Source organism: Bacillus rossius, chromosome 16 (genome assembly GCF_032445375.1).
Source record: "Bacillus rossius redtenbacheri isolate Brsri chromosome 16, Brsri_v3, whole genome shotgun sequence".
Lineage (NCBI taxonomy): Eukaryota > Metazoa > Arthropoda > Insecta > Phasmatodea > Bacillidae > Bacillus > Bacillus rossius.
In genome coordinates, this window is record NC_086343.1 from 30,019,079 (window position 1) to 30,163,257 (window position 144,179).

General features: G+C 38.3%; 4 protein-coding genes across 6 annotated transcripts in view; all 4 read right to left on the minus strand.

The window, feature by feature from the left end:
- Positions 1–2,230: 2,230 nt before the first annotated feature.
- On the minus strand, positions 2,231–43,056 carry LOC134540236 (proteoglycan 4-like). Its single transcript, XM_063382851.1, has 4 exons — positions 42,953–43,056; positions 14,967–15,167; positions 5,341–6,638; positions 2,231–3,435 (listed from the first exon to the last, which is right to left on the minus strand). The coding sequence occupies exons 1-4, from the start codon at positions 42,959–42,961 to the stop codon at positions 3,111–3,113; spliced, it is 1,833 nt and encodes a 610-aa protein (XP_063238921.1). The 5' UTR covers positions 42,962–43,056; the 3' UTR covers positions 2,231–3,110.
- Positions 43,057–47,317: 4,261 nt separating this feature from the next.
- Positions 47,318–75,787, minus strand: LOC134540200 (uncharacterized). 2 transcript variants are annotated; one of them, XM_063382776.1, is made up of 4 exons: positions 75,683–75,787; positions 69,064–69,237; positions 61,530–61,722; positions 47,318–47,744 (listed from the first exon to the last, which is right to left on the minus strand). In XM_063382776.1, the coding sequence occupies exon 4, from the start codon at positions 47,714–47,716 to the stop codon at positions 47,456–47,458; it is 261 nt and encodes an 86-aa protein (XP_063238846.1). In that variant the 5' UTR covers positions 47,717–47,744; positions 61,530–61,722; positions 69,064–69,237; positions 75,683–75,787; the 3' UTR covers positions 47,318–47,455. The 2 variants fall into 2 exon arrangements, with proteins under 2 accessions (XP_063238846.1, XP_063238845.1); XM_063382775.1 differs by having other exon boundaries at positions 61,205–61,722.
- Positions 75,788–83,502: 7,715 nt separating this feature from the next.
- Positions 83,503–92,440, minus strand: LOC134540028 (snake venom metalloprotease inhibitor 02A10-like). Its single transcript, XM_063382462.1, has 3 exons — positions 92,316–92,440; positions 89,335–90,486; positions 83,503–86,701 (listed from the first exon to the last, which is right to left on the minus strand). The coding sequence occupies exons 2-3, from the start codon at positions 90,336–90,338 to the stop codon at positions 86,392–86,394; spliced, it is 1,314 nt and encodes a 437-aa protein (XP_063238532.1). The 5' UTR covers positions 90,339–90,486; positions 92,316–92,440; the 3' UTR covers positions 83,503–86,391.
- Positions 92,441–142,838: 50,398 nt separating this feature from the next.
- Positions 142,839–144,179, minus strand: part of LOC134539927 (uncharacterized) — a 16,465-nt gene continuing 15,124 nt past the window's right edge. For both annotated transcript variants that reach the window (XM_063382284.1, XM_063382285.1), the window contains one exon: positions 142,839–143,333. In XM_063382284.1, coding sequence (XP_063238354.1) covers positions 143,048–143,333 — 286 coding nt within the window. In that variant the 3' untranslated portion in view covers positions 142,839–143,047. The remainder of the gene's footprint in view (positions 143,334–144,179) is intronic.

Here is a 144,179-nt window from a genome sequence, read left to right on the forward strand (position 1 = left end):
ATTATATATAACCTTTGACATGGCCATTCCATTGTTTGCTACATGTATCTAGACAAGTTCTGATTCGTTTCCAAGCTCATTTTTAAAGAACTTCTGTCTATTAACATGCTGTATGCTTGTCCTGTCACACCACCAAAATTTATTTTGAAATTAGTTCCAATAAAGTTAATTTGGTCAAATAATGAGATATGGTCAAGATATAACAGGACATGTCACTTGCGTTGGTTGTATCAAGTAGGTTCTATAAAAGTTTTGATATTTGTATATTAACCCTTGTGTATATATATGTATGTATATAACCCCTATATATATATACACAGTGAAATATACTGATAAGTTTCATTGTCATCAGGTGGATTTATCTATCATTGAAACACTTTAAGGCACACAAATGTCCCTAAATCGGGACCTTATCTTGGTTCAGTGTGTACTTTCATAATTTCCCTTCGCATTTGGAACACAACATTTCTCAGGCTCCCAAGTATGCACTTGTTGCTTTCCAACTCCATCTGTGTTCAAAGTAGTTCACACTCGCACTTGCTCTCGTTCTCGTTCTCCCGCACTCCAGGTCATTTGTACTTGTGTATGGCACACTTGTACAGTCGTGCTCTGTGGGTGAACGATACACAAACAACATTTACAGTGGAAACTGGGAAGTGTGCAGTAGCAGAAAAGAGACGTGATTAATGTAAATGTTAATTTTCAAGTAACTTAAGAAATGGAGGGGTTAATTGGTATATGCTAGGTATGATAGTTTTCTATGAGGAAAGAAGATTGCGACCTATTTTTATTCGAAAAACCGCAAAAAATTATTAAAAATGAAAGGGCGGTTAGAAGAATGATTGACTAAGAAAATGTATACAATTTGCAACAGTTATCAAAACATTGTTCCTTAGCCTTTTCAGTTACGTGAAAAGTGAACCAACTGCAAGTGAAGTATTAAAACAAACAAAAGAAAATGGTGAGCATGGAGTATGAATCGTCAAACACTCGCTGTACACACTTGCACACTCGCGCGGGCTGAACATGTGGAGTTGCATCATCGAGTCACTATCGAGTGCACTTTCTGTTATTTGGAAAACGGCCTCCAGCAGGCACGCTGACAGGGCAGGTGGAACTTTACAGGTTATGTTGGTAGTTCCTGCTGGCTAACTCTTGTTGTACGGAACCATTAGCCAACAAGTATGACGTCTCATTTTGGAGCTTTCCCAGTCTGGAGGTCTTCACCTTCCAGGTGGGGTCGTGCGCACGCCCGTCGATTTTACACCCGCATCAGAGAGAGAGAGCCACCGGACTGAGAGACCATGATACCTTCAAACAGCTCTTACGAGGCAACCAAAACTGAACAGGGTTCAGTGAAGGTAGTGTTAAACATGTGTATGATCATGCGTTAAAAAAGCCAGAATTCATTCACCCGATTGTCATCAAATGAGCCCTGAAACGACAGTATCGAAATCTACAGCCGGTGAGCCCGTGAGAACGGTGCGCAAGAAACAACAATGAAGTAATGCCAACACTTAAGCAACTCGCAAGGCTCGAACTAAAGACCTCAGCTTCCTAGGACCCGTTAATAAAAATGCCAATCATTGCTTCCCACAAACGCCAGTGGACTAGAGCGAGATGTTGCCAAGATCGCCTTATGATCTTCGCTTTTGAAGCTGCTAAACAAACTGTATTTAATTTGTCAATTTTTTAACTTGGTCGTGTAGTATATATAACATACGCTATTATGTATTTATTATTCAGCTTAATATGTATATATAATACATGGATGATTTTCAGATTGAAAAAAAAAAACTTGCAGAGCTTTATGACCAGTACTCCTAGCAGAGTGTATAAAAAGGTCAAGCAGGCGGCCAAGGCATGGGTCGATGGCGAGTTCAGGGGTCATCAAGCATCATGCTGAAGCTGCTCGACAAGATGGCTAGAAGAAGCTGGTCGGTGTGACGAAGCACTTGCCGAGACATGTCGGACAAGGGAAAAACGTTATGACGGGTTCAAGTCCTCTGTCGGCGAGTACCAACTCTTTGGGCAATTTGAGGTGTTTAGAGGCGAGTTTCCTCACACCACACAGAGAATATCGTCTTCAGCACCACAATCGAAAAATATTTATTGAATATATTTTTAATCCTGTGTAAAAATACCTTTATCCAAATGTCATACGAATCGGCAATACAGTAATAACGACGGAATGAGGTAACAAACACCACAGCATCCAAATAATTCAACATTTAAATAATAATGTAATTTATATTTTAATTTTTAGATAATTTATACAACGATCCTGGTAGTTAAAAAAAGTTCAAACAAATCTTTTTTTAAAACATTTTTGTCAATTCATCCCAGAACCCTTATTTAAGTTGGAAATTGCTCACATAAACTAGCATGTACTGCCTTAACTCAACTAATTATTTTATATTTTCAGAAAGTGTCTTCATATGCACAGTGAATTTCTGTCAAAAATTTTGCATTTATACAGAAACACAACAAATTGCCATAAAATTCGGTTCATAGCGAACTGCCCAATCCTTGAGATCCATCAAGAGAGCTATCAATCTTTGAATTTTGCTGTCTTTAATACATCCAGCAAAGAATGTAGAAGAATATGGATTTTTACCTTTAAAAATATGCATTTGTTGTTATTCGCCAAATTGTGCAACTCTGCTAGGGATTTAAGTTGATAAATACAAGTCACCACTTTGAAATTCTTGGTCATTATGGCCCGTTCCTGATTCTATAATTTCAGCAAAGGAACACTTACTTGATAATTATAATTGCCGCAGGTTTTGAGGCTGTAGCCGATGATACCATGGTTACTTTGCGTAAGAAATTTTCAGCTTTTATAAGAAAAGATGTCAAGGAATTGGAGGAAGGCGCCAAAGGCAATGTTGGTATGCGAGACCAGGCCGGAGTCATTTCCATCGGGTCACATTTAAATTTAAAAAAAAAAATGTTAATTGACTGCAAGACATCGAAACACTTAATAGTGCGAACAATAGTGGATAATAATGTGTGAGTCAAGTTTGATTATAATTAAAACCAGAATCATATCGTATGTTTGGCCGGATGGTTGAATGCGAACGTGCGAGCGAGACGGCGAGGTTCCCCGCTCAGCAGGCGTCGTCGCCGTCCGACTCGGACGAGCTGCGGTAGCCCTCGATGGGCGACACCTCCAGCACGCTGTCGAAGTGCAGCTCCTCGTCGCCGTCCGGGTCGCGGAAGCCCTGCATGTGCAGCAGCCACGTGCCCGGGTCCGGGCCGGGCCGAGCGCTCTTGATGGTCGCGCTGCCGTAGCCCGCCGCGTGGAACTGGATGTGGAAGCCCCGCACATTGGCCAGCGCCTGCATAGCGGCGAAGCCCGCGGGGAAGCCGTCCCGCTCCTGGTCGTTCAGGTACAGCCTCACCTTGCCGTCGTCCGCCCGCTCGCGCGAGTACCTGCGCAGGTACACCGCCCGTGGTATGTACATGTTCCTCCACAGGAGACGGCTTGCTGTCATGTACTAAGTCTCGTTACAAGAAGCCATTTCGTGACCAGACTTGCGGGGGCAAGCAGACATTCAGCCCCTGGTGACTTCCCCGAAGTCTCGCAATCAGCAAGCTTGGACAACCATCCTGGTCAAATTCTCGGTGCGGCAGACACGTCGCGGCGTTTCGTCGCCTCGGTTCTCACGAACCTTGCAGAATTTCCCCCACACTCGCCAGTCCCCTCGCCCAGAACCCAAGCCGGGTCAGTCACCGGTCATAACCTCCGCCCCTCCTCTTTGGTACATGGAGGTCATAACCCACAGCCGCTCTCACACTCTCGTCCGCACACCCTGCCGGCGACGAGAGGAATTAAGATGCGCAGGATTCCTAAAAGACGTATCCGCTATTCATCTAGCGGAAGCGAGAGACACTAACCCCTTCCTACTTCCTGGCTGTCCACCTGAGGGCAGCACTGACGTGCCCATAAGAACAATGTTCAAGTTGAATCGACCCTCGACCTGACCGCTCGCCGGGCGAGTTGAGTTCCCCACTTCTCTGTCCAGAGCGCGCTGGCCAAGGATGCCAACTTCGAGTGTCTATGGCGACGAGCGCCAATGATTACCGAAGGATCCCCCCACCCTCTTTCAAGGGAGACATGGTCTTTTAATTTAATGCCCCAACCACGCCCCGAGGTCAATTTTCTTTGGGCAGCCAACCGCGATCGTCTCCGGTCAGCGACTCTCCTGACTAATGCGAGAATTAGAAGAGCGCCGATCAATCAATTGGAATGTAGTCTACCACAGTTAAGGCCTCAAATGCCGATTTACTATTTTTAGCTTTTATTATGCCCTAAGTAGTCTCAAGTTAAAATTTATTTTTTTTTCTTCTTCCAACTTTTTTCGTATCCATCATGGTTTCCAAAGCCAACCGTGTGCTACCGCTTCGGTTTACGAGGCGGCAGCCAGGCAGCTGAATTCTCCCCGCAGTGATGAGTTTTTTTAATGTTTTTGCCCCATTTACACCAATCCCGGTGGCAAATTCCGCCACTCTACCTAACGCCTGCATTCGAGGTAATTCGTACCGAATGGCCTTTGTTGTAGTGCGGATTCGAGAACACCCCTGGAACCCAGTTCGTCCTAGAACATCCCACATCAAGATTTTGGCCCAGCAGTTTCACAACACTCGGTGAAACGCCTTCGTCATTTTGCTATCTCTCTCTTCTCGTCGTCTGAGGCTCACTATGCTTGACCGCCAACATAAATATCAAGTCTACCTACCACCCGTGCCAGTTTATAGACATTTTAATTTTTTTTATTTTATTGTTTTATTTCATATTTCAGAACTGTAAATTTATCATTTTAAGTGTTAGCCAATGCAACGAAACAATTTTGTGTAATTATATGTTAACCTTCATATGTAAGTAACCCTGTTGAGGCCCAGGCCGATTGTCAATTGTTTATCACATTTTTTTAATAATGTTGTCTTAAAATTTGTAATATGCAAACCATATAAAAATTATGAAAGCACTGACAAAATAAAACATAAAATCAAGTTTTTTTAATCAGAATAAATCAAATAGCTCGCCAACCAAACCTCGACTTCACATTTATAAGCCTTACGATCTTCTCCGCCATCTGTAAGCCCACAGGGGTGGTAATAAATTCTTGTTCACCCTCCTTAGTGCCCCTCTGAAGTATTATTGACATATCTTTTAATTATAAGTTTATCTTTCCAGTACATTTCCAAATTTTTGTATCTTAGAAGTTTCCCTATGAAATTACTTAATAGTAATTAGCTCATTAAGGAGGGGCGTAACACTTGTCATCTAACCATTATACAATCAAACATTTTTAAGTGAAAGAAGGAATTTCTTACCTTATTTTGTGATTGTCAATGTCTGACAATAGATCTTCCCAGTATTTCCTTCTGAATTTCTTGAGTTCAGAGGAGGCATCAATGCGCATTGTTCTAATGAATTCTTTCATCTTCGGCTGCCCGGGCAGGACTCCGTATATCTGGTGCGCGAGCGCAGCATACAGCGAGTTCCCATCCAGAGGCATGCTGAGTACTTTCAATCGGGAGCCTTTAACGTCAGTTGTGTAAATGCTAGGTCTTGGTTCTTCCGCTTTCTCGTCAGCCTGTACTTCAGGTTTCTTAGGTGTCTGCTTCACAGGCTTATCTGGGACCGGCTTTCCATACTTGTCCTCTCTTGGGATACACGTTTCTTCTTTGCTTTTTGCCGCATACGTCTCCACATCTCTTCCTTGTCCAATCCCCAGCGGCTTCTTATGTGTGTATATTTCAGGCTTCTTGGGTGTCTGCTTATCAAAATTGTCCGGTCTCTTGATATATGTCTCATCTCTGCTACTCACAGCATATTTATCCACATCTCTAACTTCTTCTGTTCGCATCGGCATCTTAAGTGTGTATGTTTCAGGCCTACTGGGCGTCTGCTTATCAAACTTGTCCGGTCTCTTGTATGTCTCTTCTTTGCTTCTTGGCGCATATGTCTCCACAACTTCAGAAACCATCGGCATCTTAAGTGAGTATGTTTCAGGCCTCCTAGGTGTCTGCTTATCAAACTTGTCTGGTCTCTTGATATATGTCTCATCTCTGCTACTCACCGCATATGTATCCACATCTCTAACTTCTTCTGTTCGCATCGGCATCTTAAGTGTGTATGTTTCAGGCCAACTGGTTGTCTGCTTATCAAACTTGTCCGGTCTCTTGTATGGCTCTTCTTTGCTTCTTGGCGCATATGTATCCACAGCTTCAGAAACCATCGGCATCTTAAGTGAGTATGTTTCAGGCCTCCTAGGTGTCTGCTTATCAAACTTGTCCTGTCTCTTGTATGTATCCTCTTTGCTTGTTGCTGCATATGTATCTACAGTTTCAGAAACCATCGGCATCTTAGGTGTGTATATTTCTGGCCTCCTAGGTGTCTGCTTATCAAATTTGTCCTGTTTCTTGATATAAGATTCCTCTCTGCTTTTTGCCGCATATGTCCCCACATCTCTTACTTCTTGGATCCTCATCGGCGACCTTGAGTATTTTTGAACATAAGGGGACTCTCTCAACCTTACATTTTCTTTTGTCCTCGAACCTGGTCGCCTCAACTCCATATTTTCACGTGCGGAATATTGAGCTTGGACCGGTTCACAGATCTCTTCCTCCTAAACAAATCACATCCGCATTGAAAAATTCAAACCCTATGTTTTAAGTTAAAACTACATGTTTAATATAACTCATCCATCATAATGTTTTGATACTTAGGTTTAAACTTTTACAGTACATGTTGACACATTATATAAAACTAATTATCTGTACATTAGTTAATAAAATACATATACTTCATTTTGGCCACTGGACCATAAGCAATAAGTGGATTACGCTATTAATTGTTAGCATAAATTTATACAAATTATAAGAGGCAAATTGTTGGTAACTGCCAACCTCTAATTTTTCTCGCAAAATAGAGAGAAAAATAACATTTTTAAAAGGAATAATGCCTTAGAAGTCTACTATAAAAGCAACATCAACACACTGACAACATTCAAAACTACAACAGAGACATTAAATATGAGTTTAAAAACTCGTTCCAATTGCATACAAACCAAAAACATTATCACGTTGCATGTTCTTAAAATCCTGTCACGTATTTAGTAGGGATGCCATGTGACAACAAAGTAAGTTACATAATGAGGGGAAAAAATCGCACGTAGAAAGTGCCTTAGTCCTTGTTAGATAAAAATAAACTGCCTGGTGCATTATGCAATGATATAAAAATTAATTATGCATAGTTTTTGAAAAGCCATTATTAACACAAGGCTAATTTATATTTACAAAACATATTGGGTATTTGCCTTCGGAAGTGTTTCACACCAAGTTTATTACAAAAATACTTCAAACTTTATATATATAAATGAAAACAACGTAGTGAAACAAAAGTTAGTTCATGCATGTCGAACATTATATATACTATTATTTTTTTAGAGCCAACATGGAAAATATACAACAGAGAAAAAATCTGAAATAATACATGTTTCTCAAGTATAGGCATAAGTACTATATAATAGTAAGTCTGAGGACCAGAAAAAAAGTGAGGTGCCTGGTAACTGACCGCCATCTTGGATTGTGATCTCACGACGGCCTCTTTTGAACTTGACCTTATCTTCAAATTATGCCAAATATGGACAAAAATGACTCAAAATTCCTCAAAATTTGTCCACAATTCACCAAGATCGGCCAAAATTTCTAGGCTTAGGGAAAAAAATCTTGGTGCAGTACAGCGAAGGTAGCACATACAGTTTGATACACGTGCAGTTCCATTTTCGTAATGCTGTCATCAAAAATAAATGGTTCTTCCACGTTGAGAATTTCGTCATCCATATTTATTTGGCATTTGTACTTTACTGAGATAAATCTTTGCGCTGTCAGATGTTAATGGACCGATGTCTGATAGAGAACTGGTCTTTTTCACTCCAATGCGATTTATTTAATAACTGTTCGGTGTCATAAACTTTATGCCCACCGTTTCAAGTTCGGACGTAATGTAATTTCTCCGTCTTGAAAATTTACCAAGCGTCCTCGCTGGTCGGTGATTCTGAGGACGATTTCTTGTGCGCACTTCACGACGACTGGAACGTAAATGATACTTTGCAGTACTTCGACCGGTTTATATCCTGGCATGGCCATTGGCAAAAACTCGTGTAGCATGTTGTTTAGTCTTCTGTTTAGATACTTTCCAGTTGCCAAATTGCAATTTATTCTTGTGACATTAACGGGCAGTATGTTTACTTATTGCGTAGATTCGTACGTTTTTCCTGCGTCGTAAATCTTCGGTTCGCATCCGAGCATCGTGCCTATGGTCCCAGGTTTCGTAAAGTCAACATTTTTACTGCATGTCAGAATTTTCTTTTGGGTGTTTGGATTTTAACGCAGTTGAAAGTCTACATCCTGTGGTGACATTTACTTGATGTAATTTGCAATGTCAGATCCAACAGGTAACTGTATTTCATGAGTAGTGCCATTACTTTTCAGGAAGCAGATCATGAGTTATCTTACTCCTCATTAGGTATGCCATTATACGATTGAAAATCTGTGAGTCCGGTACACCATTCTCCTTCCCACTCCAGAGGTGGGCATTGCACCACCCACAGCACCAAACTATGACCTGTCAACGGAATTGTTATCGAAATGAATGACTTATTTCATTACTGAACAGTTTTTTGTAAGCAAAATAATTATTTATTCAGCGAAGGCACAAGTGTTCGCAATTTTTTTTTGCTAGGCGACTGTTCTGTTTCTTAATTGTAGCACAGCGTTGTTCCATGCAGTTACCATCTACTATGTTCTGGCGGTGGTTTCAAATTAATGAAACTGTTGAAGTACTCGGCCTTTATCCCAGACTTTGCGTATGACCTGTAAACCTGTAAACACATCTAAATTAATAGTGGCACACTCACAAGTCATTGGTTTGCTAGGTTACTTATCTCATATAAACACGCCTTGTACATAGCGTATTTTCAGTTTTCGAGCATTCTTAATTAAATTTATATTAGTAAGCGGACGTTTCGGCAGAGAACTTAGGATTTTTTCACTAGATTCTTTCTCATATCTTGAAATGTTTTGTGCAGTAATGCCAACATGGGAGTTTTATTCCCAAATATAGGGGAGGGGAGAATTTAAAAATGGTACTTTATGGGGGAAATATTTTTATGTATTTTTTTAAGAACCTTGACGATTTTGAGAATATGTAACCTAAAATAAATAAAGTTAAAAAAGGCAGTACCAACTAAAACCAAAATAAGAAAAGAAAAAAGATTTAAAAAAATATCAACTAATATCAATACTAACTAATGTCGGAGTTTTTTCCGTCTAACTCAGTAAAATCGAGACTTCTATGTAGGTCTCTGTTCCCCATGGTCTCGTACTTAATGAGCTAAACAGTAGCGTTACAAGAAAATTAAATATGGCACAAAGTAGCATTTAGCTCTGCATGATTTTATTGCTGAACTTAATAATAAAATTTCAATAATGTCAAAATAAAAGTAAAGAAGGTTTTTTTATTACAAATTTCATGAAACATAAATGCTTCATAATCTTTTTTTAGAATTATTTTTTTTTCTTCATTAATCGATTGGCTCCTAGTCGATTAAAACATAATGACCATTAAAACAAAACAAAAATGATATAAATTTTATCACATTCTAAATTGGTATATATTATTCTGAATTTAGAGGATTTTAATTTATGCTTGTGGGGAAAAGTTTCGGACAGTTTGCATCACTGGTTTCGTGGGGTCCTGCGCCGTTTTTTTTTTCTACCAGAACAATGAATGGCTTACATGCTGGCATTGTGTCCTCGTGCTTCCTCCAGCTGCCTGCGCTCGTTCTTGGAAGTGTTGACTTCCCGCGCTATACCACCAGTAGCAGCGCTGAGGCCACCGAGAGCACCCACTGCAGTTAAAATTAGATGTAGATATCCACCAACAATCTAGTCGAGAGTCTGCCTTTTTTTTTTTTTTTTTTTTTGGCTTTGTGCACGCCTGCACCAGTCTTGCGCTTGGTCTTGCGAGGCCTTACTCGTTGAGCCCCATTCCTAATTTAGTCTTGGCCTGCATGATTTTGGATAATCCCCACGCAGCAATTCTCCCTTCAAGTCCTTTGTCTGGGGATTCACTTATATCTTCGGCTTCCTGTGCCAGTATCTCGTCAGCTAAGTGCCTAGATTACAGATCCTTGCAGAGTGAATAGGCAATACCGTGCAAATTGCACTTATTGGAAAGAGGATTAATTCCCACCTCATCTCAGGCTAGTCGTTTGGCTATAGTTTTGTTCCTGTACCACAGAATCTGTAGCCTTAAATTTGTAGCTCGAAAGGCAGATTATTTATCAACAAGTTTATGAGTTCAGCGCCGATGAGTTTTTCGTTCTTACCTCTTCGAATCATTACCCCAAAACTGAGCATAAAGTATAAATGTGTTTGTTTTTACACAATTTCGCCAGTACAATTGCCATTCGTCCAACAAGAAGTGTGTTTGCCCGTGCACACAGAGTAAGACCGGTGAAGGTAGTGAGCGCAAATCTTGGCACGGATCGTTATTTTCTTCTACTGTACCATGCATTTGGTGTGTCCGTCAATCGTGGCCAAACGTGCGTTCTACTGAATTTGTCGGAGGAACCAAACGGTCTTATGTTCGAAAATGTGTACCTCTATTCCAAGTGCCTGCAACAGCCAAAGTACCAGCGTCTGGCCATGATTCTACGATCGGTGGAAGGCTTGGATTATTATCCGCTTACCGATAATGCAGATGTGCTGTCTCCTAGTTAATCTCTAGCAAATTCTCTAATGTTTTTTTTACGATGTACTGTGCGATAAGCAAGTTATAATTCAAGAGTACTTTTTCATGGGAAGATTCTGCATTTTCCTATGTCATGCGTACAGTTGAATTCCGAAACATTTGCTACGTGACAGTGTGAAAATCATAGTAATTTTCCGCATGGATGAACTTAATTCACGCTACGCGTATGTCGATTACGTAAACCCTGACATGACGTATCAGGAGATTAAAGACATGTGTTCATTGTACTGGAAATCGAGCACGGATTCCTGGACTAGTCCCTATATAAAGGCCGGTACATATCAGTTTTCAATCAGTTTATCGTCATACATGAGTCACAACATTGCGATAATAGGGCGTAGCAGTTTCACTACCTAACTGCATACCGTTCTCGAGTCTCATGTCACCGATATCCTTGAAAGCATTTTTTTACTGGCCCAAAAAGTATAAAGCACGAAAAACGAATTACTGGAGTCCCTGCTAGCAATCGACCAGCGCATGGAGGTCTCGGATTCTCGAATTCACGACATGATCAAAGTATCGAATACGCAAAGAGGGCTTTTCAAAGTAGTCTGAATGCAGCACTATCTCACTTGTCAACGAAAACAAGTCATGCTTACCATAGGGAAAAAGTGTCTGCGGACGAGTAAAAAAATTATAAAAGAAAGTCTTGCAATTTTTTTTAGTCAGTACAATGCCATAATTGGACAGTGGCCTTCATCGTCCTATACAGTCGGTTCAAAAAATATATATACATGCTAGAAGTGAAATGGAAAATGAATATATATTTAAACGTATCACTAGTCGTCTTGATGAACTTAAAAATAAAGAAGATCCAACCATCATTGTTAAGAGAGAAGTTTATGACAAGATACCTACTGCACAGAGGAGGAAATATGAACTGTCTCCAGAAGAAGTGGGCTTTAGAATTACAGAGTTTATCCACAAGAAAAAATTACGTAAACACAGACACCGAGTTAATGCAATGGTCTGGCCATACTTGAGAATTTTCACGAGTCGGAATAATGACACGACCTACGGAGTGTACAGAAAACGTAATTGGTGGATCCTCGGTGCTAAATAAATATACTTTTTACCAGGAAATATCATATGTGTAGAAGAGTACAAACACATGGACTTCAGATCTGTACGAATTGCTTTTTCGCAGGGAATCTAAAGGCTAGTCCCACGAATATTTGCAAGAGTACAAGAAACTTATAGACCTAAATCATGTGCATTTTCGCGATAACGATTCAGAAAGTGGCATATATAAAGAATATCATGAAAATTCTACATTCTCACCAATTTCTTTAGTGAATAGCAGTAAATGGCGAAGGTTTAAAAAAGCTGCTATGTAATCAGAACATTGACTATGTTTATTGGGATGACCCGAACGAATTAATCGATAGGTTAAGACTTTTACTTGCTTCACTTAGTGCAAAAAACTATTCACAAATCGAAGGAATAGTCTCCCAACTCAAAGAACTGAGGGAATCCTGTTACATCCAATGAGTCGAACTGGAATCTCTCGCGAACTTCACGCTTCTGCACAAAGTCGTAGTGCGTGGACTTCATGATTTATTTCAGGTGTACCTTGTTGAGATGATACCATATTCTCAAATGATTAAAGTTTTCAAGTACATGTTGACGACCATCGCTGGTGTCAGGCCTGTGAAATAAAAGACTGCAACTGATGTAGCCAAGACCATGGTCAATATTTTGCGTAATGGTCGTGTACCGTCGCACTTGCAAACGGATCTTGGCAAATAATTCTAAAAAGCGATCTTCAAGGCATAGATGAAAAAAATATTCCATCAAACACAACACTACATTTAGTAATGTTGAAGCCTCTGTTGTCAAAAGGTTTAACAGATCTTTGCGCATCATTATGTGAAGACAGTTCACAGCTAATGGAAATTACAAGGAGCTAGATATTTTTGCCGTAACTAATAAGCTAATACAATTCCACAGTGCAGTCTACCTCGAAAATGAAGCCTAAAGATTTGAAGAATGATAACTTGCTACGAACAGTGATTTCCAACACAAAGAAGAAAGATCCATGTTAGCGTAAAGCTAACGTTGGTCACATTTTGCGGATCTCTAAGCATAAAGACGTTTTCGAGAAAGTTTTCATTGCGAATTGGAGTCCCTAACTTTTCCGTGTGACACATGTTCGCGAATCGGAACCTAGGACATACTACCTCGAATATTTGGATCAGAAGAGGTTCAGCCTACGATGTATCTCGATACATACTTGGTGGAGAAGATTCTCAAACGAAGAAATAATCGATATTATGTCAAGTGGTGGGGCTTCCCACCTCGCTTTAATTCGTGGGTAGAAGATACATATTTCAAAAAATGCTAGTAATTTGCATGTAATTGTTCCTGTAGAAATTATGTAATGTATTTATCATTTGTAAAAATTGTGGTGTTTTTTCTTGAATCTTTAATTTTATAGTATTTTAAATTAAATAATTATATGTTATGTATCAGACAGAGATCGAACCAATCCTGTCTAAATATTCATTATTTAAATAAATGATACTTTTTAATAGTTTTTTTAATTTTTCGCCGTATTTATAACTTATTAAATACAGAATTTCAACGTGATGGCCAAAACGGCCAACAAGATGGTGGGCGTCCTGGCAATAAATGATTCCTGCTCTCTAGTCGGTAAAAATGAAACTAATATGGCGGAAGCGCCCTCTATCAGAAAATAAGAATTTGTCGGATCCAAGATGGCGACCCCCTCAGACGAAAACCAAATGGACGTCATGATGTCATAATGACAAATGTAATATATGCCTTGGCATAACTGGTGGGAGGTCAGTCTGCCAGTGGTTTCTGTGAAGGAAGGATCTGCCGCTATTTTTTATCAAATGACCTCGCCGGGTTCGAACCGTATCCTCCTAAATCCACGAAGTAAGTGCGATTTAAATTAAAACTTTATTAATTTAATTTTTTTATTTTATTCCCGTTAAAAGCGGGTAATAAGTACGGACTTTTAAGATGGCTATCGTTACGAAAATGGCAACGTTCGGTGTGAGAGGTCCATTCCAAGATAGCTGAGGTTCTAGAATTCAAAATGTGGGAATCCAAAATGTTGTAAAAACAAAATGGTAAATCCAAAATGGCCTCCGGTGTCAATTCAAGGTCAAGGTCATGCAATATGGCTGCCGTGACGTCAGGTCGGTCGGTACAGGAAAACGGTTGAGAACCCAAGAAACGGGTCGAAAACATGTATGGTGCAGCCAAAACAGACATAAATAAAAAAATTATACCATTACTCAAAGACAATGGTTATATTCGCTAAACTAATGTAGACAGTGGTTGTTTTTGGTGAATGCACAATATTTCATACACACAATGGTAAATTTTATTTTGCTTTAACAGTTGATTCCATGCATGTCCACTAGGGATCACCACAGGATGGACCAAAAAAACGCAATATTGTATATTTGGGACCATAGTTGTTTATCCAATATCATTACAAGCAAGTTAGTCCTGTAATTGGTAAAATTATAACTGTCTATCGTCTAATAATAGTTACCCGGCATGAGTTTAAATGTTGGAAAAGGAGATGGTTGGCATAAATACCAAATTAAAAAAAATTGGTTGTTTGTAAAGTCGGTTTACGGACGATAGTTTAACGTGACAACGTCATAACAAAACATTGATGAAATGATTGCATACTTTATGAATAAAATTGAATCATTTTTATTTTAATAATAAAAGAATAAATACTTGAATTTATACTAGTAATCAGATTTTTAAAATGCAAGAATAATTAACCTTTATTGCCGAAATTGTTGTTGAAATAAGCAATGTAAACCACATTAACTTTTCACTTAACTTTATAAACAGTCGACGAAACAGTTCACGTGTAGATGACTTGTAATTAATTTTAAAAACTTTCGTTCAGCTATAAAGTTTAAATATAATTATGAACAAGTTTTCATATAAATAAACTGTAATCAAATACCTAACATAACCTATTATTACTGCACTCGCTGACAGATGCTACTTTTTTTAATAATAAAATAATAAATACAGCGCAACGGAACAATGTGCGTAAAAGGACACTTTTTCGTGCGTGCAGCCAGCGTTCATCGATTTATTAGACGTTGCCACGTCAAAAAAAAAAGTTTTAAATTAGTACCTCATCGTCGTCTTCGTCGACGGGGAGTAAGTGAACGCCGGCGCCAGTCCTGAGCGCCCCAAGCCATTGTATCGCCTTGACTACCAGGAAGACCAGGGAGGCGGCACACAGAGTCACCGTGACTGCGGCTAGAAACACTGCGATGTGCCAGTCGACTTGCAGCGGCGACTCCGATGCGCCTCTGCGACTCTTCCGCGCCCCCTGCTTGACAAGAGGGGAAGCTTGTAGGACGTGTCGCCCAGTGGGCGTGATCCTGGCCACGCAGGATAGACGGGAACACGTGCTTTTTTTTTTGCGGCGTATTTCATAATTTTTAACTGCTCTCACGCCTGAGATGTAATATTATAGTTATGATCATTATATTATGCGGTTTTACAAGAGTTATCACTAGAGAAAAAATGGGTTTAGTTGAATTATCTGCTCATTGCATGTAGTTGTACAGACTTGGTTAAGAAAAGACTAATGTTGGATGTAGGTAATGTAATGTTTAGAGACCTGTAAAATTCGCGGATTCATTTTGCGATAGGATAGAGTCCAAAATTTAATATTTTTGACATTATTTTGCTTCAGTGATTGGGCCACAGTTCATCTGAAGGACTCTGGGCCAATGAAAAATCTTTAACAGAAGAATTAGCGAATCGCGATCATTCCAGTCAACAGGTGTCACGAGTCGGTAACCAATCAGCAGATGTAATTTGGCACGAGTGCATAGAGGATCATGGAGTCTATCCTTTAGGGATTTAAAATCGCGAATTTTACAGGCCTCTAGTTATCACAAATCAAAGTTACTTAGTTTCATGTGATTTACATCAATAACACTATGCGGTGACTTTAATGTCACTTTAAAATGTACACTTCTCTTAATGACTTTTTGTGCTTTATATAGAACTTATATTTTAAAAAAATTATCAAATTACTTCAAAATTGATCCCAAATCAAATTATATTACATATTCCATATATTTCGGAACATTAACCAATCAAAATTTGCAAGAAATTAAAACTCATTGCTTTAAAACTGTTCATTAAAGTCACTAGCCAAGCTCCACAATCTGTTTTAACTCCCAAGAAAAGCATATGCTGCCATAATGTGACGATCCTAATTCAATGCATGACAAAAGCTTCATAGGCAATAAAATAAACTTCGTGGCTTGATTGTCAAAGGCACCAACTATGTACCGTAAAATTCTGTGTTCGAATTCCAAGAAAGGCGCTGGATGTGTGTGGCGCTTGTACCTGTACGATAATCTTAACTTAGTTTTATAATTTCACCCTACGACTAGAGTAGATGGAAATAGGGAATACGGGTGAAACGTTTTTCTTAAGGTCCTGTGGCTTGGTGGCTTACTAAGTTGTGGCTTACCAATCGTGAGGATTCGGCCATCTTCGGCCGTGCCCGCCTCCCGTGGTTTATGATTTTAGACATCTTGAATACACAATTTTTTTAAAATCTGTTATTATTAAGTTAGATATCCAGAAAATTTGCAAAAATATTGAAACAATTTCTTATTAAAATAATGATTGATTCGATGAATTCATGTCCATGGTTATATCCTTGATCGGTGCATAATATTTTAATTTAAAGTTAAAAGGTAGTCTATTATTTCATAAAAATTATTAAAAGTCCTGAAAAAGGTATCATCATCTGCCAGCCTCAAAATGATTCGATGAACTCCTGTCTTTGTTTCGATACTTGCTTGATACAAAAATTTATTTTCTGGTAAAAAAAAAAATATTCATTTAATATGGTGAAGAATCGGCTTAAAAGCGGCTTAGATTCTTAGTTGCCAACCTCCAGTAAACTGCCGATGTCATCTCGGCCGCCATCTTGTAAATTCGTAATTATTAACTATAAATTCGGGAAAAATTCAAAAATGAATCCAAAAATCACTTGTTAAAATCATGATTAATTCTAGCTATACCCGTCCTTGGTACAATTTTTAGTTTGATGGAAAAATTTTTAACTAAATTGATCATGAATGACATGTTAGAGAAAAATAAACAACAAAATTATAAATAAAAATATATTATGAGTAGTATGTTTTGGGGGCTCCAGCGCCAGGCATCAGGATGTGGTGCCTGTGGTGCCGACCGCCATCTTAGATTGTGGAGTCACGGTGGTCATCTTGGACTCAAAAATTCCTCAAAATTCCTCAAAAATGACTTAAAATAACTCAATACCCGTTTTGAGGAAACATTTCTCGTTTTCTTCCACAAAAAATAAAAAATTAGGAATTCAAAAAACTTCAAAATACTTTTTAGAAAGAACACGTAATCTTAAAAGCGGCTTAAGAGTCCTAAGAGCTAGCCGCTCTAAGCCGCTGACGTCATCTAGGAGTATGGCGTAACCGTTGCAATTTCCGTTACGGCCGCCATGTTGAAAATCTTTATTATCCGATTTTAGAGAAAAAAATTTAAAATTTATAAAAAAATCCAATTAATAAAATTTAAGAAAATTAAAAAAAAACATATATTTACGACATATAACTCGGAGTCCTCGGTTCGAACCCGACAAAGGCAAAATAAAAATGGCGACCGATCCTTCCCTCATGGTGGCTGCAGGCAGACTGACCCCCACCACTTATGTTAATATATATATAGTTAGCGAGTATGACGTCACGCCCGCCATCTTGAAAATCCGTAATTTTAAAGCTAGAAAATAGGGTAATAATGTAATAATTATAAAATATATTTATTAATCAAATTTTATTAAAAAATCTTTAAAAACACCGTTTCACTGCGTCCTTTTCTATGAATGTGCTTCCTTTTTCGTTGAATGTGCGTCCTATTGTGCTTCAGTTTTGTTGAATGTTTGTAGTAAAATCTATAGTGACTGAATATTTGCTAGTTCAAAACCTCTTAGTGTTGCTAAAATATTTTTCAATGTCTCTTGGTCCTTTAGTATGTATAAAAATTTTTACGATGGTCTAAATGACTGTAATTAGCTTACGACAAAGAAGGTTATGAGGTCCGGAAATGACTAGCCTATACGACTGATATTGTCACGACTCGGCCTCGTTGTCCGGAGACGCTTGACCTGTATGTATGGCTTTGTACATGAACGGTTTAGAGGTAATTCAGATTTTCGAAAAACTAGACTTACATGATAGGTAATGACTTGATGTAAGTTTTTGGACATACGCCATTGCTAAGAACTTTTTCTGTTGAAGAAAAACTAATAAATAAAATAAATAAATAAAAAAAATAAAAATACTCAAAAAAAAAAAAAATACAAAAAACACACAAAATTAAGCAAACAATTGCTGTTGTCAACAAGGATATGAACACCACAAAATATTCCGAAACAGGAATATGGTCATTTATGGTTATTTTTTTTTTATTTATTTATTTTATTTATTAGTTTTTCTTCAACAGAAAAAGTTCTTAGCAATGGCGTATGTCCAAAAACTTACATCAAGTCATGCACTCCCATTGCACAAATCTTTTAAAGATAACATGATAGGTAATGCAACAACGTATTTAATTCGTCAAACAGGTAGATTGTCTTGAGTTTTATTTTTGTAGACTGTATGATTAATAAACTCCGCGAAAGGTAATAGAAAAATGAATCTAAAATTTATTTAATATTTAGTTACACTTGTCTTTGGTCAAGTATCGAACCAAGGACAGGAACTGATCGAATCAAATTGTAAATTGATTGTAATTTTTTTTGGTGAATTTTGGAATTCTTCCCGAATTTCTAGCTAAATAATTACACGACTCCAATATGGCGCCCAAATTAATAGATGGCGGGCACCTCAGTAATAATAAATTATTACTGCACTCTAGCAGGTTAGAATAAAACAAGCATGATGGTAATGCACTCTATAAGACGAGTACACACACAAGATGGTGTCTTCCAGCAGACTAAAACAAGATGGTGGCTATGTCCTCTATCAGGTGGTAGCTAATGGTAGCATGTACTGAACACAAAATGACAGATCCATGATGGTCATCAAGGTTAAAGTCAAATTTCAAGGTCAAGGTCAAATTTCAAGGTCAATGTCAAATTTTATGAACAAAGTTCAAGGTCAAGTACAAAGTTCAAGGTCAAAGTTCAATGTCAACAGTCGAGTATAAAGGTATTGTGAACAGAAAATTATACTATCATAATGATTTTCAAGATGGCACCTTTAACGATAGTTGATACAAGTGGTGAAATAATTCAAAATCTCGGGTGTGTCGTAATACATTTTATTACATTTTATTGAGTTTTTTTTAATATATTAATAAATTACTTTTTTACTGTCGCTGGGAATCGAACCAAGGACCGAAATCGTTTAAATATATAAACATTTGAAGTAGGCAATTGTTAAAATATTTTTTGAATTTTTACTGAATTTCTAGCATTAAAATTGTGTATTTTCAAGATGGCGGTTGTAAAGAAACATGCAACGGTTTTTTGAAGATTTTTATTAAAAATTATTTATTAATTTATTTTATTAATTTTAAAACTTTTTTCATTAAAATTTGATAATAAATAAAGATTTTTAAGATGGCGGACATGACATCATACTCGCTGACGATATATACTTTGACATAAGTGGTGGGAGGTCAGTCTGCCAGCGGCTTCCATGGAGGATGGGTCGGTCGTCGTTTTTTTATTTTTGACCTCACCGGGTTCAAACCGAGGACTCCGAGCTCCATGGCGTAAGTGTAAATTAATTTTTTTAAATAATTGTTTATAAAATATTTATTATTAAATTCGATTATTTAATTTTTTTAAAGATTTTAAAATATTTCCCGATTTTCTAACATAAAAATTACTGATTTTCAAGATGGCGACCGTAACGGAAATTGCAACGGTGACGTCATAATCCAAGATGGCGGTCATGGTATCCTTATTCCTAGAAATGGCTTATCGGAGGCTTTAGACGATGCTTAAGCCGTTTTTTAGGACATTGTGTTCTTTCTAAGGCAAAAAGTATTTAGAGGTTTTTCGAAATCCTAAATTTTAATTGTGGAATTTTTTGAGAATTTTTGGCGGGATTTTTTTCCCAAAAAAAAAAAATGGAATGTCTGGTGATTTTTGACTAATACAGGCAATTATTGGCTAATTTTGGCTAATTTTGAAGGTGAAAGGTCAAGGTCAAGGCTAAAGTTCAAGGTCAAGGATTTCCAAGATGGCCGTCGTGACGTCGAAATCCAAGATGGCGGTTCAGCTCCTGCTCCACGCGCCAGCGCCAGTCCCAGTATGCCCTATGCTATACTACTTTAACTAAACCAAATTTTGAATAAAATTTCTTGTCTAAATACGAAGGAAAAAATCTCTGCATGTAATCAAACATTATTTTAACAAGTGGGTTTTTTTATGATTTTTTTAGAATTTTTCAGAATTTCTAGTTTAACAATTACAGGTTATCTAAAAATTGTGTATTCCAATATGGCAGACTTGGAGTCATCTAAAATGGCCGACGAGGTCCTGATCATAATCTACGAGCGACGGACACGGCCGAACATGGTCGAATTCTAACGATTGGTAAGCCACAACTGAGTAAGCCACCAAGCCACAGGCCAATAAGTATAAGTATCATTGCACCCGTATCCCCTATTTCCATCTACTGACTAGCCCACCGGCTTAAAAGCAGGGCTATCGATGATAATAATATACAAACTTTAAAATATTAATATTCAAACGAAAGCCATCACCTTAAATTGGATCTTGGTTACACCAGTCTATGTAATAAATATTAATGAATAGTTTCTGACATTTCAGTAGTATAGGATAGCCGGTCCGGGGACTGGGTTCTGGGTGTGGTGCCGGTGCCGGTGTCCGCCATATTGGATTGTGACGTCACGGCGGCCATCTTGGATGGTCGTGACCTTGACCTTTGACCTTGACCTTGACCCCGGCGGCCATTTTGGATCCGCCATCTTGGATCCGCCATCTTGGATGCATCGTAACAGGACACTACGTAACGGGACACAACGTAACGGGACACAACGTAACGGGACAAGTAGATCACGGAGGCCATCTTGGATCCGACATATTTAAATCGAGCGCCCCACTCATTATGATGAAATGTTCATCTCTGTCGCCATATTGATTTTTTTATGTTCCACTGGAGGCCGCCATCTTGGATACCGACGACTCTGTTTCAGCTGTTTGTTCCTAGATAGCGCCAGCGTCGCTTTTGATTTTTTTATGTTCCACTGGAGGCCGCCATCTTGGATACCGACGACTCTGTTTCAGCTGTTTGTTCCTAGATAGCGCCAGCGTCGCTCTTGATTTTTTTCTGTTCCACTGGAGGCCGCCATCTTGGATACAGTCGACTTTGTTTCAGTTGTTTGTTCCTAGATAGCACCATCGTCGCTCTTGATTTTTTTTCTGTTCCACTGGAGGTCGCCATCTTGGATACCGACAACTTTGTTTCCGTCGTTTGTTCCTAGAGAGCGACAGCGTCGCTCTGTCTCATCACATAAGGTCGATGTTCCATTACCTACCAGAGCTATTATGATCCTTATCGACATATTAAATTTATTTTTTTATGAAAAATATATTGGAAACGCTGTGATTCGAACCATCACAGCTCTGATCTCTAGGTTGGAAAACATACGCCTTTAACCGCTCGGCTATCGAGACATTTACCAGACTGAAAATTAAATAAGGTATATAAAAAAAATAACATGCATATTTGGACTTGTAATTTTTTTAATTTAAAGTAATAATAGCACCACCTGTTCGAGACAGAACCACCATCTTGTATTAAGACGTAACTGCTGCAATTATCGTTATGGTCGCCATCTTGAAAATCCGTAATTCTTATGTTAGAAAATCGGGAAAAATTTCAAAAATCATTAAAAAAATTAATCAACCTAATTAAATAATAAAAAAATCCTTAAAACCACCGTTGCACTTTTCGTGACGACCGCCATCTTGAAATCACCCGCTGGAGATCATCATCTTGTTTTCGTCCGCTAGAGTGTGCTGATACCATGTTAGTATAAGTATCTAGTCACCACACATTTGTCCTTGACCTTGAACTTTGTCCTTGACCTTGAAATTTGACCTTGACCTTGAAATTTGACTTTGTCCTTTAAATTTGACTTTGTCCTTGTCGTCCATCACGGATCCGTCATTTTATGTTCAGTACATGCTACCAGGAGCTACCACCTGTCGGAGTACACCATCTTGTGTGTGTACTTGTATTATAGAGTACATTTCCATCTGGATGATTTTATTCTAACCCGCAACAGTGCAGTAATCATTTATTACCGAGGTGCCCCCGCCATCTTGAAATTCGGCAGCCATCTTGAAATCATGTAATAATGTAGCTAGAAAAGCGGGAAAAAAGCCAAAATTCATTAATTAAATCACTCATTAACTTACATATTGATTCGATCCGCTCCAGTCCTTGGTTCGATCCCTGAATGATGCAATAATGTTTAATTTTATGAAAAAAAAAATAATAATTTCAATAAACCATGTTCAAAATTCTTAAGAGACTTTAAATCCTCTACTACCATCATCCTATCCGACATCAATACCATCATCTTGGAATTTTCGTAATAATTAAACTAAAAATTCAGGAAAAAGTTAAAAATTTATAAAATAAATTTGCAAACAATATACTGATTAATTAGGTCGTCTAGGGTCCTTGGCACGATTCTGGACGAAGCTAAAATAAATTTAATTTAAATACCAGAAAAGCGTTCGGTTAGAGAAATAAAACACCACAAAGTCTTTTACAAACATAATATTTATTACACAATTTCTATCCTACTACAGAATCACTTGCGAAAGCCAGCAAACTTATAAACATTTAGCTTTGCATAGACGTGCAACGACTACTTCTTAGCTCCAAATGCTCCAGCAGCTTTAAATGCTCCAACAGCCTCCAAATACTCCAACAGCTTCCAAATGGCTCCAACAGCTCCAAATGCTCCAACTACCTTTTCTTTCAACAGCTCCAATGATATTGGGCTACAATGCTACGAGTCTAAGAGACTACGAGGCTACAAGGCTACGAGTCTAAAAGGATCTAGCTGGTTCCGAGTTATACATGGCTAAGAGACTGCATGACTAAAAGACCGCATGACTACGAAACGACATGTCTATGAAGCTACATGGATACAAGTCTACTCGGCTCCAACACGCAATGTACACACAGTACACACAGGAAACTGAACGTACACACAGTACACACAGGAAACGGAACGTACACACAGTACACACAGGAAATCGGAACGTACACACAGGAAACGGAACGTACACACAGTACACACAGGAGACGGAACGTACACACAGGAAACGGAACGTACACACAGTACACACAGGAAACGTAACGTACACACAGGAAAACGAAATGTACACACAGGAAAACGAAATGTACAAACAGGAAAACGAAATGTACAAACAGGAAAACGAAATGTACAAACAGGAAAACGAAATGTACAAACAGGAAAACGAAATGTACAAACAGGAAAACGAAATGTACAAACAGGAAAACGAATTGTACAAACAGGAAAACGAAATGTACACACAGGAAAACGAAATGTACACACAGGAAAACGAAATGTACACACAGGAAAACGAAATGTACAAACAGGAAAACGAAATGTACAAACAGGAAAACGAAATGTACACACAGTAAAACGAAATGTACAAACAGGAAAACGAAATGTACAAACAGGAAAACGAAATGTACAAACAGGAAAACGAAATGTACACACAGGAAAACGGAATGTACACACAGGAAATCGGAACGTACACACAGTACACACAGGAAACGGAATGATCACACATACAGTAGCGGAAACACAGGTTTATTTGGAAATCAGGATACAAGAAATAAATCATACTTTTTTAAAATATAAATAATTCATTTTATTTTTCATTAGTACACACATGACAGTTAATCAAATGATTATTGTATGTAGCCAGCGTTCCGAAGTTCTTTAAGTATGGTCGATACTTCCACGATATGCGAGTAGTTCCCTCTACGAACAGATGCCACCATCACTCTTAGCCGGACAACCAATATTTTTGGATCTTTCCATGATGTGGAATCAATCTCTTCTACCACCATCTTCATTGTATGTTTATTATAAATATTATGATCTCTGGTGTCTTCCGTTTTAACACCATCCTCACGGTTACTTTCATCATCTAGCCAGCGATCATCACAAGCTTGATCAGATTTATTTATTATAACACGACGTTTCCATCGCTTCGGTCTCAGGGCACCACCACATTCTTCGATCTTGTCAGCTTTAGGTTCTGCATCACAGTCTATGCCTTGTAAACAGCCTCAGAGTCACTGTAGCAATCACCGTAGAAGACAACGTCTTCACCCAGATTACTGCAAGAACTCAATATCGTTGATGTCGAAGTGTCTTCATCGTCTGTATGCTTCCTTTTCAGGAGTCCACCATTTATACAAAGTATGGAGGATATGCTAAATATAGGCTTGAATGTATTCTCACTTTTCACAGTGTTGATACCTTCATTAGTTTCAGTCTTCCCGATACCATCAACATCCTTCAATATTTTTTTCTCGTCACGATCGGCGTGCTAAGGCTTCCATCTTTTCTATATTAATAATATTATTTGTCTTAAAATCTCCGCGTCCATGTCACTATCACAGATGTAAATCATCATCATAGCTGTCATCAATATTATCATGAGTTGCATCAATATCACTCATTTTATGATATCGTTTCCACATTTCAGTTGTCAGAGATGTACCACAATCTATGATCTTGTGAGCTCCATTCTCATTTTCTGTAAAAGCCTATCAGTCCAGTTTTATTATTTAATCCTTCAACCCATCATCACAAACTAAATTAAATCATCTTAGTATATAGAAAAAAAATCATCAAAGTTCCTTTCATTTAATCATAGGAACCGCATCATCCTTTCCACCTATAGTTTAGTTTCTTGAGCCCAAGAGTCTTTCATTATATATACCATACAGTGTTCTTCAAGAGATGTGGTATACTACCAGTTCTACATACAAATCCATTCTATCAATGATTTGTTTACACATTAGAAAAACCTTCACATTATTTTTACATGTTTTATTAAATTATCTCTTCGACTAAAATAATTACCACACATAGTAATTTCTACAAAGGACACTTTGTCCAAGACATTTTAACCATCATCTGTCTGAAAACAACCATGTCCCATCTATATCACAAAGTAAACGAGGGTTAGTGGAGATAGGTCAAACAAGTGCTAGTCACTCATAGGGTAAGAACCATGTGTTCGATACCTATCTCAGTCAATGTATCATCTATGTATTTTTCTTACCTCATGTAGAAAAATATGTTCCAATGCATACGAATTTAAACTTATTCACGTGCGACCAGTCAAAAGTACATAAATTCAAACACGTCAATCTTAAAAAAAAAAAAATCTCAAGGATAGAGGCAGAGACTACACGATCGAGACACACATACCATCACCTGCAAATGAACATTGACCCCTCGCGCAGGAGTTGCAAGCTTGCAGAATGCTGCGGCAGTCATATTTTTGCTCGAGTCATACACACTTCACGACGCTAGTCTTTCCACTCATTTCACGTAAAACTCCAGTGAAATCGTAATCCAGCATACGTAAAGTACTTGCTGGAACCACTTCAAAGTATACATCACTGAACCAGAGCAGAAAATCAGCCTACGAATGTATATCTTGCTACCTACAAAAATAAATGTATAGCACATATACGAGAGGAGTCGATTCCTACATACCATACTCAATACTCTGATAATTATAAGCAGCAAAATATTTTAAATCAAGACCTTAGCCAGTATACATTTATTTTTCCCATGTTGTAAAAATTCATGTTAGTAATCAGCAACGAAGGAGTGAGTTACTTGGACGAAGAACAGCTTTCCAAGTATCCAAAATCTTACTGATACAGACCATCCAGTGCACCAGCATACCCCGAAGTGTGGTCAATTGATAAACATTCTTTAATTTTTTAATATCACCTCCGTAGTGTACACCAATATATGACAGGTTACGATTTAAGACCATAAATTTCCCACAAGTCTGTTAGTTTTATTTCGGGGAGTAATAAATTATTTCTCAAACATAATAAATCAAGTTCCTATCAGATTTGCTCTAATGTTACGGCATTACCTGTACCAGCACATTACCAAAACATCTCCCATAAAAATCTTAAGAATGCAGATGACATACACAGTCAAAAATAATTTTAACAAAAAAAAAACAGTCGTCAGCATTATTGATAAAAAAAGAATACACACAAACAAGTCAAAACGGACATTTCAAATCCAACCTAAATTACGTGACACATGTAGTTTATTGAATTAAGATAAACGATGTAGGTTAGGGAAAAATATATAAAAAATTCTTTAATTCTATAATTTATTTAAAATTTTACATTTATACACAAAAAAATCTGACACTGTATATATTTTTTACATTTCTCAGTCCATGCGACATTCAATATTATTAAAATAAATTATTATAGTTCGTATTAAGAGTGAAAAAATACAAATAATTCATACAGATCACGTTACATCAGATCAGGAGTGTAACACCTTAGAGGGCCAGAAATTATGCTAGAAACCCGTCTTTACAAAATTGTTAATGTTTTTTCAAGTAAAATTTTCGTGTAACCTGTACACCGCACTTCTCACACAGAAATTTTACACGGTCAAGATTTCTTCTGCAGCCATGCCTTTCATGGATGCGTGTACTTCGTACTCGTTCAAAACGTTTACCACAGTAGCGGCACTGATAGAGATACTCATCACAATTACCATCGCTTCCCCGATGTACAACTTGCAAATTAACTTTGCTTTTACAATGCCTAATCAAATTACTTTTGTTTGTGAAATGTACACCACATGGCTCACACGGAAATGTCAACGATTAACGTTTCTTCTACAGACATGATTTTCATGTCTTCTTGCATGTTGTCGGTATTTAAAACTTTTGCTACAGTACGTACACAGATGTCTCGTCGTTAGACCGTTAGTCACCGACGGCTCGGAAAGTATATTACTTTCAATGTGCACTGCTGTTGTAGGCGACGAAGTCCCGTATGTTGCATGAGCTGGAGATTTCCCAGTCGACATTAACAGATCATCTGTACTGGATGCCAAAGAATCTGAAGTATACACGACTGATGCAGAAGCTGGGAATTGCTCACAAAATGTTTTATTTACGAAATGCGGTGTATTTGCAGGTATCGGAGTCTCCTCTGCGTTCGATAATGAACACATTGAAGTCTCTTGTAGTGAAGAGACAGTAGATACAGCCATACATCGGGATCTCTGGAGATGGTAGCTTCGTTACTATCGGAATAACTGGAGCTTCCCTCATCGTTGTCATAGGGATCTGCTTCGTCATCATCGCCTCCGTCGTCAGGGACCCCGGTGAAGACGTGAGACCCTCCGTCAAGATCTCTGCAGTCGTTGACCCCGCCACCATTGGGATTTGTACCGATTTCAACGTTGCTACAATTGAGTTCGGATACACATCAATATTCATATACCAGACTTATATGCAGCCAAAGACTCGCTTAAATAACAGTGTCCGCTTGTATAATACACAAGGCAATACATCAACCATTGTTATTTCTTAAAAAAGAATTAGGAATTTCAAGGAATAAGAATTTAAATTATATATTCAATCAACTAATCACACATCATACATACAAGGTTCATTTAGACCTACAAGAGGAGCAAGAGTCTGTAATCAATGGAACTTTCAGAATCCAAACAAAATTTAAACTACTCAAATGTAAATTTTATTATGTACAGCTACACATAACCTCCAACTGACTACAAATTTCTACAACACATGACTAATTTATTTTATCCGATACCAGGCTAGGTCCAAAGTCAATTTTTTTTGTACCTCTCATCTACAGTTCAGGGGAGCTTCAGTGCTGATATAGCTACAGCCAAGACATGCTCAGTACCACACATCTTCAAAATCCTATCCCTTCAAAGTCGATCCTTGTTAAGCCTTACGACAAAAGTCTCCGAAACAAGAGACCTACTCTATAATTTTACTAGACATTTTTAACCTTTCATAGCACACATCGATAAATATCTTCGTAAATAACCCAAAATATTATCAGACCACTAGCATTTGATTTATGCACATACTGTGGGTCACCAGCGTATTCATCAACACATGACCATTCAACATTAAGCTCCCCACTTACTTCCATCAGTCTACTAGGCTCCACGCAGCACACATAAACTAAAAGAAGTCAATTAACAACCTATTATTTATTTACATTCGAATATTTAACAGCATACCGTCGACTAGTAAAATAATCCTGTCAGTGAACATGTCAGCAAAGTCTACATTTATATAGAACCAGGAATCCATTGAACATTCAGAACCTAGCTACACATACACAGTGCTGGATGCAAGTTAATTCTACACTTATTTATCATCACTGACACTCATATTACATCATAGGCACTTGAGTCAACACTCATTTTCCATCATTAACATGCACACAAATGCAAATTAACCACCATCGACACTCAATGCAACCAACCACTTTCCATAATCTAATCTCAATTCGGCACTCATTTTCCAACATCAACACTCAATTCAACACTCACTTTTCATCATCGACACTCAATTCAACACTCACTTTCCATCATCAACACGCATTTTCCATAGTCGACACTCAATTCGACACTCATTTTCCATAATCGACACTCAATTCGACACTCATTTTCCTTAATCGACACTCAATTCATCACTCATTTTCCATAATCGACACTCAATTTCCATCATCGTCACCCAATTCGACACTTATTTTCCATCATCGACACTCAATTCTACACTCATTTTCCAACAACTACACTCAATTCAACACTCATTTTCCATCATAGACACTCAATTCGACACTCAATTTCCATCATCGACACTCAATTTGACACTCAATTTCCATCATCGACACTCAATTCGACACTCATTTTCCATCGATGACACTCAATTCAACACTCATTTTCCGTCATCGATACTTAATTCTACATACTCTTTCCTTCTTCGACACTAATTTTCCATCATCTACATACAGTAAAATGGAAACTTTCCACACACACACACACACAGATACATATATAAATATATTCATACTCAACTCAATTCTTTAAATTAGCATACACATGAACTTTATTAGGACATGAATAACGACACATTTTAATAACAATTTTTAAAATTATATTTATATCAAAAATACAAAAGTATAAAAATCCGTCAGTCAATACACATTACTAACTTATTATATATACCCTGAAATTCTAAGTTCATCAAGAATAGCCCACGTTTCTTTGATAACTGATACAATTTCGTCATCTTGCGAAACAAGTAAAAGTCGCAACCTGTTCGTTAACACGTTCGGGTCTTTCCACGATATATAATCAATTTCACTTGATGACACCATCTTCTTCGAATGTTTGCTGAACATATTCTGAAAATCGTTGTAATAATGATTATGATAATTTGTATCATCATCATCATCGATGCTATCCACATCTTTATCAAACACACTGACATCTTCATCTTGCATATCCCAGTATTTCGAATTTTTTGACATTGGAGCACCATCATTGGCAACAAGCTTACTTGCTAATTTTCCAAAAAAATATTCCAAAGTCCGTAGAAGTCTACTATAGGACGCCTTGACACTTTTTCTGGAGATGTTACTTTCATTATCTTCTACCTTACTTATATCTCCAACACCATTTAAGCTATATACTTTCTCAAGACCTGGAGAGATTTTAAAACAATCACTTTTAATACTAGGTCGATCAATTTCATTGTAAGACATACTGTCCCCGAGCATATCGTCTCCATCTTCGTACTTTATCTCCTGAACGAGCTTGGCTTTACAAGTTTTATAGTGTCTTTTTAAATTCTCTCTTCGTGTCATCCGCCTACCACACTTGTCACAACTTAGTATTTGACGGAATGGACTTTTAAAACAGTCGGTCTTTTCATGTCTACGAGCATTATAGCTTTTATCAAAGTATTTGCTACAGTATGTACAATGTCCTTCAGATCGAGATCGATATTTGAGTATCGTACCTTCACTAGACTGTATGTACTCCATAATGGTTGAATAGCCACTAAAAGTATTATTTAGGTACTTCGTATTTTTATGTATGAACATTCATTAATTATTTACGAAAAAAGATTTTTTTTTTCTCATTTTGACTAAAAAACTCATGTTCCACGTAGTTTGACTACCCACCTTCATATTTCCTCATATATTATGTTGTAAAAGCATCCAAAGTTGGTTGTAGGTTACGGAATGCTCACTCACGATCTCTTGAAAAAGGTGTGCCTCCCTAGATCTCAAGAGGAAGAACATTGACCTTATTTAAAAATTAGTGAATAATATCATGACCTAGCAAGAATCACAAGATAATCTATTCACATATTAGCAACCATCATGTATCAGTTGTCTGTATATGCAGTCTCTGTTGTCTGTATAAGTAGACAATGTTTTGTGTGGGATGCGGGATGCTCCCTAACGATCGCAACAGAAGGAGGACTTCGCTAGAACTCAAGGGGAAGGGAAATCTTCGTGTGTGATAGCTTTTTCCATTTGTTTCAAGGCATAGTAATCGTCTGATTAATGAACTTTGGTTTTTGTGTGATTTCCACCTGTTAAAATTATTTTTTAAGTGTTGATTTGATAATATGACTTCGGAAATTTACACGAAACTCTGAATAAAATTACCTGTCTTAGACACCAAGGACAGTACAGTTTGTCTTTCATGTTAATGCTTCTCAGATGTCTCAAAGCATATTATTTGTCTGAGTAAAGTTATTATTTTTTTTAATCCACCTGATAACAATATTGTAAGTGCTGATTTATTGACAGAATTTCACTGATTAAATTTAACTCTGAATAGAAATAACATGAGTCAGTAAGTAAAAAATTCTTCATGCAGAGATAGATCTCTCGCAAATAATCAGGAGCACTCGGCGAAATCCATCAGATGTCTAGCCAGGAATAATCAGAAACACTTGGAGAAAGCCATCAATATAATATCAAGATTAATCAGACGCACTCGGAGAAATCCATCTGATGTCTTGTTAGGTATAATCAGAAGCACACGGAGAAAACCATCAGGGAGGATGTCGTTTATAAACATCATAAATTACCAATTTTTTTAAAAAGTCCAAATTTAATCCTGCTTAAGCAACATGAGAGTTCTAGCACAAGCCCGCTTGTGAACTCTTTGCTTAAGCAACATGAGAGTTCTAGCACAAGCCAGCTTGTGAACTCTTTGCTTAAGCAACATGAGAGTTCTAGCACAAGCCCGCTTGTGAACTCTTTGCTTAAGCAACATGAGAGTTCTAGCACAAGCCAGCTTGTGAACTCTTTGCTTAAGCAACATGAGAGTTCTAGCACAAGCCCGCTTGTGAACTCTTTGCTTAAGCAACATGAGAGTTCTAGCACAAGCCCGCTTGTGAACTCTTTGCTTAAGCAACATGAGAGTTCTAGCACAAGCCCGCTTGTGCTAGAACTCTCATGTTGCTTAAGCAGGATTAAATTTGGACTTTTTAAAAAAATTGGTAATTTATGATGTTTATAAACGACATCCTCCCTGATGGTTTTCTCCGTGAGCTTCCGATTATTCTTGACAATATTATGGTGGTTTTCTCCGTGTGCTTCTGATTATACCTAACAAGACATCAGATGGATTTCTCCGAGTGCGTCTGATTAATCTTGATATTATATTGATGGCTTTCTCCAAGTGTTTCTGATTATTCCTGGCTAGACATCTGATGGATTTCGCCGAGTGCTCCTGATTATTTGCGAGAGATCTATCTCTGCATGAAGAATTTTTTACTTACTGACTCATGTTATTTCTATTCAGAGTTAAATTTAATCAGTGAAATTCTGTCAATAAATCAGCACTTACAATATTGTTATCAGGTGGATTAAAAAAAATAATAACTTTACTCAGACAAATAATATGCTTTGAGACATCTGAGAAGCATTAACATGAAAGACAAACTGTACTGTCCTTGGTGTCTAAGACAGGTAATTTTATTCAGAGTTTCGTGTAAATTTCCGAAGTCATATTATCAAATCAACACTTAAAAAATAATTTTAACAGGTGGAAATCACACAAAAACCAAAGTTCATTAATCAGACGATTACTATGCCTTGAAACAAATGGAAAAAGCTATCACACACGAAGATTTCCCTTCCCCTTGAGTTCTAGCGAAGTCCTCCTTCTGTTGCGATCGTTAGGGAGCATCCCGCATCCCACACAAAACATTGTCTACTTATACAGACAACAGAGACTGCATATACAGACAACTGATACATGATGGTTGCTAATATGTGAATAGATTATCTTGTGATTCTTGCTAGGTCATGATATTATTCACTAATTTTTAAATAAGGTCAATGTTCTTCCTCTTGAGATCTAGGGAGGCACACCTTTTTCAAGAGATCGTGAGTGAGCATTCCGTAACGTACAACCAACTTTGGATGCTTTTACAACATAATATATGAGGAAATATGAAGGTGGGTAGTAAAACTACGTGGAACATGAGTTTTTTAGTCAAAATGAGAAAAAAAAAATCTTTTTTCGTAAATAATTAATGAATGTTCATACATAAAAATACGAAGTACCTAAATAATACTTTTAGTGGCTATTCAACCATTATGGAGTACATACAGTCTAGTGAAGGTACGATACTCAAATATCGATCTCGATCTGAAGGACATTGTACATACTGTAGCAAATACTTTGATAAAAGCTATAATGCTCGTAGACATGAAAAGACCGATTGTTTTAAAAGTCCATTCCGTCAAATACTAAGTTGTGACAAGTGTGGTAGGCGGATGACACGAAGAGAGAATTTAAAAAGACACTATAAAACTTGTAAAGCCAAGCTCGTTCAGGAGATAAAGTACGAAGATGGAGACGATATGCTCGGGGACAGTATGTCTTACAATGAAATTGATCGACCTAGTATTAAAAGCGATTGTGTTAAAATCTCTCCAGGTCTTGAGAAAGTATATAGCTTAAATGGTGTTGGAGATATAAGTAAGGTAGAAGATAATGAAAGTAACATCTCCAGAAAAAGTGTCAATTCGTCCTATAGTAGACTTCTACGGACTTTGGAATATTTTTTTGGAAAATTAGCAAGTAAGCTTGTTGCCAATGATGGTACTCCAATGTCAAAAAATTCGAAATACTGGGATATGCAAGATGAAGATGTCAGTGTGTTTGATAAAGATGTGGATAGCATCGATGATGATGATGATACAAATTATCATAATCATTATTACAACGATTTTCAGAATATGTTCAGCAAACATTCGAAGAAGATGGTGTCATCAAGTGAAATTGATTATATATCGTGGAAAGACCCGAACGTGTTAACGAACAGGTTGCGACTTTTACTTGTTTCGCAAGATGACGAAATTGTATCAGTTATCAAAGAAACGTGGGCTATTCTTGATGAACTTAGAATTTCAGGGTATATATAATAAGTTAGTAATGTGTATTGACTGACGGATTTTTATACTTTTGTATTTTTGATATAAATATAATTTTAAAAATTGTTATTAAAATGTGTCGTTATTCATGTCCTAATAAAGTTCATGTGTATGCTAATTTAAAGAATTGAGTTGAGTATGAATATATTTATATATGTATCTGTGTGTGTGTGTGTGTGGAAAGTTTCCATTTTACTGTATGTAGATGATGGAAAATTAGTGTCGAAGAAGGAAAGAGTATGTAGAATTAAGTATCGATGACGGAAAATGAGTGTTGAATTGAGTGTCATCGATGGAAAATGAGTGTCGAATTGAGTGTCGATGATGGAAATTGAGTGTCAAATTGAGTGTCGATGATGGAAATTGAGTGTCGAATTGAGTGTCTATGATGGAAAATGAGTGTTGAATTGAGTGTAGTTGTTGGAAAATGAGTGTAGAATTGAGTGTCGATGATGGAAAATAAGTGTCGAATTGGGTGACGATGATGGAAATTGAGTGTCGATTATGGAAAATGAGTGATGAATTGAGTGTCGATTAAGGAAAATGAGTGTCGAATTGAGTGTCGATTATGGAAAATGAGTGTCGAATTGAGTGTCGACTATGGAAAATGCGTGTTGATGATGGAAAGTGAGTGTTGAATTGAGTGTCGATGATGAAAAGTGAGTGTTGAATTGAGTGTTGATGTTGGAAAATGAGTGCCGAATTGAGATTAGATTATGGAAAGTGGTTGGTTGCATTGAGTGTCGATGGTGGTTAATTTGCATTTGTGTGCATGTTAATGATGGAAAATGAGTGTTGACTCAAGTGCCTATGATGTAATATGAGTGTCAGTGATGATAAATAAGTGTAGAATTAACTTGCATCCAGCACTGTGTATGTGTAGCTAGGTTCTGAATGTTCAATGGATTCCTGGTTCTATATAAATGTAGACTTTGCTGACATGTTCACTGACAGGATTATTTTACTAGTCGACGGTATGCTGTTAAATATTCGAATGTAAATAAATAATAGGTTGTTAATTGACTTCTTTTAGTTTATGTGTGCTGCGTGGAGCCTAGTAGACTGATGGAAGTAAGTGGGGAGCTTAATGTTGAATGGTCATGTGTTGATGAATACGCTGGTGACCCACAGTATGTGCATAAATCAAATGCTAGTGGTCTGATAATATTTTGGGTTATTTACGAAGATATTTATCGATGTGTGCTATGAAAGGTTAAAAATGTCTAGTAAAATTATAGAGTAGGTCTCTTGTTTCGGAGACTTTTGTCGTAAGGCTTAACAAGGATCGACTTTGAAGGGATAGGATTTTGAAGATGTGTGGTACTGAGCATGTCTTGGCTGTAGCTATATCAGCACTGAAGCTCCCCTGAACTGTAGATGAGAGGTACAAAAAAAATTGACTTTGGACCTAGCCTGGTATCGGATAAAATAAATTAGTCATGTGTTGTAGAAATTTGTAGTCAGTTGGAGGTTATGTGTAGCTGTACATAATAAAATTTACATTTGAGTAGTTTAAATTTTGTTTGGATTCTGAAAGTTCCATTGATTACAGACTCTTGCTCCTCTTGTAGGTCTAAATGAACCTTGTATGTATGATGTGTGATTAGTTGATTGAATATATAATTTAAATTCTTATTCCTTGAAATTCCTAATTTTTTTTTAAGTAATAACAATGGTTGATGTATTGCCTTGTGTATTATACAAGCGGACACTGTTATTTAAGCGAGTCTTTGGCTGCATATAAGTCTGGTATATGAATATTGATGTGTATCCGAACTCAATTGTAGCAACGTTGAAATCGGTACAAATCCCAATGGTGGCGGGGTCAACGACTGCAGAGATCTTGACGGAGGGTCTCACGTCTTCACCGGGGTCCCTGACGACGGAGGCGATGATGACGAAGCAGATCCCTATGACAACGATGAGGGAAGCTCCAGAGATTCCGATAGTAACGAAGCTACCATCTCCAGAGATCCCGATGTATGGCTGTATCTACTGTCTCTTCACTACAAGAGACTTCAATGTGTTCATTATCGAACGCAGAGGAGACTCCGATACCTGCAAATACACCGCATTTCGTAAATAAAACATTTTGTGAGCAATTCCCAGCTTCTGCATCAGTCGTGTATACTTCAGATTCTTTGGCATCCAGTACAGATGATCTGTTAATGTCGACTGGGAAATCTCCAGCTCATGCAACATACGGGACTTCGTCGCCTACAACAGCAGTGCACATTGAAAGTAATATACTTTCCGAGCCGTCGGTGACTAACGGTCTAACGACGAGACATCTGTGTACGTACTGTAGCAAAAGTTTTAAATACCGACAACATGCAAGAAGACATGAAAATCATGTCTGTAGAAGAAACGTTAATCGTTGACATTTCCGTGTGAGCCATGTGGTGTACATTTCACAAACAAAAGTAATTTGATTAGGCATTGTAAAAGCAAAGTTAATTTGCAAGTTGTACATCGGGGAAGCGATGGTAATTGTGATGAGTATCTCTATCAGTGCCGCTACTGTGGTAAACGTTTTGAACGAGTACGAAGTACACGCATCCATGAAAGGCATGGCTGCAGAAGAAATCTTGACCGTGTAAAATTTCTGTGTGAGAAGTGCGGTGTACAGGTTACACGAAAATTTTACTTGAAAAAACATTAACAATTTTGTAAAGACGGGTTTCTAGCATAATTTCTGGCCCTCTAAGGTGTTACACTCCTGATCTGATGTAACGTGATCTGTATGAATTATTTGTATTTTTTCACTCTTAATACGAACTATAATAATTTATTTTAATAATATTGAATGTCGCATGGACTGAGAAATGTAAAAAATATATACAGTGTCAGATTTTAATGTGTATAAATGTAAAATTTTAAATAAATTATAGAATTAAAGAATTTTTTATATATTTTTCCCTAACCTGCATCGTTTATCTTAATTCAATAAACTACATGTGTCACGTAATTTAGGTTGGATTTGAAATGTCCGTTTTGACTTGTTTGTGTGTATTCTTTTTTTATCAATAATGCTGAAGACTGTATTTTTTTTGTTAAAATTATTTTTGACTGTGTATGTCATCTGCATTCTTAAGATTTTTATGGGAGATGTTTTGGTAATGTGCTGGTACAGGTAATGCCGTAACATTAGAGCAAATCTGATAGGAACTTGATTTATTATGTTTGAGAAATAATTTATTACTCCCCGAAATAAAACTAACAGACTTGTGGGAAATTTATGGTCTTAAATCGTAACCTGTCATATATTGGTGTACACTACGGAGGTGATATTAAAAAATTAAAGAATGTTTATCAATTGACCACACTTCGGGGTATGCTGGTGCACTGGATGGTCTGTATCAGTAAGATTCTGGATACTTGGAAAGCTGTTCTTCGTCCAAGTAATTCACTCCTTCGTTGCTGATTACTAACATGAATTTTTACAACATGGGAAAATGAATGTATACTGGCTAAGGTCTTGATTTAAAATATTTTGCTGCTTATAATTATCAGAGTATTGAGTATGGTATGTAGGAATCGACTCCTCTCGTATATGTGCTATACATTTATTTTTGTAGGTAGCAAGATATACATTCGTAGGCTGATTTTCTGCTCTGGTTCAGTGATGTATACTTTGAAGTGGTTCCAGCAAGTACTTTACGTATGCTGGATTACGATTTCACTGGAGTTTTACGTGAAATGAGTGGAAAGACTAGCGTCGTGAAGTGTGTATGACTCGAGCAAAAATATGACTGCCGCAGCATTCTGCAAGCTTGCAACTCCTGCGCGAGGGGTCAATGTTCATTTGCAGGTAATGGTATGTGTGTCTCGATCGTGTAGTCTCTGCCTCTATCCTTGAGATTTTTTTTTTTTTTAAGATTGACGTGTTTGAATTTATGTACTTTTGACTGGTCGCACGTGAATAAGTTTAAATTCGTATGCATTGGAACATATTTTTCTACATGAGGTAAGAAAAATACATAGATGATACATTGACTGAGATAGGTATCGAACACATGGTTCTTACCCTATGAGTGACTAGCACTTGTTTGACCTATCTCCACTAACCCTCGTTTACTTTGTGATATAGATGGGACATGGTTGTTTTCAGACAGATGATGGTTAAAATGTCTTGGACAAAGTGTCCTTTGTAGAAATTACTATGTGTGGTTATTATTTTAGTCGAAGAGATAATTTAATAAAACATGTAAAAATAATGTGAAGGTTTTTCTAATGTGTAAACAAATCATTGATAGAATGGATTTGTATGTAGAACTGGTAGTATACCACATCTCTTGAAGAACACTGTATGGTATATATAATGAAAGACTCTTGGGCTCAAGAAACTAAACTATAGGTGGAAAGGATGATGCGGTTCCTATGATTAAATGAAAGGAACTTTGATGATTTTTTTTCTATATGCTAAGATGATTTAATTGAGTTTGTGATGATGGGTTGAAGGATTAAATAATAAAACTGGACTGATAGGCTTTTACAGAAAATGAGAATGGAGCTCACAAGATCATAGATTGTGGTACATCTCTGACAACTGAAATGTGGAAACGATATCATAAAATGAGTGATATTGATGCAACTCATGATAATATTGATGACAGCTATGATGATGATTTACATCTGTGATAGTGACATGGACGCGGAGATTTTAAGACAAATAATATTATTAATATAGAAAAGATGGAAGCCTTAGCACGCCGATCGTGACGAGAAAAAAATATTGAAGGATGTTGATGGTATCGGGAAGACTGAAACTAATGAAGGTATCAACACTGTGAAAAGTGAGAATACATTCAAGCCTATATTTAGCATATCCTCCATACTTTGTATAAATGGTGGACTCCTGAAAAGGAAGCATACAGACGATGAAGACACTTCGACATCAACGATATTGAGTTCTTGCAGTAATCTGAGTGAAGACGTTGTCTTCTACGGTGATTGCTACAGTGACTCTGAGGCTGTTTACAAGGCATAGACTGTGATGCAGAACCTAAAGCTGACAAGATCGAAGAATGTGGTGGTGCCCTGAGACCGAAGCGATGGAAACGTCGTGTTATAATAAATAAATCTGATCAAGCTTGTGATGATCGCTGGCTAGATGATGAAAGTAACCGTGAGGATGGTGTTAAAACGGAAGACACCAGAGATCATAATATTTATAATAAACATACAATGAAGATGGTGGTAGAAGAGATTGATTCCACATCATGAAAAGATCCAAAAATATTGGTTGTCCGGCTAAGAGTGATGGTGGCATCTGTTCGTAGAGGGAACTACTCGCATATCGTGGAAGTATCGACCATACTTAAAGAACTTCGGAACGCTGGCTACATACAATAATCATTTGATTAACTGTCATGTGTGTACTAATGAAAAATAAAATGAATTATTTATATTTTAAAAAAGTATGATTTATTTCTTGTATCCTGATTTCCAAATAAACCTGTGTTTCCGCTACTGTATGTGTGATCATTCCGTTTCCTGTGTGTACTGTGTGTACGTTCCGATTTCCTGTGTGTACATTCCGTTTTCCTGTGTGTACATTTCGTTTTCCTGTTTGTACATTTCGTTTTCCTGTTTGTACATTTCGTTTTCCTGTTTGTACATTTCGTTTTCCTGTTTGTACATTTCGTTTTACTGTGTGTACATTTCGTTTTCCTGTTTGTACATTTCGTTTTCCTGTTTGTACATTTCGTTTTCCTGTGTGTACATTTCGTTTTCCTGTGTGTACATTTCGTTTTCCTGTTTGTACATTTCGTTTTCCTGTTTGTACATTTCGTTTTTCTGTTTGTACATTTCGTTTTCCTGTTTGTACATTTCGTTTTCCTGTTTGTACATTTCGTTTTCCTGTTTGTACATTTCGTTTTCCTGTTTGTACATTTCGTTTTCCTGTGTGTACATTTCGTTTTCCTGTGTGTACGTTACGTTTCCTGTGTGTACTGTGTGTACGTTCCGTTTCCTGTGTGTACGTTCCGTCTCCTGTGTGTACTGTGTGTACGTTCCGTTTCCTGTGGGTACGTTCCGATTTCCTGTGTGTACTGTGTGTACGTTCCGTTTCCTGTGTGTACTGTGTGTACGTTCAGTTTCCTGTGTGTACTGTGTGTACATTGCGTGTTGGAGCCGAGTAGACTTGTATCCATGTAGCTTCATATACATGTAGTTTCGTAGTCATGCGGTCTTTTAGTCATGCAGTCTCTCAGCCATGTATAACTCGGAACCAGCTAGATCCTTTTAGACTCGTAGCCTTGTAGCCTCGTAGTCTCTTAGACTCGTAGCATTGTAGCCCAATATCATTGGAGCTGTTGAAAGAAAAGGTAGTTGGAGCATTTGGAGCTGTTGGAGCCATTTGGAGGCTGTTGGTGCATTTGGAGGCTGTTGGAGCATTTAAAGCTGCTGGAGCATTTGGAGCTAAGAAGTAGTCGTTGCACGTCTATGCAAAGCTAAATGTTTATAAGTTTGCTGGCTTTCGCAAGTGATTCTGTAGTAGGATAGAAATTGTGTAATAAATATTATGTTTGTAAAAGACTTTGTGGTGTTTTATTTCTCTAACCGAACGCTTTTCTGGTATTTAAATTAAATTTATTTTAGCTTCGTCCAGAATCGTGCCAAGGACCCTAGACGACCTAATTAATCAGTATATTGTTTGCAAATTTATTTTATAAATTTTTAACTTTTTCCTGAATTTTTAGTTTAATTATTACGAAAATTCCAAGATGATGGTATTGATGTCGGATAGGATGATGGTAGTAGAGGATTTAAAGTCTCTTAAGAATTTTGAACATGGTTTATTGAAATTATTATTTTTTTTTTCATAAAATTAAACATTATTGCATCATTCAGGGATCGAACCAAGGACTGGAGCGGATCGAATCAATATGTAAGTTAATGAGTGATTTAATTAATGAATTTTGGATTTTTTCCCGCTTTTCTAGCTACATTATTACATGATTTCAAGATGGCTGCCGAATTTCAAGATGGCGGGGGCACCTCGGTAATAAATGATTACTGCACTGTTGCGGGTTAGAATAAAATCATCCAGATGGAAATGTACTCTATAATACAAGTACACACACAAGATGGTGTACTCCGACAGGTGGTAGCTCCTGGTAGCATGTACTGAACATAAAATGACGGATCCGTGATGGACGACAAGGACAAAGTCAAATTTAAAGGACAAAGTCAAATTTCAAGGTCAAGGTCAAATTTAAAGGTCAAGGGCATATTTCAAGGTCAAGGTCAAGGTCAAAGTTCAAGGTCAAGGACAAATGTGTGGTGACTAGATACTTATACTAACATGGTATCAGCACACTCTAGCGGACGAAAACAAGATGATGATCTCCAGCGGGTGATTTCAAGATGGCGGTCGTCACGAAAAGTGCAACGGTGGTTTTAAGGATTTTTTTATTATTTAATTAGGTTGATTAATTTTTTTTATGATTTTTGAAATTTTTCCCGATTTTCTAACATAAGAATTACGGATTTTCAAGATGGCGACCATAACGATAATTGCAACAGTTACGTCTTAATACAAGATGGTGGTTCTGTCTCGAACAGGTGGTGCTATTATTACTTTAAATTAAAAAAATTACAAGTCCAAATATGCATGTTATTTTTTTTATATACCTTATTTAATTTTCAGTCTGGTAAATGTCTCGATAGCCGAGCGGTTAAAGGCGTATGTTTTCCAACCTAGAGATCAGAGCTGTGATGGTTCGAATCACAGCGTTTCCAATATATTTTTCATAAAAAAATAAATTTAATATGTCGATAAGGATCATAATAGCTCTGGTAGGTAATGGAACATCGACCTTATGTGATGAGACAGAGCGACGCTGTCGCTCTCTAGGAACAAACGACGGAAACAAAGTTGTCGGTATCCAAGATGGCGACCTCCAGTGGAACAGAAAAGAAATCAAGAGCGACGATGGTGCTATCTAGGAACAAACAACTGAAACAAAGTCGACTGTATCCAAGATGGCGGCCTCCAGTGGAACAGAAAAAAATCAAGAGCGACGCTGGCGCTATCTAGGAACAAACAGCTGAAACAGAGTCGTCGGTATCCAAGATGGCGGCCTCCAGTGGAACATAAAAAAATCAAAAGCGACGCTGGCGCTATCTAGGAACAAACAGCTGAAACAGAGTCGTCGGTATCCAAGATGGCGGCCTCCAGTGGAACATAAAAAAATCAATATGGCGACAGAGATGAAAATTTCATCATAATGAGTGGGGCGCTCGATTTAAATATGTCGGATCCAAGATGGCCTCCGTGATCTACTTGTCCCGTTACGTTGTGTCCCGTAACGTTGTGTCCCGTTACGTAGTGTCCTGTTATGATGCATCCAAGATGGCGGATCCAAGATGGCGGATCCAAAATGGCCGCCGGGGTCAAGGTCAAGGTCAAAGGTCAAGGTCACGACCATCCAAGATGGCCGCCGTGACGTCACAATCCAAGATGGCGGACACCGGCACCGGCACCACACCCAGAACCCAGTCCCCGGACCGGCTATCCTATACTACTCATTTCAATGTACCATTTGATTATTTAAACTACGTCAAAGAAATATTTATAAAGCTACTTTATGACCAATTTTTAATAAGGTGAAAAATTCTATTCTAATCATTAAAGTAAAAATACAATCAAAATGGGTCTTAAACTTAACTTTTATGAACAAGTTGTGTACGTGTGACCGAATTAAAATAACGGAAAATACTACGTTACTCTCAAAGAAATAAACACGGTCGTCAAGATAGTATAAACACATAAGTAAAAGTTACTACGTAATATTTTTAAGAAATGGAGAAATAATTCATAGTGTTTTAAAACGATGTCCTTACAATAATATATCAAGGTAGCTTACACAGTGTACAGACAAACATAAAATGCACAACAATAACCAATGAAAATCAATTTTGATGATTAATTATTACTTATTCACAGAAAATATTATTAACTTAAAAAATCTCAAATTATTCAGATGAAGCAAAAAATAACAAAGTCTACAAAATAGTTCATTGATCAGAATTAAGTTTTCTCTACATTACGAAAGGGTAACCTTTAATTTTAAAACTAAATTATAATTTTATAATTTGTTTATAGTAATAAATAGGCCTATATTAATTGTCTGCGCAAAAAATATAAATGTGCAAAAAAAATCTTCCCTTGATGATGAAAAGTAGTACCAAAACAATGGAACCATTTAACAAGAAACACAAATAATATTATATATGTTGATGCCCTAAAAATATGTGTGGCTCTATTGATCAACGCCCAAAGATTAAGAGTACTCAGAGAGATGACGTTTGTTCATATTCATCGTACTTTATAGAGTTTAATTTAATTATAATAATACCACTATTGTATGATATAAAATGTATTTTTAACCTAAAGTGCGTCTGGATGTATCCACTTTCAAAATAAAAATTTAAAAAATAAACTCTTTCTTGTGTAATTTTTAAAATATCCTAACACATTATTAATGGTTATAAATACCTGCCTCATTCTCTGGTCTTGGTAACTCCAAACCAGAAATAACCTTCAAATTTACATGTTAATATCAAATCGTTCAAAACATATACATTAAGTATGTTTACAGCAAAGAGTATATATAATGAAAAGAGAAGAGCAAATTTTTATAGTAGCCAGTAAAAACCCTCTTTTGTAAACAACACCCACTCGAGAAAACCCTTGTCAGGCAAACTAAACGATACTTGAAAGATAAAGTAGTTTAAATTAATATTATGGTTTGGACTGGCATAAACGTTAAAGCTTTAAATTATATGTGACTTTCAATTATTTTCAAATGTAGTGCAGTAGTGTTTCTATATGACATTCAGTTTGAAAAGTAGAGTTAAGTTTTATTTAGTAAGTACGAGATATACATTTTTGGTTTAATTGTATAAATGTAGAGTCAAATTGGTTTTAATTTATGATGGCTTGTAGTATAGACGTAGAAGATAAGTATTTTTAGTTAGGCATTGAGGGGGAGGGATTACATTTGAATATCAGCTTAGTTTTTATAATGTGAGGTTATGTTGGATTCAATATTGTTAAAAAAGGAAGTATAATGTAAGATAATGGTATATAAGATGTTAATGTGCTACTTTAGTTTACGTTAGACTGGCTTTGGTAAGGTCATGTAATAACTTGATGAGTTAAGTAAGTTATTTTTCATTAAAGTATTTATATCCACCTAGTAAATAGTCATGTGTGTGATATGTGTGAGTTTCTATGTGTTTTTGCATCAATTTCAAGTACATAAGATGGAGGAGAAAGGTAGATAAATTCTTTAGGCATAGCATTGATTCACAGTTTAAGCTGTGTCTAAAGCTATTGAATATCGTAATCCTACCTACTAAAAATGTTAGTATTTTCTCTTATAAGTATAAAACTAAACTTGACTTAGGAGGATTATGTTTAGCGTATCTGGCCAGTTTACGAATATGTGATGAAAAATTATGTTATGTGTAGTTTAATTTCAAAATTAAAAACCAATTATTTAGTCCTTAACATTGGCAAATAGTTAAGAAGTGGGTTACTTTATTTGTAATACATATGTTGATATATTACAGAATATAGTAATTTTTAAAAATTCCTTCATCTGAGGATAAATATTTACTCATTAGGCGAATATGTTATAATATTGTTACGCACGTGAGCAGGGCCGCGGCGCGCGCAGGTTCGGAGCTGGCTGGTGGCCTCGCACAGCTACTGACGTCACGTTGCCGCCGCAACGTGAGACATGGCGCGCGCGCCTGGCGGATTACAAGGGTCGCCGCTTCCCCTCCCTCCTCTCCACCACTCCCCTCGCGGCGCTCTGTCTCGGCGCCGTTATCTGACACCTGGCAGCTGGGGAGTTCCACGAGTCACCACGCGAGCCGCTGACGCGCGTCTAGAGCTTTCTGGTGTCGGGTCGGCGCGGAATGACGCGACTGGCCCCAGCCGCGATCGCGACTTCTAGAAGTGGCGCCTGGGCCTATATAAACCCAGGACGCCGGCCTTCAAGTCCAGTTGGGAGTGCAGTTCCGGTTCGATAGTCCGGGCGATAGTGCCGCGGATGCGGTTGAGTTCTGCTGCGAGGAGTTCCTCGGCGAGCGAGTTTATCGGTGATAGTTGGGTGGCGATAATGCCACGGGTGCGGCGAGAGTCCCGAGCGAAGTTCCGAGCGAAGCGTCGAGCGGAACCTCGGCGAAGGGAAGTGCGACGGCGGCGGCGGAGTACCGCGGCGGAGATCCACGAGGGGTGCTGTGACAAGAGTTGCGCCAGAGGTGCGGCCCAGAGAGGTGTGCGGGGTGTAGAAACCGAGTGACTGGGGCATTAACATTTTAAAGTGTAATTGATTACTAGGCATTTTTATAATATTATTGGTTAGTGCTGTAAATATTGGCAATCAATAAAAGTGTGTAAGTAGTAAAATCTTTAATTGGGCTATACATTTACGAACCCAATAGGTTTCCCACTACGATTATTGTTTTAGTAATCCATAACAATATATTTAGTGGTAAATAATATGTCAAAATGTATTATATTAGGTCTAGTGGCATTATATTTGCAATAAATTGTGTCTTTAAGAATTTTATGGGTTAATTTGATTAAGTTATAAGAAAATTTGATGGGTTTCAACCCGTATGGATATGGTTTTTTTTAAATAAGTACAAACGTTAATTATAAATACGTATATGTATCAATGAAAGCCAAGACTGTTGCTCCGTGTGCTTGTGAATTAGTTTGGTAACGCATTCAGTGAGTTTGTATCCTTTTGTATTCTTCCCTCTTTGATATCGTGGATATTGTTCTAATAAAAGCAGCCAATATTAAAGTAATTATAAATAAGATTCATTGCAAAAAAAATATTAATACTACCTTCGGCTAATGTAAAGCAGAAATATACAACTTTGTAAGAGTACATTTTATTTTAAATATTCGCAAAAAACTTGGTGTAAAAATAAACTAAATCAGAGTTACTTTTGTTATGGAGGAAGGAACCAAGTCAATGACTTAGTTCCTTTCTCTAAAGACCGATCCAAATATTCTCAGGCGTAATTCATAGGATATATATATTTGAATTTAATAAAAAAAAAACTTATAAGATTGACTTACTGTCCTGTATACCAATTTTTTTTAGGTTATCATCTCATTGACACTGTGTTAATACAGGTAGTATCATACAACCAAAAAAAAAATTTAACTATATAAATTAAAAATTTAAATGTCTTATTACTGTTACAGCCAATATATTCTTCTCTGCATTTAAGTTCTGCTAAAAGCTTCAAAACATTCTTACATTTAGGTCACGAAGACAATGCCAATTTCGTCCTCTGTAGCGGTTTGAACTGCACGCGCCGCATCGGCCTCCGGCACTCCGCTCCCCTCCTCTTTCTCCCTTCTTTTCCCCCCTCCTAGTGGTTGTTCTATGTCTACTCGTTCACCCCCCCCTTCCAAGATGTGAGCATGCGCGCGCTGCGGCGCGATCTAATAAATTGAGCTGCAACCATGTCAGGAGCCTCTTTCTTTCTTGCTTCTGGTTTTAGTCAGGCTCGGTTGTCAGCAGTAGCTGATCTGTTGTAATCTACTAGCATGTAGTCCGTTAGGTTCAGTTTGAACTACGTGGGTGTGCGACCTCAGGGGAAAATGTAAGTTGGTTTGAGTTGTGTGTGAGGCGGTGGCCCTTACCTTAATGTAGAGTCATTTATTCTTGAATTGGTATGTCAAAATTCCTTTTCGGCCGCCACCTTGAAAATTGTTTAGTTTGGATTAATGCATTAACGTAACTTCACTGTCAACTTCATTTTTAATGGTAACTGTCTCCCCTTGAGACGTCGTCGCACGTATTTGATTATTTCTTAATAATGTAACGTCTTTCTTTAATTGTAACTGCACTTCGCAGTAGTTTTGTAAAATGTAAATAATATAACTTCTTTCTTTAATTGTTTAATTGTAACTGCACTTCGCAGTAGTTTTGTAAAACGTAAATAATGTAACTTCGTTCTTTAATTGTTTAATTGTAACTGCACCTTGCAGTAGTTTGGAAAATGTAAAATGTCTGAATTTAACTGCATACTTGGCACTGCTTTTGCTTCGCGTCAACTGCGCGTTGTATGATGGGATCGCTTACGGTGTAGCCGGCTTACCTTCGTAGCTTGTTGTAAACAAGCCCGTTTTGTCTCAAATCTTTGTTTTTTTGATTTTTGTGTTTAGCCTTGCCTAAATTGTATTCACTTAACCTCATCAGTAACCTAATGTTATGATTTGATGTTTGAATAAAATGTCTGTGTACCTGATACCATTTACCTTTCATACCTAATCTGCTCCATTCACGTAAACCCCAGTCCATGCCAGGTTCTGGCCTCCCATCCCAATGCTCATTAGCTAGATAGGCTTTACACCCCAAATAATTTTCATCCCATCTTATATCAAGGACACCTAAATTTTAAAACGTAACGATAATTTTCATGCAAATAAGACAGTTTCATTTTCTAAGCAATATGTACATATAATATAAATCCAGCGTCCTGATGTTTGTTTCCAGTGAACTCTTCACCAAGTGAACCGATTTCGATGAAAATTTGCATTTATGTGTAATTTTTTCCAACTTGAGAGATAGGATAGTTTTTATTTCGATAATGGTCTTAATAATTTATAATTAATAATAAATAATAAATAACCGATCGCCATGGGTAAAAATAAAATAAGTCATAAACATACAAACAGTAATTTTGTGACATTTCACTATGTCCAACACACTCTCATATAGCGCTATCCAGTTTGTTTTAACTCGCAGACAATAAAGCTCAAATGTGTTTAGACCGGGCAACGCCGGGTATTGCAGCTAGTGTACATATATAAAAAAGTTCTAAGTCACCTTGATTAATTAATTTTTATTCGAATGTTTACAGTTGCTCTTCATCCATTGGTTTTTCTCCTTTGTGAGTTAAAATAGTTTCTTTTTTGGCTGTACAAAGGAAGTTTCGTTATAGGTTTCTTGCCACTGGTTCTTCAGTGGTCGTCCAGGGGCGCGATGTCGACGACGCTGTCGAAGTGGTATTCCTCGTCGCCGTCCGGGTTCACGAACTTCTGCAAGAGCACGGTTCTGGTGGGGGAGTTTCCGTGCGGCCGCTCGCTGAGGATGCACCCCTCGCCGGCGTCCGCCGCGTAGAGGCGGATGTGGAAGCTCCTGAAGTCTGCCAGGGCCTGCATGGCGGCGACCCCGGCGGGGAAGCCGTCCTGCTCCAGGTCGCACAGGTAGTCTCCCACCATGGCCTCGTCCACCGGCTCGTCGCCGTACCTGCGAGCACAACCATGCTAGCGTTGTGCGAGCTGAATTGTTGCCCCTTGGAAGGGCAGCCTTTCAGGAGTTTTCTGGCAGTGGTTAGGTCAGGTTAGGTCAGGTCAAGTCAGGTCAGGTTAGGTCAGGTCAGCTCAGGTTAGGTCAGGTCAGGTCAGGTCAGGTCAGGTTAGGTTAGGTCACTTTACAAACTAACCACTGTCAGAAAAATCCTGAAGGGCTGCCCATCCAAGGGGCAACAATTCAGAAAACCTTTCAAAAACACCACTGTCACAAAAATCCTGAAGGGCTGCCCTTCCAAGGGGCATCAATTCAGACAACCTTTCAAAAACACCACTGTCATAAAAATCCTGATGGGCTGCCCTTCCAAGGGCAGGGGCGGATCTAGATTTTTGTTTTGGGGGTGTTACCACCGTATAATTTATCACCAAACCCCAAAACTGAAGCGCGCGTCCGGGGGTCCTTCCCGGAAAAATGTGGATTTGAAGAAGCAAAATGGTGCAATTTAAGAAGCTTTCGTATCTTAACATTGAATAAACTGCTGGCAGAAATATTAACATTCTTTAAGTTGATATTCACTACCAATGATATCTATCAAGGTTTCTTATGTCCAAAGAACGAATTGTCCAGCATGAATAATGCAACCAACTACACAGGACACAGCACACTGCACTACAATTGTGTTGTGATGTCAATATGAATTAGTTTCGAACATTTGGTTGTAAATAAATAATTATGCCATGTTGGATTGGTATGCATATATTTACAGGATAATCTCAAGATGCCTTTTGCTGGTCTTTGCAAATTTTGTAATTATTGCTTCAATGTCCAGCTGAATGTCTTTGTGGATGTGCAGCAATGCGAGACCAGTTATTCTTTCTTCCTTCATTGTTGATCTGAGCCATGTTTTGAGGCGGCGAAGGGTTGAGAATGAATGCTTTGCTGTTGCTACAGAAACAGGTAGCGTAGCTAGGATTTTAAGAAGTTTGTTAATAGAAGGGTACATTACTGTCTCGCACAAATCAATGATATGAGGCAGAGCTCTTGGAATTTCAATAACACCCCCAGATTCGCGCTTCCATTTGGCGACCCAAAGTTTGAACTCCTCCAGGACTGTGGAGACCGGCACATTTAGGAGCTGCTTATACATCTCTGCTACTTTCTGCACAACTTCCAGATCTTCCTCAGTGTAGGTTGTGCGAGGCAAGAGTATTCCCAGACTGAAGATATCAATGACATCAGGACTGAGCCTCTTCTTCAAATCACTTATGATATTGTCCAACAAGGGAATATAAACTACTCTTCGATAGTATTCCTAAGGGGATTGAGCTACTTTTGGTTGAGAAAAATAATTCTCACAGTATATCTGCCGTGAAACAATATGTGGTGTTTTCAGTTCCACATCCAACTCTCGTGCAAGATCTTTCTGCTTTAGCAAATAGTTGCCGAAAAACTAAATCGGCTTCCTGTCTTTTCTTCTCCAGGACACTAATGGTGTCTATAACAGCATCCATAGCCGTCTTCAAATCTAAGGTGTGTGTTTGAAGTAAACGGCTTAGTGACACAGTTGTTCCTGTACAAAGCCAAAAAGAAAAAAACTTGCAAAATTGAAATCACACCCGAATAAAATATGGCACCAGAAAGAGGGGAATGAAGTGTTTATAAACTTACCTAAAACATCACTCAGGCATATGGAAGAAACAATGAACTATTGACTGATTAGAGCATGTCGAAGGCACTGGGCATCAGATGCAGTTTTGCTGTCCTTCCACTGTGAAATCTCGTGCAGAGCATCACAAATTTTTACCAATGTGTCACCCTGGAACTGCATGTGGCCATTGTGCCTCTCCACCCAACGTGTCTCGCAAATACCCTGCAGTGCTATAACTTTCTTAAAGAGTTCATATCTCTTTGCTGAGGCATTAGCAAATAACACAATTTTCTTCGTTGTCGCTGATGTGTTGCTGCAAGGTACGACATTAGACGATCGTGCAAGTGAATTGTTCAACAAATGGTTATTACAAGGACAATGTTTGGCATGAATGGCTGTCTTGGCAAGTTCATAAACTGCACCCTTCATTCAAGAAACCATAACTGAGCAACTATCGGTGCATATTCCAACACAGTTTGTCATATCTACATTAAACTTTTTGCAGAGATCAAGAACTATGTGTGCTAGGGCGATGCCAGTTAGACGAGTCTCCCCATCAACATCTTCGGAGCGAATCATATCATATGCATTACAGAATGTGATGAAGTCCTCTCTAACCGATCCTTTGTGAAGGTAACGAAAGGAGATACTTAGCTGTTCAATGTGTGACTCATCAGTTGTTTCGTCAAATAAAACAGAAAAGAATATTGCTTCTTTCACTCTGGCCAAAATCGACTCTTGTATTTCTTCTTTGCATATATCAATAAGTTGATTCTGTGTCGTTTTGCTTATGTATGTGGCATTAGCTGAAGGAGTTTCCAAGTGGCGGCGTAGGTTTGAGTCACCAGAGTCAACTCTGAAGCGCAAGAGAGCTCTAAAGTTCCCATCATCTTCACCACAGAACTGGCCTCTTCATTATTCGCATTTAGCTTTACATTAGTACTGGGACCATCACCGTATTCATGTAAGACTCCATCGTCCCTGTGGCCACGCAAGGAAATATTTTGACGACCACAAAAGATGATGGTGCTGACAATTGGTCGTAAACGTTCTCGATTTTCTTTTACTTGTGCTTCTCTTTGTGAGCAAACCTGATTTGCAACATCGAGTGATGGTTGGTTCCGCTGGTGCGTCATAAGAGATCCTTTTCCTCCAAGCAGATCATCGAAGGACTTCAGAGGTTCCTTGACCATCCTTCTAAGAGGGGGGTTGGTTTGAAGGCCACCCCCTGAGCCTGATCTTTGTGCGAAAGCACGAGTCAGTGAAATTTTACCAAATGCGATCTCTGAGCATACTTCATTGTCTCTTTCCCCTTCTTGGTAACAATACAGTGAGAGAAAACATAATCTGATGGTGGTTTCCAGTGTCGCTCTAATAGCATAGCCTTGGTGAAATTATTTAAATAGGTCTGGCCTGTATAGTATCCAATATCAGACGAAAACTGAGGTTGTGCCTGTGGCTTGTTTCTATCTGGCAATATGTGCTCATTAACAACTAAGGCAACAGGTTCAGGAGCTGGAACAATATGGCAAATTTGATCCACAGATGTAGATGGTAGTAATGACGACGATGCACCTCTTGTCTCAGTCTCAGATTTTGACTTCTTACTGAAAAACTTGTCAATAGTTCTACCAGATGCACGACGTTTTGCTCCAGTCACATTCTTCAAGGAATCACCCTAAAATAAACCAAGGAGAGATAGAGTATTAATTGAAATTATTATGGCTGTATGAATTTTTTTTAAACAATAGTTGTATCTTGTATGGTTGGCAATAATATATAAGAATAATAATAGCAATAAATCATTAACTTATTTATTTGGTTGCTAAAATTAAGTACATATTTTAAAATGCTTGCAAGCATTCACAATGTCGCGTAGCTTGAGTACGTACATAACAGAGTTGTTCAACTCAACTTTCTACTTCGTATGTACGAGCGCTAAGTGGTGGTTGTGAATACAGCAAGTACAAATGTAAGACTTAACACTTAAGATAAAATTAATTATTTTTGAAAAATATTTTCGCTCTATGTTGTAATCTTTTTTATCACTTCTACTAAAAAGAGTAATGTAAAATTATGTATTGCCGACATCTTGTAAAGGCAAAAGGTGGCGAATTCAATCTCAAAAACTTAACATACGTGCGTGTGTTCATATGTACGTTAAATGTGGTTGTGAATCCGCCTTTCTCTTACTTTTACTGGCTTAAGGAATAAATGTAGCACTAAAAAAAATGTTGATTGTCATAACAAAACATTTTTGAGCAGTCAGTATTCTATTTCTATAATTGGTACTAATTGGGCTAGCTACACAATTAAAGTCTAACTAACTTACCATTATATGTTTTACACTTGTTTACTTGTAAAACACTTCACACTTCACACTGCAATGTTGAATGTTGTAATATTGACTGGATTGACGTACACAAAACAAAGAATTTATCATAATGTTTCATGTGTGAGCCTGCACAATGCTTCTTGATTTTTCCTTGCTATAGAGATGTGCGCACTATCTAGCGGCATTGGAGTGAAACATTTCTCATTTCTTGCAAAGTAGAGTGAAAGAATTTTTTAAAATACGCGAACAACAAGGGAAAAAAAAAACTAGCGAAAAGCAATTTTGAACATGTTTGAATGTATGTTGTATTAAATGATTGTAAGAATAATATATATTGAAATGACTTTCTGAAAATAACGAGAAAGGAAACAAGAGAATGTCAACGCTAGTCGCCAGCATGTATCAAACAGAAAGTAGCCTTCATACATCTTGATAATCAGTGATCATTGAATCGGCGATAGTTCTTGGTCTTAAGTATTTAATTCAATTTTCAGTTCACTGCCTCGGGGGGTCATGACCCCTGTGACCCCCCCCCCCCCAACCCCCCCCCTGAATCCGCCCCTGTCCAAGGGGAAACAATTCAGACAACCTTTCAAAAACACTACTGTCAGAAAAATCCTGATGGGCTGCCCTTCCAAGGGGCAGCATTTCAGTCGCCCCGTGCGGCGCAGAGAGCAGCCGGAAACTGCATGTTCATCAGGAGGGTCTGTGACCATTACGATTAACCACGGGATCATTATAGCCAGTGATCATTACAGCAACCGTCCCGGAGTAACGGCATGCAAGAGATCCCACAAGGAATGACCGTAGTGTTTTTAACACCAGCCGTCGTGTATTTTATGCATGGATGCAAAATTGGACGAGGGAATCTTATAATCTGACAAAGCTATATTCTGGCTGCAGGCACGGCGGCTTAAACAGAATGGATAAGTTGTTTCTGATTGAGGCGAAAGAATGGTACATGCCATTCTAACATTGGCACGTGGTGCAACTGAGGCCAATCGTCCAGATGCCAGCAAACCACCGGTTGACATCTGGACGTACAGACAAAGTAGTGCTCCTGGTATACCCTAACGGGTTCAGTCCCAAGAGGAGGTGGTAGTGAGGCTCAGCCGGGCTTCGGCCCGAAACAACTTACAGCCAGTGCCATTTTAGCGAAACCTGATCCTTTTGGCCAAAAACAAAATTAAGAAATTAAAAAAATAATGTATCAAGTTATTTTATATTTAAATTATAGTAATTATATTTCATTGGGAAAAAAATACAGATCTATTGTTTTTGTACTTATACAAAAAAATTATTTTGGTACACCAGTTGCCAAGAAATAATTATTAATACTACAAGAAGACCACTACAATACATTGCGATGGTTATTTTTATACGTATGAATTACTTATATATTTTTTAGAAACAATACTGAATATATGTATTCGCGGTTACGAAATTTTTTCAATGTTTATGTTTTATAATTACACAATTATTTCTTATTATTCATACTAATGTGTGCGTTCATTACGGGAAATCTATTCAGGGAACAGTTTACAAATAAATTTAACTAACGAAGGATTTGGAGCATCACAAAGCATAAATTCCCGTGGTTAGTCGGAATCTAGTAGCAATGGGAACAATTGTCGTAGCGTTGCAGTTAATATCATGTAAATATTAATTTGCAAATATCTGTACTCTGTTAAAATTTTTCACCCTCATCTTACGAAAGAAACGCTGATTGCAAATTATCCAGGGATCTGCTTTCTTCGTAATTTTGCGGGCAATGAGTTCGCTTACCGTGAAGATGATTTCAAAATATTATTTTTAGTATATTAAAAGTCTGCAGTAAAACACCCTTATTTCTCCAGGTGTGTGCTTACATTTTTTTAGAACGAAACAAACAACACGGAAGTCGAAATAAGTTGTAGATTCTAAGAATATTGAAATATTTGAAATATTTGAAATTACGAAGAAATTTTTGACGTGACAACGTCTAATAAATCGACGAACGCCAACTCCACGCATGAAATAGTGTTCCGTTACGTATATTGTCCCGTTACGCTGTGTACCGTTACGCTCATTGTACGCTTCCGCCGCATCTATCTCTCTTCCACTCGATTGGAACAACCATCAATTTGACTTTTTTGAGGCACATTAAACTTGAGACACTCCCATTCGTTTCCTACTTTTCATATCATCGTCATATCCTTAACAGAATAACACAGATTGGAAGAAGTTAAATAGTAAACATGTATAATAGTTATAGTTAAAATAATCTCTTCGTTAAAGTAATAAACATATTTGAATTAATGAGTGGAAATAAAAAAAATTATCAATTAAGTTGTAGATTTCATTTCACTCCTTTTTTGTATCCATACAAAATAGTGATAATTCAATAAAAATGATTCAATTTTGTTCATAAAAGTATGCAATCATTTCATCAATGTTTTGTTATGACGTTGTCACGTTAAACTATCGTCCGTAAACCGACTTTACAGACAACCATTTTTTTTATTTGAGTTAATTTCCGTAATAATAGGTACTGTAATTTCTAACAGTGTAATGTCACATGATAGTTTCAGTTCTATTAATAAATAAAATTACAGTGTAACATTGTTTGCTTAAATCCTGCCAATCAGATGTTTTGAATCAAGCCCCAGAACAAAATCTAATCATCTAAGAGCACTAGGTAGAACACCTACGAGGGCAGGAATATCGTTAGTAATAGTGACAACATGCTTGCATGATGGGGTGACTTACTGTGACGTCAGTCGGGGGTACTTTTTTCATATCCATAACTGGATCACAATGACTTCGTGCCACTTCCCGTAGGGATAATGACCACCTCTTGAGAGGAAAGTCAAAAATGGAATAGTTTGCACACGAGAAATGAAAAAAAAAATTGTTTAATAAAATCGGTGTCTTATGCTATAAAAGATACATACCTCTCCAAATATTTGCAAAGAATCTTCCTCTGCCTATTACTGTTAAATAAACTAGAAAAAAAGTTTGTAATGAAAATTTCAAAAGCCTAGCGTGTTCTCAGTTACAGTATTGAAATGTTTTTTTTTATGATTATTCATTAGCATAGCATCCTAGTAATTGGTTCAACAGTCATGGAATGATGAGATATAGCATCTTTTTGCATGCGAGCAAACTCTTATGGCTGTGTATTACAACCCAGTGTGGTCATAATTGAACATTGACGGTGTGTTGTGATGGCACTCACAAGCATCAAGTATGTTTAGTAAGACTTTATCTCACACGGTTAAGCACATGTAATAGACACAGAACCTCTAAGTTTACTACCCCGTGCTAAAAATTTAAGTCACGTGATGGTTATACAATATTTTTGACATGACACAGGAAAATTGATCTAATTGCAGAGTAATCTATTGATTTTGTGATTAGGTGTTCTGTGTAGTCTGTAGCATTGTTCTATTTTACATGCTTTATATTAGCTTCACCTGTATGTTTGTCTGTCCGTCTGTAACTCTGTCTGTCCGTCTGTAACTCTTTCGACTAAGAGTGAGTGACTCATCACTGTAAAATGTCCCACCCATTTCATTACGTTCGTTAGCCGAGCGGTCTAAGGCGCGCGACTTCTATGACGTCAGCGATCGTGGGTTCTACTCCCGGCCACGCCGAAAAAAATTTTTTTTTTTTTTTTTTTTTTTTTTTTTCCCGGTAAATTCTAATATTATATCCATACATCTAACTGCAAATGATTCGTAGAGACTTTACCATTTCTTTGTGACGTTGCAACTCCAAATAGTTATCTCAGATGGTAATAGGTAGTGTCGGTAACTCATTTCCCTATGATAATTATACATAAATATAGTTTAAAAAACTAAAAAAACATGCTTTTAAAGAATATCAAACTAAAAAGTTAAAAATAAATATAGTTTAAAAAACTAAAAAACATGCTTTTAAAGAATATCAAACTAAAAAGTTAAAAATAAATATAGTTTAAAAAACTAAAGAAACATGCTTTTAAAGATTATCAAACTAAAAAGTAAAAAATAATTTTAAAATTAAATTTATGACAATAGTATATAAGCAATACTAGTATAAATGAGAAAAAAGCATGGGGCGCTTAATATTCAAAAAATATGGCACAAAGCGCCTCAAGCTTTTTTCTCATTTATACTAGTATTGCTTATATACCTACTATTGTCATAAATTTAATTTTAAAATTATTTTTTACTTTTTAGTTTGATAATCTTTAAAAGCATGTTTCTTTAGTTTTTTAAATTATATTTTTTTTTAACTTTTTAGTTTGATATTCTTTAAAAGCATGTTTTTTAGTTTTTTAAACTATATTTATTATATTCCCACCTATGGGTACTGAGTTGTTACTATAAAAGTGGCTATTTCATTTCTCTTGTTAACTAGAGTTGTATGTAATATGCACACAATCAACTATGATTTTTGAGGTAACTTACTTTACTGAGCACAGCTAAGAGTTGAATATTGGTTTGATGATTGGGTGACAGTGTAGCTGATAGCAGTGTACTTCTTGGAATGGCTAGAAGTATCACACCTAGATACAGAGTAGATACTTGTTTCCACTCTTAACCATCTCCGGTGGAAGCAGAACAGTACCTATTAAAACTCCACCTCTTATCACACAGATATTTTAATTGATTATTCTTAATTAACATTAACACATGATATGGTAGAAAGTATTTGTAAATTTCTGATAAAACATACAGTGATACTTCTATTATGATCATTTCACAAAATTAAAAGATATCTGGAATTTATATCTGAAAACTATAAAGAAATGTAATCACTTAATCTGTTAATTCGTATCTTGATAATCAATCGTTTATTTTGTTTTAATTGAGACATTACCAATAGACACTCAGATGACATTTGTGCCTATTACTAAATGTATTTTCTACCCACTTAAGTGACTAACACTGTTTGTTTTATCCCTTTAGGTGAGTGAAATCACTTGAGCCCAGCAATTTTTTTTTAATAATTGACATTATTCGTTGGCTGGGTAATACTCTGTAAAATTAATGAATAAGTGCAGAGCTACAGCGAGTGGCAATTAAGAAATCTCCACTTGCTAAAACTGTGTGTGTACAATCAAACGGCTCTCAGCATTTATTATGAGCCAGCTTGACAGGTAGGTATTAAAGACCCTTATTTCTGTATTTGGTTTTAAGGAATTTTAGGTGGATTCTTAGGTTTCGGAAGAACTTCAGGTGACTTAGTAGGCTTTACTGGTGGTTTCTTAAGATTTTCCATTTGAATTTGCCTGTTCGATTTAGTTTTTCAAAGCGTCACACCAAGCTCAATTCCTTTGACTCGGTACTATCTAGTGAATTAACGAAAGTGGTCCAAACCGTTAACTAGGATATTTTGTACTTGAAGTAGATCCTAAAGCTGTCAACAATTTATAACATGGTATTCGCAGACACCAAGGAAAATATACTGTGTTAAAAAAAGTAATACTCTTTAAAACTTATGTACCAAAGACATATAGACAAGCTCTGAAATTATTCTAAAAGTTTTTAAACCAAGCTAAGAGTTATGTAAATTTATCTGAATGGATTTTGTCACGCAAAATAAAGAACTGACGGATGGAAAATTCTGTGTTATTTCTTGATCTCTCCATCAGTGGCACCATAGACAGAAGGTCGTAATAGATATATTTTATCTACACATTTACACGAACGCTTCAGAAGTGATAATGACAAAAAAAAATTGGTTGTCTGTAAAGTCGGTTTACGGACGATAGTTTTACGTGACAACGTCATAAGAAAATATTGATGAAATGATTGCATACTTTTATAAATAAAATTGAATCATATTTATTGAATTATCACTATTTTGTATGTATACAAAGAAGGAGTGAAATGAAATCTACAATTTAATTAATTATTTTACTTTTATTTGCACTCATTAATTCAAATACTTATGTCTATTACTTTAACGGATTGTTTTAACTATAACTTTTATACATGTTTGCTATTTAACTTATTCCAATCTATTTTATTCTGTTAAGGATAGGACGATGATAGTAAAAGTACGTAGGAAACGAATGAGAGTGTTTCATGTTTAATGTGCCTCGAAAAAGTCAAATCGAAGGTTGTTCCAATCGAGTGGAGGAGAGATAGATGCGGCGCAAGCGTACAATGAGCGTAACGGTACACATCGTAACGGGACAATTTAGCGTTACGGGACACTTTTTCGTGAGTGCAGCCGGCGTTCATCGATTTATTAGACGTTGTCACGTCAAAAAATGATTACCTAAAAAAGCAAATAAGAGTGGACACCTGGACTCCGTCCTCCTTGTACCACACAGAGCGCGCAGATCAGCCCAGTGTTCGAAAACAGGATAGAGGGATGCTTACCATGTAGGCACAGGCGAACAATCCATTTACCTTCGCCACTGAACACTTGGCATGTTCAATCTTTAAGCTTCAGTAAATGCAACATCTAAACTTAGAGCTATCCGAGTTACTAGGTGCTGATTCAGCATGTATACTTATGAGACATGCGGAAAAAAAATGTATTAACTGCTCAGATACACGTGTTCATTTCATAAACATTTTTCTCGTTGCAGCTTTTGAGTCACGTGTACCTGGAGGACTATGGACCAATGAGAATTCCTCACCCACGCGAGACATCTCATGAAATAGCAAAAATAAAATAACTGCTAATGTTTGCTTAGGCATTCAAAGTACCGTTTATTTATTTATTTATGTGTAAACATCTTAGCCCCCGGAATACGGCATTTGGTAGAGGTAATATCGTGAACAGTACGGAAATCATATGGAACGGGAATGGTAACCACGTTGATGCTAGCTGTGACAGATTCCGAGAGCTTAAGTTCATAGAGACAATGGGAAACGTTGTAGAATTAACTGTCGATCTAATTAAACAAGATGGGCAGTATTTTAATAAAATTCCTTGTCGAAAATCAGGTCCGAAGCAGATTTTTTTTCCTAAATAAATTTTGGTTTTTGTCGGAGCAGTTTCATTACGTTGTTTAACCTTACGCTGTGCGAATCGAATGATTCGAAAGTTAACGTAGCTGCTCCGGCAGCGAACTCTAGCGGCGGAGTGCGTAACTACGTGTGTTTCGCGTCGAGAAATGCAGTTGAAACCACAATTTTCATATATGTATTACGCTCGGCATAATTTTAAAGAACTCTATTTTAAAATACTGTGTCCGAGTTTCGTATCATACGTTTATTTGCAACATTCGGACACATTTGTGCTCGTTACCGAGGCTAGATGTTACACATCTCTGGCGAGTAGTGAAAGGCACGCTAATTTTTTTTTTCCAGTTTCAACCAATAAACAACTGAACACACTAAGTACAGGCGTGTCGTGAAAATTCTATTTATGAGTAGGACTTAAGGAATGTAAATGTTTGGACTTACATTTGTATATGCTATACGAGCAAAGATATTTTTTTGTTCTGCAACCTGAAATATCCACGCTGGTGTTCTGACGCAACAAAAATCGCACATTCACGTCATATGCTAAAAACTATTACCGTGAAATTGTTGTTTAGCCATAGTTTTAAGTAACTGTTAATGGTTACAATGAGAAAAAAATTATTATCTTACTACTTAACGTCTTATGATTACCTAAAGCTGGAAACCCTTGTTTTTGCCTTTTGCTCTAATAGTTGGTGTTATATATATAATTTATTTAGAAAAGCTTTAATCACTTATTTAAGGACGAACAATAACATAAAACTTATGCTTCATAATTAAAATTTGTTGGATATTATAGCGTTTAATCTGTTTTTCCACAATTCTTTCATATTTTTCACCTTTTGTTCAGATTTTGCCCATTATGAATTGTCCAAGATTACCTATCTTTTTATTTTATGTACCTATCGTTGTGAGCATAACATGTGAAAAATCACGGCTGTTATCATATATTTTTTATATTATATATATCTCATATGTACATACAATTTAAATGTAACTTTTGTTTTCACGGAAGTAAGAAACATAAACCTAAGTACCTAACATTCCTCCAGATTTCCCACCATGATTTTCGCTATAGATACTCATTTTTTATAAATTCACTTAAAAGTTTTTTTCTATAATAATGTTTGTGGCGTTTCAACACTCACGTATTCCTCTTTCCCCACAGCTAGATACGTAACTACGGAGTCCTATGCCGGATTTGCAATACGCCTGCTCACACAGGATGATGCTATAGCTAGTGCAGCCTGCTGGCAAGCATTTGGTACTTTCAACGGGAATGGTATGGTGAGACCTGTTCTCTCATTGCGGTTAACCAAGCCATAAGTAGGGACCGGAAAAATTCTCTACAGGATGGACTCCAAGATCCTCTATGCACTCGGGACAAATTACATCTGCTCATTGGCTACTGACTCGTGACAACTATCAACTATAATGCTTTTGATTCGATACTTCTTTCGTTGAGGGTTATTCATTGGCACAGAGCCCTTCAGATAACTTGTGGTCCAATCACTGAAGCAGCAAAAGGTTAAACACATTTGGATTCTAGCCTATCGCGAAATGAAACCGCGAATTTTTTCGGTCTGTAGCCATAAGGGCTGAAGTGCTGACGGCCTCCGTGAACATCACATACTACTGGAGTCGATACTTACTTTAAATCAGCAGTCTGAAAACTATTTACCATTGCAAACCAGTTGCTCACAAATTCTTAAAGAGCCTTGATGCAGTGGTAGGTTCAACTTATTGATGCGATTGAAGGTACCCGGGATATAAATGACCGCCTCGTGGCTTATGAAAGTTTTAACAACTTAGTCCCTGTTTTGAAAAAAGATTATGTTTAGTTTGCTATACGTTTCTTCCAATATAAAATGTTTTAATCATTTGTTATTTTTATGCTTCTTACAATAAGTAGGCCTACAATGAACGCTTAGCTATGGTAGTCACAATGAAAAGAAAAATTAAACTTGATTAAATAAACTGTAAATTTTATGAATTTTAAGAAGGACTATGACACACAATTGATCTATATTTTTCATTAACTAATGTCAACTGGTTACTGTCCAGAAATAAGTACACTTGTTAAGACCGGGTGTCTAGGGTAGTTGATAGAGGTGCACGAATTTATATCGCTAGAAGTAGCCCACATCTTTCTTCTTTTTACACCAGACCTAGTTGCTTGTACAGTACGAGTAGTTATTTAATTTCACTTATCTTATTACCAGTGTTTAATTGTAAGGTAAAGCCCTTAACACTATTTAAGCTTCTCCCATAATGGTAAACTATTTAATTGAATTTCTTATTAATATAAATTTGAGAAGTGGCATAACATTTTTGTACCTGGTATCTGAAATAGCTAAATTTCACTAACTTTAATAGTAACATAAGTTTAATTGTATGACTATCAAGAAATAAAATCTTTGTCAGATAATCCAATTTATAATTCATGAATCAAAACGATAGCTATATTTTGTTGTAAATTGAAATCTAAACAACATTTACGTGAAGAAAAAAGAGCACTTCCTACCTATTCTGGAGACCGTCAAGGTCTGACGATATCTCATTCCAGTACTTATGCTTATTTTTCCTGAGTTGACTGACGGCGTCTGAGCGTAGTGTTTTAACAATCCTCGCCATCTTTGGCTGTCCGGGTTTAACTTGGTAAATCTGATGAGCGAGTGCAGAAAACAGCGAGTTACCATCGAAGGGCATGCTAAGCACCGTCAGTCGATATCCGCTCACTTCAGCTGTGTACACGAAACTGACGGATCCTCTTTTTCCGTCACTGGCTTGAGCTTCAGGCTCCTCGGGTGTCTGATTGACCAACTTGTCTTGTTTATTACTATCTCTACCTTCTCCGGTTATCGCTGCACTCGTCTCCGCAACCGCACTTCCTTCGGTACTTTTCTGAGCATTCTCATGCGGCTGAACACGGGAGTACCCTTTCGAATACACGCTTCCGTTTGTCCTAGAGTCTGGTCCCCTCAACTCTCCACAATTAGCTGCAGCATCGCGCGCTTGGAATTCTTGGAGAGGTTGTTGAACCTAAACAAAGCAAGACAAGATTTAATTATTCCAACAAAACGTTTTTTTATGTAAAAACTGACAATCGGTCAGAACTAATCCATCAACATTTTACAGCAGAGGTTTGCATAAAATTATCCATTTTGCTAGACACGAAGCAGAAGATTCATCTATATTTGCTGTATTACTAGCAGGAAGGGGGATTATACATTAATTTTAAAGTGAACACTATTCTTGTAAAAATTAAAAAGAGGTGCGTGTTTAGTGACAGTCTGAATTCTTATTTTTGTCAAAAAAATAGTGAATGAAAAAATAATTCCACAGAAAAGGCGTTCTTAAATATTACTGAAAAAACCAACCAATGAAAATAAACAGTTTAACATCTAAACTACAAACGAGAATAAATACGGGCTAACAAACATAGGTACTTCCTACATGCAACTACAACAAGTGTGACATTAATCATGTTTCCTAAATTTAAAAATTTTACAGCGCTAATGGCATGACAGGGATAAAAAAAATTACGTTGAGACTGTTGTAGACTGGAAGAAACCGCTTTGAGCATTATGAAATAGCATTATCAAATAAAATAAAAAAAGTAATAGACTGCTCTTAACAAGATGCTTGTAACATTAAAAATGCAATTTTAAATTTTTATTTGTCTTCATACGAACTACAAAAAAATTTAAGGCTATCCTAGAGACGTTTACAGATAATCAGGAGAAAACAAGGAAGTGCAGCCAATGAATGTATACGCGCTCTAATGCTCTTCACAGCCTACAAGGAAAATACAGTAAGCTTAAGCAAGAAACATTCAATTTGAGTTTATGAAACTCTAGAACAGGTAACTGGCTTTGCATGGGTGGATGAAGTATTAGTTAGATATTATCATAAGGTACTTTTGATCGGTTATAAAACACAGTTACTTAGGGAGTATACATTTAATTGTATTTATAAATATAACTCATGGAAACACAAGGACCACAGTGCGATAGTAATTGGGTGTAGCCAATTTCCTGTGATTAAAATTTCAATAAACATTCCATAAACATTATTCTATATTAAAATTTCATAATCACGTTCGTTATATATGAAACGTTTAACTCTGCTTAGTCTTGAAGAAATCGTCAATGAAATAAGTTTTATCTGTGTTGTTGCAAATACCTTATGCATTTTTTTAAAATATTCAAAACATAACCTTCGTCCATCTGGAATATTATAGCTAAATAAAAATTTAAAAAAATTGGAATATTTCTAGTAGTGTTCGAGTTTACTTATTATAAAAAAAATATAATCTATGTATTTTGTATAATTAAATAAGTACGATAATATTATGTATGGTAAAAGTAACGAAAGTGAATTTAATACGGAATAATATACATCTGAACATGAATATTTCTTTGGTGTAACTTTATTCCATAATAATATAATTATATTTAAGTAATAATTATAGAAATCACCGATCCATTAGAATAATATTCGGCAGTTTATAATGCTAGTTGGGCTGCCCGTCACGAGATGGCATTGCAATCGCCTTGTCAAGCTGGCGGCGCTCTTGTGCGGGGAGCAGGGAAAGTAATAACCCATTCTAAATCCAAATCCGTCTTTTCTTTTTGTCTAGGAAATAACTTTTGCTGGTTTCATTAACTGACCTGGAGAAAACAGGCAAAGTAACACACAGCCAGCTTTATAATTGGTTGGTATACCTGAGAACGTGTTAACTGGTTTGTGTTTTGATGCTTTCCATTTTGCTATTTATTTTATACTTACAAAGGAAACACATCAAATACCAATGCTATTTGTGTCTTGGTATTTTGGCTGTGCTGCTTTTGTAATCCAACATTGATTTAACACTACTAAACTATAAGCTGGGCAATGAAAAATTTGATGGTTGATGAATTTTACTATTTTCATCATAAAGTAAAACCAAAACTTTATACATATAATTACAACAAAATATTTAATTAAAATTTGTATTACATTAAGTTATGCTTTCAGTGAAAATTCTTTCAATTCAACCGATAATGGCTTAAGTTTAATATCTACATATTTTGTGCCTTAATATCTCGTAGCCCCTTACCACGGACCTCAGTCCCACAAACGATGTCACGCATTAACGTCTCAACTGCGCATTCCTTACCACTAACCTCAGTCAAACACACACTGCCTCGCACTGAACCATATACTGTTCGTTCTTTACCACGGACATAAGTCCCGAACACATACACTGCCTCGCACCACTCAATCTATTGCTCGCCCCTTACCACAGATCCCATTCCCAACTTACTGCCTCGCAACTACTCACTATAATGTTAGTTCCTTACCACAGATCTCAGTCCTAACTTACTGCCTCGCAACTAGTCTCTCTACTGCTCCTTCCTTACTAAGGAATTCAGTCCCACATAAAAGGCTCCCACTACTCAAACTACGAGTAATTATTTACCACAGACCTCTGTCGCACACACGCCCCCTCTCACTGGTAAATTTACTGCTCAACCATTACCACTGCCCTAAGACCCACACACGCTGACTCAACTATGTACTCCCTCTACTGCTCGTCCTTTATCACAGACCTCAGTCCCAAACACTACCTCACACTACTTATTCTACTGCTCGTTCTTTACCACAGACCTCAGTCCATAAACAATACCTCAGTTACTCAATTTACTGTTTGTCCCTTTACACGGACCTCAATCCTACATACAATGCCTTGCTTTACTTTCTATATTGCTCTTCCCTAACCACAGACCTCATTCCCACATACAGAGACCGTACTACTCACTCTAATGCTCGTCCCTTTACATGGAACACAGTCCCACATACACTGCCACGCACTACTCACTCTACTACATGTCTCTTACCAGGGAACTCAGTCCCATACATACTGACTGGCACTACTCACTCTACTGTTCGTTCATTTACATGAAACTCATTCCCACATTCACTGCTTCGCACCACTCACTCTAATCTCGTCCCTTACCTCAGTCCCAAACACACTGCTTCGCACTACTCACTTTAATCTCGTCCCTTACCTCAGTCCCAAACACACTGCATCGCACTACTCACTTAAATCTCATCCCTTCCCTCAGTCCCAAACACACTGCTTCGCACCACTCACTTTAATCTCGTCCCTTACCTCAGTCCCAAACACACTGCTTCGCACTACTCACTTAAATCTCATCCCTTACCTCAGTCCCAAACACACTGCTTCGCAATACTCACTTTAATCTCGTCCCTTACCTCAGTCCCAAACACACTGCTTCGCACTACTCACTTTAATCTAGTCCCTTACCTCAGTCCCAAACACACTACTTCGCACCACTCACTTTAATCTCGTCCCTTACCTCAGTCCCAAACACACTGCTTCGCACTACTCACTTTAATCTCGCCCCTTACCTCAGTCCCAAACACACTTCTTCGCACTACTCACTTAAATCTCATCCTTTACCTCAGTCCCAAACACACTGATTCACACTACTCACTTTAATCTCGTCCCTTACCTCAGTCTCAAACACACTGTTTCGCACTACTCACTTTAATCTCGTCCCTTACCTCAGTCCCAAACACACTGCTTCGCACCACTCACTTTAATCTCGTCCCTTACCTCAGTCCCAAACACACTGCTTCGCACTACTCACTTTAATCTCGTCCCTTACCTCAGTCCCAAACACACTGCTTCGCACTACTCACTTTAATCTCGTCCCTTACCTCAGTCCCAAACACACTGCTTCGCACTACTCACTTAAATCTCATCCCTTACCTCAGTCCCAAACACACTGCTTCGCACTACTCACTTTAATCTCGTCCCTTACCTCAGTCCCAAACACACTGCTTCGCACTACTCACTTAAATCTCATCCCGTACCTAAGTCCCAAACACACTGCTTCGCACTACTCACTTTAATCTCGTCCCTTACCTCAGTCCCAAACACACTGCTTCGCACTACTCACTTTAATCTCGTCCCTTACCTCAGTCCCACACACACTGCTTCGCACCACTCACTTTAATCTCGTCCCTTACCTCAGTCCCAAACACACTGCTTCGCACCACTCACTTTAATCTCGTCCCTTACCTCAGTCCCAAACACACTGCTTCGCACCACTCACTTTAATCTCGTCCCTTACCTCAGTCCCAAACACACTGCTTCGCACTACTCACTTTAATCTCGTCCCTTACCTCAGTCCCAAACACACTGCTTCGCACTACTCACTTTAATCTCGTCCCTTACCTCAGTCCCAAACACACTGCTTCGCACTACTCACTAAAATCTCATCCCTTACCTCTGTCCCAAACACACTGCTTCGCACTACTCACTTTAATCTCGTCCCTTACCTCAGTCCCAAACACACTGCTTCGCACTACTCACTAAATCTCATCCCTTACCTCAGTCCCAAACACACTGCTTCGCACCACTCACTTTAATCTCGTCCCTTACCTCAGTCCCAAACACACTGCTTCGCACTACTCACTTAAATCTCATCCCTTACCTCAGTCCCAAACACACTGCATCGCACCACTCACTTTAATCTCGCCCCTTACCTCAGTCCCAAACACACTTCTTCGCACTACTCACTTAAATCTCATCCTTTACCTCAGTCCCAAACACACTGATTCACACTACTCACTTTAATCTCGTCCCTTACCTCAGTCTCAAACACACTGTTTCTTACTACTCACTTTAATCTCGTCCCTTACCTCAGTCCCAAACACACTGCTTCGCACCACTCACTTTAATCTCGTCCCTTACCTCAGTCCCAAACACACTGCTTCGCACTACTCACTTTAATCTCGTCCCTTACCTCAGTCCCAAACACACTGCTTCGCACTACTCACTTAAATCTCAACCCGTACCTCAGTCCCAAACACACTGCTTCGCACTACTCACTTTAATCTCGTCCCTTACCTCAGTCCCAAACACACTGCTTCGCACTACTCACTTTAATCTCGTCCCTTACCTCAGTCCCAAACACACTGATTCGCACTACTCACTTTAATCTCGTCCCTTACCTCAGTCTCAAACACACTGTTTCGCACTACTCACTTTAATCTCGTCCCTTACCTCAGTCCCAAACACACTGCTTCGCACCACTCACTTTAATCTCGTCCCTTACCTCAGTCCCAAACACACTGCTTCGCACTACTCACTTTAATCTCGTCCCTTACCTCAGTCCCAAACACACTGCTTCGCACTACTCACTTAAATCTCATCCCGTACCTCAGTCCCAAACACACTGCTTCGCACTACTCACTTTAATCTCGTCCCTTACCTCAGTCCCAAACACACTGCTTCGCACTACTCACTTTAATCTCGTCCCTTACCTCAGTCCCAAACACACTGCTTCGCACCACTCACTTTAATCTCGTCCCTTACCTCAGTCCCAAACACACTGCTTCGCACCACTCACTTAAATCTCATCCCATACCTCAGTCCCAAACACACTGCTTCGCACCACTCACTTTAATCTCGCCCCTTACCTCAGTCCCAAACACACTGCTTCGCACTACTCACTTTAATCTCGTCCCTAACCTCAGTCCTAAACACACTGCTTCGCACTACTCACTTTAATCTCGTCCCTTACCTCAGTCCCAAACACACTGCTTCGCACTACTCACTTAAATCTCATCCCTTACCTCAGTCCCAAACACACTGCTTCGCACCACTCACTTTAATCTCGTCCCTTACCTCAGTCCCAAACACACTGCTTCGCACTACTCACTTTAATCTCGTCCCTTACCTCAGTCCCAAACACACTGCTTCGCACTACTCACTTTAATCTCGTCCCTTACCTCAGTCCCAAACACACTGCTTCGCACTACTCACTTTAATCTCGTCCCTTACCTCAGTCCCAAACACACTGCTTCGCACTACTCACTTAAATCTCATCCCGTACCTCAGTCCCAAACACACTGCTTCGCACTACTCACTTTAATCTCGTCCCTTACCTCAGTCCCAAACACACTGCTTCGCACTACTCACTTAATCTCATCCCTTACCTCAGTCCCAAACACACTGCTTCGCACTACTCACTTAAATCTCATCCCTTACCTCAGTCCCAAACACACTGCTTCGCACCACTCACTTTAATCTCGTCCCTTACCTCAGTCCCAAACACACTGCTTCGCACTACTCACTTTAATCTCGTCCCTTACCTCAGTCCCAAACACACTGCTTCGCACCACTCACTTTAATCTCGTCCCTTACCTCAGTCCCAAACACACTGCTTCGCACTACTCACTTTAATCTCGTCCCTTACCTCAGTCCCAAACACACTGCTTCGCACTACTCACTTAAATCTCATCCCTTACCTCAGTCCCAAACACACTGCTTCGCACTACTCACTTTAATCTCGTCCCTTACCTCAGTCACAAACACACTGCTTCGCACTACTCACTTAAATCTCATCCCTTACCTCAGTCCCAAACACACTGCTTCGCACCACTCACTTTAATCTCGTCCCTTACCTCAGTCCCAAACACACTGCTTCGCACTACTCACTTTAATCTCGTCCCTTACCTCAGTCCCAAACACACTGCTTCGCACTACTCACTTAAATCTCATCCCTTACCTCAGTCCCAAACACACTGCTTCGCACCACTCACTTTAATCTCGTCCCTTACCTCAGTCCCAAACACACTGCTTCGCACTACTCACTTTAATCTCGTCTCTTACCACTGACCTCAGTCATAAAACTCTGCCTCACACTACTCACTCTACTGCTCTCCCCTTTCCACTTTCTAAACTTAGACGTCAATTCTCCATTTTTCGTTGATTTCGACAATTACACAGTGTACTTACACTGGAAAAGGCCCCTGTGTGTGTTTAGGGTGATCATACCCTTTCTTAATGGAATATTTCATAGTTTGCGTTCAAAAAATTATTATTTTTTAATTATTTTGGCAATAATTATCTTGTAACAATCCTACTAACATTTTTTTAAGTAATCTACACACATTTTCGTCACCATTATGCCAATAGTAGCTAATATCTCAAGGAATAACTAACTTCAGTCAATATTCACCATTACCAGTAAGAATGTTAGACGGTTATTCAATACACTATGAAGATTTCAAACCTTTCCCAATAACACTCATTTCAAATCCAGGGATAATTCCTTATAATTAGCCATTAATATTTTTTTTTCTTTGTCTTAAATGCTTGTTGCAGTGTATCCGCGTCCAGTGACCTAACTTTTGATGACACAGATCTAAAATTAAAATTATTATATCAGATACATTTGAATTGTTTTATTTTTTGTCATGTAAACATTATTTTGTAGCGGTGTAATTTAATTTCTTCTTTTAAAATATATCAATTTATTGTTTCCAATTTTAAGCTTGTACTTGCGGGTTTCGAAATAGTACCTCGTCCTCAAGGGGTAAATTTTCACTTCGGCCGGATCTTCGGGCGTTCCACCATTGCACTGCCTTCACCGCCACGAAGACCAGGAAGATTACAGCAAGTATTAGTCTGACTGCGGCGAAAAGCATAATACTCGGCCAGGCCTCGGCTACAGCAAGATTTCACGTCCCAGTCACCTGCAAGACAATCGAAATGATTTCGGAACATACCGTCTACCACATTCTTCCTTGTCGTGACTAGGAATCTGACAAAACCAGGGCGTGGCAACGTCTGCATCTTCTTGCTATGACTGTTAACTGCAAAGTTTCATTTGGTACACAAATACGTTTGTTATGTCTCATAATGTTCACGGAAGTGATTATATACTGGTTTTGTGTTACCGCATGTGTGTGCGTCAGCTCACGGAAATAGCAGAAAAATAGAACATGTTATAGCACAGTTTTGGCTAAGACTAATTGATGAAAATCTCTATACCCAGTGCCAGACCCCTTGTAAGGGTGCTGAAAAGTTACCTAAATGAGACAAAGCGCGCTAACAGAAAAAAAAAATTGGTTGTCTGTAAAGTCGGTTTACGGACGATAGTTTAACGTGACAACGTCATAACAAAACATTGATAAAATTATTGCATACTTTTATGGATAAAATTGAATCATTTTATTTGAATTATCACTATTTTGTATGGATACAAAGAAGGAGTGAAATGAAATCTACAATTTAATTGATAAATTTACTTTTATTTGCACTCATTAATTCAAATATGTTTATTAATTTAACTTAGAGATTATTTTAACTGTAACTTTTATACATGTTTGCTATTTAACTTCTTCCAATCTGTGGTATTCTGTTAAGGAAAGGAAGATGATAGGAAAAATAGGAAACGAATGGGAGTGTTTCCAGTTTAATGTGCCTCGAAAAAGTCGTCAAATCGATGGTTGTTCCAGTCGAGTGGAAGAGAGATAGATGCGGCGCAAGCGTACAATGAGCGTAACGGGACCCCGTGTAACGGGACAATTTGTGTAACGGGACACTTTTTCGTGCGTGCAGCATGCGTTCATCGATTTATTAGACGTCGCGTCAAAAATAGGCATTAAAACTTCCAAGGAAATGAGTATCGTGTAGGATTGCGTTTAAATGATAATACAAGTAAGCAGGCCACACTTTTTTTTGCAAAGGATTTCATAACTTTTAAATGACTTTTTGTGTGAATTTAGATGTCTGAATAATAATCTTATGAATTCGTGAATGATGGAGTGTTACAGAAATCTTCATTTCTATAAAAAATAGTTTCAGCTTTAGGGCTTAGCCTTAAGGCTTTGTAATAAACAACCTTAAAATCTCTATCCAAAACATAGACGAAAAATACTTTCATGTTAATTTAATATTTTAAAACTTTTAAATATTTTTACTAGCATAAAACAAAAAAAAATCATTCCAAGGAAAGTGAAACTGTGGCAACTTTCTGATGATCCTACTTCTATGTACTACAAAACTTCGTAAGCAAGTGAATAGACTTTATTCTTGGTTACATGGCTAGAAAACCACATTCAACATGTAGGATTCTGGGTTCTAATTCCGCGTACATTGCTGTTACCTATAAAATAACTTTTGTAAGCCACTTCTCAACTAGCCCTCCAGAATATAATTGGCGGCGTTAGTAATTATAATAATATTAAGAAACACATTGAAATAAAAACCACTAACATTTAAAAAAAAATCCTTTTCTACTCAGCCTTTAAGCACAAATTTTAAAGTTTATGTTTTTGTACATTCTGCAAAACGTCTGAAATATTGTAGAATCGTATAGATCATTTAGTAATCCTTATTTACTAAGCATTTCAAATATTTCATGTAACCCACAAGGATCGACAAAATATTTTTGTCATTTTCCTTGCCGATGAAATTTAAAGTACTTTTGTTTCCTTTTAAATTCATCCAGCATTTTCAACAACATTCTCGGTAAGATGTTACAGTCATGAGCTTAACGCTGGCCTGGAACTGATAAATAGGTTATGTGCTGTGCAAAATTAATTTTGCTATGTGTTTTTGAATAGGCAACGTTCTTTAATTCGAATACTGGTATTGGCGTTATTGTAATTAGTTGGCAAGGGTGGGGGACAGGTGTGTGTGTTAACATAGGTAATAATGATCGCAGGCTTTCACGGCCATTGTCTGAAGTAGCTTGGCTTCTGGGTTGTAGCCGTGTCCTTGGCGAATAATTCACCGACGTTTCGGTCGACATTGCAGTCGCCATCACCAGGGAGCAGTTACCTGATGATGGTGTCTCTGAGGGCCGAATTCAGAGAGCTCTTTCGACGGTTATCCACACACCGAAAGGCTTTTCCATTGAAGCTGCTCGGCAGAGACGTTTTTCAGTGGTTGGTTGACTGCTGGATAAGGAGAGCCAACCACTTGAAAGTGAATGTGGTCTGAAGCTCATTCGAATGCCTGTTCAGTTTAAAATCGGCGGAGCAGTTGATGGTTTTAATATATAATTCCCACATAAAAATGTGTTCATGTATGTTTGTAATTGTTTAAAACATTTTTGTTATATGGCAGATATGTAAAATATGGTTTGGAATTAAATATGCGTTTTTAAAGAAATCGTTTCGCCCGCAAAGTGTGCATCAGACACGTGTTTTGTAGCGATGGCAGAAGATTTGGATGAATTTCCAAATCACATTGACGAGGTTTTTGATTTTTTGATGATCTTAAAAATGAAAATCCAGTTCCGCGAAGGTATATAAGAAATTTAGCAGGCCCGTTTTATTTTTGTCGGGATCAAGATTTCGAAACACAATTTTTTTTCTCTGTAAGAAACTGCATACTTTTTTTTTGTTTTGTTTTCGATTACGGTTTTGTGCTTTCTCACGAGATCAAAAATAATCGCTTTTTCATCTGGAGAAAACACTATAATTTTAGGCAACGTATCCATCTTAAGAACATTTCTCAACCTCGTGTAGGGTTACCAGACGTCCGGCAAAAGGAGGACATGTCCTCCTTTTTATGTATTTTTTTGCGTCCGGCCGGATTTTCCTTAATGCTCCAAAATTCCGGCTTTTTTATAAAGTGAGATAATTCCTGCAGTTACACTATGGGCAAAGAGCGCGCTGTCCGCAGAGTCATCCCACTAGTAAGTAGTACTATGACAGCTTGACAGGTAGCAGCACATGCAGAAGCACGTGTTTTTAATATGCTGTATATGCGTAGTTTGTTTGATTCTTTATACTGAAACAGTATTAAATGCCAAAACATTGTAAAATATCGTACTCCATTGTAATTAATTCATGGCTTTTTTAAAAAAATATATATTGTCCTCCTTTTTAGTGAAATGTCCTCCTTTTGCGAGATGAATGTCGTCCTTTTTTATTATCAGTGTCTGGTAACCCTAACCTCGTGTCCAATCCAAACAAAATATTATTTTCAGCGGGAGAGCAAACAAAAGACAATCGAAATTAAATAGGGCGCTTTTCCACACACACTCCAAGTACTTGATCTAAGAAAATTTTTGTGCCATGTTGCCAGATCTTCACTGAAAGTGAATGGGAACAAGCTTTCAGCTGGCAGTCATTCGAAAGGCGTTTTTGAAGTATGAGAGGTGGAGAGTCTGCCAGATGAATGAGAGTTGGATGCGCTTTCGAAGGTCAACTCTGAATTCGGGCCTGATTATGGCGACTGCAACGTCGATCGAAACTTCGGTGAATTATTCGCCAAGGATACGGCTACAACCCAGAAGCCAAGCTATACTTCGTGTGTTAACATAGTCCACAGAAGTAGGGGGTCGCTGACCTAGGTCAACAGGTTGTCAACAAACAAGTTCATGTGTAGGCCTATATTAAAACATGTCGTGGAGTTGATGACGATGAGGGAGTGTGTTCTGCTGGTGGCGGCCATCTTGGTTATGAAGCTTGAAGGCAGGTGGTGCCAGTAGTGTTAACTTGTACTTGTTCTTGAAGTGGGTTGGGGTCGACGCGAGATTTGTAAGCATGTGCAGGCTAGATGGTGGGGCCTCAGTCCCTGGGTAAATAACAAGTAGGCCCTACAGAAAGATTATATGCTTTTCAAGTATATCTTTAAGGCTATAGAAGTAGCGATATTTGATAACTTCAAACTGATTCGACACAATTCCTACTGGGGAAGATTAAAAAATTTTTGTTCTAAAACAGCTTTTCTTTTACCCCTTGTTTGATTGTTTTAAAAACTGGTTTAGACCCAATTTTTCGCATTATGTTTATACAGTTTAAAAGTAACTTCAAATGGATTGATACTGCAATCTCTAAGGGATTTATTGTCTTCCTTCGTATTTTAACACATAGTTTCTTTTCACTATTTGAACTAATCAAAAGTATTTTAAGCGAAAGTTATATTGTACCAATTCAATGCAGTTTCATAACTTCAAACGGATGCATTTAGTTTCATATAAAGGGAGTTGTAAAGGTATGAACTTTTTTATTTAAATCTTCTTATCAAATTTATCCCTTTTTGGTCATATTTTGTCACTTAACTACTATATGTAATGTATGAATATGCAATTAAATGGTGTAAACTTATGACAGGAAACGTTCGAATAAAATGTGGTATGTAATATTATAAAGAAACCTTTAAATTAACGAGAGTTTTGATGTCCAGGGACCATGACACGAAAACCTCGATAGATTTGTTTCGTATGGCACAATTTGGTAAACAATGCAATAGGTAGACTTAATGAGGATATGAAATTTGAACTACAGTTTTTTTATGTGGTTCACGATAATCTTAATGAAATAACTAATTTTAAATGGCTTTCGGAAAGTCCATTTACAATTACCTAAAATGTATCAACAATTTTTATAAAGAAATTATGTACTTTTTTAATTACTTACTTTTATAAGTAATTAAATACTTTTATAAAAGTAATAATTGCGCGCTAAAAATACCATTGACTAGTACAGTTTATGTAAAGCTTACAAATTGAAATTAAATATAAAGTTAATATCCCCCACGTCCTTGTCTAAAACATCACCTTTTTCAAGAAATAATTTATATTAAAATACTCACACAAAAAATGAGACTTCATCATCGCATATGTAATCTCACAGAAAATGTAATTACCAAGTTATATTAACAGCTGGAGCCACAATGTCACGATGGACACGACACGACAAATCTGATTAGTAGAGACCTATAAAATTCGCGATTTCAAATCCCTAAATGATAAACTCCATGATCCTCTATGCACTCGTGCAAATTACATCTGTTGATTGGTTACCGACTCGTAACACCTGTTGACTGGAATGATCGTGATTGGCTAATTCTTTTGTTAAAGATTTTTCATTGGCCCAGAGTCCTTCAGATAAACTGTGGCCCAATCACTAAAGAAAAATAATGTCAAAAGTATTTGGACTCTATCCTATCGCGAAATGAATCCGCGAATTTTACAGGTCTCTACTTATTAGGCGTCGAAAAGCGTTTCAGCATGACAGTTAACAGCGTAGGGACACAAAACCACGACAACATTAGCACGAACCAACTCTAATTGTGGCTATCGGCAGATCTTCCCAGGCCAAATGTGTCCATAAAATGCTGAACGCCAAATAGTGTAGGCCGTTTTTATTTCCAGTTGACAGTGCATAGCAATATAACACTTAGTGTTGTCTACTGCACAAAGTGAGATTAATTTTAGTTTAGATGCAAAGGAGATATAGCTATGTTTGTAAGGGACAGAAAATAATTCCGCTGTTACCTGTGATAAAAACAGCTGAAGGCACACTACAATTTGTAATAGTTTACCTAAAATTAAAAAGTAAATTTTATTTTCCAGAATAAATATGTGTACCAAGTAGGTAAACATTTTTGAAGTTTAGTTCTGTGGTTTCTGTTTTGCTTCTGTCGGGCGTCATGACACGACAATATTAGAAACAGAATCTACTTCTTGCGGGCCGTCGCGTGCGTATTTTATTGTGTTGACGTCACGATGATCTGGTATTTCATTGGCTACTGAGTGAATCGGGCCTGTCGTGTCTTGTCTGTCGTGGCATTTTGACTCCAGCTTAAAAGAAAGCAAGAACTAATTAACTAAACTTGGAAATTGAAACGACATATTTATAATTCTTACTGGGTAAATATTATTTATCTTGAAATTATTTGACTTTTTCAGATTAAAGATATTGTTAAAAATATACAAAATAATAAGTATTTTGAATGGTTCTATGAACTTAGTAACGGGAATAAGTGTAAAAATTATTATAAATTATTATAAAAAAATTAATATTTTTATGACATGCATGTGCAGGAAAATCACTATAAATTACACATAAGATCCATATAATTTATATTGTTTTCTCTTTCCCTACACTTGTTTCATGTAACAATAAAATTTATGACTTTGCAGTACATAAGACCATAAAATATTAAATGGTGCTCGGAAACACGAAAAGCATTCATTATTTTATAGATGCATGGTTCTTAAAGTGATGTTGCTGGGGTATCATCCTTCCTACTGCATGGACTGTTATTGAAATAACATCAATATTATGTAATATAAACAATCTTTCAATTATCAATTCCCTATTGAAGCAAACATTAGAAACAATATCGTATACTTTGTTTTTTATTTACATTCGCATTATAAATTGTTATAAATACCTGCCACATTCTCTGGTGTCTGCGACACTCAAATCCAGAAATAACCTAAAATTTCGATTTCAATTTCATATCACTCAAAAGCCTCATAGAATAATGTAATGTGTTAATGTTTACAGCATAGAGTATATAAGTAGCGCGAGACACAACTTCCATAGTAGCAAGTGAAAACTTCATATTTGTTAGGTAATGATCCCGACTTGAGGAAAAGCATTTCAGGAAACCTTAGCAACACTTACAATAAGTAAAATGTACAGTTAAACTTAAAATAGTTGAAAAAGTTAAAATTCTTAATATTTATTGCGCAGTATAAACGTTCTAACCACGTTTAAATGTTAGCTTTCAATTAAAATAAACTTTTAACTTATATTATTTTATTTATATATTTTTAACTATAAATATTTAAATAATATATTTCTCATAACATTTGTAACATAAATTTCAATTAACCTTTTAATTGTAAGTAAACAAGGGTATTTTTAGCATATTATAATATAATATTGATTTTTTAATTTATATGTAACTTATCAATACCACACTAAATATTACATTTTGGCTCTTTGGCAGAATTTTAACTTTGCTGTCTACCTTAGAACCAAACTGCATGCTGAAATTGCAACGTTAGGTGCTAGTATAATTTGATACCTTTATCAGCTTGCTGGAATTTAAACACTTCAAATTTTACATTACCTGTTTAACTTTTCTTTTACATATATTCCCAATATGAACTCTTTTGTATAGCTTATAATTCCATGGGGTCCTACGATAAACATTTTATTAAATAATGTTTATACATAAGTATATTCTCGTATGGATTTAAAGCTTTACATATTTTTATGTGTTCTAACCGATGAAAGAAAATACCGGAAAGTTCTTTCAAAAATTATATAAAATTTTAAGGAAGTAACTGTGTATAATAAATTGTAATTTCAATAATGTTACAAATAGAGCAAAGGATACCAAATATTAGTACTTTTAATGGTATAAGAAATCGTACAAGATAAAAAAGCATACTATTAACATAACTTCAAAGAGTACACGGTGTTTTAAAAAATTAATTAATTTCACAATGCTATGATATTTATGTTAAAAAAAGATAGAGTCACTGGGTGAATATGATTATGAAAAAAAATTGTTTGTAAAGTCGGTTTACGGACGATAGTTTAACGTGACAACGTCATAACAAAACATTGATGAAATGATTGTATACTTTAATGAATAAAATTGAATCATTTTTATTGAATTATCACTATTTTGTATGGATACAAAGAAGGAGTGAAATGAAATCTACAATTTAATTGATAAACTTACTTTTATTAGCACTCATTAATTAAAATATGTTTATTACTTTAACGAAGAGAATATTTTAACTATAACTTTTATACATGTTTGCTATTTAACTTCTTCCAATCTGTGCTATTCTGTTAAGGATAGGACGATGATAGGAAAAGTAGGAAACGAATGGGAGTGTTTCAAGTTTAATGAGCCTCGAAAAAGTCAAATCGATGGTTGTTCCAATAGAGTGGAAGAGAGATAGATGCAGCGCAAGCCCACAGTTAGCGCAAGGGGAGACAGCGTAACGGGACAATGTGCGTAACAGGACACTTTTTCGTGCGTGCAGCCGGCGTTCATCGATTTATTGGACGTTATCACGTCAAAAAAAAAAGATACGATAATGATACTCATTGAACAAATATATAACATTAATTTTGTATGACAAATATTATTGTTAGTTTTTTTTATTGTTTTAATTAGTCAAAAAATTTAAATATATCATATAAGATGGAACATCCAGCAAAAAGAGTGGAGACATTATTAATAATTAACGAATCAACAATACAGTGCTCGTTATGTCGAAAACAATTTTCATGTAAAGGGTCGAATACTACAGGCCTTGAACAGGCACCTTCAAAGAGTTCAAAAAATTTTTGTAAATCAGTCGAAAGAATCAAAATCGGATATACAGCCTTGGACATCCTGCGAACCGGAATCGAACAAAAAAAATGAAAAACAGTCTGAAATAACAGAATATGTTGCAAGAAAGTCTTTGTTTGAAATAATTTCCCGCTCGGCGGTAGAGCATGGACTTACAATAAGGGCACTCACAAGGAGTACATTCATTCGTGAGAGTATTATCCAGCAAGGTTATAAAATGCCCAAGAACGAAACTGATGTTATGAAAATTATATTGAATTTTTGACGTGACAACGCCTAACAAATCGATGAACGCCAGCTGCACGCACGAAAAGTGTCCCGTTACGCACATTTTCCCGTTACGCTGTGTCCCGTTACGCTCATTGTACGCTTGCGCCGCATCTATCTCTCTTCCACTCGATTGGAACAACCATCGATTTGACTTTTTCGAGGCACATTAAACTTGAAACACTCCCATTCGTTTCCTACTTTTCCTATCATCGTCCTATCCTTAACATAATAACACAGATTGGAAGAAGTTAAATAGCAAACTTTTATAAAAGTTAAAATAATCTGTTCGTTAAAGTAATAAACATATTTGAATAAATGAGTGCAAATAAAAGTAAATTTATCAATTAAATTGTATATTTCATTTCACTCCTTCTTTGTATCCATACAAAATAGTGATAGTTCAATAAAAATGATTCAATTTTATTCATAAAAGTATGCAATCATTTCATCAACGTTTTGTTATGACGTTGTAACGTTAAACTATCGTCCGTAAACCGACTTTACATACAACCAATTGTTTTAATGAGAAAAAAGAAGAAATAATTCAGACTTTTAAAGATTTTGTCACTTCTGTAACACGTTTCAGTCTTTCAATTGACGAATGGACCAGTGTCCGAAACCGAAGGTACTTTAATTCAGTCTGCTTGGTTTGACCGGAGAAATTTTTAATTTGGGATTAGTGTATATACGAGGTTGATGCGGTGCCGAAGAGACCAGACAAATATTCGAAGAAACGTTGAAAAGATTTCAATTGGATTTTGTAAAACATAATTGTGACCATCACCAGCGATGGTCCAAACGCAACAGTAGTATATATTGGCCGGTCCGGGGACTGGGTCCTGGGTGTGGATTGAAGATTGTTTACATTCTGACGTCACGGCGGCCATCTTGGATGAGCGTGACCTTGACCTTTGACCTTGACCTTGACACTTTACCTTCAAAATGTGCCAAAATTGGCTAAAATTGGGCAAAAATTGCCCAAAATTCCTCAAAATTCGCCAAAATTTCCATTTCTGTAGAAAAAAATTCCACCAAAAAATCTCAAAAAATTCCACAATTCAAAAATTAGGATTTCGAAAATCCTCAAAAGTCGTTTTGCCCTAGAAAGAACCCAAATTCCTAAAAACGGCTTAAGCATCCATGTCTAAAGCCTCCGGTAAGCCATTTCTAGGAATAAGGATACCATGACCGCCATCTTGGATTATGTCGTCACCGTTGCAGTTTCCGTTACGACCGCCATCTTTAAAATCTTTATTTATTATCCGATTTTAATGAAATTTTTTTAAATGTATAAAAAAATTCACTTAATAATTTTTAATAATTTTTTTATAAAAAATTGTACTTAAACGACACGGAGTTCGGAGTCCTCAGTTCGAACCCGACGAGTGCAAAAAAAATAAAAATGGCGACCGATCCTTCCCCCGTGGTGGGTGCAGGCAGACTGGCCCCCACCACTTTGTTAATAGCATATATATCGTCAGGTAACATGACGTCATGTCCGCCATCTTGTCTTCGTTGCTGAAAGCCATCATCATTGTATTGTCGGCTAGAGTGCGCTGATGCCACGATAGTTTAATTCTTACCTGCTAGAGTGCAGTAATAATTTATTATAACTGTGACATCCGCTTCTTGTCATTTGGCCACCATCTTGGAATCGTGTAATTATTTAGCTAGAAATTAGGGAAAAATTCCATAATTCATTAAATAAATCACTCATTAATTTACATATTGATCCAATCGACTAAGGTCCTTGGTTCGATACCCGATCGATGCAATAATATTTAATTTTAAGTAAAAATACCTAAAAAATGACAGGTTCGAAAATAAAACACAAGTTCTTTTACAAAATAAATGTTATTACTTAATTTCTATTTTACTACAGGATCACCTGCGAAGGTTAGCAATCTTACAAAAATTTAGGTCCGCATAGGCGTGAAATGACTAATTCTTAGCTCCAATCGGTTTATACTAGACAGAGTCCAACCAGAACGTTTACATACATAGTCCTCCTCTTCTTGACAGAGTTTATGGATACCGTTTTTAACAGTTTGCTTCACATCGCTAGAACTGTAAATTACTGCAGCCGATGTCTTGGATGTACACTTCTTCACTTTATCATCGAACGGATACGGCTTTCCATATATACAGTCCAACCACAAGTTATATTTCAAAGGTCCGTTTGTTGCTACGGCATCAGTAAGCTGATTGATTATGTCCTGTCTGATATCATCAAGAAAATAACATTTGTCCTTCGACTCGCTTAACGTACTTGGATAATAGTAGTCTTTCAACGTTCCACGAAATGCAGAATGTGCCAAGTAGAAGCCATTATCGTTTACTTGTAATGCACCGAACACAGTCTCAGGTTTATTTTCATGTTCAGACGTCATAGCAATCGGTTTCTGCAAATCCATTTTTTTGCTTGTACGCTCACGAGTCACCAATCTAAACCGAGGAGTCGAACTTTCTACAGGTAGTTCAGCAGTAGGTGCACAGACTTCACCTTTACATTTTTTCGCATGATGTCGCAAACTTTCAATTCTAGTAAACCATTTAAGGCACTCATCACAGCGAAACTTCAAGCGAGAAGGATTCTTTTTGCATTTACTCCTCTCATGTCTTCGTGCATCATGGGAAAATGCGAACGACGTATCACAGTAGCTGCAAGGATACCGTGGTGATGAAGTCGAGCCTTTCAGACGTGATCCAGATACTGGCGTTGCAACAGTAGTACCATTTCCAGGCATACTCTTATGAACTTCAATACATCGTTGTTGTATAGAAAACTTTACTTTCTGCCGCACAGCAGCGCCTTTACATGTCTTAAAGTGCGTTTTCATATCTTTTTAAGCTGTCAATTCGTGTTAACAACTTGCTACAACGATTACAGCTTAACATGTTGCGTAGTGGGTTTCTAGCACAATCATTCTTATCATGACGTCTAGCATTCCTTCTCATGACAAAATCCTTGCCACAGTATCTACAGCGGCTTCCTTCCGATTCAGCTGCAGATAACAAACCATGATCCATGGTAGCTTCTGTGACTAATGTTAGATACAAACTGTCAGTTTTCTCCAATTGGAACCATTTCTTAAATAGAATTTTTTAAATATTTCATCAGCTAGAATTAAGTTATCTATTGCAAAGCAAATTGATGCAAGTAGTTCTGGCTGTCATCAACAGATGTCGCCACGTGTTGCTTGCAGGTAAATAATATCTATTTCATTAATGTGGGATGCGGAATGCTCACTATCGATCGCAAAGGAAGGTTGGCTTCGCTAGACTCCAAGGAGAAGGAAGTTCGTCCTTCCTGTTAGTGCTTCTTAAATTTCTCAGAGATTATCATTATTCGACTGAGTAATGATTATTTTTTTTAAATTTCCACCTGATAAAAATATTACAAGTGATGATTAAGTAGCAGAAGTTCACTAATTAAATGCAACCTTGAACAAAAATGACATGCCTCATTAAGTAAAAAAATCCTTCATGCAGAGATCAATTTTTCATCAGTAACCAGAAGCACTCTGAGAAAACCATCAGATGTCTAGTCAGGAATAATTAGAAGCACCCAGAGAAAACCATCAAAATATTGTCAAGAATAATCAGGAGCACACGGAGAAAACCATCATAATATTGTCAAGAATAATTGGAAGTACACGGAGAAAACCATCAAAATATTGACAATAATAATTAGGAGCACGCGAAGAAAACCACCATAATATTGACAAGAATGATCAGGAGCACCCGGAGAAAACTACCATAATATTGACAAGAATAATCAGGAGCACACAGAGAAATCCACCATAATATTGACAAGAATAATCGGAAGCACACGGAGAAAACCACCACAATTTTTCTTTGATATAAAATTACCAAAAAAAATTAATAAAAAATAAAAAATAAAAACGAAAAAAATTCAAAAACTGATTCTGGCTTGTACTATAACTCTAACTTTGCACATCAAAGAGAAGTTCACAAGCTAGCAGAATGTTTTAGGGTTATGCGAATGAAATTTCGGAATTGATTTTAAAAACATTAATGATGTCATTACAGAGACATGCGATAAATTTCCGATTTATTTCAGTTTTTTTTCTTCTGGTTATATCTGAAATAGAAAAAAATTGTCATATCTACTTACGAATAATTAATCAAACTATATGAATATTATTTTATAAATAAAATAACGGAACATGCAAAAATAATGTTTTATAAAACTTTTATTCAAATATTAAAAACAATCAATTTCGAATCCGTTTGTCAAAATTTTAAATATGTGACTCTATTCATGATGCTTGATGTCTTAATTGTCGTATACGTCCCATTTTCTTCATTGCATTTTCATTGCATGGCGTGGCGTCTTGCCTGTGAGTTTCGAGCAATCGAGCTTCAATATTCTCAATCCATCTAATGATCTGACACGGCTTAAGGCGACATATGCCTGTCCTTTAGGAAATAGTGCAGGTTCGAGGTATACAATAGCATGGTCCACTGTACATCCTTACATTTTATGAACTGTGCATATTTGTAACTTTTTCTAAATTATCCTGGGAAAAAAAAGAGAACAAAACACCAGAAATTAAAAAAAAATTAAGAAGAAGAATTAGGTTCACTATACGATTTAAATTTTTACCCGATACAACAATGACTAACTGGTAATTGATATTTAACAATAAATAATAACTTTATTTTTTTTGTTTTTGTCTTTTACGTTTTCTTCATCTTTATCTCCTCCTTTTAGTTTTTCTTCTTTTTTCACATTTTCATGCAATGCTATCCACTTCTGAGCTATGGTCCAAATTTCAAGTCACTAGCTCATCGGGAAGTTAGTTTAAAATCAATCACAAAATTCTACCCGTACAGACATACAAGAAAGCGAGTTAATAAAAACATTGTAAAAAAAAAGGAGTTGCAGTTGTTTGAAACCACCGGAAAACGTACTGAAAGTTAGAAACTTTTATAAACAGATTTAAACCCAATATAACAAACATCTGTTAAAAATAGTGTGTGTTCTGGTTGTCCGGTGGCGTTATTACAATAATTAGAAACAGGTTGACGGACAAAGCTGTGTCGCTCTGATCATTTTTAAAGCCTATTTTATTAAATCAGCAAAAAGGTCTAATAGCTAGTTCATTATATTGTTACGAATGCAGAAGGGACCGCTACACGCGCCAGATTTGGAGCTAGCTGGCGGCCCACTGATGTAAGGCATGCCACGCGTGCCTGGCAGGATTACAAGGGTCGCAGTTAACCCCTACCCCTTCCGCTCCCCGCGCATCGTCTTCCCTCGGCGCCGTTATCTATCGCTGAGCGGCCTTGGGAATTCCGTGGGCCACCGCGCGGAGTGGCGAGAATGGACGCCGCCCTTCTGGACCGTTCAGGCGTCGGGTCGGCCCAATATGAAGCAACTCGTCACAGCTGCTCTCGTTGGTTAGAGAAGGGCGCCACAGACTCCTTAAGTAGTGACCGCCGGCCTCTGCGGGAGCTTTTGGCGACAAAGTTCCGCGGGGTGTGCCACATGAGTTCCGCGGTGAGTTCCACGAAGGGGCCTATGGTAAACAACTATTAAGAAGCATAAATCATTCAAACGAATGGGTTTAAAATGAAATAAAAACACATCAATAACTATACCATTTTATTAAAATAATTAATTATATCAAGACATGTAGATCTCAATACACACAAAGACCCCTACAAGATACAGTAACAATGGAGTTTAGTTATCATGTGACACTCCTTTAGAGTGCCACATTTGTTGGTGTATCGGTTTTCTCCGTCCGCACGCGGATAAGTGAACCTGCACGCATTCTGGCGGTGCAATGATGTACTTGCCGCGTGACTTGGTTCCTAGTGTCCCTGTGGGAGGTCTCTGCCAGGTTGGCACTCGCAGCGTGCCTATTCTAACTTTGAGTGTGGAGTAGGGACTTTCGTTTTCCGAGTCTGGTATTATCGAGAAATTTTTTGTCAGGTTTGCACCCGACGCGGTATTCTTTTGTCATGTCGAACGAGAGACATGACTAAGAGACGAAGGAACGAGATTGTTGTGAACTATAGCATTTTCCTGAGTTCATCCGCAATTATGCTGAGCGATGTGCATCGCTGAACAGGCTGATGAAGAAAGAGGTGGAATTCGAATGGGGAAGTGTACAAAAAAAAACTCATTCGAAGACCTCAAGTATGCTATCTCAACCCTCCTGTGCATTGTTTGCCTGATTTGGAGAAGATCTTCACGCTGCAAGATGATGCCACTAGTGTGGCTTTAGGAGCGGTGCTTCTGCAGGGAGAGGAAGGTAACATGAAGCCGATAGCCCATGCTAGTTGAACCCTTACCCACTGCGAACAAACATATAACACTTATGAGAAGGAGGCATTAGCCTAAATTTTTGGGATGGAGTATTTTGCTAATTACCTGGAACATGCAGAGTTCAATCTGCTCACGGATAATTATGCCTGTACCTGGCTGTTCTCTCACCCGAAACAGCTAGGGAAGGTTGGTCGGTGGATCATGCGTCTTTCCTGGTTTAGATTAAACGTCTCGCATGTCAAGGGAAGTGACAATGGGGTGTCCGATGCCCTCTCGAGGATGTATGGAACATGGAGAGTTCGAAGTAGAGAGGGTAGAGTAAGCAAGTCCAGGAGAAGTGTGCATGGCAATACACACTATCTCGGAATCCTTCATCGTCATCGAGAGGTGGCAACAAGAAGACGACTAGGGCCAGGTTCTTAGGAACAAAATTCTTTCAGGAGGTTGCCAAGTCTTTGAGCTTTATAAGGGGATTATCCATAAGGTAAATCAAAGAGGCAAGAAGAGTGTCTGGGTGCCGAAGGCTGTGAGGGAAGTGTTAGCTTCGTTACTATTACGACTCCACTGTAGGTGCGCACAAGGGGATAGCCAAGACTGAGAGTAAAATCAGACAGAAGTTCTTCTGGGAAAATATGCAGGTAGATGTGAAAGAGTATATTCGTAAGTTTAATGAGTGCCAGGTATCCAAACAGCCAAGGAAAACCAAAGTGGGTATATATTCCGTGCAAACACCCCAAATTATTTGGGAGAGGATATTTATTGACATCTTAGAGCCGTTGCCTCGTTCCAGTCGGGGGCAGAATTGCATCTTGTTTTGAGTTGATGCTTTCTCTCGCTATGTGATTTTACTGCCACTAAGAGACATGAAGGCAACCTCTGTTAGTTCAAAACTAGAGAACGATATTTGGAAAATCTTCGGTAGCCCCGAATAATTGATTACAGATAATGCCACCTATTTCATTTCCACAACGATGAAGAATATGTTCTTCCAATGGGGCATCAAACAGGTGCACACCTGCCCATACTACCCCTTTACAAACTTGATAGAGCGTGTTAACAAGTCAGTGAAGGTGGCCTTGACTATATTTCACAAGAACAACCAAAGGGAATGGGATACTGAGCTTCCTTAGCTTTATGTGGCACTAAACTCTGTAGCTCATGGGGTGACTGGTAAGCGTGGCCATGTTTGGACGAGAATTGCCTCATCCCTTGCTAAGTGTGTGGAGGATCCCGCCGGATTGTTTCGAGAGTGCCGGTTAATAGTTGAAAGAGGTATGGAACGAGACTGAGTTAGCTTTGGAGAAAGAGCATACGTTGATGGCCAAAAGATACAATAAGGACAGGATAGAATCAGACATCAAAAAGGATGATCTAGTGGTGTGCCATAAAGTTACTCTAAGTAGGACGGTAGATTTCGTCTTCAGCAAGTTACGTCCAACGTTTGAAGGCCCATTTCGTGTCTTATCCTTTTTGACCCCTGTCACCATTAATCTTGAAAATCCTGAGAATGGAATTTCTAGGAATTTTGAGAAATTTTTAGTCATTTTTGAAGAAATTTGAGAAAATTTGACACCGAAATGCCGGCCGTGCTGTCAGGGCAGTCAGCTCCACACACTACAGTCTGTAACCTGTGTCCGGAAATACATTCATATGCTACTTAACCTCCCCCCCTCTTAAGAAAGCATTCAGTTGCTGCTGCATACCCCATATCATCTCACCTCACGCATTCTATAGGCTGTTCGGAGCAGCAGGTCTGTCCCTCAGTTCGGGCAGCCGGCTATGAGTGTGTGCCCCATTCCATCCATGTACACCCTTCTTCAGACGGTTGATATGTTGATTTTCATCATCATGCATCAATAGTTTTACGTAAACATTACACATAATATTGTATATAGCATCGAATATTTTATATGCATGATATTATATGCCTGTTTAAAAAGTTACAATTCACGATGGCCGTTTCATTAGAAGTCTTAAACTTTAATAAAAAGTCATGATAATTGTTGGGTTCGTTCTTTCTCGCTATACAGGATGTATATCCCAGGCACAACGAGACAAGCTAGGAAGCACCAATGTAGTTTTCCACCGCCGGTCTGCAGCGCTAGGAAGCACCAAAGTAGTTTTCCGCCGCCGGTCTGCAGCGCTAGGAAGAACCAAAGTAGTTTTCCACCACCTGTCTGCAGCGCTAGGAAGCACCAAAGTAGTTTTACGCCACCGGTGTGCAGCGGGAGTCCAAGGGCGTGACCTCGAGCACGCTGTCGAATTGGAACTCCTCGTCGCCGTCCTGGTCCTGGTCCCAGAGCTTGTGCACGTACAGCACCTTGGTCCGGGAGTTCTCGTGCGGGCACTCGCTGAAGATGTACCCCTCGCCGGCGTCCGCCGCGTAGAAGCGGATGTGGAAGCTTCTGAAGTCTGCCAGCGCCTGCATGGCGGCGACCCCGGCGGGGAAGCCGTCCTGCTCCAGGTCGCAGAGGTAGTCTCCCATCATGGCCTCGTCCACCGGCTCGTCGCCGTACCTGCGAGGATTTGGGACTTGGAACTTCAGAGGTTCAGCGACCGTTACAGTTAACTACACCTACAGACTGGAAAAATTTGAGGGATCAATGACTCCAGGGTAGACACCACAGTCCTTTGAATATTCTGGCAAATGTCATACATTCATTGGCTGCTAACTTGTAGGACATCTCAACTGGGTTGTCCGTAATTCGGAATTATTTTATTTGGTTTTTTTTTTAATTTGCTCTCGGTTCTCTGGACAAATTGTGGTACAAAGGTATAACATGTATGGACTATTTTGCAAAAAGTTTTTTGTTCACTCATTAGAATCCAATAAGGCATGTCCGCGGTAACGATTATTCCCTTTTAATTGACGGCCGTATGTAAGAGAAGCCATTTCCCTATTTGGCAGGGTAGTAGTATAGGAAAGTATTTTCTGGGACTGGAGTTGGAGTGAGGATTATGGTAGGGTCATTGAACGACCGACCTCTAACGTCATGTTGAACATCTTTGACCTTTACTTTTGACCTTGTCCTTCAAATGTCAAATAATTTGCCAAAAATAACTCAACATTTGCCAACACTTGACAAACATTCGCCTAAATATCACGTTTAAATTCCTCAAAAGTTCAAAAATTTGGAATTTGAAATGCCTCAAAAAACCTTTTTGCCTTTGAAAGAACGAAAATTCCTAAAAAGAGGCTGAACTCCAAAAAGCAAGCAATACTTTGATAGTAAAATAGCAATTCTTTAATTTTTGACCCAAAAGTTTCAAAATAATTGTTTACTTCAAATGTTGCACTTTCTGTTACATCTAGAACATTACACTTTTCGGCAAGTCTGCCATCTTGAATTCTAGAAAGTTAAATTTTTCGTTATGCCCGCAATCTTGTATTCTAGAATCCTGAACTTTTCTTTACACGTGCCAACTTGTATGTGTATTATGTCATCGTTGCATTTTTCATTATGGCCATCATCTTGGATTCTATAACATAGTCATTTTAGTTAGGGCCACCATTATGAAAATATGTAATTAATCAGATTTTAACAGCAAAAATTAAAAAAATGGAAAAATTCATTTTATTATCTAATGTGTTTACTCTCAAGAAAATGGAACAACCTATAATGTTTTGTTTCCTCAGTAATGGTGGAATATTCTTGAGCAATGAAATAATGGAAAATATTAAATACAAATTCCATAAAAGAAAAAAATTACAAGACTGTCGTTGTATTGTGTTATATAACATTGAAATACCAAAATGATAACGAACTTCTATCAGAATAAGAATGAACCAGTATACTTACTGCAATTATGTACAAGCAATCGAACCAAAGATGAAAAGATCTTTTTTTTTTCATATATTTAAGTTTAGTAAAAAATATATCTTTAGAGCGCTTATTCATAATGGCTTACAAACTTATTAATTCAAAAACCTTTTGGTAACTTAAGCGCATTACCCAAAATATATCATTGAGGAGTGCTGCCCATTAGGACAGAAGCAGCAATAGTGATAGTCACTCTCTAGATAACATGTATGCATAATGAAGTGCCTTATTTGTGACTTCGGTGGGGCGGCATGTAAATCCATACCTCGAACCAAATGGTTTCATGCCACTCCTTGTAGGGATGATCCAGTGAGTGGTAACAAAAAATTTAAATATTTCATTTCACTTCTAATAAGTGTTCGATGGAATTATTATGGCCTTACTCCTATTAAATATCTTCATATCAACTAAGGGGATTTTCATGAGTTTGTTTAGGCCTGTATCACACGATGTATGTTTTAATATGGGCTGCGATAAATAAGTTTACGAAACCTTCGACGTGGCCTTGCAGGCAGGCTGCGGTAGACGTTTCTGTGGAAGAATATGTCACACTTAGAATGTGAATAGTGTAGGACTATCTAATATGTGCGAGGCAAGTCTGTAAAAAAATGCTATAATATGTATTCTAATCGAAGGAAATAATTTTTAAGTGTGGCAGCAATAATGATTGCAGTCGAAGAAGTAAAACTGCAGGAAGAATGGCTTCAAATTTGGATTAACCTCTAAAATCATGGTTTCCGGATGAAATTCCTGCAAATATTTTGCTTTATCATTCAAAGAACTCTTTCCGTTAATTTTACTGCAGTAGTTAGCAGATTTTGTGTTAAATATATACGGATACTCCCCATATTTGTCGCATATCATCGTTACAGCTTCAAGTTTTCATATATTTTCAGTTTTAATTAAACAATTATTATAAAATGTAACTATCTCTTTACATCACCAGGAACATCTTACTGCTACCACCTGATTAGGTACAACACCAAAACTTCCACATAAATTGCACAGGACCATTTTACCAAACCTTCCTTCAAATATGTCAGTGATCTGCTAAAACTTGTACGCATGCTTTTACCGCAGTCCAAATAAATCCTTTCACCGAAACTCCCATGGAATATTCCATCGTGTGATAGGGCGTTAAAAAATGTATAGTACATTATATGGCATGACTATTGTTATTAGATTTCTGACCATATATCCAGAACCAAGTTCTACTGTGTTTCTTACATTTTATTAAATAGTATCTGGAATTGATATAGTAAGACTTCCGAATAAACATGTACATATTATCTGAACACTATGTCATGATAATAAACCACGCTTCCTACCTGGTCAGGTGATTGTCGAGGTCTTTCGATATATCATCCCAGTATTTCCTCTTATATTTCTTGAGCTGATGGACCGCGTCTGAGCGCAAAGTTCTAGCAGCCATTTTCATTTTTCGCTGCCCTGGTAAGGCTCCATAAAACTGATGAGCGAGTGCAGTGAACAGCGAGTTACCATCGTGGGGCATGCCGAGCACTTTCAACTGGCATCCACTTACTTCTACTGTGAACGTGCAACTCTCCGGTTCTTGGACTTCATCTCGAACCTGCCTGACAGGCTCCGGACGCACTTCATGCCGCTTCTGAGGTTCCAGAGGCACTTCAGGCCATATCTTAGGCTTCAGTGGCACTTGAGGCCATATCTTAGGCTCCGGTGACACTTGAGGCCGTATCTTAGGCTCTGGTTGCACTTCCGGCCATATCATAGGCTCCGGAATCACTTCATGCCGCTTCTGAGTTTTCGGTGGCACTTGAGGCCGTATCTTAGGCTTCGTTGGCACTTCAGACCATATCTGAGGCTCCGGTGGCAATTCAGGCCATATCTTAGGCTCCGGAGTCACTTCATGCCGCTTCTGATGTTTCGGTGGCACTTGAGGCCGTATCTTAGGCTTCGTTGGCACTTCAGACCATATCTGAGGCTCCGGTGGCAATTCAGGCCATATCTTAGGCTCCGGAGTCACTTCATGCCGCTTCTGAGGTTTCGGTGGCACTTGAGGCCGTATCTTAAGCTTCGGTGGCACTTCAGGCCATATCTTGGGCTCCGGTGGCACTTGAGACCATATCTGAGGCTCCGGTGGCACTTCATGCCGCTTCTGAGGTTTCGGTGGCACTTCAGGCCGTATCTTAGGCTTCGGTGGCACTTCAGGCCATATCTTAAGCTCCGGTGGCACTGCACACCGCTTCTGAGGTTTCGGTGGCACTTCAGGCCGTATCTTTGGCTTCGGTGGCACTTCAGGCCGCTTCTTAGGCTTCGGTGGCACTTGAGGCCGTATCTTAGGTGTGAACATGTTTTCCTTGTCCTTTCAACTGGTTTACCACATAGCACCATGCCACGCTCCAGTTATTTATCTCGGTGATACCTAACCCATGTTTTAATGTATCTGAATCTTCAATTGGGGCATCCTGCACTTGAAGGAGATACCATAACTGTTGACCCTAAACAAATTCAGAATGTATTATTCTGACAAAACGTTTGAGTAAAATCTTTTTATTTATAAAAAAAATCATTTAACATCAGTATCTTGCAAAATAAAGTAGTTAATTATTAGCATAGTATTATTATATTTTTGTTTGTAAAATTTTGCTAGACACCAATGAGCAAATTACAGCTACTTAAATAGTGACTGCGCCATTATCAAGGGTTAGATTAGACTGTGATCAGAAAGCAACAAGTAACCCTAAATAACTGTATTAAAGTGGTGCATTAATAACTAAATGTATCAGTACCCAAGTGGTATTGAATCCTGGTCAGGCCATCATTAGTTAATTGTCCCCTGGTAAGCCAAACTCAGTTTGCCATTTAGACTTTAACGGTTTCACTACAGATCTACCTTGTCTGGGACATTACAATTAAATAAAAAAATTATGAACGTATTTTTTGAATAATAATAATGGAGCTATAAATAAATCAATTATGTTGAAAAAAATGTGAACATTTTAGAACACATTCATTCAACAATTTTTCAGTATTAATACAATGTGATAATGTCACGAAAAATCGCATATTTAAGGGTCAAAAGGATTTATGTATGGTTTTATAGAATAAAAAAAAAACATTTATCTACGAAGCTATTCAAACGTAATTTCATTTACTAGTTATAAACAATGAACATACAAAACTTCCCAACACTTTCCTACAATTTTTCGAAATTTATTCATAACCTACTCGAAAGAAAAACCGGGTAATGATTTACTGACATAAAAATTTCATCTACTGTACTTTTACCGTTTTAAGTGCCAGTGAGGTCAAACGCATTATGTTTTATTTTATTAAATATAAATTATTTACATCCGAATTTGTTTGATAATAAAATAATATAACAACACCATGGAACTATATATAAAATAAATAATATATTATTATAAGTAATTGTTCAAAATTTTGCGCCTGATGTAGTAAAAAATAGGGTTGTGTTTTGTTTTATTATGGCTATGCATCTCATAGGACCAATTTAAATAGGATGTACGAAATTTCACATGTATATTTTAAATTATAAATATAGATTATTTCTTTTTCATCCCATATCTGGGTAAGGAGAGAGGGGGTAAATTTGGTAAATTTGGTTTTATTAGGACTAAGTATGTCTCCGTACTAATATACTTAAAAAGAAGATATAATCATTGTTTGAAACTGCATTTAAAAATCTTAGAGAATCTTTCAATTATATTTTTTGCGATTTTATTCCTAAAAATTGTGAAAAAATTGAGTTTATTTAAGCTATACAGATAGTTAATTACAACTGTTCGAATACCTAATGTAATAATTGTAAATATGCACATTAAAAAAGGGGGATGTGTGTCTTAAACAATTTTTAAACCATTATCTAGTTGAGTGAAAAAGAGATATGTTTGCTTACATGAAAGTTAAATATTTCTCCAAATACACGTGAACGTGAGATGAATTATATTTAATTGATTCTAAAGATTAATAATCTTATTTATTACCAATATCCACGTTCCTATTATAAATTGAAATATATGAACTAAATTTCTATATTTATGAATTCAACGGTTTGGTTTTCTTGCAATTTTACAATACTAGCTTTATTATGAAGTTTGCGCGAAAGAATTCGAGGGTGGTAAGCTAGTCAGCAACAATACAGTATAACATGAACTGTTTTAGCAAACTTTAAATACTTTTTGCTGTTAGTATAATTTACGAAAAAAAAATCTAGAACTAAAGTTAAATTTTCAAAATCAAATTCATCTCTTCTAAAAATTTCTATAATGTTATAGGCTTATTTATAATGGTAACAAATACTTGCCTCAGTATTTGGTCATGTCTTCACTAAAATCCATAAATATACAGAAATTTATTAAGAATCATACAAATCTAACTTATAACCTATATTTTATCGTTAAGGAAAATAAATGAAAATAAATAAACATCAGTATAAGAAAAACTTAGATAAACCATTAAACAAGAGTCCGCCCAACGATTCTAACGCTCCCGTTGCCCTGGTGTGCCGGCAAACTCCTGGATAATATTATAATGTAACAGATAAAAAAAATTGGAATAAACTAAGTTTCATTTCATATTTTTCCAGTGAATAAAATAGCAGTGCAAATTAATAATTTATTTCCTTAAATATTCCATTAAATGGAATTTTATGACACCACGAAATATAAAATCAAATTTGTTAATAGTTTAAGTTTTAAAATTAACAAAATTATTACTAATATAAATTGAACGAATGATAGCAGTTGAATGCATCTGTATTAAAAAATGTTTTACTGAAAGTTTACAAAATTAATAAAAAAATTAAAAAGTTTTGATTTTGCTTATAATTTAACTTTGACGTACAATTTGCAAAAAATACACAAGAACTTAATAATCCGCATTTGTCAAACTGTTACGGCAAACAGTATGAGCTTTAGTATTGCTTGTTGCACCACATGTTTTAGGAATCACCGATGTTTTGTCTTATCTTTCACCGAACTGTGAAATATTTTTTATGTTTACATAAACATGTTTGTTTTATGTTGGTGTTAGGGAAATATAAACAAAAGTGAGCAACAACATTCCGCTATGTTTATGAACACAGAATATATAAAATTTGGTATTTTAGTATATCTAATATTGCAAAACTCTTTAATAAATTAGTTGTTGAAATTTAAATAATAATATACCCTATTAAGCATAAAGAATCTAAACATAAGGCGATCAATATAACTAAGTCATGACAAACACCTTCAAACATGCCTACACGTAATACGCAATAAACAGCGTGAGCATGACGCAATTCTACGAAAACTGTATCTTGCTCAGAGCAGAGATTTCCCTCCCGCAGCAAGGTATCGAAAAGGATCTCTCTTCAGGGTTCCGATTCTTGATGCTGTAGGAATAATGACTCTAGAAGAATGACTTCAGTCCGACAGGGAACTGCTACACCCTATTCTTGAACCCTCGATAGGAAAATTGGGTATCGAAATGACGTCAAAAACTGTCAGCATTTTGTTCTGCACCTTCCTTTGCTAGCGGAATCTCGAATTATCTAGAGTTGGGATCTTATTGTACCTCGGAACTACAGTTAAAAATTTTTGCTACATTTCAGTTCCGAAACAGTTTAAATTCTTGTGAACGGTAGGTTGGTTCGGTTAGCTTTATTACAATAATTAAAACCATGTGAACGGTTGGTTATGTTTGGTTGGCTACATTTAAAAACTGTAAAATGGTGGGCTAGCCAGCGACATTAAATGCCATTTTGCGTGACAATTAAAGAATATCAGTGTAAAAATACCATTTTTAAAGTACCTATTATTCGTTTGAAGTATCAGTCCCTCTTCTTTCATATTTTATGCCACAGATAAGCTGCACATTTATTCTCTACTAAATTTTAAGTCCAAATTTACCCCGGCACAAAAATAATGTTTCCATAAATGTCAAAATAATTTCCCATTTATCGGGCGTGAATTTACAACTCATTATTTAATCTTAATTTTACAATTCGTTACACACATAACTTACACCACTACCAACAAGAGAATAAAGATGAAGAGAAATGAAAAAATTAACATGCTTCTGTGAAAATGATCCTTTCCTCATTGCAACTGGCCTTCTCGAGCAACCACTAAAAGTAACGATGCCTCATTTCCAAAGTCACAGTTGATTTTGATACCCACTAAAGCAGTCTAAAGAATAAGCATGAGAACAGTACGACACTATTTAGTGGAAAAAATCTATCGGATCATTCCTCTAGAGGAATTATTTTGACAGCGTCAAGAATCGGGCCCCAGTTCCGATTGTTTTGTAGTTGCTGTCTTGTCGGATATGTTCGCGTCGACCGCTGTTGAGTTTTCATAGGCTATTGTTTATGTTATCAGTTCATCATAGCTTACTTTAAGTAGCATAAAGTGATTAGCGAAAGTGTCTTAAATTATCTTAAACTGTGCAATAATGACTGTATTAACTCCAAAATATGGTATGAACGCTTGTCTCCCCAAAGCAATCGGGGTTCGATACACAGATAGGTAAAACCAGAATTTTTCACACGTTAGAAATGTAGTGATGTGTCATTTTTCGGCAGGTATTTTTTAGTATCTCCAGTAACAACCACCCCCACCCCCACCACCAAATGATTCCGTCATACATCTATTTCATCTTTCTTTTCCTACTGTATAAGACTGAAATGACTGGACTGCGTCCTGGCCACAATGTCACTGAGATCTTCAGTCGATGCAAGTGGGCTGGAATCACTTGGAGTAAAGGTACAGTGGAGCCTGCTACTTAGACATGGAAGAAGTGACGTGTGGTCAGACCCTCTATACTTGTACTACTCTGTAATAGTACATCTGCAGGGATTACGGGAATGTTTTCCAAGCCTGCTGTGTTTTAGAACTTGTCACAGTTGTCCTAGCGCGAAGAATGGCTTCTGCAAGTCAACTCTCGATTCTACCTTCAGGGGTGCAAGTAAGGGAGAGATGATGGTGGTGGGCTAGCTGGACAAAAGTGTTGGAAAATATGTAATGACTAAAGACCGGAAAAATTCATGAATTATTTTCGTATTTCATTAGGCTAAAATTCCACTACAAAAGACTCTGCTATTGGCTGAAAACTCATTTGGAGGTCTTTAGAACTATGAGAAAAACTCAACAAAATCTGCATCGAATCACAGCACATAAAACATCACCCAATGAGTGACATCTGCCCAAGTAAAATTAGAACTTTTATAGTCCATCCTGCAGATCATTAAAACTGCGAATTTTTCTGGTCCCTAGTAATGACTAGAGACCGGAAAAATTCGCGATTGTATTTCACGGTAGTCTCAAATCCATTAAAGTATACCTTTGTAAAACTTCTATGATTGGCCTACATAACCGCTACCCTAAACCCTAAACCGAGAAATTGCTTAATTACAAACCACCCAGTTGACTTGTCCCACAAGTCAGTAGCCAATAAACAGGTGACATTTACTCGAGTAGGAAAAAGACTATGGAGTCTATCCTAGAGGTCAATGAACCAGCGATTTTTTCCGGTCCCTAGGACACATAATTCCTGGAAAAGCGTATTTTGACCATTGAAAGTTGGGATAACCACCGGCTGATCTGTTAAGATGCTGGTATATCTGCCAAGGCTTTTTAATATGCCTTAGATCGGAATAGTGGACTGATTTGTGGTTGGTAGCAGTGACCCCGCATGCTGGGGGAGACTCTGTGGGATGGTTTCCTCCCCAGAAGGAACCATTGTTGGGGCTGGATGATGCCCTCCGATAGCACTATCGATAAAGAGCAAGGAGTGGTGCTAGCGCTCCGGTGTGTCCAGGCACTGTCTGAAGCCAGTATGGTTGCAGGGCACAACAGCGTGACTGGCAGGGCCTCGGTACAGTCCAAGTGTGCTGTTTGCTGCATTTCAGATGGTTGGGTAACCCATAGCTGTCCCCATGCCTCGTGGGGTTTCACGCCCGGTAAACTAGAGGTGGGTCGAAAAGTATCAACCTGATACTTTGGCACTGATACGCGCCTGTATCAGGAACGGCAAACGAGTACACTTGAAAAGTATCAAGTACTTTAGTATCAGTTCAGAATTCGCCTGGAACAACACCACGGCCAATGTGCGCAGAACCCGATCGCAGATGACGGTCACTTGGGCGGAGCTTGTGAAAGGGGAGGGAGCAGGAACGTCGAATAAGGGATAAAGAAGGGAAATAATGTAGGGGAGGAAGCGCAGGGGAAGGCGTTGAAGGAGAGGCGCAAAGCGAAATTGTTACGAGTCGTTTGGTTATCGTCCCACATCAAAGTACGCTCAGTGCACAGTGCGTGCACAGTCTCGTTCAATAATAAAACTAATGAAATTTTTATATTAAAAAGTACATTAATACAAGATATAATATTTATATTTGTCCACCTAACAGCTATGAAAATGCAAATAAATTCTCAGTTGACACTAATAACAGATGTAATCAACATTAGGACTTTTTTTTCCGAAAACAATTAGTAACTAATGTTTTCATACATTAAAAGATTACGATTTTATCAAAAATTAAAAAAAAACAGATACGTGTATTAGTGAGCATACTATATTAATGTTTACGTTTCAAATGTTTCTTCAGATTAGTCGATGATGATTTATAACTCAGTTTTTGTTTACACAAATTACAATTAGCAAATTCATTATTTTCCGTAAAAAAATTCCACACAAATGAAGTCTTTTTCCTGCACTTATCCATTCCTTATTTCACTATAAAGATACTAAAAACAAAGCATGACAGCCCGCAACAATGTACATGGTGGTAATTAATACACGGCCAGACGAACTGCAGTGAATGTTGAACTGATTGATACTGGCTGTATCAGGCGGGCATGAGAGTAACAGAGGTAGAGAATTACCGGGCGTGATAAATAATGTATCAGAGACACCGATACCTTTTTACGCTGGTGATGACGGCACGGAGGATGTGTAACCTGTAACGAGAATGCTGATACCTTGTCGCTTCCTGGGACCGCTACTGCTCTGATACAAAAGTATCAGATACTTGTAACTAAGTACATTACTGTATCAGTATCAGGTTAGAACAGATACCGAAAATTGCTGTAACAACCCACCTCTACGGTAAACTCTTACCGGGTACGAGGTATAGGCGTGTAACAAGAGTGCAGCGGCATTGTTGCTGATCATTTGTAAGGACATCGATGTCATTCACTTATACATTTGCAAAAAACACACTGCAGTAAGTTTTTTCAATGTGCTGGCACTCGGTTCAAGGTAATGCTGTGTGTGCTGTGCTCTACTGACAAATCACCCTCGTTAAAAGACTCGCAAACCGAGTTATTTTCTCTTAAGATGAACTCACTTAAACATGTATAACTTAATTTCAAACTATTGTGGGATAAAACAAAGTCAACAAAATAGCCCACAATTTTAAAAATATCAAGAAATATAAAGAATAAGATATTAACTTTCCCTTCTTATCTGTGTTATGCAACAAATGGAGATTCCCAGATGTAGACGATTTAATGCAAATTTATTGAAAACCAACATAATTGTGAAAGATAATTTCTCAAACTCTCTTGGATGATACTTTTAAGAACTATGTAGTAATTTTTTTTATACTTTTTAAAAATTATGATTTTGACTTGAGAATATATAAACTCTTTTGGCTTTAATGTTTAATTTGGAAGATACCTGCGGCAAAGCAGAGCCAAACGTTGGAACCATCTACCAATTCAAGGAGTCTCAAACTTGGAAGTAGTGCATTAGTAAATTGGCTACAGACCTCTATCTTGATCGTAACGATTCTCAAACTATAATGTCCACACAATTCATGTTCAAGTGGCTAAAGTTTGTTTTCATTGTGTGTTGTCGACATTGAGAACATTAGAAACGGGCATATTATATTAATAAGAACGCGAGTTCGACCCCAAGCATCATACATCTCTCCGTGCTGGCACGTAACAAATGCACTGTTTTATGTTCTTTGCAAATTGATGATTTCAGAATAGGAAATTAAGTTCCATTATTGTATAAGAGTATAGAAGCTCTAGTGTTGATATCTGCAAAATAAGGAAGACGCTATTTTCGTGCTTGTATCTCGTTTTATTTTAAACAACACTCAACCAAACTTACACTTTGAGCACATTAAGACACATGAGTAGTATGTAAATGACGGTCCGAGATCAGGCGCCAGGCGGTGGATTGAGATTGTCGGTCCGCCATCTTGGATTGTGACGTCACGGCGGCCATCTTGGATGGTTGTGACCTTGACCTTTGACCTTGACCTTGAATTTGATCCTCAAAAATCGCCAAAATCCGCCAAAATTGGGCAAAATTTGCCCAAAATTCCTCAAAAATCGCCAAAATTTCCATTTCTGTGGAAAAAAGTTCCACCAAAAAATCTCAAAAAATTCCACAAATTAAAAATTTCTCATTTCGAGGGAAAAATTTCCCGTTTCGAGGGAAAAATTCCCGTTTTTAGTCCTTAAAAATCCCAGCGGCTGAAAATTCCTAAAACTGGCTTAAGCATCCTTAACTCAAGCCTCAGTTAAGCCATTTCTAGGAATAAGGATACCATGGCCGCCATTTTGAATTATGACGTCATCGTTGCAATTTCCGTTACGGCCGCCATCTTTAAATTTATTATCCGATTTTAATGAAAAAAAAATTAAAATTCATAAAACAAATTAAATAATAAAATTTTTAATAAAATATTTAAAAAACAAACATTTACGACACGGAGCTCGGAGTCCTCGGTTCGAACCCGACGAGTGCAAAAAAAATAAAAATGGCGACCGATCCTTCCCCCGAGGTGGCTGCAGGCATACTGACTCCCACCACTTTTTATCATCATCTAGTATGACGTCATGGCCGCCATCTTGTCTTCGATGCTGGAAGCCATCATCATTGTATCGTCGGCTAGAGTGCGCCGATGACATGTTAGTTTAATTCGTATCCGCAAGAGTGCAGTAATCATTTATTACTGTGACATCCGCCATCTTGTCATTTGGCCGCCATCTTGAAAATCCGTAATTATTTAGCTAGAAATTCGGGAAAAGTTCCAAAATTCATTAAATAAATCACTCATTAATTTACATATTGATTCGATCGATTCCCGTCCTCGGTTCGATACCCGATCGTTGCAATAATGTTTAATCTTATGTAAAAAAAATAATTTAAATAAACCATGTTCAACATTCTTAAAGAGACTTTAAATCCTCTACTACCACCATCCTATCAGACATCAAGACCACCATATTGGAAATGTGTAATTTTAATGCTAGAGATCCGGGAAAAAGTTCAGAAATCATTAAATAAATTTCCGATCAATATACTGATTAATTAGATCGACTAAGATCCTTGGTACGATCTAGGATGATGCAAAAAAAATTAAATATATCATCAATTTAACATAATAGTAACAGGTTCGAGGAATTAAACACCGCAAGTTCTTTTACAAACATAATATTTATTACATAATTTCTATTCTACTACAGGATCACTTACGAAAGCCAACAATCTTATAATCATTTAGTTCTGCAGCGGTGTGAAATGACTAATTCTTAGCTCCAATCGGTTTATACTAGACAGAGTCCAGCCAGAACCTTTACAGACATAGTCCACCTCTTCTTGACAGAGTTTCTGAATACAGTTTTTAACAGTTTGCTTCACATCGTTAGAACTGTAAATTACTGCAGCAGATGTCTTGAATGCACACTTCTTCACTTCGTCATCGAACGGATATGGCTTTCCATATATACAGTCCAACCACAAGTTATATTTCAAAGGTCCGTTTGTTGCTACATCATCAGTAAGCTGATTGATTATCTTCTGTCTGATATCGTCAAGAAAATTACAAATGTCCTTCGACTCACCGAACGTATTTAGATAATAGTAGTCTTTCAACGTTCCACGAAATGCAGACTGCGCCAAGTAGAAGCCATTATCGTTCACTTGTAATGCTACGAACACAGTCTTAGGTTTAGTTCCATGTTCAGACGTCATAACAATCGGTTGCTGGGCATCTGTTTTTTTGGTTGTACGCTTTCGTGTCTCCAATCTAAAGCGAGGAGTCGAAATGTCGGCAGGTAGTTCAGCAGTAGGAGCACAGACTCCACCTTTACATTTTTTCGCATGATGTCGCAAACTGTCAATTCGAGTAAACCATTTAAGGCACTCATCACATCAAAACTTCATGCGAGAAGGATTCTTCGCGCATTTGCTCCGCTCATGTCTTCGTGCATCATGGTAAAATGCGAACGACGTATCACAGTAGCTGCAAGGATACCGTGGTGATGAAGACGATCCTTTCAGACCCGATCCAGATACAGGCGTTGCAACAGTAGTACCATTTCCAGGCATTCTCTTATGCACATCGATGCATCGTTGTTACGCCGAAACCTTTACTTTCTGCCGCACAGCAGGACCTTTGCATGTCTTCATGTGCGTTTTCATATTATCTTTTCTGGCAAACTGCTTATGACATTTCTCACAAACAAACATTTTACGATATAGGTTCTTGGCACATTCGCTCCTCTCGTGTCGCCGAGCATTGCTGTTGTTTGAGAAAATCTTGTCACAGTAACAGCACCGATGTTCGCTAGTTGTCAAATCAGCATCCATTGAAGTCTCCATCGAGGTCGTATCGTCGATCGTCGTGGTTTCCTGCACATCCAGCTCAGTAGTCATTAAGCTATCTTCTGCTGGTGGTATCACATCTGTTGAAATCTCCTCCAATGTTGACATCGTCGTCGTTGCCAACGGGATCTGCTCCACCATTGTCGTCGCTGTCGTCAAGGTTCCCGTAGACGATGATACAACGTCCATCGAGTTCGGCGTTAAAGTAGGTAAATATGCCATCGAGTTCTCAAGAACAGGTAATTACGCGACTTATTCACCAGATGAAATAATCTAGGTGATCCTTACACCGTCGACGACAGTAACAAACTGAGCGACCTGCTGTCTAGGACTCGCTTATATACATGCACCGGATGGAATAATACGCAAGTCAAATCAAGAACCACTTACTATAATACCAGAGTCAAAACAACATTAAAAATAGAAGGACCATCAACGAAAAGGCAGCACATTTGGAAGCACCGACAACGAAAAGGCAGCACCGACAACGAAAAGGCAGCACATTTGGAAGCACCGACAACGAAAAGGCAGCACCGACAACGAAAAGGCAGCACCGACAACAAAAAGGCAGCACATTTGGAAGCACCAACAACGAAAAGACAGCACCACCAACGAAAAGGCAGCACATTTGGAAGCACCGACTACGAAAAGGCAGCACATTTGGAAGCACCGACAACGAAAAGGCAGCACCGACAAACATCAATTTTTGTGCTTAATTTGTGTTTTTGTCTTTTGGGTATTTTTTAGTTTTCTTCTACAGAAAAAGTGCTTAGCAATGGCGTATGTCCAAAAGCTTACATCAAGTTATTCACTGTAAATTTCATTTTGTAAATGGAACAAAAATATTCGTGTAAAATTACAGATATTTGTACATTTACATGAAAACTGTAGGCTAATACTGTAGTTCGGATTCTTACCACGGCGGTTTATGCTTTGTGTTGTCCTAGTATATCCAATAGATTTAAGTTATTTGTAAACCGTTCCCTGAATAGCTTTCTGGTATTAACTTTGCACATTAAAAAGCGTATTAAAACAAAATAAAATCCAATTATAGAATATTCGATTATATTTTGCAAGGTTTTAAAAGTATTTTGTACTTATACATCAATAAATATAAAATGTTATGCACCAATTTTCATATTATCTCGAAAACACTATTTCATCAGTGCAAAAATAACCACAGCCGTGTGTTTTACAAAGTTACAATATATTTCTTGTAGTATCACAAACTATTTCTTGGCAACTGGATTCCAAGATAATTTTTTTTTGTAAAAGTAAAGCTATAATTTTTTCTATGTTCTTTTCTAAATTGTCATCTACTCTTTTACCCATCTGGCGTTCACCAATTCTTGCACTTCAGTGCTTCGACCTTTCATCGGTGTTTTGTATGTTCAGTGCTTTGCTTTTTTTGTTACGTATTGACGTAAAAATTATTGTACTCCCGAGTTCAGCGATCCTGATTTTGTTTTTCCGTGGCTGCCCTTAAAGGCACCGCCTTCGCGGTGCGCAGAGTTTCAGGAAAAACAATGCGATTTGAAAACTTCTCGAGATATCCGAGTGGAGTCTGCTTACGAGAAGCACTTAAGAGTTCGCTGAGGGCCGATAAAAGGTTTGGTTTCCGGATTAAGTTTTTAAAATGTATTTTTAGAACCGTTAATAATGCTTTAAAAAAAGAAGAAAAAAAGGCGTGTTTTCAGATTAATTTTTAGGCATAAAACAACCGATACAGATTCATAGGAGCATTATTTAAGGGAATCGCATTACACCTTTATCTTCATTTCTCCGTCATATTACGTTACGGTCACGGCTCGAGTCTCACAGTTGTCCTGTGCACTGGGAGAAGACTGCGCGTCAGTCCAGAGGAGGCACCGCGCTAGAAGCACCAGCGAGCGTCGCACTCATCATCCCGCTTCATTGTACAACTTGTACCCACGACGTGTGTTTCTCACACTGTTGCACAATTCTTTGATACACTCTAAATTCAAATTAGTTGAGAATTCTCGAACTAACTGAAAAACTATTGAAACTACTCCACTTGAATCAAAAGATTTCCTTACCGCTTGTCTCTGTAAATTAATGTCACAATTTTATCCCTGAATGTTACTAATTCTCAGTAGGTCCATCACTTTAATCTCATTATCATTGTGAAGTCCGCTGATTTATCAGCCTGTACCACCTGTTTTCAGGTGTTTTCAGTTACTAACATCTCACTGAGTATTGTATTGAAGCCAGCCACAAGTTCACATCGTGGTTATCATGTGTTTGGAAGCTCGCGAGAGATGTCTGTGTTTGACGTCAGCTTGCAGAGGGTCGGCTAGGCCCCTTCATCAAGCAGAACACCTGCAGGTTGATTAAAAAAAAAACCTGAGTTGCCATATCGCCTCACAGTCTCGTAAACATGAAGATTCGTAGTCACGTAATCTCGTAACCTCATGGCTCGAAGTCGCGTAGTCATGAAGTCTTAGGACCTCGTAGAATTGAAGCTACGTATCCAAGTATCCTCGTAGACTTGAAGCTACATAAGCAAGCGGCCTTGTAATCTTATAACATAATGCTGGTGGTACAGTTGGAGCAAAAGAGAAAATTCTGACGAAAACAGATGCTGTAATTGTAGCCTTGTAGACGAGTAGCTTCGTAGTCAAGTACTCATGCAGACTGGTAGTCCTGTATCCTCACAGTCACGTAAACCTGTGTACTAGAGGCTTCGTAGCTCTGTAGCCTCGCAGTCTCGTAAACTTGAAGATTCGTAGTCACGTAGTCTCGTAACCTCATGGCTCGTAGTCGCGTAGCCAGGATGTCTTGGGACCTCGTAGAATTGTAGCCTCGCAGTCTCGTAACCATGCGTTCTGGAAGCTTCGTAGTCCTATAGCCTCGCGATCACGTAACCTAGAAGACTCGCAATCGCATAGACTCGTAACCTCATGGCTCGTAGTCTCGTAGTCATGATGCATTGGAGGCTCGTAGACTTGAAGCTACGTAAGCAAGAGGCCTTGTAATCTTATAACATAATGCTGATGGAGCAGTTGGAGCAAAAGAGAAAATTCTGTCGAAGACAGATGCGGTAACTGGAGTCATGTAGACGAGTACCTTCGTAGTCAAGTACTCTTGCAGACTTGTAGTCCTGTATCCTCGCAGTCATGTAAACCTGTGTACTAGAAACTTCGTAGCTCTGTAGCCTTGCAAGCCATGTATAACTCGTAACCAGCTAGATCATTTTAGACTCGTAGCCATGTGGTCTCATAGTCTCTTAGACTCGAAGAATTCTAGCCTAATATATTTGGGGCCAAAAGACTTTTGGAACCAAAAGACTGTAGGTGTCAATGACTGATGGAGCCAATGAATATTGGAGTCAATGAATATTAGAGCCATTGAATATTGGAGCCAATGAATATTGGAGCCAATGAATATTGGAACCAATGAATATTGCAGTCAATGACAAATTAATGTGCTTCCTTTTCGTCGATGGTGCTGCCTTTTCGTTGAGGTGCTTCCAAATGTGCTTCCTTTTCGTTGGCGGTGCTGCCTTTTCTTTATCGGTGCTTCCAAATGTGCTTCCTTTTCGTGGGCGGTGCTGCCTTTTCTTTGCCGGTGCTTCCAAATGTGCTTCCTTTTCGTTGGCGGTGCGGCCTTTTCGTTGATGGTGCTGCCTTTTCTTTGTCGGTGCTTCCAAATGTGCTGCCTTTTCGTTGTCGGTGCTGCCTTTTCGTTGTCGGTGCTTCCAAATGTGCTGCCTTTTCGTTGTCGGTGCTGCCTTTTCGTTGTCGGTGCTTCCAAATGTGCTGCCTTTTTTAGTTGTCGCTGCTGCCTTTTCGTTGTCGGTGCTTCCAAATGTGCTGCCTTTTCGTTGTCGGTGCTGCCTTTTCGTTGTCGGTGCTTCCAAATGTGCTGCCTTTTCGTTGTCGGTGCTGCCTTTTCGTTGTCGGTGCTGCCTTTTCGTTGTCGGTGCTTCCAAATGTGCTGCCTTTTCGTTGTCGGTGCTTCCAAATGTGCTGCCTTTTCGTAGTCGGTGCTTCCAAATGTGCTGCCTTTTCGTTGGTGGTGCTGTCTTTTCGTTGTTGGTGCTTCCAAATGTGCTGCCTTTTCGTTGTCGGTGCTGCCTTTTCGTTGTCGGTGCTGCCTTTTCGTTGTCGGTGCTTCCAAATGTGCTGCCTTTTCGTTGATGGTCCTTCTATTTTTAATGTTGTTTTGACTCTGGTATTATAGTAAGTGGTTCTTGATTTGACTTGCGTATTATTCCATCCGGTGCATGTATATAAGCGAGTCCTAGACAGCAGGTCGCTCAGTTTGTTACTGTCGTCGACGGTGTAAGGATCACCTAGATTATTTCATCTGGTGAATAAGTCGCGTAATTACCTGTTCTTGAGAACTCGATGGCATATTTACCTACTTTAACGCCGAACTCGATGGACGTTGTATCATCGTCTACGGGAACCTTGACGACAGCGACGACAATGGTGGAGCAGATCCCGTTGGCAACGACGACGATGTCAACATTGGAGGAGATTTCAACAGATGTGATACCACCAGCAGAAGATAGCTTAATGACTACTGAGCTGGATGTGCAGGAAACCACGACGATCGACGATACGACCTCGATGGAGACTTCAATGGATGCTGATTTGACAACTAGCGAACATCGGTGCTGTTACTGTGACAAGATTTTCTCAAACAACAGCAATGCTCGGCGACACGAGAGGAGCGAATGTGCCAAGAACCTATATCGTAAAATGTTTGTTTGTGAGAAATGTCATAAGCAGTTTGCCAGAAAAGATAATATGAAAACGCACATGAAGGCATGCAAAGGTCCTGCTGTGCGGCAGAAAGTAAAGGTTTCGGCGTAACAACGATGCATCGATGTGCATAAGAGAATGCCTGGAAATGGTACTACTGTTGCAACGCCTGTATCTGGATCGGGTCTGAAAGGATCGTCTTCATCACCACGGTATCCTTGCAGCTACTTTGATACGTCGTTCGCATTTTACCATGATGCACGAAGACATGAGCGGAGCAAATGCGCGAAGAATCCTTCTCGCATGAAGTTTTGATGTGATGAGTGCCTTAAATGGTTTACTCGAATTGACAGTTTGCGACATCATGCGAAAAAATGTAAAGGTGGAGTCTGTGCTCCTACTGCTGAACTACCTGCCGACATTTCGACTCCTCGCTTTAGATTGGAGACACGAAAGCGTACAACCAAAAAAACAGATGCCCAGCAACCGATTGTTATGACGTCTGAACATGGAACTAAACCTAAGACTGTGTTCGTAGCATTACAAGTGAACGATAATGGCTTCTACTTGGCGCAGTCTGCATTTCGTGGAACGTTGAAAGACTACTATTATCTAAATACGTTCGGTGAGTCGAAGGACATTTGTAATTTTCTTGACGATATCAGACAGAAGATAATCAATCAGCTTACTGATGATGTAGCAACAAACGGACCTTTGAAATATAACTTGTGGTTGGACTGTATATATGGAAAGCCATATCCGTTCGATGACGAAGTGAAGAAGTGTGCATTCAAGACATCTGCTGCAGTAATTTACAGTTCTAACGATGTGAAGCAAACTGTTAAAAACGGTATTCAGAAACTCTGTCAAGAAGAGGTGGACTATGTCTGTAAAGGTTCTGGCTGGACTCTGTCTAGTATAAACCGATTGGAGCTAAGAATTAGTCATTTCACACCGCTGCAGAACTAAATGATTATAAGATTGTTGGCTTTCGTAAGTGATCCTGTAGTAGAATAGAAATTATGTAATAAATATTATGTTTGTAAAAGAACTTGCGGTGTTTAATTCCTCGAACCTGTTACTATTATGTTAAATTGATGATATATTTAATTTTTTTTGCATCATCCTAGATCGTACCAAGGATCTTAGTCGATCTAATTAATCAGTATATTGATCGGAAATTTATTTAATGATTTCTGAACTTTTTCCCGGATCTCTAGCATTAAAATTACACATTTCCAATATGGTGGTCTTGATGTCTGATAGGATGGTGGTAGTAGAGGATTTAAAGTCTCTTTAAGAATGTTGAACATGGTTTATTTAAATTATTTTTTTTACATAAGATTAAACATTATTGCAACGATCGGGTATCGAACCGAGGACGGGAATCGATCGAATCAATATGTAAATTAATGAGTGATTTATTTAATGAATTTTGGAACTTTTCCCGAATTTCTAGCTAAATAATTACGGATTTTCAAGATGGCGGCCAAATGACAATATGGCGGATGTCACAGTAATAAATGATTACTGCACTCTTGCGGATACGAATTAAACTAACATGTCATCGGCGCACTCTAGCCGACGATACAATGATGATGGCTTCCAGCATCGAAGACAAGATGGCGGCCATGACGTCATACTAGATGATGATAAAAAGTGGTGGGAGTCAGTATGCCTGCAGCCACCTCGGGGGAAGGATCGGTCGCCATTTTTATTTTTTTTGCACTCGTCGGGTTCGAACCGAGGACTCCGAGCTCCGTGTCGTAAATGTTTGTTTTTTAAATATTTTATTAAAAATTTTATTATTTAATTTGTTTTATGAATTTTAAATTTTTTTTCATTAAAATCGGATAATAAATTTAAAGATGGCGGCCGTAACGGAAATTGCAACGATGACGTCATAATTCAAAATGGCGGCCATGGTATCCTTATTCCTAGAAATGGCTTAACTGAGGCTTGAGTTAAGGATGCTTAAGCCAGTTTTAGGAATTTTCAGCCGCTGGGATTTTTAAGGACTAAAAACGGGAATTTTTCCCTCGAAACGGGAAATTTTTCCCTCGAAATGAGAAATTTTTAATTTGTGGAATTTTTTGAGATTTTTTGGTGGAACTTTTTTCCACAGAAATGGAAATTTTGGCGATTTTTGAGGAATTTTGGGCAAATTTTGCCCAATTTTGGCGGATTTTGGCGATTTTTGAGGATCAAATTCAAGGTCAAGGTCAAAACCATCCAAGATGGCCGCCGTGACGTCACAATCCAAGATGGCGGACCGACAATCTCAATCCACCGCCTGGCGCCTGATCTCGGACCGTCGTTTACATACTACTCACATGAAATAAAATAATACATCCCAAGCAGCAGAAACATATTTTAAAAATATTTTTGTAATATTTCTTCATTGCACTGGCAATATTTGTAAAATAAAACATTTTTATAATATATATCAAATGTTTCCTGAAAAACATTAATGAAGAAACATTTTAAATATGTTGTTTGTATAACATTACTTATAAGGTCTTTTTAAAACCTTTGTTTAATATTGCACGAAAAATATTTCATTAAACATGTTATCAAAACATTTTTAATAAAACCTTTAAAACCATTGATTTTGAAAATTTCTCTTAATCGTTAAGAAATTGGAAATAATTTTTTTTATTTAATGACACTGGATGGAGCTACTGCAGCGATGCTTATTGAAACCACAGCCATGATCGAGACCGAAATAAAACTGAACCATAGATGCAGAATTCTATTCAACCGTAAAATTGTGTTTTGCAGAAAGTTTTAAAAGCAAAGCTGCTTTCATTTCAGCAGTATCTGTTTCTGATTTCCGATTGGTAGAACCAGCAATGATTTTTTTTTGTGCTTGTACACAGAAACGAAAATGGTGGCTACGATGTGTTTGTTTTTGTTACGTGTTGCATTGAATTATTCTCAAGGAAGTGTTCCCGCAGATACCAATTACTTTTTCTGTGGTGTAGGGCTAGGTAGATAGTGTTAAGCTTTTGCTAATCTCTGGACAAGACCTCTCGGTACTTAAAGAATGTGGACGCTGGACGATGAGAGAGAAAAAAGCTCAGTGTAGGCCTATATGTGGTGAAAGTGAAAGGTGTTATTTGGGCTATTTGTTTGTGCGTTGGTAATAAATAATCGTGAAATGTGGACGTACACATTGCAGGTAAATTATAGTTTTCTGTTTACTAGTTCAGGAATAACTTGTTTAATTTTTCATAACAAAGTGATTTTGTTAACCTAGAAGTAATAACATCTTGAGTAGGTACAGGCAAATAGTATTTACTTTTTTTTTAGGGGGTAAATCTGAATGCATTGTAGTAGAAACCCTTCCTTTATCATATAAGCACATCTACGACACAATTTAAATACGATAAATATTTACATGGCTATCCACAGTTGCGTAAAAGTGTCAAGGTCTTGATTGAACATTTGGAATAAACATATTCGGTAATTATCATGACTAGTCCGTCTTCCTTAAAAAAAAATTTAAAAATTAGCAATACTTTCATTTTGTGCTAAAAAAATTACTCTTTTTAACACAACTTGCGGAAAAGTGACAAGGGCTAATTAATCTGCTCTGTTGGTATTGTTTGGCTCAACGGGGCGGTCCCATAAAATTATTGTTTTGGCGTTTTTAGCAAGTAGGTATACCTTCCAGACTCTGGCGTTAAGAAAGGAGGGTTAAAAAAAATTGTTTAGAAGTAAAACTAAGTGTAATTTAGTAAATTTTTCTATAATGGGATGGTTTTTGAATTGGTGTATATTTTATATAGTTTTGGGGTAAGGAACCCAATATATGGTAAATATGTAGTTGAGCGGTATTTGCGAAAAGAAATGTTAAAAATCCGAAAATACCTTTATTAGACGCTTTTCAACTTCCTCTTTTCATTAAAAGCGGCGGGGGTAAGAAATTCCAAATACTTTAGGAGATATCGAATTTTTAAATTTCATCATATGTAGTTGAGCGGTATTTGCGAAAAAAAATGTTAAAAGTCCGAAAATACCTTTATTAGATGATCTTCAACTTCCTCTTTTCATTAACAGCGGCGGAGATAAGAAATTCCAAATTTGAGGGGGGGAAAAGGCATGCAGTAGGACAGTGCCGGTCCTATCAAAATTTTTAGGTGGTGCGAGATCTAAAAATGGCACCCCTCTAAATAAAAAAAAATGTTAAACTGGTTGCTTAATTTTCCACCAAAAAAAGCAGCGGCCTCAGATTACTAAGCCGAATTACTGCTGTCTAAAATGTCAAATCTTAGAAATGTTCGTTTGACCAGTTTGTGCGATTACCTATATGTGATAGATGTAGTGGACAAATGACAAATAATAATAATAAATATAATGATTGTCAACTTTAATTTATTCTATGTTCCATGCAAACATTAATCAAAAAGTATGTAGACGTGTAGTAAAAATATTAAAAAAAATATCTAGATAATCACTTTTCTAGCTTTAGCACTTGCAAATTTTTTTATCAAGTCAGAATAATTCAACTTTTGGGCAATAGCATTTTCTGTAGACAAAATTCCATGATCGGACAGTCTTTCCTGACACATAGTAGACCGTAGGTAGGTTTTTATAAGTTTTAATTTACTGAAACTTCGTTCTCCTTTGGCAACAGTTATAGGCACAGTTAGCAAGATACGAAGCACTGTCCATACATTCGGGAAAATATCTTGCCAATCATTTTTTTTTATAAGTCGAAGTACTTTTATTGGCTCTCCTGACTGAAGATATCTTAGTAATGGGTTCAGGCTCACAAGTTCTTTAACCAATTCATGACCAGATATGTCGCATTTTTCTCCATCGGTTAAAGTGATTTGCACTTCAGCACAGGCTTTTTCCAACATGGATTTTTCTGGAATTATTTTAATGTCGTATAAAAATGACCATGTATCATTGAATTTTGACAGTTGTTGAAAACGTGTAACCAATGTATTCTCAATTGTGTCTATCATCGGGTAAAAATCGTTCATTTTATATAATTCCTCCGGATCAGTTGGTGTTTCATCTAAGGCTTCGTATTCAAATAACAGTTTTTTCTTCGCGATCGGACTGCCTTAAAAACTTGGTTTATTTCAGCTAGAGACGCTATTTCTTTAGCTGTAATTAGAGTTGAGGAAAAGCTACGGTACTCTTTCACGAATTCCGAACAGTTTTTCAGTAATTGCGATGCATTTAATAAGTCCATAGTTTCAGACTGCATAGCTTTACTTACAATGTTTACTTGAAACAATATATCATACCAAGCCACCATTGTAATTATGAAATCAAATTCCTCCATATTCTGAATAAGCGACAATGCCTCTGATGCTGCAACTGAGTCATTAGTTTCTTCATGAAGATTTTGAAGGGCTTCACGAACTGAAGTGACGTTAAAGCGAACAGCAGCAAGACTAGAAACTCTACTCTCCCAGCGAGTTTCGCAAACTTTTTTTAATGATAATCCGTCTATGTGCTTGGATATCACTTCCCATCATTTGGTTGATCCAGAGAATAAAACAAATAGTCTTTGGAGAAATCCAAATAAAGAAACAGATTTAACGGAACTTTTGGCTGCATCTGCTATCACCAAATTCAAGCTGTGGCAGCCACATGGATTAAAAAATGCTCGAGGATACAGGTTTAAAATTCTGGTTTGTACACCTTTGTTCACTCCTATCATATTCGCTCCATTATCGTAGCCTTGACCTCTACAATCGTTCATGTCTAAATCAAATTCTTGTACAATCGAATCAAGAAAGAGGCCAGTGAGTCCTGCTCCCGAATAGTCACTAACTGGCTTGTAAGCAACAAAACACTCTCGCACTTCCACTTCTTCTTCATTAACGTCAACGAACCGGAATGTTAGTGACATTTGTTCAATGTGGCTTACATCAGGAGTGCAGTCCATAATGATGGAGAAGTATTTAGCTGACCTTACCATATTCACTATATTATTTCGAACTTCACTTCCAAGTAAGCCAATTAATTCGTTTTGAATGCGTTTGCTGAAATAGTGGACATTAGTCTCTTTATTTACAACACGGCGGAGGTGCTCCATCATCACATTGTCAAATTTTCCTAATAATTGCACCAAACCCAAGAAGTTGCCATTATTAGGGGTGTATAATGTTTCAGAGCTTCCTCTAAACGCCAAATTATTGCCTGCCAAGAAGAACACTATCGACATCATTCTTTCGAGGTTAGCAACCCATCTCGATTTCTCATCTTCAATCTGTTTTTGTAATTGTTTGTCTATCCCGCTACAGTTCTTCTACCTAATCGATGCTTGTATCCAACTGTTCAAAGCACGTCGGTGATCTGAGGATGTTTCGTGTGTTTTGAGACGCGTTGATAAGTGCCGCCAGTCGTCAAATCCTTCTTTTCCCAAATTAGAGTTGGGGTTTGTGTTGAGTAAACGACAGCAAAACAATATACTTTATCTGCAGTTTTAGAGTACACGAGCCATCTTCTTTTAAAAATCTCCCCATTTGGCATTCCTTTTTTTTAAAATGCGAATTAAAAAAATTACGGCCGTCACAATTCTTTGGGTAATTTACGTTGTTCATTTCATTACAAACAGGGCCTCGAAGAAGGATTTTATCTTTTGTTGCAGAGTCAATAATAAGCGGCCATTTTGAAATATCTTCTAGTTTTCTCTCTTTAAAAGATCATGATAACGATTCATCTGTTACAACTTCTTCTGTAATATTTTGAGATGCAGATGAGGTTCCAGGAACAGCTAAATCTTCTTGAAAATGGTGCTGTGTATCTTCATGATCAGAACTTTTTTCAAGCGGGTCTTCTTCTATTGCTTGTTGATATTGAAGTTCTGGTGATGAAGGGTCAGATAACTTTTCGACTCTCAAAAACTTCGATAGCAAATTTGCAGATTTTTCAGTTTCGGCTTGCTTTATCCGTTTCATTTTTAAGTTTTGTGCACCAGACAATTTTTTTGAAGACTGTGACATGTTTTTTAATCTGTAAAAGACAAATTTAACCATCACTCGTTACATACATAATATCAGGAAATCAGTGACATAAAATAGGACATACTTGAGTTAAAGATTTAAATTCTGATGTGCGATAATCTATTCCCACGGACCCACGCGATCGAAATCGCCGGCAGTAGCCAGTTATAAATTAATTAAATTAAGTTTTTTTCCTTTATTTAAGTTCAGGGACTATTTAAAAACCCGTTTTTTGCACTTTTAATGAATTACGGACCTGTTTTTAACCACCTTTATTTAACTGGCAGTTAGTATAAGTGATTTATTTTTCATTTATTTTCCATTCAAAATACGTAAAAACTCAGTTACGCTAATTGTCACTTAAATAAAGGCAGTAAAACAGGCCCTTAGACAAAACGTTTTTTAACAGTTATTGGAAAAAAAAATAACTTTAACAAGAGTGATATATAATATATAGTAGGCCTATACAAATTTGTTAAAACAAACTTGTACCTACACCTTTACCACCTTATATATAAAACGCAGTATAGGCAAAGATTAAATAATAGTTATTATGTAACAGGTACATCACTTCCATACAAAAGCTACCATACATACACTATAATAAATACACTACAAAAGCGCAGTACATCGGGCTGCAAGGAGAAACGTACTTGACAAACGCGCGTAATCATTAAATGCCTAAGACACCGTGTTTAATCTCGCCGTGCGGTTTCGTTCGTTGATAAGTGGATATGTCTTATCGCAGTACCACAGAATACACTAGAAAGTAGTGGTGCACTGATATGACTTTACCGATTACCGATTCTTGAAACGTCCGCTTTATATGGTAATAAATTATTACGCTATTCATGTTTGGCCTTTGTGTATAATAATATGTTAACATTTAAATAAGTTAAGATTCTTATCGGACAATAACTGTACTAAAATAACGGAGATAATTTCAGAACGATTGTGAACGTTTAGATCAAGTAAACGTTAGTAACATTTCAATGCAATGTATATGTATGGAAATTAAGTGTCGCCAACGTCTTGTCGCAATATGTATTTCTTATTCGTTAAAACAAACATCGCCGAACATGCACGAAGACGCCATATTTACAAAACTTTGGATACGTTGCTCTTAATATGCGATTAATCGGTATCCGCATCTGAGCTCCACTACTAGAAAGGAACTTATATAAACAATACTTACCTACTTCTGTTTTCGATTAAGAATTCTTCTGTAATAATCTAACGACACACACACTGTACAACACAGATATACACTCGCGCATGTTTGAACGACTTGGCAATTCAATAGACAATGCTTGCCTAGCGAAACAAGTGACGGACGAAATTTAACCCCGCGCCCCACTTGCCCCTAATGAACGACTGTAAATTGGAAGACTCAGGCGCCAAGCAGTTCAAGTAACGGCCGGATGAAGCGCCACTGTAAACTGTGGGACACAGGATGTAAATAAACAATTGCTAGTAATGTAATACGAATGAGCCACGTTAAAAGAGCTGTCGTACACATAATCATTATTAATTTGTATTCATTCAATTTGGAGATCTGACACCGTGACTTCGGAGGGCGGGTACCTCAATTCGTCCATTTTCCCGGGAGACCGATCGTCACCGTCGTTCGTCTCATGTGTCGGTTGATTTCGTCGCCCCCTCCCTTGATGGCCCCTGGTGCGGTCGCACCGCTCGCACCGCCCTAGGACCGGCCCTGCAGTAGGAATAAAAATGTAAATTTTCTCGTTTGTGATGACCTGACAGATTTTGAAACACCTCCTTCAACAACTAAGTTAAACAACCCTGTTATTGCACATGTACAGGGCCTCATGGTAGTTTGAGAAAAAATAAATAAAATAAATATTTTTGGTATATGGCAATTGTTTGCATACAGCAGAAATACACTACGGAATCTCCGCTGTCATAATCGATAGGGCACAAATTTGTTTGATATGAATGGGTGTTCGCTAGATAGCCTAAAAACATGTTGCTTAACTATTTGAATACAAGTTTTGCATGAAAATATTATTGTTTGTGGGTTTTATAACAAGTTGCACACACCTAGAACAGACCATAGTGTGTGCCTCACACACTTTGCAAAATAAAATATTGTTTTTTAAGAGAAACTTATTAATTTTTAACTTCAAAATCTTACTAAATTGAGAACTAACATAGGGGATATTTTGTTAAAAATTGGATTTGACATTTTCTCAACTGTGTGTTCTTTGTTGGATGCTACATTTGCGACTTAGGCTGTCATTACAGCATTTAGACAAAGAAAGAGTGGTGTGCAGATGTCACTTTAAAAACGTATCAGGTAAAAAATGATGGGAGATATTTTGTTTAGAATTATATTTCCAACATTTTCTGTAAGAGTGTATTTTTTCTGCTAGATATAAAGAATATTTGTTAATGGGGGTTTTTACTGTTAAATAAATATATGTAGTTATTAATTTTTTTATCCCCTCCCCAAAGAAATATACTATTATCCAAAAATTTCTACTATTCAAAATAGCACAAGACCAGACAGTTTCAGATATAGAGGCTACACTACTAGATTTGAACCTAGAGTGAACACTGTATGAAGCTGGTGCTTACAAAGAAGATAAATTAATCATTTATGTGTTGCAGGAGTGCTTCGGCTCAGAATAAGGGAGATCAACACGAGTTCCTAAACTGAGGGTGGACAGTTTGCTGATTGTGCTATGTTAAATAAAAATTGAGTGTGTACTCCAGAAGTTCTGGCAGAGGATTTTGGTTGCGAGAGGAAGTACTAATAAATCGACTAGTGACCGACGAGAGTGTCAAGCCAGGGGGTTAATGGAGTAACCAGTGGTGCCACCTAGCGGCCTGAGACATAAGGAGGGGAGAGAGGTTGTCGTTACCTCCGCGTGAGCGCGGTAGTGTCGGCGCTGCCGACGCCTCACAAGTGGCATTAGTTACCACAGCCGTCGCTAGGTGTCGTTAAGGTGCAGAATCGTAACTGCGGCTGTCAAGCCTGAGATGGCCTTGACTTCGGTTAACGCACCCGAGCGGTCGTCGCTCCTAGCCACTTCTGAGAAGAGAGGGTGGGTGAGCAGGCGGGGGGTGGCTTCAAAAAACGCATGGTCTGTGGGACACAAGGCCCACGGGATCCTCCTGTCGTGTCTTGCTGCTAGTGAACCTTATACCGATTCGTGACAGAGTTAGCAGGGCTCAGCACTGCTTCACAAGCTGCTCTTAGCAAAAGGTAGTCACGCGAAGAAATAAAGTTACCGGCCCCGACGTGCCTGGAGGCGGGAGAAATATTAGCCAGAATGCTAGCCTAGCATGAGGCTGGGAAAGAAAATCAGCTCGCCTCTGAGAACAGAGGCTGAGGGCCTGGCCGTAAGGAAAAAAAGATGAGAGAAAAAAATAATAATATTTCCAAAATATTTAAGATTACAAAATTTTTTAAATAAAACGTGCCTAAATACTTAATACACGGCACATACTCCCCCGCGTTAAAGCGGAGCTTAGGGGAAAGCAAAACCAAGAAACCAAAAACTTCAGTAGGATGAGTTATCAGGTTCGCCTGTATCCTACTACTTACATGCTAAAACACAAAAAAAATATTAAACACTCTTATGAACTAATGTGCACATTCTTAATGACTAACATGATTAAATTCATTATCTTAAATAAAATTATTAACTTAAGTGGCCACTTAAACTAACACCTTATATTAAGGTTTCTTACAAACTAGTACCATGGATTTTTATTGTTACTTAATGTTACTACCTAGGTTTTGTATTCTTCAGTTAAACTCCTTATTGAGTCTTAAGTATATATATTTATATCTGGCATGCCAAGGCTTAGAGAAAGTAATCGCTCCTATTTTAAATTCGGATGCGCTTTCTTAAGGTGGGAGATGTGCGCTCGTGTCACATACTCTCCGGAACTGGGGTCGGCTAGACTCACAGTCACTGGGGTGAGAAACCGTTGGATCTGTAATGGTCCAGTCCAGCGATACGATAACTTGGCCGATCGCTTATCGATGGCCTTACTCTGCGGGTGTGCTTTGCACATTACCGTGTCACCTACCCTGTAGGGGTTAGGGGAGCGGTACTTATTGTACCTTCTCTGACTTGTTTGGTGAGCCAAATTTAAATTCCTACGCGCCTTTCTCCAAATCTCCGTGATGTCCTTGGGATCATCCGGCAGTAGGTCTTCGAGAGACCAAAGATTGGAAAGGGGTGTGTTGGGCTTATAAGTAAACATAATCTCAAATGGGGTGGATTTGTGTCCTTCATGTCGGGCATAATTAAATGCCATCTGTAACCACACCAAATTACTGTCCCATTTTTCCTGCGCACTCGCGTGGAACGCTATGAGCGCCGAACGAAGATTTCTATTAAATCTCTCCGCGTGCGAGGGTTTAGGGTAGTATGGCGATGTTGTCACATGCTGTATACCATGCGAGAAACACATGTTCTTGAAAGTTCTGGATGTAAACTGTGTTCCGTTGTCGGATACAATTATGTTCGGTAATCCTGAAGTTTTAAAAATATGATTTTGTAATGCACGCACAGTGATGTCAGCTGTAGCCTTACGGAGTGGAATAAGCCAAACGAACTTAGAAAAAGCATCTATGCCCACAAGAAGCATAGAGTGTCCGGATTTGGATCGAGGAAATGGCCCTACAAAATCAATAAAAAGTTTTTGCATAGGTCTTTCGGCTACTTCTGAGGCAAGAAAACCGTACTGTGTATTTTGTGCAGGTTTACTTAGTGCACATAGCTTACATAACTTAACTCGCTGTGTAATGTCCCGGTGCATTCCTTCCCAAATAAAATGGCGTCGGATACCTTGAATGGTTTTATAAATACCTAAATGGGCACCGAGAGGTGAACTATGGTAATATGTGAAAATCATATCACGCAGATTTTGTGGAAGAACAATTTTAAAGTGCCTTGACTGTTGTGTACGTTTTTGTAGGAGACCTTTAGCTAACTTATAAAATTTCGGAGCTGTACCCGCTTTAACTTGTTCAATTATTTTTGCCAAATATGGGTCGGCTTGTTGATGTGTTTGTATGTCCTGAAAAGCTAAGGGGAAATCGGTTAGGAGTGCCTGACACGAAATCTGAGGTTCCTCCTGAGATATTGTTTCGGAGGGGTTCTCGAACATTCGAGAAAGTGTGTCAGCCACAATGTTTTGAGTACCGCGAATATGTTGAATATTAAATTTGAGAGAAGAAATTTTGGTGATCCACCTTCCAAGTTTTCCTAATTGTTTAGGGTGAGCTAACAGCCAAGCGAGCGCCTGATTATCAGTTTCCAATAGAAATTCCCTATGTTCCTGAAACTGTCGGAATTTATCAATACCAAAAACTACTGCTAAACATTCCAATTCATACACTGAAGATGCTTTCCTTTCCTGAAAAGTTAATGTACGTGAGGCGAAGGCAATGGGTTGCCTGGCACCATCTATTTCCTGAGACAATACCGCCCCTATAGCAACACTTGAGGCGTCTGTTTGTAAAATAAAGGGTTTACTAAAATCTGCCATGCGCAGAACAGGTGGATTCGCTATAGCTTCTTTCAAGAAATTAAATGCCTTGTCTTGTTCAGGACCCCAAATATATTGTGTATTTTTCTTACGTAATGCATTCAAAGGTGCCGCATGCTCGGCGAAATTTGGTATGTATTTGGCATAAAAATTAGCCATGCCAATAAAACGAGCTATGCCCTTTGTGTCTTTAGGTGGTTTGAATTCCCTGATCGCCTGTGTTCGTTCTGGATCAATTGTAACACCTTTGTGTGATACCAAATGTCCAAGAAAAGATATTTCGGAAGCAGCAAATTTTACCTTTTTTGTATTTACAGTGAGGCCTGCCTTGCGCAGTCTTTCAAGGACAAGAGTCAGATGCTGGATGTGTTCCTCAAAACTTTCTGAATAAATTACAAGATCATCTAAATAATTGTAAACAAATTTAAATTTAAAATCTCCTACTACTTGTTCAAGAAGTCGTGTGAGTACTTGAGCACCTGTGGCCAAGCCAAAAGGTACCACATTATACTGGTAAAGATTCCAAGGTACGCAAAATGCGGTAATAGGTTTTGAGTCTTGCGTGAGTGGGATCTGATGGTACGCCGAATTGAGATCGAACACACTGAAATACCTGGCCTTACTAAACCAATGAAAGGCTGAGTTCAAATCTGGGAGGGGTGTTTGCGGTATTTTAATCTGTTTGTTCAATTTTCGATAATCAGTGACGAAACGTTGTTCCGTGCCCTTGGGTACTAGAAATGCAGGTGAACTGAAAGGAGAATTAGAAGGTTCTATTACCTTATTATCTAACATTTTCTGTACGTGTTTTCTCATAATTTCCATTTTGGGACCTAAAAGTTGATAAGGGTGACTTTTGACTGGCGTGGTATCAGTCAATTCAATTTGATATTCAATTAGAATAGTTCGACCTAATTTCTTAGTTAGCACATCTGAAAATTCATTACACAAATCTCGAATAGCAACTTGTTTACTGGGCTCGAGATGATCCAGGGACAAAGAATTTCTCTCGTCAGTGTTGGTAGAAACATTAGTAACTTGTCCTGACCTTTTATTTTCAGGTTCCACGAATGATATGACAAGATTTTTATTAAATTTAAATACAAAACTTCCTGCTTGTAGATCAATCAAAATACCTGTTTTTGCGATGAAGTCGGAGCCTAGAATAAGCTGCGTGGCTAAGTTTTCTGCCACAAGAAAAGGGAAATTCCAAGTGAATAATTCTATCCTGATTTTCACTATAGCCACTTTGGATATACTAATTGGTTCGTCCGCTGCAGTAAAACAGCGCACATCCGTGACTTCTGTTTTCAGAACCTGCTTGTTCTTCTGTAATTCCCTAAACAAATCGCCTGAAATAAAACTAAGAGTAGCTCCTGTATCTATCAGACCAATAATTTCATTTTTGCCAAACATTGCTTTAGTGTATGGTAATACAGTTCGGACGTGACCGAAAATGTTGTGACACTTACGTTTTCCTTGGTTAGTCAGGCTAACACATGTTTTGCAAATTCTTGTGAATTTCTCAGAATTTTCTTTATGATTAATTTGCTGTGTTATAATCTTCTGTTTGTGTTTTCTGTCTTTTTCTGTGTATTTCTTTCGTTTATTTTTCTTGTGTTTTTGTTTTCCTGCGTTATGCCTTTGTTGATTTTTGTTTTGTTGTTGTGATTCGTTAGTATGCCCATTATGCACTGAAAAATTCCTCTCGGATGAAGTTTTAGGTGGACCAGGTAGAAATTTGCCTGGCCACCGCCTTACGCGTTTTTTGCCTTGTTGAAATTTGGTTTGAAATTTTTGTGGTTACATTGCTCAATGTAATGTCCTGTTTGCTTGCAATAATTACAGAAAGGTGTTTGTTGTTGTATGTTCTTGTTTGAACCATACTTATTATTTCTGTAGTAGTTTGTTTTCTGTTGTGGGTGGCTATTTTGTTGTTTCGTGTATGGAAAACTATTTGCAGTTTCTGCCTGAGAATCATGCTTATCCACGGACTTCGCTGACCTGTTTCTCTGAGTGTCTGAATATTCGTAACTCATGGCCTGTATACAGAGTTGATCTAGTTCTACAAAACTCCGTGGCCTAGCCTGGAAAACAGCGCGTGAGCGCTCTGCCTGATTTAGTCCGTCTACTATGCAACTAACTATTTCGCTCTCTGATACGCCCAATCTGAGAACCGCCGCGGCTTCTCTGATTGATGCTACATAGTGCGGCAATGCTTCATTACTTCGCTGTAGCCTGTTGTACCATTCCAAACGGTAATTTGTCAAAAGTCTGCCAGGTATAAAAAAATTCAAAATTTCTTCGTGGTATTTGTCAAAAGAGTAACTATTTTCTATAGCTTGTTTCGTTCTTTCACTCAGTGGTGGTTGGGTGTAGGGAAAAACTATCTCCAACAACTGTTTGTCAGGAATGCCCCCTTTCTGTCTGATTTTAAGTAAGTGCCTTATGAATTCGATTAATTTATCTGGGTCAAGACCACTTGTTTCTGGAAAACCAACAAGTAATCTCTCGACTGGATGGGCAATTTTCCCATAACAGCTATACTCAGCCGCCCTTGGCGTAACTGGTAATGTTGTTTCTGGTTGATTCTGCGTTGATGGCGGAGGTGGGGGTGAAGAATGTGCAATTTGCGCGGTGGGGATGGTAGGGATTGGAGTTCCTTGCCCGGATGTCAATAAAGAATGAAACTGGGAATATGGATTAAAATATGGCTGGTTTGTGGCGAATGGGAAAAACAAATTTTGTTGTGTTAAAGGATGTGGATTTGCAGGCAAGTTACCGGAAAATGTGACACTGGTGATGGGAGCTGTAGAAACATGCACGCCTGAGGGAATTTGCGTGGTGGCTGCTGGGATGGGAGGGGTTGAAACTGTGAAGAATGATTGAGATGTTGATGAAATGGGCGGAACCTGCCTTGTTTGGCACAATGATACTTGTGTGTCGGGTTGCCTTATTTCCTGGGGAAATTCCGGATTTTCACTCTCTACATTTCCTAGTGTTTCCATTCCTAGGTTTTCTGCCTGGGCAATGTTGGCCCGGAGGTCCTGTCGAGTTTCTAATTGGGCTGCCCTAGCTTTCAATTTAATTTGGAAGGCATTTGTCTGTTGCAGACAACGATTTAGCTCTGTTCGATAAACACCATTGAGCACATCTGCGGAAAGTACCACAAGATTTTCCAGTCGTCTGGTGACATGCTCTAATCGCATAATGTGTCGCTTTACATTGGGCAAATTCTCTTCCACATCTGAATAACTTACGAAAGCAGCTATGTCGTAAAATTTGGAGCAAGCTATGTTGAATTCCTCGAGTATTTCTAAATTAAGATTATGTACTGAGGTAGGTAACTTATCACGTACTGCGGCTCGAAGCCTCTTTCGCAGCTCTTGCGCATTTCCATAAGTTGGTAAATTACGCAACTGCAACTCGTAACTTAATTCATCTACTAGTAATAGCTCCGGAGTAATCATCCTGTCCGGATTCATAGTATTACACAAAACAAAACACTACCCTCTTAAAATTATCTCTTAAACTTTAAACTTAGGTATATACTTAAATCTAGCTTATGATTAAAACAATTGCTTTATTGCGTGGGAAGTATGTGCCTTCATAATTTATTATTATTATTACTACGCGCGTCGGGAAATAAACAGTGTACTCGGGTGTAACAAGCTGTAAGGTTAGCTTGCACAACAGGGTACCTACAAGGAACGTCACGTCAGTCGGCAGGACTGACCTTGGCGCGAAGCGCCTTTAACTAGGGGTGTGGGGGGGAGGGAGTATCTTGTCCAGCGGACACGTCTCTGTTGATAAGCCACGCGCGCGGCCCGAGTTGCGTGGGCGGGCAGCCAGCCAGCTGCTCACAGTGCGCGCTCAAATGTAAACACACAAAACTTATGATAATTTTAAAATTCAAGGGTCAATTTAGCTACTACGTGTATCAGCGGACAGTTCACAAATTACTTACTACAAAAAGATTCTAAGTGACAAAAAAATACAAAAAAAAAATTTTTATTCAATTTTTTTTTTTAAATTTTAATTTTAGGTATGACCTTTCTACTTAGGTATGCCTATAGACGTAACCATGCTCTGCTACCATTTTGTACTCCAGAGGTTCTGGCAGAGGATTTTGGTTGCGAGAGGAAGTACTAATAAATCGACTAGTGACCGACGAGAGTGTCAAGCTAGGGGGTTAATGGAGTAACCAGTGGTGCCACCTAGCGGCCTGAGACATAAGGAGGGGAGAGAGGTTGTCGTTACCTCCGCGCGAGCGCAGTAGTGTCGGCGCTGCCGACGCCTCACAAGTGGCATTAGTTACCACAGCCGTCGCTAGGTGTCGTTAAGGTGCAGAATCGTAACTGCGGCTGTCAAGCCTGAGATGGCCTTGACTTCGGTTAACGCACCCGAGCGGTCGTCGCTCCTAGCCACTTCTGAGAAGAGAGGGTGGGTGAGCAGGCGGGGGGTGGCTTCAAAAAACGCATGGTCTGTGGGACACAAGGCCCACGGGATCCTCCTGTCGTATCTTGCTGCTAGTGAACCTTATACCGATTCGTGACAGAGTTAGCAGGGCTCAGCACTGCTTCACAAGCTGCTCTTAGCAAAAGGTAGTCACGCGAAGAAATAAAGTTACCGGCCCCGACGTGCCTGGAGGCGGGAGAAATATTAGCCAGAATGCTAGCCTAGCATGAGGCTGGGAAAGAAAATCAGCTCGCCTCTGAGAACAGAGGCTGAGGGCCTGGCCGTAAGGAAAATAAGATGAGAGAAAAAAATAATAATATTTCCAAAATATTTAAGATTACAAAATTTTTTAAATAAAACGTGCCTAAATACTTAATACACGGCACAAGTGCTTACGTTGTTAAACCATGCATATTTTTTCTTCAACATTTTCCTCCCCCTTTTTCCCCTCTTTTGGCATGAAAGAAGAAATTTGTATAGTAAATATTAGTGTAGAGTGTGTTCAGTCACATATGTAATTGTATTGACAGAGAGATTGCCTAAGCATATCTCATGTAGATTTTTTTAATTCTGGTACTTCGCCGATTACTTATTTTGAGTTTCATATCAGCAGAATACAATGAAAGTCCATGTACAGTGGTGGTTGATGTGCTCTACCAACATTTAAAAAATATTATAAATATGTACCTTTTGCAATAGGGTTGTAATATTTTAGCTTTTTTATTTTGTTAATATTTCATAAAAATTTTGCAAAATTTGTTTTGCAAGTTAAAAATTTTTTGCATAAATGTTAAATTTGCAACAGGTGTGTTCAAAATATCGCAGCAACCAATTATTCATATTTATTCTATATACTTTAAATATTGCAGCAATGTTTCATTTGCAACAGGCTTGCTCAAAATCTTGCAGCATTCATTTCTTAATATTTATTTCATGTACATATGTAATTGCAGAAATGTTTCATTTGCAACAGTAGTGTTCAAAATCTTGCACCAATATTGCTGGAACCTTTTATTAATATTTATTTAATGTTTTTAAAATATTTTGTTTTGCTATCGTAATCATTTTTTGTACATTTTATATATGTTTTTACATTATATTTTTAAAATGTTTTGAAATGTTGCAACAATGTTTAATTTGCAATGGGTTTGTGCTACTCATAACATTGCTGCAATGTTTCTGCAAAGTTTAATACATATTTTAAATACATTTTAAAATCATTTTTGTAATATTTAAAAAAATATTTTTTAAATATATCCTTGCTGGTTGGGATATAGATATCCATTAGACGACATCGCACTCCTTGTATAATTCCTAATCTTTAAAAGACGTTCAACTTTAAAAAATCTTAGCTTTCGGTATATGACATTTGGTTGGAGTAATTTCGTGAATGGAACGGAAGTCACGTGGAACGGAAAAGAGTAACCACGGTGCTGCCATCTGTGATGGATGGCGTGAACCTAATGATCACAAAGACAAAGGGAAACTTTAGATTATTAAATGTTTAATGAATTTTAACAAGAAGGGCAGTATTTAAATAAGTTTCATGGGATTTACCATTTTTTTAAATTTTTTCGCTTTTATCGGAACCGTTTTATCACTTATTTTAAAATTTCGCTCTAAAAAGCGAGTGATTCAATAGTGGATGTAGGTGCTCCGGCAACGAATTCTAGCGGTGAGTGTGGAAACTACATGTGGTTCGCATCAAGAAATGTAGTTGAAAAAACTATTTGCCTAGTACACAATCACGCTCGGCATAGTTTTTTTTTTTAAGAATCCTGCGTTAAATTTTGTGTCCTAGTTTCTTATTATAAGTTTGTTTGCAACACGAGAGTACATAAGTTTGATCGTTACCGATTTTAGATTTTACAAATACCTATCTGGCGGGTACTGAAAGTCTCGCTCACATATTTTTATTTTTTTTAAGACACTCCATTTCTGGTTATATTTTATGCCACAGAGGCATCTTAATATCGAACAGGAAAACAATTAAAAATAAGCCGATGTCTAATTTTACATACGTAGACCGCACAGAGAATTCCGTGGAAGGGATTAGTCGTTTGAAGACTAATTCCTGTGCGGTAAAGGTAGAGGTGGGTTCCAGAGTATCAATCTGCTACTTTGTAACTGATACACACCTGAATAAAGTACTGCAAATTGGTACACTATTCATGTATCAAGTACTTTAGTAACAGTTAAGAATTCACCTGGAACAACACCACGGCCAATGTGCGCAGAACCCGATCGCAGATGACGGTCACTTGGGCGGAGCTTGTGAAAGGGGAGGGAGCAGGAACTACGAATAAGGGATAAAGAAGGGAAAGAATGTAAGGGAGGGGGAAGCCTAAGATGTACATAAAGTTCTGTCCCTGCCCGAACACGCCCGAATATTCACCTTCGGACAACCCCGGGTTTATTTATATCTTTATATATATATTTCTTGTGTGCGTGTGTATGTCACTGAACTCCTCCTAGACGGCTGAACCGATTTTGATGAAATTTTTTGTGTGAGTTCACGGGGATTCGAGGATGGTTTAGATTCACAATTTGGTCCACTGAAAAATGTTTACTTAATTAATTTTTTATTTATAAATTGTTGTTGATCTTTGAATGGTTTAGGTTTACAGTATATATGTGTGTGTTGTGTATTTATTTATGTGTTGTTGTTCATCTTTGGATGGATTTTATGAATTGTTGTAATTACATTAAAATTAAAATGGAATTGGTTATTGAGATTATTATATTATTATTTATTGAAATAACATTTTAAAGTGTAATTAAAAATATAGGTGCAAATTTGTGAGGTGCAGTATTGAAGTAAGTATTTTACATGATTTTTCGTGATTTTAATTATGTATACACGTGAATTCAATACCAATAAACTTAACCTCCAAATTTAAATTTTCAGTTCTCATTTTATTCTACATATTAAAATGTAATAAAAAATATACATTGTGCAAAATATGTAAGGTGCAGTATCAAAGTGAGTATTTAACACGATTTTTCATTACTTTTAATTATGTTTAGACGTGCATTCAATAACAAACAACTTAACCTACAATTTTAAATTGTTAGTTCTCATTTTATTCTATGCAACTTATGACGTGTTGATGTCTCTTTGAAAATAAAAATATAAGTTTGAAAAATAAATTATAACATTATAACATTTATAGTATCTTATAGTAATTACAGTAATTTCAGTTCGACCCGGCAGATGACGCTGCGATTAGATTCAGGGAAATTTCCTGTAAATTTTCGAATTTAAAACGTTTGAACAGAACAACGTCGGTTGGGTCCGCTATATATGTAGAAAGATATAAATAGAAAGATAGAGAGAGTTATAGAGATATACATAGAGAGATAGAGAATTAGAGAGATAAATAGAGATGCTTAGTATACGTTTAAAAAATTACATTATTAATAAATTAAAAAATTGATTGAGGCATTGCAACGCATGCTGGGCATTATCTAGTATATTTATATTTCTCTGTTTATTTTAATGTAGCTATACTAACCTAACTAACCGTCCATAGTGTTTTAAAGTGTTTTAATGTAGCTAACCTAACCGACCAATTTTAATATTTGAATTCATTTTTCCTGTGCAAAAATAAAAAACAAATCCCGAGGTTGGCCGAAGGTGAATATTCTGGAGTGTTCAGGCAGTGGCGTAGCGTGGGTGGGGCGGAGGGGGCGGCCCGCCCCGGGCGGCAGCCCGGGGGGGCGGGTCGCCGGTGAAGCGGGTTGAGATCTGATCTATGATTCATTCATTACATGTGTGAGACACTCAATAATGTTCCATTTTTATCTAAAATTTTGGGCACCAACTATTTTTTAATATTTATTTAAAAGAAAAACTGCGAAATCACTGACAGAGCTCTTTATAACGTTTGTTTGTTTACATACGAACGGCAACATCGCATCACGCCGTGCCGCCCGGCGCGCGCGAGCCGAGTTGAGCGGCACTCCTTATTATGTTAATTACTCATACAAAATATTTTGTTTCACGCGTCGGCCCGTGTCGATGCCTCTCTTTCGCACTCATTGAATTCAGTACTACGCATTGTACTGTAAAGTTTGACCTTAACCCAGGGCAAACCAAACAACTTCCGCAAACCGGGACACAGTAAAACTCCTATATTGCCCCGTACCGCGAGCGCAGGTAAACCCAAAAAAATATTAAAACCCAAACTAATAGCAGTCTTAAAAAATACTAATAAGGTTGCGAACAGTGAGAGGAGGCAGCAAGTTAAAAATACGCAAAATTTATATGACAACATTTAATAAATATATATATATCATAAAATCGTTTCATCACAAATCGGCGCATCCATCATAAAATAAATACCCTATTACTACTTATAAGAAAATAGCTATATAATAATACTAAAAAAATACTTTAACAATTCCCCCAAAAATTATAATTTGATCATATACTTCGGAGCTCCGAAAATTAAATATAATTACCAAAAAGGCATTAAAAATATGTAAGAACATATTAATACAAATACAAATATAGATACGCACCGGGCGTATCACCGCTGTAAATACCAATTAACATAGGCGAAATCTAGCAAAAAATTGACACACGTTAACATACAAATAAATATACCAAACATTTAGCAAATTACAAATTATGGGTTTACAAGCCCTTCTCAGTTAAGTCATTTTCTAACGGTCGACGCCTTTTTTCTTCTAGGTCTGGCAGGGATTGGGTGAAACACGCTGAACGTAAAATCCCAGTTTCAGTTTTATTAATCCGTTAATTTAAATCCCAAAAGTCCACAAATTATAGTTTCGCACCAGGGGTCAAAGGGGTCAACGGGGCAGTGGCACGGCTGGCACTTACTTGCTTTTTGACGTCTTGATGTCCGATCACCAAATACACTCGTTTGCTCACGAGTGTTTTTAATGGCAAACCCTTGCCATTATACGTTACCGTAGCTGCAGGTAATTTTACGGATATGACGAATCCTTCGCCATACCGTCTTGGAGTTTATTTCGGCGCACATAATTCATCCTTGGAAAATCCTCGCGATATTCACACACGCCTCACCAACCACTCGCGTTCATCGTACCAAAGCGTTCTAAATTATATAATGAACCCCGTTCATATTCAAAAAGGAACACTCGTATACAGTTACTTCGATGTGGAACCATCACCATGGCCAACCCTCGTTTTACTTCACGTGCGCGCCCGCCTGGGCCTACCAGGCGACTCCGCTCGCCCGTCTCACCTGACGTCACACAATCAGCTGTTCTGCTCGCGCGCCGTCTAGCGCAGCGATTACCAACATATTCGGTAGTGTCCTCGAACTTTCCAGACCAATTTAATAACTTAAAATCTTAAACTTAAAAATAATAAGACTAAACAAGAATTACAAATTTCTTTTCTAAAACAACATATAACAAACTTAAATCCAAAATAACTCGTATTACCAGGGAATCCGAAAGATTAATAAAATACGTTAACCATTTCTGCCAACATAAACATTATCAAAGGTAGCAGCTGTAGCACACATGCTACAGTACTGATCTTTGTTTGTTTTAGTGCATCGTGAAGTACCGTTACGCAATCACGCTTTACTCGTATGTTTGTTTCGCGAGAGTTTAGGATACGGAACGAAAGTCATTTTGATTGTGTTTCGATCTTTTAAATACTGTTGAATCTTCTAAAACTAAACATTTAGAACTTTACCCAATCTTTGAACTAGTTTTTTAAAATGAAAAGAGTCAAAGAAAGCGGTGCGGAATTCCGCAAAAAAAAAAAAAAAGCTAAGAAAGAAGCAGATGCGAAGAAGTCTCAAGGTGCATTACTGAAATATTTTAGTTCCAGTTCTGGTTCGAAAGCCACATTAACGTCTTCGGTGGCATCCTGCAGCAGCGGAAGTGATTCCAGTGTAAGTAGGTATATGATTCCTCCATCTAGAATCATGCATGGCCTAGAATTACTCCAGTTATTTATTATTATTATTTATTTATTTATTGTTTAGAAAAGTTACCATATTTCTTACATTAGTCTCGCAAAACCTATTCACCTAGGTTTGTCTGCGAGTACGAAATCACACTCGTTCATTAAATCTTATTTTATAATACACTTAAAATTGCTCTAATAGCTGTTTGAACATTGATTATTGTTTTAAAAGTATGGAGTATATTAACATAAATTATATTGAGTTAAGGTACATCTTTTTAAGTTTACGACTGAATTTTGTCCTGCTACTTGAATTTAAAACTTCAAACTTTTGTAAATCTAGTAGTAGTCTAGGAATATTTTTTTTTTTGTTTTTGGATAACTTGATTATTTATGGTACCTGTCATACAAAGAAAACATAATTTTTCATTTAGCTCAAAAATGGCGCCAACAATTTTTCTCAAATTTCTCGTCATTTTATCTTTTAATAACATCTATAACATGGCTTACTCAGTCAGTTTTTACCGGGAAACTCTAAAAAAGGTAGCTTCCATACAAAATCAATTTTGTTTGTAAATTTTCCTATAAGCCCGGCAAACCGCGCCGTCACCAAAACCACTTTTGTTTTGTGATAGATGAAATACTTATTTGAAATTCGAACGTGTCCTCCGGCCAATATTCATGGGAATACATAACTTATTTTACAGGTACAAGAAGAAGACGTACCTGCCGTCGCAGTTGGAAGTAGTTCTGGTCCCACCGAAGAGCAGGGTCAAGACGAAGTCGACTCATCAAAAGTACCTCAAGCATCTAGTCATAAGCCTGCAGAAAAAGTGAATGTTGCCAAAGAAGACATAATTGAAATCGTGCCTTCTGCTCCTGCCGAAATCAAAGATGTGAATCTCGACGATGTAGGTTGCTGGCCTTCTCCTATGACCGACGAAGTAAGAACGCTTCTAGTACGTCGCGGATCTGACTCAGTACAACACATCGATTCCAAATTTGCCGATGTTGTTCGCTCAGGGACTTCAACGAAAGGCGGTACCCGAAAACTAACCAAAGAGTGGTTCTACAAACCATTATCTAACAGCGAAAAGGTTCTCCGAACATGGATGGCGTACTTGCCTTTGAAGCAATCCTTGTATTGTTTTTCTTGCAAGCTGTTTGGCAATTCCGGCTCTAACTTCGCATCTGAAGAAGAATTCAACAAATGGTGGAAGCTAAATCCAAGAATAGGAGACCATGAAAATAGCCTGGGCCATGAACAGAGCTTCTTGAAATGGAAGGAGTTGGAAGTGCCTGAACTGTAAAGCAACCATCGATCAGAAACAACAAGAAGTTTTCGAAAGTGTGGAAAAGAAGTGGAGGGATGTACTGTACAGGTTGCTGAATATTATCCAATTCTTAGCCAAACAGAATCTGGCCTTCACAGGACATCGAGAAGACATTCGAGGAGATGATAGTGGCAATCGAGGGAACTTTCTGGAGTTAGTGCACCTCCTAGCTAAATACGACCCTCTTCTAATAGAACACCTGACAAAGATATAGCTGGGAGCAAGAGTCTCAGTTTCGTATCTACCTCCAGAAACCCAGAATGAATTTATAAACTTACTGGGACAGCAAGTTCGATCCACCATCATCCGTCGTATTCAAGAAGCTAAATATTATTGCGTAATCTTCGACAGTACACCAGACATCTCCCACAATGACCAAATGAGCCAAGTTCTGCGATACGTACATATCGAAGGAGAAAAAGTCGCCGTGGTAGAATCTTCCATTGACTTCTTCGAACCAAAAGGAAAAAATGCAGAAGATCTCAGCAACGATATAATCGCGAAGATAACATCAGACGGACTGGACATACAGAATCTGAGAGGACAGGCTTATGACAATGCTGCCACAATGTCAGGGATCCACAATGGAGTTCAAGCCCGGATTAAAGCACTGAATCCGAAAGCTATATTCGGTGCATGCACAAACCACTCACTAAACTTGGCTGGGGTACACGCTGCTTCTGAATCAGTGGATTCCGTGACGTTTTTTGGAACTCTGGAGAAGCTGTTTGCCTTCTTTTCCGCATCAACTGTTCGATGGAACGCTTTGGTTGCCATCACAGGTCAAGCAGTAAAACGAGTCACTGAAACGCGCTGGAGCGCTAGACATGTAGCTGTCAAGATGCTTAAAAATAAGTTTGAGGTAGTTCTTGAGGTACTGGAACAATTAACAGATTCATCTCAAACTTCCGAAACAAGATCGGGAGCCAGTCTTCTCCTGACAGCCATGCAGTCATTTAACTTCCTAACTTTTCTTGGCTTTTGGGCTGCAGTGCTACCTGAAGTAGATGACGCACAGATTTACCTGCAGCAACGAGGACTAAGTGTGGATAAGTGTGCTCAGAAACTCTGCGCTTTGAAAACCCTCTTAGTGGAAAGTAGAGACCGTTTCGTGCAAGAAGCAATTGACTTTGCTAAGACTCTCTGCGAAAAACTCGGAATCGAACTCAAAACGAGAAGAATTCGCAGGGAAAAACGCATGCATGGCGATGAATCTTCTGAAGATGCAGCTTTGTCTCACGAACAGGAAATCCGTCGAGAGATTATCGCATCATTCGACAAGATCATTCAAGAAATGACGACTCGATTCCAGAAAATTCAAGAAATATCGGACAAGTTCGGATTTTTTATGCCAGCGAAACTTTTGGACAGCAAGTTCGAGTGTGATCTTTCCCATGTATTAGAAGACATCAACAAGGACGAGTTTCAGATGGAGCGGAAGCGTCTTCAGCAGTTTGTTGTTGTTGCCTGTTCTGAATCAGAGGAAGATATAAGTGGTAAAGGACCACTGGAGCTCCTCCAGTTCATTCAAAAACTGAATCTCGGAATTTCGGTTCCAAATATAGTCATCTTGATTCGTATATATTTGACTTTGGCGATTAGTGTTGCAAGTTGTGAGTGAAGTTTTTCGAAGTTGAAGCTAATAAAAATTTACCTCAGATCTACTATGAGCTCCGCTAGACTATCAAACTTGGCTATATTGTCGATTGAACAAGAATTGGCTGCTAATATTGATTTTGACAAAGTTATTTCTGACTTCGCTGCTCATAAGGCCCGTAGAATCCGCTTGTAAAACCGCTCATCCTATTTTAACTTCAATAAAAGGTACCTCATTGCATGTGAAATTTAATTTTAATTAAGCACCTATAGAATGGGGGCGGCAAAATGGGTCTCCCGCCCCAGGCGCCGAGATGGCACGCTATGCCACTGTGTTCAGGCAGGGACAGAGCTTGATGTACATCTTAGGCTTCTCATCAAAGTACGCTCAATGCGCAGTGCGTGCTCCTTGCAAAGATTGAAGACTCCGATTACGAAAGGCGTGGAAAGAGAACACTGATACATTTTTTCGATTACAAAGAATGTAGAATGAGAAAACTGATACCTTTTTACGGCTACGAAGAATGTAGAATGAGAAAACTGTAGTAGTATAGTTTGGCCAGTCCTGAAACAGGATGCAGGTAGTGGATTGTGATTGTCGGTCCGCCATCTTGGATTGTGACGTCACGGCGACCATCTTGGATAAGCGTAACGGGACACAGCATAACGGGACACAGCGTAACGGGACATATCGTAACGGGACATAACGTAACGGGACAAGTAGATCACGGCGGCCATTTTGGATCCGCCATCTTGGATCCGCCATTTTGGATGACGTCATTGTGTTCTAGAAAATTCCAGTGATGTGTTTTCCGCCATATTGGATGATGACGTCACCGTTGCAATTTTTGTTACGGCCGCCATCTTGAAATTTGGACGCCATCTTGAAAATCTTTAATTAGTATCCGATTTTAATGAAAAAAATTCCAAAATTCATCAAAAAATTAACTTATTCGAATTCTGATTGATTATATCGATCACCGTCCTTGGTACAAACCCGGTGAGTCCAAAAAAAACTAAAAATGGCGACAGGCTCCTTCCTCAACGATGGATGCAGGCAGACTGACTCCTAGCACTTTTTTCAAAACATATATATCGTCAGCTGGTATGACGACATGTCCGCCATCTTGTCTTCATCCGCTGGAGACCACCATCTTGTTTTCGTCTGCTAGAGTGTGCCGATAACATGTAGTATAATTATCTGGTCACCATACTTTTGTCCTCAACTGTTGACATTGAACATTGACCTTGACCTTTGTCCTTGACCTTGACCTTTGACCTTGACCTTGAACTTTTACCTTGACCTCGAAATTTGACCTTGAAATTTGACCTTGAAATTTGACCTTGACCTTGAAATTTGACCTTGACCTTGAAATTTGACCTTGACCTTGAAATTTAATCTTGACCTTGAAATTTGACCTTGACCTTGACCTTTGTCCTTGACCTTGACCTTGAACTTTGACCTTGACCTCGAAATTTGACCTTGACCTCGAAATTTGACCTTGACCTCGAAATTTGACCTTGAAATTTGATTTTGAAATTTGACCTTGACCTTGAAATTTGACCTTGACCTTGAAATTTGACCTTGACCTTGAAATTTGACCTTGACCTTGAACTTTGACCTTGACCTTGAACTTTGACCTTTACCTTGAAATTTGACCTTGACCTTGACCTTGAACTTTGACCTTGCCCTTGAAATTTGACCTTGACCTTGAAATTTGACCTTGACCTTGAAATTTGACCTTGACCTTGAACTTTGGCCTTGACCTTGAACTTTGACCTTGACCTTGAAATTTGACCTTGGCTTTGAAATTTGACCTTGACCTTGAAATTTGACTTTGTCCTTGTCGACCATCATGGACCCGACATTTAATGTTCAGTACATGCTACCAGGAGCGACCAACTGCTGGAGTACGTCATCTTGTGTGTGTACTCATATTATAGAGTACATTTACATCTGGTTAATTTTATTTTAACCTGCTACAGTGCAGTAATCATTTATTACCGAGGTGCCCCCCGCCATCTTGAAATTCGGACGCCATCTTGAAATCATGTAATAATGTAGCTAGAAAAGCGGGAAAAAATCCAAAACTCATCAAAAAAATCACTCATTAACTTACAAATCGAATCGATGGATCCCTGTCCACGGTTCGATTCTTGACCAGTGACAGTTGTAACTAATTATTAAATAAATGTTAGGTTCTGTTTTCCATTACCTTTCGCGGAGTTTATTAATCATTCGCTCTACGAAAAACAACTCAAGTCAATATACCTGACCAACGAATTAAATCAGTGCCGATTAGCCTATTATGAAAGTCTAATTTTTCAATAATCTGAATAACATATAAGCCGTTCATGTACAAAGCCACACATATAGATCAATTGTCTTCAGTCCATAAGACCGAGTCATGACATTATCAGACGTATAGGCTAGTCATTTCAGGACCACATGAACTTCGTCGTTATCTAATTATATTCTATTAATCCAACGTGACATTTTTTAAACATGCTAAAGGACCAAGTAACCTTGAAAAATATTTTAGTAACACCAAGAGGTTTTAAATTAGTAAATATTCAATCACTACATTTTGTACTACGCGCAATCAACAAAAGGGAAGCACTGACAACGAAAAGACAGCACCACCAACGAAAAGGCAGCACATTTGGAAGCACCGACAACGAAAAGGCAGCACATTTGGAAGCACCGTCATCGAAAAGGCAGCACATTTGGAAGCACCGACAACGTAAAGGCAGCACATTTGGAAGCACCGACAACGAAAAGGCAGCACATTTGGAAGCACCGACAACGAAAAGGCAGCACATTTGGAAGCACCGACAACGAAAAGACAGCACATTTGGAAGCACCGACAACGAAAAGGCAGCACATTTGGAAGCACCGAAAACGAAACGGCAGCACATTTGGAAGCACCGACAACGAAAAGGCAGCACATTTGGAAGCACCGACAACGAAAAGGCCGCACATTCGGAAGCACCGACAACGAAAAGGCCGCACATTTGGAAGCACCGACAACGAAAAGGCAGCACATTTGGAAGCACCGACAACGAAACGGCAGCACATTTGGAAGCACCGACAACGAAAAGGCAGCACATTTGGAAGCACCGACAACGAAACGGCAGCACATTTGGAAGCACCGACAACGAAAAGGCAGCACATTTGGAAGCACCGACAACGAAACGGCAGCACATTTGGAAGCACCGACAACGAAACGGCAGCACATTTGGAAGCACCGACAACGAAAAGGCAGCACATTTGAAAGCACCGACAACGAAATGGCAGCACATTTGGAAGCACCGACAACGAAAAGGCAGCACATTTGGAAGCACCGACAACGAAACGGCAGCACATTAGGAAGCACCGACAACGAAAAGGCAGCACATTAGGAAGCACCGACAACGAAACGGCAGCACATTTGGAAGCACCGACAACGAAACGGCAGCACATTTGGAAGCACCGACAACGAAACGGCAGCACATTTGGAAGCACCGACAACGAAACGGCAGAACATTTGGAAGCACCGACAACGAAACGGCAGCACATTTGGAAGCACCGACAACGAAACGGCAGCACATTTGGAAGCACCGACAACGAAAAGGCAGCACATTTGGAAGCACCGACAACGAAAAGGCAGCACATTTGGAAGCACCGACAACGAAAAGGCAGCACATTTGGAAGCACCGACAACGAAACGGCAGCACATTTGGAAGCACCGGCAACGAAAAGGCAGCACATTTGGAAGCACCGACAACGAAAAGGCAGCGCATTTGGAAGCACCGACAACGAAAAGGCAGCACCATCATCAAAAAGGCCGCACATTTGTCATTGGCTCCAATATTCATTGGCTCCAATATTCATTGGCTCCATTATTCATTGATTCCATCAGTCTATTGATTCCATCAGTCTAGTGACTCCATCTGTCATTGGCTCCTACAGTCATTGGCTCCAACAACTGTCTTTTGTCTCACCAACTCCAAATATATATATTTGGCTAGAATTCTACGAGTCTAAGAGACTATGAGACCACATGGCTACGAGTCTAAAATTATCTAGCTGGTTACGAGTTATACATGGCTTGCGAGGCTACAGAGCTACGAAGTTTCTAGTACACAGGTTTACATGACTGCGAGGATACAGGACTACAAGTCTGCAAGAGTACTTGACTACGAAGGTACTCGTCTACATGACTCCAGTTACCGCATCTGTCTTCGACGGAATTTTCTCTTTTGCTCCAACTGCTCCATCAGCATTATGTTATAAGATTACAAGGCCTCTTGCTTACGTAGCTTCAGGTCTACAAGCCTCCAATGCATCATGACTGCGAGACTACGATCAATGAGGTTACGAGTCTACGCGATTGCGAGTCTTCTAGGTTACATGATCGCGAGGCTATAGGACTACGAAGCTTCTAGAACGCATGGTTACGAGACTGCGAGGCTACAATTCTACGAGGTCCCAAGACATCCAGGTTGCGCGACTACGAGCCATTTGGTTACGAGACTACGTGACTACGAATCTTCAAGTTTACGAGACTGCGTGGCTACAGAGCTACGAAGCCTCTAGTACACAGGTTTACGTGACTGCGAGGATACAGGACTACGTGACTTCGAGCCATAAGGTTACGAGATTACGTGACTACGAATCTTCATGTTTACGAGACTGCGAGGCTACAGAGCTACGAAGCCTCTAGAAAACGAGTTTACGTGACTGCGTGGATACAGGAATACAAGTCTGCATGAGTTCTTGACTACGAAGCTACTCGTCTCAAAGGCTCCAATTGACACATCTGTCTTCGATGGAATTTTCTCTTTTGCTACATCTACACCATCAGCATTATGTTATAAGATTACAAAGCTACTTGCTTACGTAGCTTCAAGTCTACGAGGCTCCAATACATCATGACTACGAGACTACGAGCCATGAGGTTACGAGACTATGCGATTGCAAGTCTTCAAGGTTACGTCATCGCGAGGCTATAGGACTACGAAGCTTCCAGAACGCATGGTTACGAGAATGCATGACTAATTGGCCGCATGGCTACGAAACTTTATGTCTCTAACTGACTACAATAGCACTATTCAGTGGTGAGAGTTAATTTATTTCATGCAAAGGTACTTGCTGCAAGCAGTTCCACTTTTCAACATCAGATGACGTCACGTTTTGCTTGCAGGTAAAATAATATTTATTTATTTTATGCGGGATGCGGGTTGTTTACTATCGATCGCATAAGAAGAATGGCATCGATAGTCTTCAAGGAGAAGGAAGTTCGTCCTTCCTGCTAGTGCTTCTCAGATTTCTCACGGTCCGCCATCTTGGATTGTGACGTCACGGCTGCCATCTTAGATGGGTGTGACTTTGACCTTTGACCGAAACCACAGGAATGATCGCAAGCACACGGATTAACCATCAAAATATATATAAGAATTATCAGGAGCACACGGAGAAAACCATCATAATATTGGCAAGAATAATCAGGAGCACACGGAGAAAAACGACACATGTTTTCTTTGATATCATAAAATTACAGAAAAAAAATATTTAGAAATAAAAAAAATTAATAAAAAAATTTAAAATAAAAACAAAAAATACATAAAATTCTGGCTTGTACTAGAACTCTATCTTTGCTCAGCAATGATAAGTTTACAAGCTAGCAGAATCTATTTATGTATTTTTTGTTTTTATTTTAAATTTTTTTATTAATTTTTTTTTATTTCTAAATATTTTTTTTCTGTAATTTTATGATATCAAAGAAAACATGTGTCGTTTTTCTCCGTGTGCTCCTGATTATTCTTGCCAATATTATGATGGTTTTCTCCGTGTGCTCCTGATAATTCTTATATATATTTTGATGGTTAATCCGTGTGCTTGCGATCATTCCTGTGGTTTCGGTCAAAGGTCAAAGTCACACCCATCTAAGATGGCAGCCGTGACGTCACAATCCAAGATGGCGGACCGTGAGAAATCTGAGGATCACTAGCAGGAAGGACGAACTTCCTTCTCCTTGAAGACTATCGATGCCATTCTTCTTATGCGATCGATAGTGAACAACCCGCATCCCGCATAAAATAAATAAATATTATTTTACCTGCAAGCAAAACGTGACGTCATCTGATGTTGAAAAGTGGAACTGCTTGCAGCAAGTACCTTTGCATGAAATAAATTAACTCTCACCACTGAATAGTGCTATTGTAGTCAGTTAGAGACATAAAGTTTCGTAGCCATGCGGCCAATTAGTCATGCATTCTCGTAACCATGCGTTCTGGAAGCTTCGTAGTCCTATAGCCTCGCGATGACGTAACCTTGAAGACTTGCAATCGCATAGTCTCGTAACCTCATGGCTCGTAGTCTCGTAGTCATGATGTATTGGAGCCTCGTAGACTTGAAGCTACGTAAGCAAGTAGCTTTGTAATCTTATAACATAATGCTGATGGTGTAGATGTAGCAAAAGAGAAAATTCCATCGAAGACAGATGTGTCAATTGGAGCCTTGTAGACGAGTAGCTTCGTAGTCAAGAACTCATGCAGACTTGTATTCCTGTATCCACGCAGTCACGTAAACTCGTTTTCTAGAGGCTTCGTAGCTCTGTAGCCTCGCAGTCTCGTAAACATGAAGATTCGTAGTCACGTAATCTTGTAACCTTATGGCTCGAAGTCACGTAGTCCTGTATCCTCGCAGTCACGTAAACCTGTGTACTAGAGGCTTCGTAGCTCTGTAGCCTCGCAGTCTCGTAAACTTGAAAATTCGTAGTCACGTAGTCTCGTAACCTCATGGCTCGTAGTCGCGTAGCCTGGATGTCTTGGGACCTCGTAGAATTGTAGCCTCGCAGTCTCGTAACCATGCGTTCTAGAAGCTTCGTAGTCCTATAGCCTCGCGATCATGTAACCTAGAAGACTCGCAATCGCGTAGACTCGTAAACTCATTGATCGTAGTCTCGCAGTCATGATGCATTGGAGGCTTGTAGACCTGAAGCTACGTAAGCAAGAGGCCTTGTAATTTATAACAAAATGCTGATGGAGCAGTTGGAGCAAAAGAGAAAATTCCGTCGAAGACAGATGCGGTAACTGGAGTCATGTAGACGTGTACCTTCGTAGTCAAGTACTCTTGCAGACTTGTAGTCCTGTATCCTCGCAGTCATGTAAACCTGTGTACTAGAAACTTCGTAGCTCTGTAGCCTCGCAAGCCATGTATAACTCGTAACCAGCTAGATAATTTTAGACTCGTAGCCATGTGGTCTCATAGTCTCTTAGACTCGTAGAATTCTAGCCAAATATATATATTTGGAGTTGGTGAGACAAAAGACAGTTGATGGAGCCAATGACTGTAGGAGCCAATGACTGTAGGAGCCAATGACAGATGGAGTCACTAGACTGATGGAATCAATAGACTGATGGAATCAATGAATAATGGAGCCAATGAATATTGGAGCCAATGAATATTGGAGCCAATGACAAATGTGCGGCCTTTTTGATGATGGTGCTGCCTTTTCGTTGTCGGTGCTTCCAAATGCGCTGCCTTTTCGTTGTCGGTGCTTCCAAATGTGCTGCCTTTTCGTTGCCGGTGCTTCCAAATGTGCTGCCGTTTCGTTGTCGGTGCTTCCAAATGTGCTGCCTTTTCGTTGTCGGTGCTTCCAAATGTGCTGCCTTTTCGTTGTCGGTGCTTCCAAATGTGCTGCCTTTTCGTTGTCGGTGCTTCCAAATGTGCTGCCTTTTCGTTGTCGGTGCTTCCAAATGTGCTGCCGTTTCGTTGTCGGTGCTTCCAAATGTGCTGCCGTTTCGTTGTCGGTGCTTCCAAATGTGCTGCCGTTTCGTTGTCGGTGCTTCCAAATGTGCTGCCGTTTCGTTGTCGGTGCTTCCAAATGTGCTGCCGTTTCGTTGTCGGTGCTTCCAAATGTGCTGCCGTTTCGTTGTCGGTGCTTCCAAATGTGCTGCCTTTTCGTTGTCGGTGCTTCCAAATGTGCTGCCGTTTCGTTGTCGGTGCTTCCAAATGTGCTGCCTTTTCGTTGTCGGTGCTTCCAAATGTGCTGCCATTTCGTTGTCGGTGCTTTCAAATGTGCTGCCTTTTCGTTGTCGGTGCTTCCAAATGTGCTGCCGTTTCGTTGTCGGTGCTTCCAAATGTGCTGCCGTTTCGTTGTCGGTGCTTCCAAATGTGCTGCCTTTTCGTTGTCGGTGCTTCCAAATGTGCTGCCGTTTCGTTGTCGGTGCTTCCAAATGTGCTGCCGTTTCGTTGTCGGTGCTTCCAAATGTGCTGCCTTTTCGTTGTCGGTGCTTCCAAATGTGCTGCCTTTTCGTTGTCGGTGCTTCCGAATGTGCTGCCTTTTCGTTGTCGGTGCTTCCAAATGTGCTGCCGTTTCGTTTTCGGTGCTTCCAAATGTGCTGCCTTTTCGTTGTCGGTGCTTCCAAATGTGCTGTCTTTTCGTTGTCGGTGCTTCCAAATGTGCTGTCTTTTCGTTGTCGGTGCTTCCAAATGTGCTGCCTTTTCGTTGTCGGTGCTTCCAAATGTGCTTCCTTTTCGTAGTCGGTTCTTCCAAATGTGCTGCCTTTGCGTTGTCGGTGCTTCCAAATGTGCTGCCTTTTCGATGACGGTGCTTCCAAATGTGCTGCCTTTTCGTTGTCGGTGCTTCCAAATGTGCTGCCTTTTCGTTGGTGGTGCTGTCTTTTCGTTGTCAGTGCTTCCCTTTTGTTGATTGCGCGTAGTACAAAATGTAGTGATTGAATATTTACTAATTTAAAACCTCTTGGTGTTACTAAAATATTTTTCAAGGTTACTTGGTCCTTTAGCATGTTTAAAAAATGTCACGTTGGATTAATAGAATATAATTAGATAACGACGAAGTTCATGTGGTCCTGAAATGACTAGCCTATACGTCTGATAATGTCATGACTCGGTCTTATGGACTGAAGACAATTGATCTATATGTGTGGCTTTGTACATGAACGGCTTATATGTTATTCAGATTATTGAAAAATTAGACTTTCATAATAGGCTAATCGGCACTGATTTAATTCGTTGGTCAGGTATATTGACTTGAGTTGTTTTTCGTAGAGCGAATGATTAATAAACTCCGCGAAAGGTAATGGAAAACAGAACCTAACATTTATTTAATAATTAGTTACAACTGTCACTGGTCAAGAATCGAACCGTGGACAGGGATCCATCGATTCGATTTGTAAGTTAATGAGTGGTTTTTTTTTGATGAGTTTTGGATTTTTCCCCGCTTTTCTAGCTACATTATTACATGATTTCAAGAAGGCGTCCGAATTTCAAGATGGCGGGGGGCACCTCGGTAATAAATGATTACTGCACTGTAGCAGGTTAAAATAAAATTAACCAGATGTAAATGTACTCTATAATATGAGTACACACACAAGATGACGTACTCCAGCAGTTGGTCGCTCCTGGTAGCATGTACTGAACATTAAATGTCGGGTCCATGATGGTCGACAAGGACAAAGTCAAATTTCAAGGTCAAGGTCAAATTTCAAAGCCAAGGTGAAATTTCAAGGTCAAGGTCAAAGTTCAAGGTCAAGGTCAAAGTTCAAGGTCAAGGTCAAAGTTCAAGGTCAAGGTCAAATTTCAAGGTCAAGGTCAAATTTCAAGGTCAAGGTCAAATTTCAAGGTCAAGGTCAAAGTTCAAGGTCAAGGTCAAATTTCAAGGTCAAGGTCAAAGTTCAAGGTCAAAGTCAAAGTTCAAGGTCAAGGTCAAATTTCAAGGTTCAAGGTCAAATTTCGAGGTCAAGGTCAAATTTCAAGGTCAAGGTCAATTTTCAAGGTCAAATTTCGAGGTCAAGGTCAAATTTCGAGGTCAAGGTCAAATTTCGAGGTCAAGGTCAAAGTTCAAGGTCAAGGTCAAGGACAAAGGTCAAGGTAAAAGTTCAAGGTCAAGGTCAAAGGTCAAGGTCAAGGTCAAAGGTCAAGGTCAAGGACAAGGTCAAGGACAAGGTCAAGGTCAATGTTCAATGTCAACAGTTGAGGACAAAAGTATGGTGACCAGATAATTATACTACATGTTATCGGCACACTCTAGCAGACGAAAACAAGATGGTGGTCTCCAGTGGATGAAGACAAGATGGCGGACATGTCGTCATACCAGCTGACGATATATATGTTTTGAAAAAAGTGCTAGGAGTCAGTCTGCCTGCATTCATCGTTGAGGAAGGAGCCTGTCGCCATTTTTAGTTTTTTTTGGACTCACCGGGTTTGTACCAAGGACGGTGATCGATATAATCAATCAGAATTCGAATAAGTTAATTTTTTGATGAATTTTGGAATTTTTTTCATTAAAATCGGATAATAATTAAAGATTTTCAAGATGGCGTCCAAATTTCAAGATGGCGGCCGTAACAAAAATTGCAACGGTGACGTCATCATCCAATATGGCGGAAAACACATCACTGGAATTTTCTAGAACACAATGACGTCATCCAAAATGGCGGATCCAAGATGGCAGATCCAAAATGGCCGCCGTGATCTACTTGTCCCGTTACGTTATGTCCCGTTACGATATGTCCCGTTACGATATGTCCCGTTACGCTGTGTCCCGTTATGCTGTGTCCCGTTACGCTTATCCAAGATGGTCGCCGTGACATCACAATCCAAGATGGCGGACCGACAATCACAATCCACTACCTGCATCCTGTTTCAGGACTGGCCAAACTATACTACTAACTGTAACCTGTAACGAGAAAGCTGATACCTTGTTGCTTCCTGGGACCGCTACTGCTGTAGCTGATACAGAAGTATCAGCTACTTGTAACCATAACATTACTGTATCAGGAAATGGTTGGAACAGATACCGAAATTTGCTGTAACAACCCACCTCTAGGTCAAGGTAACTTTTGACATCTGTTGATTTTTTCTTGATTTCTGTATGTTTGCATTTTTTTTATTATTGATTTGTCTCTACAACAGTGAATCCTGCAATGATCTGTGTCCATCTTCGGCAGATGATCTGTATGGCAAGAATCACACAAAGAACGTAAGAATATTTAAGTCGGGAGAGGTCGTAAACTGCTCACGGAGAGAAAAATAAACCTAGGGATGGTGTTGGTGAAGTGTCTTCATGTTACGTGCAGTGCCTAGTACCACAAGGCCAGCATGCGCTCGCGACTCCAGTCTCCATAAGGCGTCCTCATTCGCAGGGCTGTGTTGCTGCTCGCAACACTGAGTTGGAGATGCGGAGATGTTTCAAACATTGGTGTCACTAGAGACTGGGAAAAAAACCTATATTTCAATGACCTCTAGGATAGACTCCACAATCCTTCTACCACTCGGGCAAACATCGCCTGATTATTGGCCACCGAGATTCGTGATTCTTGCGTTTCAATACTTCTTCTGCTGAGGTTTTTTTTTTTTTTTTTTTCACTGGCTCAGGATCTTTAAAGTAAACGTTGGCCCAATCACTGAAGCAGCATGAATGTGAGAGATTTTGGAGTCTTAGCCAATCGCAAAATGAATCCGCGAATTTTTTTTTTTCTGGTCTCCTAAGTCATCACTGGTGAATTGCAGAGATACCTACCTACTTCCCGATTACTTTTCATAGACAAATAATAAATGAACTTGGTGGTATAAATTGTTTTTTTAGACTGTAATGAAACATATATTATTATTTTAAATAGCAGTTAAGATTGGTTTAAATATACCTATTTAATTTTTTTTTTGCTGATAAAAACGCGGGATGAATATTGAATTTATAAATTTATTTCATTGTAACACAGTGGCTTATCAAAATTTATTTGCCCTTTTTAAAAAAAAAAAAAATGGCGTATTGCAGGAAAGGTTATAAAATATTTTTTTTTCGGGTGTGTTTTTTTAAAAAAGCGTTGCGTTCAAAAAAAAAAAAAGAAACGTGTTGCTCGAGGTTAGTGTTGGCGGGGGGCTAGCGCGACTATTTGCAGGCCGGCGCGACCTCGATCACGCTGTCGAAGTGTCCGACGAGGCTCCCGGACTCCAAGAGCTGCGGGCGCTGCCTGAGGACCAGCCTCCGGGCCGCGGGCTGGTCCACGCTGCGCACCAGGTGCCTGCCCGCGCGCCGCACGTATACCGCCACCTCGGCGGCCAGCAGCTCGGCGAGCGCCGCCAGGCACTCGGGCCCCGCCGGGAAGCCAGGGGTCGCCAGGTCCCTCAGGTAGCGGCCCACCACGGCCTCCTCGTCCTGCTGCTCGTCGGCGTACCTGCCGGTCACACTGGGTTCCACCACCTCGCATACCTGCGCACGCTCATCATCATGACAGAACAACATAAAGTACAGTTAAGCCCCGGGGTCGCCAGGTCCCTCAGGTAGCGGCCCACCACGGCCTCCTCATCCGGCCGCTCGTCGGCGTACCTGCCAGTCACACTGGGTTCCACCACCTCGCATACCTGCACACGCTCATCATCACGACAGAACAACATAAAGTACAGTTAAGCCCGGGGTCGCCAGGTCCCGCAGGTAGCGGCCCACCACGGCCTCCTCATCTGGCCGCTCGTCGGCGTACCTGCCAGTCACACTGGGTTCCACCACCTCGCATACCTGCGCACGCTCATCATCATGACAGAACAACATAAAGTACAGTTAAGCCCGGGGTCGCCAGGTCCCTCAGGTAGCAGCCCACCACGGCCTCCTCGTCCTGCTGCTCGTCGGCGTACCTGCCGGTCACACTGGGTTCCACCACCTCGCATACCTGCGCACGCTCATCATCATGACAGAACAGTTATTGAATATGCGATTATCTTTACCATTTTTTTTCCTGCCAGTCAGCTTCGCGCTGCAGTCACACTGGGTTCCGCTACCTGGCATACCTTTCCAGTACTACCTGCGCACGCTCATCATCAAGTACAGTTATTGAATATTCGATTATCTTTGCTGTTTTTTAAAAATAAATAATGCTGGAATGAAATCTGTTCGAACTTTTGTAAGGAAAATACCAGTGTTATTTCAAAAATCCTATTTCATATAAATAGATAGATTTATTCCGACCTTGCAGCCAGCATTTCTCAACCTTCCCCTCCCAATATGTGCCCTTGAAGGGTAGTGTGGG

Bases quoted from the DNA above. Each gene is read 5' to 3' on its own strand.
- LOC134540028 (XM_063382462.1), bottom strand. From the start codon at position 90,338: ATGTTCACACCTAAGATACGGCCTCAAGTGCCACCGAAGCCTAAGAAG. The intron at 86,702-89,334 runs GTAGGAAGCGTG...AAATCCTCGCAG, and splicing joins CTCGACAATCACCTGACCAG to GTACGGCGACGAGCCGGTGG.
- LOC134540236 (XM_063382851.1), bottom strand. The intron at 6,639-14,966 runs GTACTAATTTAA...TGATTTGTTTAG, and splicing joins TCGACGAAGACGACGATGAG to GAGGAAGAGATCTGTGAACC. The intron at 3,436-5,340 runs GTAAGAAATTCC...GTACCTGCGCAG, and splicing joins ATTGACAATCACAAAATAAG to GTACTCGCGCGAGCGGGCGG.
- LOC134540200 (XM_063382775.1), bottom strand. From the start codon at position 69,189: ATGCTTTTCGCCGCAGTCAGACTAATACTTGCTGTAATCTTCCTGGTC. The intron at 61,723-69,063 runs GTACTATTTCGA...TGCTTTGTTTAG, and splicing joins ATTTACCCCTTGAGGACGAG to GTTCAACAACCTCTCCAAGA. The intron at 47,745-61,204 runs GTAGGAAGTGCT...TTGTGCTCGCAG, and splicing joins CTTGACGGTCTCCAGAATAG to GTACGGCGACGAGCCGGTGG.